Consider the following 144,179-nt stretch of genomic DNA (forward strand, 5'->3'; position numbering starts at 1 on the left):
TCAGTCTATCTCTCTTCCCCATCTGTAACACTGATTAAGTCTACTAGTATATTTATAAATACAATATTATAGGTTATATAAATACATCAACCAAAATTTAGTACAGCTGATTTTAACAATTCTGATGTTGTTTATTGTCAAGTGGCTGTTCCACATACCCAATATGATACTACACCTAAAACACAGTCAAATAAGTTGTTAGCATTGACAAAATTTATTCTGAAGTTTGAACAAACAGCATTTTCTCACTGGGAACATTGTAGAAGCTAGACCACTAGGTGGAGGAAAAGTTCCAAGTAGTTGCAAAATATCAGCATCTTTAATATAAAATTAGTAGTCAATACTGTGATATCCAAAGCTTCCGATATAGTGTACACAAAATGTTTGTAGCCGAGATTTGCAGCCAATCCCCAATTCTCATCCTCAAAAACCATTACTCAGGATAATACACCATGGTCACAAACCAAACTATAATACACCTTTGTCTTAGAATTCAAGGAAACATCATAGCCAAAGGAAACTGTATTTAACCTCAACTGGACTGACTAAAAGTATACAGGTGATAAATAATTATCCATAGTATTTAGTAATTACACTGAAAGTCGTGGTTCCACATATATGAAGACTTACATAAAATATTGCAGTGATTTTATTATGTAGTGGAATTACTTTTCTAATAGTACTTGTAGTTGGGAAGTTGTGTGATTGGGGGCTGGAAAAACACAAGTTCAGGAATTTGCTTCCTTTCAGTCTACATGCATTTCAGGCCAATTTCTTGACCTGATTACCTACCAGTAGTGCGTGAGCTTTATTGTAGATTGAATAGCAGGTGCTATTGAGAGAGCCTATGATTTTCCTCAATTCTCATTGTGCAGTTCTTCCATTTATACAAAAAACAGATAGGCACCTTTGAACTATACGTGTGTCACTCTGGTTTCGTGCTCGAGTGTATGCTTATGAGTGAGCTAGTGAGAGGGAGAAGACACAACAACAGCACAGTATCACTAGCCCTAAGCTTGGGGAAGGCATCCAGTTCACCTTCAAGCCCTCCACTCCCTCCATATTCTCATCGGTTATGATGCCCAAGAAGCCTGTTCAAAGCATCAAGGTCTAGAAATGTTTCCAATCAGCATTTGTGCTGTGCTGTATTTGTGGAGATCATTTAGAGAATTGCTACCTAAAATCAGGGAGTACACAGAATTTGGTGACTGAAGTATGAAGGCTGTGATTGCAATGCTTTTGATCTTTAACATATCCATCAAATATGGTGAAGTCGGCAGCGAGGGGAAGCACTGTGAAGAGGGTGGAGGGGGAGGGCTCTCATCAAGGGTTTTACTCATCGAGGGGTTTTGGGAACACCTCTCCTACCTGCACCTCACTCAAGAGCAATGCCTGAGGTTCAATAAGGCGGTGGTAACAGGACTGTGCCACCCGCAAAAAGTTCCTCATTAACATCTTTATCCAGCAACACATCCAATTGTACAAGCCAAAATAAACTATTCATCCTTGCAATCTCTTAGTGCCTGTTTTGTGTGTGGCCTTGCCTGTCCTAGTACTTCTACGCAGTGCTATCCCGATTGCTATAGCATTGCTGGTGGAAGGCTGCTATCTTTCATTAGGAGAGACTACAGATGGCATTGGAGGAAGCCCCTGAGCAGCTCTGGCCGTCCAAGGCCTGGTTTCAGACTGCAGAACCTCAGTATTTGTAGCAGCAGTCTTGGCTGGCTGGCTGATAAGCTTCAGCACGGGCACTGGTGGAGTGGCAGTGGTGGGAGCACAAATACTGTCAACTTGAGAGAGATGGTAGGTTTGAGCTTCACTATGCCGCTGTCACTCCCATGGGATGGCACCTCAGCAATCACAGTAATCTGTTGGAGGGCAGGTTGCTGGGCTGCTGTGAGGGTCTGCATGCCTCTTTGAGCACTGAGAAACAAGGTCAGATCACAGCTCAGAGAGTCTGCATGGCAATAAGTATGGATCTCATGAGCTCTATCTGAGCTTCCACTACAGAACTGAGATGCTGGGTGGTTGCCACTTGTGCTGCAGTGAAAGCTGAGACATTGGCTACCACACGCTCCATCACAGTTTGGCCTGGGAATTCAGTATGACTCCCATGCTGGAAAGGAAGGGCTCCAAGCTCTGCACAGTGATGCGCCTCATTGGAGTCAGGCTCCTTCATGCTCCTTGACAGTGACAAAAGGCTCTCTGGCTAGGCCTGTCAAAGTCATATGCATTCCTGTATAGCATTCATCTGAGTCCCCTGTAGCTGAACTCAACTGCAGCCTCATCCTTCAGTGAGGTTGTGGAGGCAACGAGTGATGGGCTTGAAGTTATCATCATTTGAAAGGTGTGTGCAGGTGAGGCGCATTATTTGGATGTTGGTGTGAGTCCTGAGTGGTAGCAACTGCTGCTGGATGAGTGAAGTGGGTATGGTGCATTGAGCAACATGAAGATGTGGTGGACTGCGACCTCACACTGTATTTTTTTTGTAATAAAATAAGTCATTCCAGACCTGAGTGCTGGAAATTGCTAGGAAAGCCTGTGGGTCTAATGGGACTCCATGCTGCAGAGCAGGCAGAGACTCTCACTACAGAAACTTACCCCTTGGAGGGCATGGCAGTATGTGTGTCCAAGCTGGCAAACTCCCAGAGAACTTCCAGAGTTTTGTCCTTTCAGGAACAGTGTCCCCATACTGGTCACAAAATGTGAGCAAGTCCATTGTACTGCCCTAGGACTGCCACTGAGTCTTTAGTGTTGGAAGGGAACCTAAACCTACCCCCTGAGTCTTCCCTGAAGGTCAAAGTTCTGATCAGTGGAGTGGGAGGAGGATCTGTGCTTGCCCCCCTCCATAGGGTCCACCAAAGTGTGACCTTGTTTCAGGCTCTGTAAGGGCAGGAATTGTCCCTGAACTACCAATGGCCAGAATCGATTTCCTCCTCGGAAACCAATTGGCTGGCTGCAAAGTGTTAGCCAGCGAAAGAAAAGAGGCTAACGTCAGCGAGCAGAAATCTGCGGGACTGCAGAAGGCTGGAAAATGTTCAAAGGTCCAAAAGGACGACATGAAAACCCATAACCATTGAGCAAGACTCAAAGCCAGGGCATTAAAGTTAAAAAAGGTCCAGGAAGGGCTAATAGAAGGTAAAACAGACTTACAGAATATCCCAGGATTAAACAGGGATCAGAGAAATTCAAGAGCAGGGAAAGAGAGAGTGAGGGAGATGCCCCATGTAGTCAAAGAGCCTGAAGGAAGGCAAGTTATTAAACCAGGAAAGGAAAAGGTTAAGGAATTTCAGAAGAATGGCTTGCAAAAACCTTCATTCCAAATTTGATTAGGGACCCAGGGAGTCCCAACCAAATGAGCAGACAGGGGGGTAAGATATCTCACCCAGGTGAAAAGCCACAAGTCAATTATCTAGAGCTGCATCACCACCTGAGGGCTTGGTTTCCAGGGGACACAGAACAAGTTGAAGAATGTCCACTCCCAACCCAAAGGCACCGGCTAGGAAGCCATTGATTGGTCTAGTCGGCAAATTTATGGCAAACTTAAATGGGGACCAGGAAAGTTCCCAAACCAGCCCAGAGTGAAGGCGATGCCTCACTTAGTTGAAAAACCGCAGGGAGGTACAGCAAGAGCTGACCGTCCACCAGAGGGAAGTAGATGTGGAGACAATGAGAGATGGGCATGAAGTTGTTATCATTTGAAAGGTGTGTGCAGGTGAGGCGCATTATTTCAATGTTTAGTGTGAGTCCTGAGTGGTCGCAACTGCTGCTGGGTGAGAGAAGTGGGTATGGTGCATTGAGCAACATATTTCCAAAAGACATGGAGCCTTCTACCTAACTGACCAACAGAGAGATTCCAACTAGATTGGATCCAATACTCACCCATCTTGATGCAGAATCACAAGGCCACCTGACAGAGCTGTCCACTGCTTCTAAAGTGACCCATACCAGCCCACCAGGCTGCAGCACTGTAACCCTACTCAGTATGGACATAGGAGAGACCCCTTCCAGAAGGCAGTCTTCCTATTATCTGGGCCTGGAAGTAGAAGAAGATAACCCAACTGTTGCAGTGCCAACCCCTAGCACCTAACAACAGTATCTAGAACCACACCGCACCCCCCCTCCCACCCGTCCTCCCGCCCCCTCCAGTTGTGCTCATTTCCAAGCCAGACACTGAGCTGGGCTCCCTGAAAGAGGCTAAAGTCACATTAAAGAACCCCAGTTTCCTGACAATCAGCCCAATCACAGTGCCTGTGTTGGGACAACTAAACCCACAGGTTACCAAGGTGAACAGGGTGGAACTAATTTGGACAAGGGCTGCTCAGCCTTATGATCAAAAGGCCTGGCACTCACAGAGTGAGGGTGTCCAGCATTCCCCTGCAGATAGCCCCGAGTAGCTTGACCATTACTCACCCCCAAATGCCAGCCACTATGTAAAACCCCCAGGCCCTTTAGAAGATACATAATTAGGATTTGCTCAGGCACAGAGTTCTGAAAACCATGGCTTTCTTTATGCCTGGTTCCTGACAGAGGAAAAGTCAGAACTCTAACCCTGAATAGACTTCCCCCTAAAGACAGATTCTGAATCTTTCCAGGGCATTGAAACATTCCACAACTCAGGAAAGGACAATGCCCTTGCTGATGCACCAACCCAGGTTTAAACCTCAAAAAAATGCAGCAGGGAGCTGCCATTGCCCCTGCTAGTTGTATGTTTGACTTTCCAGTGTGAATGAGAGAATGAATGCAGACTTCTTTACTTCCTGTTTTTCTTTCATAAGACCAAATAAGAAAAAAAAAAAAATAGAATTCATTTTTTCCTCCAAGGCTGGGAGAACTGTGATGGACTACGACCTCACACTGTACTTCTTTTATAAAATATATCTGCATACCCATTACTATTTCTAAATTTTAAAACTGGACCTGAGCTGTACATGATCCTTAAAATGGCTGAACCTATGTCTGTGTGTGACCCCAGAACAAAAGAAGCCACTTTGCAGTTTCAGGGAAACTCACATCTCATTATCTATGAGGAGCCACTAACGATTATCTGGGGACTGCACAGCCCAACTTCAAAGAGAGCTATACAAAGGCAATTAGTATTTGATAAAACCCAGGCTTACCAGCAAGAGGCAGAGGGTCTGCTAAGACAAAAGGCCCCTTAAGCATTCCTTTCAACTCATAAATACTGGGACATTTAGTAGGCTTTGAGATCCAGCTAAATTCCAGATGATGGATACACATCCTTTACTGAAGACCTGGTGGAGAGGTGGGAGTCATGTGACATAGGCCCCTGGCTTGTTGAACAAGTAATATTGCTTTGCTGAACTGTAGAACTCAGTCTGCTCTTTAACATCTGACTAACAGCCAGACAGAAAAGACCTCTGCTCAGGTTGAACACCTAGCCCCACCTACACAGCTTCTGTTGGAAGTTCTGTGTCATCGCCTATCAGACTGATTCATCTCTGCATACCTATGTCATCTTGTGAAGTCAACACCACCAGGAAAGTGAATTCTACAACATCTGTTTTTAGCCCGCTGACCTCTGTGAAGGAATACCTCATTGGACATTAATTCTGGACTCTGGATCTCACGTGAACCAATATTTATTTTTCTCTGTGGCCTCTGTACTGTAAAACCTTCTTTTTTCTACCCTTTCTTTACTGTCTGAGTGTAAAGGTGACACTGTGAACCCTCCTTCCCATGTTTTGAGTGTGTGCAAGTAAACTAACTCGTTGAATTCATCCTATCTTGGATTTGCTGTGGATTTATTAATAGTAACTTGGATTGCACCAAAACCCAGGGGTTGGGGAAATACGCTTATAAAGAAGGAAACAAATCAAAACAGCTTTCTGTTTGCTGACAGGTGGTAAGAGGAGAAATAAGTGCTGTTTAAATTAACCCAAATCCTGTCTGTAACAGGAGGCTGGCAGTTTTGTGGGTATGAGATGTCATCTGAAGATCCATTCACTGGCCTTGACCCCACATGTGAGGTCATTGAATTTTTCACAGTACTCCAGCCAAGTCCTCAGGGCCAGAATCCAGGCATTGACCTTCCTTGCCTCCTGCTTCCACTCTCTTTGGAAGCTTTGCTTTAAGAACCTTCAGGCCCCTAACAGAAACATAGCCTCTCTCTTTCTGTCCGCCTCTGTCACTAATGTCTCCAGCATGGCATTGGTGAACCTCCGAGTCCTCTCTATGGCTTGGGGCTCCATTCCCCTTGGTTAGAATTATGGCAATAGAATTCAGCAGTGTAGTGTTCAATTGCTCTGTGTTTGAAAACAAGAACACAAGAATTGGAAGCAGGATTCGGCCATTTGGCCTTTCATACCTGCTCTGCCATTTGAGAAGATCATGGCTGATCTGATTGTGGCCTCATCTCCACTTTCCTGCCTGCCTCCCATAACCATGTCGATCAAAATCTACCCAACTCAGCCTTGAATATATTCGATGACCCAACCTCCACTGATCTCTGGGGAACAGAATTCCAAAGACTAATGACCCTCTAAGAAAAACAATTCTCCTCATCTCAGTCTTAAATGGCGACCCCTAATTTTTGAAATGTCTCGCCTAGTTCTAGACTTCCGTACAAGGGGAAACATGCGCTCAGCATTCTGCCTGTCAAGGCCCCTCAAGAGCTGGGAAACCTGAGCTGAAGCATGGAGTAGACATTTTAAAGTGCTGTAAATAAAACCTGTTACACACATAGAAACTAATGTCATCTCTGCACAGATCCAAGATATAAAATATACAGCAATTAGCGGCCTCCGGTGCAGCTCCCCTCTAAGATGGATGGACTGTCTTTAAGAGCTGGAGGCTAGCTAGAACACATGTGAGCCTTGCACACGATGAGACATGTTGTGTGTGCAGCTAGCCAGCAGTGTAAGTCATGCTGAAATCATTTTAATGAGGAAGCAGCACAAAATCTGCATACTCTCTGCCTCCATGGCAACGCACACAGACAGGTTTCTATTCAAACTTCTTCTACCCAAAAATATGTGCAGACCAATATCTAGTGCAAAGGCTTTAACTGAGGAGCACTATCTCCAGTCATAGATCTACTACCATCTGTTATTTCGTTTTTAGGTTATTTGTTCTTGGAATTTGACACTGGCAAAGTTAGTATTGCCAATCCCAATTACACTGAGGGCATTGAGAGTCAACTATGTAATATGGGCCTGAAGTAACATGTGGGCCAACATGGGTAAGAACGGCAGATCACCCCTCTGAAGGATATTACTGAACCAGTTGGGATTTGCAAATATCTAACAATTTTCATGGTCATTTTTGTGGTGTCAGTCCACAGTAAACAGATTTATTTAGTTCAATTTTACAACATACTAGAGTCAGACTTGATTTTTGAGCTGTTAACCTAGTAATATAACCACTAAATTACTGTAAGCAACTTTCCCCTATAATGCATATGTTGGAAGGGGGAAGATGTCAATCAAGTGTCCTGTGAACCAGCTGCTTGATATAGATTTATAAGCATGTTGATACTGACAGGTGAAAGGGTGAGGGCTTGCTGATACCAGATATTCTGCCCAATGATTCCAGTATGCTTCCAAGGGCATCCTGCAATGGATATCATGATTGATGTGGTATCATGCTAATTGCTGACCTTGTTTTGTAGTGGGGTCACATTTCATTGTGAAGTATTCCATTTACTGCCAAAACTAGAATGACAAATAAGTGTGAAGAAATGATAACAAATATCAACTTTTGACATAGAGTTCACAACCATGAGATGATTATTTGAACAGTTTTGTAATGACTCAATGGAGTGGACAGGTTTCAATAAGAAACAGATAAACTTTACTACAGAGTGCTTTTCAGGTGCTACACGCTTGATTGGGACTGTCATCAGGAAGCCCAACCCCTTGGATTGCCTGTGCTTAGGGCTCTTTGGTCGGAGCCTCCCAGACCATCACATGACCCCGACAGACAGCAGGAGGTGCTATACCCTTTACTACAGAGTGCTTTTCAGGTGCTACACGCTTGATTGGAACTGTCATCAGGAAGCCCAACCCCTTGGATTGCCTGTGCTTAGGGCTCTTTGGTCGGAGCCTCCCAGACCATCACATGACCCCGACAGACAGCAGGAGGTGCTATACCCTCTGTTACTACAAGTTTGCATTTGTATGTATTACAATTAGCAACCACTGATAGGGAGTAACACTGCTTTTTAAACTATACAGTGTCAAAATCATGCTACTGGGCCACAAAGGGTAGAACTTTCAATTGAGGCAAGCAGAACTGCCACACAATTCCAGCTGGGGGTCACTGGACAAAAAGGGCAGGTGCTTTGTAGGCCCGACTCTCTTGTGACCAAATCAAAATGTGGAGATGTGTCCAGGTGAGGTTCCTGGCCTACCCTGGGAATTCTGCCTAACTTAACCCTGATACACCACATGAAGCCTATACTTGTTCAATAGATGTACATCCCATTCTGGATGGTGAGGAAGGCACTTGATAATTGATCTTAGATTGATACTGTCCTTATGTCCCTTGAGGGCCATTTTGAACAGTTTATGCAAACTTACTATTGCCACACTTCGGAGGGAAAAGATTACCACTCTGGCTTCTCCCTCCGGGCCGAGATGGGGGAGCGGGGTAGGGGTGCTCCAGTGTGCTGAATATATATTCAAATGTACTATCCTCAATCTTTATCAAAGGTTACGTGGAGAAGGTGGGAGAATGGGGTTGAGAAACTTATCAGCCATGATTGAATGGCGGAGCAGACTCGATGGGTCGAATGGCCTAATTTCTGCTCCTATGTCTTATGGTCTTATGGTCTTTAGGATGGGGTCAATAGCAGGTCAAAGCAGTCAGCAGAAGTCCTGCCATCTGCACTGAAGAGAAAATGTGGGATTTCTAGGCTAATAGTTTTACAGTACAGTGTAGCAAAGAATATACATGTTGACTGCAAGTCCTTTTCTTTTAATCCTCATCTAACACTGATACCAAAGCTGTCACTGGGACTGGGAAAATGTTCATCTGAAAGGCACTCCACTTTGTTTTTAAATAGATATCAAAGTCCTGACAAGAAATGGCAAATACACCTGGTAAGCAGTAGGTGGCAGTGGTGCAGCACAAGATTCAGGAAATGTTAGCATACAGTACATGATTGCATTACAAAGAGGTAGCTGCAGTTTGTAGTGCTAAAAATGATGATTTGGGCCCTTAAAAAAGGATTATACAAACCCAAACAGCTGCTATCTTAATAGTTAAAAAAAAAATAAAGCCTTGATCACAAAATTTGGCCTGCATCTCTGAAAAAGCAGTGACTAGCATATGCCAGTGGGTGAACTGTCTGTGGTTATAGGATCAGGCAAAATCACTACCCCAAATCAGTTTATTATAGTGCAGAGGTACTACTGTGCAGAGCAGATGCTGAGGAAATGTGCTTCAGCCCTACAACTGGGCCTAGGAGCCTGGGAAGAGTGGCAGCATATGAGCCAGACAGTTTGCAAAGTCGAACAAAACAATCCGACTTGTGCTCCGCCCCTCCTCCCTTGTACCACAAGAAATGACCTATTTAGCTAAGCTCTAGCTATTCAAGGACAAAGAGGATGTGGGGGATGGAAGCAACCCAATTCCATGGTTGTTTAAAACTGCACATAGTACATTCACTGGTTGATAACTATTAAAAAAAGTTCTAGCAAAAGACCCATGGGAAAAGCCAGGGCAAAATTTGCTAATCAGAAAATAGATTGCCCAAATATAGCACCAACTAAGGCTTGCCACCTGTTCTTGTTGAAAACCTGTCTAGGATTGTTGTAATTTAATGAGTCTAGTGCCTTGATAGAATGGTTATCCACAATGTTCAGTTCCTGGGCAGCTCTCAGCGACCCACATAACTTGCCAATTTTGCAAAGGAAGGGTTATTTTTAGGTGGTTTTACCAGTGGCTGCTCTTATCGAATTCGAGTAACTTTATTTTGGGATTATTCATGTCTGTATGATGCCCGAGCATTGGTGCCAACATTAACACAGCAGTTTAACATCATAACATAAGAGAACCAGTATGTGCAGTTATTTTGGAACTGGGGGTGGGCTGAATTGGTGATGGGGAGGTTGTGTGGCATAAGTGAGGGGCATGATAACTGCCAGCAGATCTCTGGCAGTCAGGCAGAAAATGGCTGTTTTCATTTAGATTTAGATTTAAAATAACATCACAATGAGTTTAATAGTTGGGCCTCATTAATGTGTAGCCAGCCAACTTCCTGCCCACAAAGGCCAAGGAATAGGTGGGAAGAAGCTGTCAGCCTGCCCTTGGCTGCCTGTCAGCAATCAGGGGTTTGGGTTCTGGGTACAGAATGGAAGGATCTCTGGGGCAGGAGAGGCCTCAACTTCCCTTTTGGGTCAACTACTGCTACTTCTGGCTCATAGGAACATAGGAAATAAGAGCAGGAGTAGGTCATTCAGCCCCTCAAACCTGTTCCACCATTGAACTAGATCATGGCTGATCTTCTACCTCAACACCATTTCCCCCACACTATCCCTGTATCCCTTTAGGTCTAGAAATCTACTGATCTCTGTCATGAATGTAATCAATGATTGTGCTCCATGGCCCTCTGGGATAGAGAATCCCAAAGATTCACCACCCTCTGCGTGAAGAAATTCCTCCTCATCTCAGCCCCAAATGACCTACCTCTTATTCTGAGACTTTGTCCCCTGGTTCTAGAACCCCCCCAAGCAGGGGAAACATCCTTCCTCCATCTATTCTGTTGAGCCCTGTAAGAATTTTGTATACTTCAAGAGACCACCTCTCATTTTTCTAAACTCTAGAGAATACAGGCCCAGTCTCCTAAGTCTCTCCTCATAGGACAGCCCTGCCATCCCAGGGATCAGCCTGGTGAACCTTCATTGCACTCTATGGCAAGTATATAATTTCTCGGGTAAGGAGGTGAAAACTGTGCACATTACTCCTGGTGGCTCTATACAATTGCAGCTTTCTGCATACTAATGACATCAAGGAATATGGGAATAGCACTGGAAAGTGGTGTTGAGGTCGATGATCAGCCATGGTCTAAGTGAATGGCGGAGCTCGATGGGCTGAATAGTCTACCCTTGCTCCTATTTTCCTATGTTCCTAATGTTCCTAAATATATGTAAGCAAAGCACCTTAATCTAACTTCCTCGTGACCCTGAATTGATCTGTTTATGCCTGACACAATGACTTCAATATTATTTGTTTTATTTGTACGTAACTATTGAGATTGGGACTATCATTTGTATTCTGTACACTGGTGCCGTAGCTATCACTGAAAATAGGAATCTTAATAACCATACTGCTGCAATCATGATCAGAATCAAAGAATTCATTACATTTTCTTGGGTTTTGGAACCTGCTACAGCTCAGAAGTCTATATGCACCTTTAAATTTGTAAAATTAAATGCAGTCAGGCAGATGCAATGGGCCAATGGACAAAAGCCAGGAATTTATTGGAAATCAATTCCTTTTTATATACGCATCACTTGGCCTATATGAAGGACATGCTTACCAAAATTCCTGGGCTAGCCTTGAAACAGGCCCAAACATGCCCTCAAAGTTGGGCTTTGTTTTGGAAGTGGGAGGGCAGAGGATTTCCACTGCTTCTCTGAAATTTGGGCCAGTTTTCATACACATTGAAAGTCTGATCTGGGTTCTGTCTTCCGTCACCTCCAATTGGAATTTTGTGGCCCTGGAATACAGTAGTATCTCTCACTGAAGATGGTGAAATATGATAGTGCTCGATGTGGTCAAGCCAATTTTTAGGCAAAGTAGGACTACACAGGGAGAAATGAAAGGATTGGAACAAGGGCTTAATGAATAATTAGCAAACCAACAGCTGTCATCACAAGTGGGGGCCACAAACCTGGAATTTGTGAATCTGAGAGTGTGGCTTTAAGTGACCGGGGGAGCATTTTCTGTGAGTGGGCGGTGTTATTAGTGGGATTGGAAGAGGGTAGAGGCATCTATATGGTAAGGAATACAAGGAAGTGATCAAAGACAGATTGTTCACAATGGAGGTCATGGGTGAGAGGTAAAGTTATCCACAAGAAACATAAATAGCCTAAATGTAAACAAAACAGGACAGGAGAGCATAGGAAAGAATAAAATAAGGGAAGGCATTGATGGCAAGGGAATAAATTAAGTTATAGAATAGGGGTCTAAAAAGATGGTTAAACATAAAGTGAGAGGAAATTTGATTAAAAATGAATTAAAATGTCTGTATAGAAATGCACACAGTGGCCAGGGTTTAATGTGGGTGACAGGGGTCTCATCCACCAGTTGGAGAACAGATGGGAGCCCCATGTCATTTTCCTCCAGGATGCCTGATGCTGTTCTAAGGTAATCAGGTACTTACCTGGGCAGCGTTGGGCCTCCTATCAGATTAAACATGTAGGGCAGAAATCCTGCTCCTGAGAGCTGCCTGCCAATCAGTGGCCAACAGCTCTCCAGTACCAGCAGCACCACCAGGATCAGGGCCCACCATAAAGGTCGCCAATGGATCACCAGATGGAGGTGAGAGTAGGCACGATGGAGTTATGGGGAGGGGAATTGGAAGGAAGAGCAAGGCGGTGTGACTTACTAATGCCAAGTCCCTTGATTGAGCACCCAACAGGGTTTGCTGGGCAGCCTTCCCGGCTGGCAACCTACCTCCCTGCCATTGTTTGAATAGCCACTGGTTGAATACCAGGGGCAGTAACCACTTAAAGGCCTCAATTGGCCTCCAGGTAGGAAGACTGCCTGCAAGCCTTCCAGTGTCAGTAATAAAACAGGAGAACTGGACACAATCATACTTTGGGAGCAACAAGGCATAGCAGGGACTTTTAATTATTAAACATTGCAGGGTATAATATATTTATAAAAGGTAGAGAAGGAAATGGGGTGGTGCAGTAGTTGTACTTAGTAGGGATAAAATAGTGGTAGTAGAAAAAAGGGTTGCAGCTATCAGCAAGATTTAAATAAAATCTGAGCAGATAGACATAAAAGATAATGAAGGATCAATCACACTAATAGGTCTAGTCTGCAGAACACCTAATAGTGGAAGGGAGGCAGAGGAAGGAATATGTGGAGAAATTAGGGAAGTGATTAAAAAATGTAGAATAATAATCATGAGGGATTTCATCTAACCTGCTATTAATTCAACCGAAGATGTGGGGAAAAGGGATAAGAGAATAGTGTTGCTACAATGTGTACAGGTCTCTTTTCTAACCCAATTCAGAAAAAGTCCAACAAGGGGAGATTTGCTATTGGAGGTAGTAATGGAGAAGAAACCAGAGCAGATGAGAGAAATAAAATTAGGGGAATATCTAGACAATAACAATCATAATATAATATGCTTTAAGGTAATGATAGAGAAGGACATAAGTATGACTAAAACTGGGTTAATAGATTGGAGATTTTGAAGCTGATTTTGAAAGGCTGAGAATAGACCTTGGGAAAATAAAATGGGCCACAATATTGGCAAATAATGATGTAGAACAACAATGGGAAATGGTGTTCATCACATTGTAGGAACTTCATTTTCTTGATAGTCACCAAGAAATCCAAGAGGGAATTCAGAAGTAACTTTTTCCACACAAAAACTGGTGAGAATGTGGAGCTTGCTACTTCAGGGAGTGGTTGAAGTGAATAGTAAAGATGCATTTAAGAGGAAGCTAGACAAGTATGTGAGGGAATGGATGGTTACAATAATAGATTTAGATGGCGAAAGATGGGGGGGTGGGGGGGGGGGTGGTGGGGAAGACTCAAGTGGAGCATAGACACCAGCATGGACTGGCTGGGTCAAATGATCTATTTTTGTGTCATATGTGCAGTGAGGCCATGAGAGATAGCAAGATTGAGGTGCTGGTCAAGGATTATAGGAAAGAAAGTTCATATGGAAGCTGCAACTGAGAGAGGACATGATGTTGGTGAACTTGCAGGAAAGAGGCAAGAGGATTTGAGGTGAAAATTTAAGTCACTAATGATGAGGTGTCATTTGAATGAGAAAAGAGGGTTCCAGTGCACAACTTTGCACAAATGTGTTTGCTACAATGTGTACAGGTCTATTTTCTAACCCAATTCGGAAAAAGTCCAACAAGGGGAGATTTGCTATTGGAGGTAGTAATGGAGAAGAAACCAGAGCAGATGAGAGAAATAAAATTAGGGGAATATCTAGGCAATAACAATCATAATATAATATGCTTTAAGATAATGATAGAGAAGGACATAAGTATGACTAAAACTGGGTTAATAGATTGGAGATTTTGAAGCTGATTTTGAAGGGCTGAGAATAGACCTTGGGAAAATAAAAGCAGCAAGTATGTTATGAAAGTCATGCTGTCACAGGAAATGTCATCAAGAAGACCCCTGGTGTGCCTAAGCAACACTTCTACTGTCCAAGCCACTCTGGAGTATCACTGCAGTACTTTCCAGTGTCACAGTTAATAGTGGTCTGCTGCAGGAAATCATGTTGGCCTTGGTACTCAGTTATTTTTGTCTCGGTCTAGCAATATCTGGGCCTGGGTTTCTGCTGGTTGCTTATCTTTTTGTTCTCACACAGCAGCTTGTTTACTTTCATGTTCTGATAAATTTCTGCTGAAGCTTACCTTCTCACCATTGGTTCCTTTCCAAACCTTCGGAGTCAAAAACACTTGGTTAATGGAAGCCCAAATCTCAATTCACCATTAATTCAGTCACCTTTATCCAGGTGTATCACAAGCAGGGTTAAAAATATAATTTGGTATAAGCATTATCATATCACTGAGTGAAAACTCTAATTTACAATTGGTCAGTCAGTTTTTAAGTTAGGTTCCATTAGTTAGCAAGATAACCTGATGTCTGGATTTCTCAGGGTTCTTATGGTATAAACATTTGAGGTTGACAAGCCCTCACTCAATTACATGGCATTATTTTCCAGTTCTGGTTTGGCCCCACCTGTGATAACATCTACTCGATATTTTCTTTGTGATGTGCATACTTGTTCATATCGATTAAAATATGACCTGCCTCTTGGTTCTCAGAAGAGAGGTCTTTATTTATTTCCTGCCAGGGCTGGGCCTTTTCCAGCATCCCAATGTGGCATTTAAGCTTCGTTAACATAGTTTTAACTAAGCAAGTTAATAGATTCAATAAACTACTATTGCCAATTGAACTACTCTCAGACTGTGTGAGATAATACCAACTCAAGGGTGAGCTGATCTATTCAGCCCAATATCCCCCCAGTGTGTGTTGTGCCCTAGGCTATCAACTTCAACATCATTGTGTTTTGTCTTGCTATAGTACATAGAAATGTTTCAGGGAGAAATTTAGACATGACACAAGTTCAATGAAGTCCCCTGACAGAAATGGAATATTGTATCTGAATCATGTCACATAATTGTGTAAATTATATTTAAGTCTATTATTTACTATTATTTTCTTTTGATGCTTAATAACATGTTGGTTAATGGTTATGGGCAACCATGGTGTGAAGGAAAAACTGGATATTTAATGGGGTAGGGCACGTTTTGTTGTCCCCATAAAACATGTCAGTCACCATGGTGGTGACACAGTATGCTCCTTCCTTGTATGATTATGAGTGAATAAGTAACACCAGGCTGCCTGTGCTGACATAGAATCCCAGCTGAACCCACAGGCAGAGACTTAGTGGCTGGGTGCATCATGGGGGTATAACCAGGTGTACTGCATGCATGTACAACCAGCTAAACCTGGGGCCACCCAAGTGTAATGATTGATCACAGCGACATAAGTGGGTGTGTGTTCATTTTTCATTAACGCTTGACTTTGCATCAACACCCTAAAAATGTTCTCCAAACCTAAAAATAGGGTTGGAAAGCTTTTGTTGCCTAATGGTGGGCACCTGGAGTGTCAACCCTATAAAGGCTTAGTTCTTTTGTACACACTCAAATGTACTCAACAAGCATGGGGAATCATTAGGCCTTAGTAAGCCTGTGGATCTGATATGTTAGGTGGGTTGGACCTCATGCTCTATATTCCATTTAAAAAAAAAATTCCCATTCATAATCCAATGTGGTAGTTTTCCCTGTTCTATCAACTGGAGACTTACCGTAGCTTGTTCTATCATCCCTGCTCCATATGATATGCAGATGATTCCCTGAGAGACCACTGCTGAGGTGCTCTCAGTTTCTCTTGGAACAGCATTAACTGTGTCTGCAGCTTGCTTGACTCACCGTGCCATGTCTATGATACTTATTTGAGGACCTTCCCTTCAACTAAGATACTGGCCGATCCTGTTCCCTCGTCCTTCATTATACTCCTTGGGGTCACGCAGCAGAACTGTTATATTATCTGCAATGCTTTCTATATCTAGACTATTAATCCAGCCAGACCCCATACTTCTACCCCCATTCCTGTCAGGATTCCATCCTCTATCAAGTCTCGCTTCCTCCTGATGCGATCTTCACTATACTTGTTAGTAGTTAAGGGTGAGGGTGTGCGGGGTGTATAGTATATCATGTGATGGGGCACGAAGGGGTCTCAGTTTCCCATAGCCTGGCTATTTCTTTTTCAAAGGTCTTGATAAGCTGTTGGAGCCTACATTGATGCAATTTGTCAAATTTTCCCTTGCACATCACAGGTGGTCAAATCCAGAAGGTCTGGGATGGTCTCATAATGCAAGTCATTGTAGAAGACCATGTCAGTGGGAACACCAACATGCCCATTTGTGCATCTGCGTCTATTTGCAGCTGCTGGCTGGCACTTTGGGCAAGAGGGCTGGGGCTGAAGAACCAGCTCTAAGGCCCATATCCCCTCAGTTTGATCACAGTACGTTAGGTATTTCCAGTATGTTTAGTTGCCTGCAGTAACGTTGGGGAAGCAGTACTGACATTGATCACCAAAGTCAGTACAGCATGCATGAAATGGAGATAGATCTTTTCACATCCCATAAAAACCCATAAATCCCATGTAGGGCATGATGAATCATAATTCCCTGGTGTTCCCAGAATTTGGATGATTTGTAATAGCTCCAGAAGCGTGACCCATTTTGGAAAGTTCTAATTGAATCACCCTGGGTAGAGGACCTCCCCCTGGAATGGACATACCAAGACAAATGTTATCCGTGGAATTCATACCTGCCATTTTTTGAAGTTTGCTCAAAACACAGAATCAATGGGTTCCCAGACTCTATGTCTCCAAATTTGCAGTTTAACAAAAGAAAGCTGATGAGATCAATTATGCACAAGTTAAAAGTGAAAAATTACAATGTATCTCCTATTGTGTAGTTATGGACTTGGACTTGCAAATCATTCTGGTTAGACAATGCCAGTATTGGTCGTGGTTGGAACCAGCTTGAGATAAGGAATTTTGTCTAAAGATTAAGAAGCGATCTGGGCTGTCTGCAGAAGAACATCACAAGCAGTAGCTGCAAAAGGCTATGTCATCTTTGCCTTTTAAGAACTGAGGAACTGTGAAGTCTTTAAAAGCCTCCCAGCCTGATTCCAAAACTCCATAACCATCTGTAAAGAAATGGGACTTCCTGGTAAGGAAGCCACAAGGAACTGGCTTCATGATCTACCCAGAAGCCACCTCTTTGAGGAGATCTTACAATAATCCTGATATTTGACTCCAGCTACTTGGACACATCTAACCTACAATTCAAGAGTGGAAAAAGATTCCTCTTTACCAGGCCTGCACCAACTGATCTACTGCAATAAGTCAAATGAGTGACCTGTTAACTGTTCTTTTGGTTTAATACTTGTAGAAGTGCACTATCTTCTTTAAGTGCACCTCCCTTGAGTGCGGGGTGTGTGAATGATGTAATGTTTAAACTTTTGCAGGGTGAGTGTGTCAATAGATAATCTTTGTTATTTTTAAACCCCTGAAAGCCTGCTTCTGTCTCTTTAAATTGACCACACACTAAAGGGGGCTTAGAAACACACATATCTACCTTTCTAAAACAACCACACTGATTGTAGACAGCAAGGGAAGGGAATTGATGTTTTCAGTTTATTTCTCCTTCCCTATCCTCAACACTAATCTGTTCTCCAAATACCATTGCGTGTTGCAGTTATCCAGCATCTTTTTACGCCCCCCCACCCCACCCCCCCGCCCCTACCCGGACACATACCACGGTAACCTCCCCAATCTGATATGTTGTCATCACTGTCCAGGTAACATTACATATTGTGAGGAAGACCCCAGCTCCCCATGGGTAACTAAATATCCAATTATGTAGGAAGTTTTGTTTTTATTCAGTCTATAACAGAATGTGGGTGTTGCTGGCTGGGCCAGCATCTATTGCCCATCCCCAATTGCCCTTGAGAAGGTGGTTGTGAGCCTTCTTGGACCGCTGCAATCCATGTGACGTAGGTACACCCATATTGCTGTTTGGGAAGGAGATCCAGGATATTCATCCAGCGACAGTGAAGGAACGATGATATATTTCCAAGTCAGGATGGTGTGTGGCTTGAAGGGGAACTTGCGGGTGGTGGTGATCCTATGCATCTGCTGCCCTTGTCCCTCTAGAGGTCATGGGTTTGAAAAGTGTTGTCGAAGGAGTCTTGGTGAGTTGTAACAGTGCACCTTGTAGATAGTACACACTGCTGCCACCGTGTATTGGTGATGGAGGGAGTGAATGTTTAAAGTGTTTGATAGGGTGCCAATCAAGCGGGTTACTTTGTCCTGGTTGTTAAGCTCCTTGAGTGTTGTTGGAGATGCACTCATCCAGGCAAGTGGAGAGTATTCCATCACACTCATGACTTGTGTCTTGTAGATAGTGGATAGGCTTTGGGGAGTCAGGGGGTAAGTTACTTGCCACAGGATTCCCAGCCTCTGACTGACCTACTCTTGTAGTCACAGTATTTATATGGCTGGTCCAGTACAGTTTCTGATCAATGGCAATCCCCAGTTGTCTGATTCAATCTGGCAATTCCAACGTCCACTTTCTGGGGTTCCCAAACCCACTGTGTGACCCTGTTCTTTACTGGTCAGGGTACCTTATAGGCCCTATGATTCCCACAGAGAGCATCATAATCATCTCATGCTGAGCTTGCACTGGTTTCTCTCATGCTCTGAAACCCACAAGACATAATTATTACACAAGTATTATGTTTTGAATCTAAAATTCTGAATTGTACATTCACTAACCAGTGAATTCATGGCACAGAATATCTCCAGTGTATTATTTCTTCACTGCCTTTAACTAATATGATATTTTTGACATTTTTTCCAGTTTCTTCCTGTTGCTATCAACTATCTTAATCAGGTACACAGCTAAGCCAGCCTGGTCTAAAAGAGTGAAGAGATCCTACCCATTAGGTTCAGACATGTGTTCCCTTTTGTTGCATTTCATGATCATGACAGCATCACTAATCTGGTATTCAAAAGATCGTACTTTTTTGTCAAAGTAACATTTAATCTGTTGTTTGCTCATATTCTTAGCCACAAACTCATTGGTTGCGGAAACATAATCTACTGATTGGCTGAGTCAACTGTTTTCATTAGCATTGGCATTGAATTAGGTATTAACAGTTGTTGCAAGGTTCGCATTAGTCTGCCCATTGTTGCCTGATAAGGGGATATTCTGTGGTGGAGTGAGGAATCAATCGATCACCATCGAGCACGTGGGTAGCATTTTAGCCCCCTGTGTGGGGTGTTCTCCACAAAGCTTTTACAATATTGTTTTCAAGATTTGACTGCTTTGTTTCCACTAGTCCTGAGGATTGTGGGTGATGACTCACATAGCTTTTGTGAAATTTCAAGCAATTTTGATAATTCGATAAAGAGCTCCCCTGTAAAATGCAATCCTTGATTGCCTTCTATTTTAATAGGAATTCCCCACCTGCAGAGCTTCTCACACAATAAGACTCAGGCTGCTGCTATCGGTGTGCTGGTTTTACAGGAGAATGCCTCCAGCCATTTGGCAAGTTTGTTCATAATATTCAGACAATGCTGGCACCTTGATGTGGCCCTAGGAAGAGGCATGATCAATTTGAGGGTGTGTCCATGGGCCTCTGGGGGCTGGGACACTTTGAAGGAGAGCCCTATGCTGAAGGTGAATCAAATATCTGGCTATTCTGCTGGACTGACAGACTACAGGCTGACAGTGAAAAATCTCAAAAACTCCTCTGCCATAACAGGTGGAACACAGATAGCAGGGAAGGAATTGGAGATGGGTTTAAACATCAAAAGGCGTTCCATAGAATAGTTAGTTAACTGCCCCCCACCTCACCGTGTATGTAAATGGTTTGGTGAGCCATGTAGTTGACTGGGGCAGGGGCTTATTCTCCTTGTGCCATGCAAGGGTAACTGTATAGGGTGGCCACAATTCCTGGAGAAGGACGGAATCATATTGATATAAATGATTTTCCACAGCAGAAACAATACCCAAAGATCGCAGCCTGCAAGGGTTACCAGAAATGGCAGTCTTTTCTAACGTACGAGTAGTGCCTGTATCTGAACTGTTGGCTGTGGATGTCAGGTCAAGTGATGTATTTCTTCATCACTTTCTTCTTCCTCTACCACTTCTTGTTCCTGCACCACCCCCTGGCCAGTTTCAGCTCTGGGGTATCTGAAAGGAGAAAGGCACAAGGGTGAGGTTGTGGTGAGGTGATGATGAGTAGTGGAATGAAGAGGTGCATCCTTAAACCATTTGCAGCTTGTAAATCAGAGACTATGGAATGAGGGGGGAGTTGAATATGAGAAAAAGGATTAGTTATGAGGATACTTGCATCCTGCATAGTTTCAGTACCGCTGCTGGCCATGGCCTGAATCGTGGCTGCTCCGACGATGGTGAGCATCTATGGGGGTAAGGACATTCATCCATACTTGTTACCTACCAGTTAAGTGCTGCTGCCTGCAGTTATGCGCCACCTTGACCTGCAAGAAAGAGGGAAGTGTGTCAGTGAGTGTGGTGTAATGTGCTTGGGTGATTTGGCTGTCATGTTTGAATATCTGGTGGCATGTGCAAGCTGTGAGATGTGGGTGTGAGGTTTTCAGCATTACTAAGCGTGTGTGGGTGAGGAGAAGCCATGGTTATAAGATATGAGTTATGATTGATAGAGATTGCTAATAGTTGAGTGAAAGGAGAATGGTGATGAGTAGTGGTGAGGCTTTTCTTTATTCCTTTATGGGACGTGGATGTTGTTGGCTAGCACTACTGATGGCCCCTTCCATCACTTTACTGATGATTTGGCGGTAATTGGCTGGGTTGGATTTGTCCGTCTTTTAGTTTACAGGACATAACTGGGAAATTTTCCACATTGCTGGTAAATGTCAGTCTTGTAGCTGTACTGGTACAGCTTTGCTAGGGGCGTGGCAAGTTCTGGAGCATAAGTCTTCAGTACTATTGCTGGGATATTGTCAGGGCCCATAGCCTTTGCAGTATCCAGTCTTCCAGATATACAAATATGGTAGATGAAGATTAATCTACTGACCTTGACCACTCTTTTGAGGTTGTTTCATTTATTCTGCCATTATCCAGGTCTTCAGGGATATGCTGCTTGCATTGACTGTGAAGGATATCTGCTCCCACTTGCTTCTGCGATTTTGCCTGTAGGGCCTTGTAGCCCCTTTGGGATGGAGGACATCTCTTCTCCTGTCCACCTCATATACCAAGGCCTCCGGAGTTGAGTCTGGGAGTCATGGAGCATGTTCTCTCCCCCGTTGGACCATTAGTCACTATTCTTCCTGGTCAAACTTTCTTCTCTAGCCATTTTTAGCATCTGTTGCAGCTAAAATACACTTCCCCTTTAGGTGGTGCAAGCTGGATTTAATAGCATAAGCTAGCTTTAAGCGGCATTAGCCTCACATGAACTTGGGTCCTGTTCTGAGGCATGCAGCCACTCAACAGTATGTTTTGCAGCTATCATGTAAATGAGCAGACAGCATGAAGTTTGTGTGCTGCTTGCAACAGAAGGGTGCCTGTTAATCAATAATTGTAGCCCCCGCACTCATTTTTGGGGGTTATCTCTTATAGGTTAATAATCATGCACAATTTCAATTATCCACAAACAAATTGACATGTAGAAGTAAGGAACAAAGAAAAGGGAATTGAGTTTTTACAATGAGTTCATGATTCATGATTAGTCCATGAGAAGAATACACTGCTAAAGTATAAGAGAAAACTAGGCAATAATGAAATACAACTGATGAATAAATACAAAAAAATCAAAATCATAACAAAAAGAGTATGCATTAAGTACATAGACAACAAGTGAGGAGGGCACTCAGTAGAGCGTATACTTCTGCTACTCTGTGTTTTCACTCAACGTTATTACAATTTTGCAGATCTTCCTTGAGGCTTTTCCCTACCTGGTTGATGCTATGTAACTATAAAGCTGAGAAAATAAATCTTTTTATTAGGAGCTTCCATCTCACTGAGGGGGCTTCAGGCCAATTCACATCCAACAACCTGCTCTGAAAACTCCGCTCACATTTTGACAGCTGTGACAAATTCTACTACAGCAACTGAGACAATGCACAACATTCTAAGTCAATCAACAAATTCTAGATAAAACAACCTAGAAAATTCAAAACTCGCCCCATCTCCCAATATTAACAAATCCTTGTTTAAAAAATTCCAGGATCCGGATCCAAATCTGCATCTTGGCTGAAAGATATTGTTAGGAAGAATACATTCTGCTTGGATTATTCTTTCATGGGCTGTGGATGTCACTGGCTAAGCCTGCATTTATTTCCAAGCCCTAATTGCCCTTGAGAAGATGGTGGTGAGCCACCTTCTTGGACTGCTGCAGTCCACCTGGTGAGCTACACCCACAGTGCTGTTAAGAAGGGAGTTCCAGGATTTTGACCCAGCAACAGTGAAAGAACGACAATATAGTTCCAAGTCAGGATGGTTTGTAGCTTGGAGGGGAATTTGCAGGTGACGGTGTTCCCACACATCTGCTGCCCTTGTCCTTCTAGGTGGCAGAGATTGACGGTTTGAAAGATGTTGTCGAAGGAGTCTTGGTGAGTTGCTGCAGTGCATCGTGACAAGAAAACAACCAATTATTGGGGTTCATTTCTAGAGGGATTGAATTGAAAAGCAGAGAACTTTTATCAAACCTCATTTAGATTACACTTGGAGGACTGTGAACAGTTCTGGTCTCCTTATTTTAAAAACATTGGAGTGATTGCAAAAAAGATTCACGAGAATGATGTTACAATTGAGAAAATATACCTATCAGGAAAGGCAGGAAAGGCTGAAGAGGCTAGGGCTCTTTTCTCTCCAAAGAAGAAGTCGAGAGTGTAATCTTTAAAGTTATGAAGAGGTTTAATATGTTGGATATGGAGAAGAAGTTTTGACTTGTGGTGAAAACCAAAATTAGTGGCCATAATTACCTGTAACTCTGTAACACCTCACACTTGTCTAAATTGAAACTGATTTTCCAACTGCATGTCTATTCAACCAGATTATCAATATAATTTTGCATTTTGTCGCAGCCTTTCTCAATAATAACTGCAGCTGCCAATTTGGTGTTGTCCGCGAATATTGCAATTGTACTTCAGATTCGCAAGTCTAAACCGCTTATGTAAATTGTGACTAATAGTGGCCCCAGCACTGATTCTTGCATCATCCACCATTTGCCAATCTGAATAACTACCTATGATATCTACTCTCTTTTCTGTTTTGTAATCAGGTTGCTATCCATTCTACTGCTTGTCTCTTAACTCCACATGTTGTGAGCATATTCATGAGTTGACCATACAGTATCTTATATGAAAAACCAAAATATTTCATTTACTACAATAGCCTAGTCTACTCTTTGTGAATTCTTCAAGTAGCTCATTAAGATTGGTCAAATATGACTTTTTCTTATAAAATCCATGTCGACTGTTCTTTGTTATATTTTCCATTTCCACGTTTTTTCTATTGCATATTTTAGGGTTACATGCTTTTTCTTACAACCAATGTTAAGTTAACTGTTAAGTTAACTGGTCTATAGATCCTTGGACTTGTTCTACATTCTCTTTTAAATATTGGTATATTAGTAGCTGTCCCCAGTCCTCTGCTCTTTCCTTTCTGGTCACTAATAAATTCAATTAGGAATACTGGAAAAACTTCTTTACCCAAAGAGTGGTAACAATACAGAACATGCTGCCTCAAGGAATAGTTGAGGTGAATAGATGGATGTGTTTAAGGGAAAGCTGGAGAAACACATGAGAGAGAAAGGAATAGAATGCCAGGCTGATGGGGTTAGATGAAGAGGGATGAAAGGAGATTCCTGCGGAGCATAAAAACCACTATGGACTAGTTGGATCACATGGCCTCATTGTGCGTTGTTGACTCAATGTAATTGTATGCAAGCTACTAAAAATCACAAAAAATAATTCAAACCGTGAATTTAATTTGGCTAGTGTGACTATGACTTCCAGAATTTAAAAAATTTTGTTTGAAATCTTATTTTGCATAATCAATCTCAGTCACTGAGGAAAGAAAAATCAGATGGCATCTTGAGTTATTTACAGCGAACAGATAATATGACAACAAGTGAGAGTATTCCAGGGACCCTTGACAAATCATTACATTAACATGGAAACCACTTAGTGGTATCACAGGGAAATATAAAGTTAAGTGTAGGCATTGTTGCACAGAAACTGCCATGTTAATATTGCAATTTCCAACGGAGCATGTGATTTACATAAAAATTTTAGTATGTCATTGATAATATTTTCCAGTGATTCCTCACTCATTTTATTGCAAACCTCCTACCCTCATATAACCTTCATCTGTGGGCACTTTGGATTGCAGAATTCTTCACGTCAACTATCAATGTAGCAATGTTTGTTTGCACTGGCAAACTGGAAATCATTGGCTCCAAGTTTAACTTTGAGGTAGTTTTTGCGAGGTGAGCAATAGGTGTGAGTTAGAATCTCATCCACTGCTCAATAAATGTGATCTGATGTATTTTAACTCACTGCTGCATCTTGTTCAGGCCCTAAAGTTAAAATTGTAGTATCTAAGGTGAGATTTGGGTCTGACATTGTATGTTAAAAAAGACCCTGCCAGCTTTGGGTGGGTATTCTTGCTGCCTGTTTAGGAGATTAGGTGAAAATTATAATCTTCCAGATCTATGCAAGCATGTAAGTTTTTTGGGCAGTTTGAACAGCTCACCTGCTGCAGATCTACCTGGCAAGTAGGGTCAGAATCGCCCTCATTCATTTTGAGGCAGAATAGCCTTATTTTCTTAAATAAATATATATATCAAGCAATCAGAAAGAGGTCAACTACGTTCAAAGAGTGCCAAAAAGAACTTGTAGAAATTCACAAACAGAATATATTCAAAAATATTTTCATAACTACCAACCATACACAACTTATTATTACAACACTCTAATAATGAAGTATTTCAAAATAAAAGTTAATATACTTGATTTCTGCTCTCCAGGCTATAAATATATGAAATATATTGTTGCCAACTTTCTATTACTTTGGAACATTACAATTTTCTCCTAATTTAGTGTCAAAAGGATATGGCCCCTTTTTTCTGTGCCTTGAAAGCCATTTGCATCAGAACAGATCCCATCATATCTGCCAAGTGATAAATTTGTTCTTTGCAATTGGCAATATTACAAAAACATGAAACTAGAAACAATTGTAACAATGTCATGTCTAACAAAATTGGCCTTTGCTGTGGGAGGCACAGAAGACTTGAGGGCTGATAACTAAGTTCCAACACTGGCAGTGGAATAGTTGTTATTTGAGCTGTTCTCATGCCATAATGTAAAGTCTGCTCCTGATGCACAATGCATAAATCAATTAGTTTCATTTTCTGATGTCAAAAACTCTTAAAGGCTTGCTAGTCTTCTGAAAACAGTGCTGCTATTGAAGGGTAGAATGGTAGAAAGCAAGTTACAGAAAGACAATGATAAGTAATGGAACCCTTCCAAGGTGCAGCTTTGAAAGTTCTGCTACAACAGTAGATATTGGGGAGAAAGGTGGTCCCTTTTGGAGTGGAGAGGCATCTCTTCTGAAGAATAGTGCAAGAGTAGCTGAAAGAATCAATGATGTCTCACTTGTGACAAATTCCTGAAACCAGGTGAAGACATTTGCTAGTCTCTGAAAGATTGTAAAGAGAAGTATGCTCATATATTGCTTAACTTTACAGTGTTGATTTACAATGCATCTTAATAGCAGTTCACTATAAGCTTGGTTGCACATCACAGAGAGAGGGAATGCACATTCCTCTGGTTTAAGTTCACCCATTTTCCAAAGGCACAGGAATTATCATGTTTTAATGTTCTACTCCATTACTGCTGTCAATGAGTTTGCCCTATGCATTGTGAAAGAAAGACTTGCATTAATAATACACCTTCCATGTCCACCAGGTGTCCCAAAGTACCTCACAAGCAATGAAATATTTTTTGAAGTGTAGTCACTGCTGTCATGTAGGAAACACAACATCCACTTTGCACACAGGAAGTTCCCACAAACAGCAATGTAATAATGACCAAATAATCTGATTTTGTGATTGAGGGATAAACATTAGGCAGGACACTGAAGATAACACTGTTTGTCTTTGAAATAGTGCCATGAGACCTTTTATGTCCACCTGAAAGGGCAGACAGAAACTTGGTTTAATGCCTCATCTGAAAGACAGCACAACACTCTCTCAGTACTGTACTGGAGTGTCAGGTTAGATCTTGTGTTCAAGTCCTAGGCTGCATTTCACATTCCCTGCCAGGCATGTTTTCGGTAGGGAGGGGCACGTAAAATAGGACGGGTGCCCACCCCACTACCTTCACTCCCGCCTGCCATACTTAACTAAATATTTATTTATTTTTCATTCAAGGGACGTGGGCTTCACTGGCTGGGCCAGCATTTATTGCCCATCTCTAATCATTCTTCAGAAGGTGATGGTGAGCTGCCCTCTTGAACCGCTGCAGTCCATGTGGTGTAGGTACACCTACAGTGCTGTTAGAGAGAGAGTTCCAACATTTTGACCCAGTGACAGTGAAGGGCCGGTGATATATTTCCAAGTCAGGCTTGGAGAGGAACTTCTAGGTGCTGGTGTTTCCATGTGTCTGCTACAGTTGTCCTTCTAGATGGTGGTGGTCGTGGGTTTGGAAGGTGCTGTCGAAGGAGCCTTGATGAGTTCCTACAGTGCGTCTTGTAGATGGTACATCTTGTAGATGGAGGGAATGAATGTCTGTGGATGGGTTGCCAATCAAGCAAGCTGCTTTGTCCTGAATGGTGTCAAGTTTCTTGAGCGTTGTTGGAGCCGCACTCATCCAGGCAAGGTAAGAGTATTCCATCACAATCTTGACTTGTGCCTTGTAGATTGTGGACATGCTTTGGGGAGTCAGGAGGTGAGTTATTCACCACAGGATTCCTAGCCTCTGTCCTGCTCTTGTGGCCACAGTATTTATATGGCTAGTCCAGTTAAGTTTCTGGTCAATGGTAACCCCCAGGGTGTTGATAGTGAGGGATTCAGCGATAGTAATACCATTGAATGTCAAGGGGTGATAGTTAGATTTTCACTTGTTGGAGATGGTCATTGCCTGCACTTGGGTGGCGTGAATGTTTCTTGTCATTTGTCAGCCGAAGCCTGGATGTTGTTCAGGTCTTGCTGCATTTGGACATGGACTGCTTCAGAATCTGAGGAGTCACAATTGGTGCTGAACATTGTGCAATCATCAGCGGACATCCCCACTTGACCACAATCATGTCTGACCAAGGTGAATGGGTCATGACTGTGGCAGGGTCATGTAGATAAAAAGCTCTAATTAGCATTTGTGTTTTGTTGATAGGTAGAATGTTCATTTTTCTTTCAGCTGGTGTCTGTGGAAAGAGAGATACACATGCAGAAATCTATTACAAAACACCAAATTCAATATTAATACAGATCCCTTAAAAGGACTCAAACATATGCTGTCAAACGCCCATTGCTTCCTGGCCTGTTCTCTGTCTTTCTGTTCACTGTTAACAGACATCGGTGCAGAATTTTTGCCCATATTGGGGCAAGTCTGAAGGTGAGCAGGAGGAGCCTTCCAGCTCCTCAAGACATGGTAAACAGGCCAGTTGCCTGGAGGTTGTCTCCTGGCAGTAGACTGGGGAAGGGCAGTCTTTGAGGCCCACACCCAAATACTTGGATACAGCTGCAGCCACAGGCTGCCAGGAGGGGTTTACTCTTCATGATGGTAGTATGACCATTTTTAATTTAAAGGCTATAAAAGTTGTGAGAGGACACCTCAAGATAGAGGTGTCCTCTCTCTCCTATCTGAAATGGCAGATTGAAGCTCCCTTCGTGCTGGAGGGCCTTCCATTGGCCCTCCAAATTTGAGAACCCACCAGCCATTCTTAATTGACCAATTTAGGGAACATCACTGCTGGATGACTGTTCCCCATACAGTGCGGGGTGGGGGCCCTCATTTGACCATGCCGTCAGGGTTCCAACCCATGAATAACCTTGCCACTGGAATCTACTGGTGAGTCAAACCTTCTATTCAAATGCTAGCTGTCCCAAACCTCAGGTTTACCTTCCAAAATTCTGACAAGTCCTAGGTTCCTCCATTACAGTGACACGAGATTAAAGGACTCACCAATGCTGCCAAAAACACCAGCAGCTTCGTTGCAATGCTGTCAAACTTCAGTTTTTCCCAAGCAATTTTGCTAAAACCTGGACCATTCCCCAGTGGCACTGAAACCCAGCTTCATCCAGCAGATTGCTGCCAAGTGTCACTCTGCCCCATTCCCCTCCCCAGTATTGCTAACTCCAATTGAGGTACTTTACATGCCAACTAGTTATGCATTCTCAACTTTTAAATGACAAGGGATAAAAAATACATAGCTGAAAGAATACAATAAGATAAAGGCCACCTATTTTCATTTTTCACAGCATAATGGACTTAATTATGGAATTTAACTGCCAAAGTACCATTTAATAAAAGTAAAATGTAATTTAGTCAATTATTATAAGCTAGTGGTAAGAGGTTTGTCATAAGTAGTCAATTCTTTGGCTATGAGCAATGCCACAGGAGATTATATAATATATGAACAAAATACTTTTTGGCGGAAGCAACACTTATGGTGGATCAAATTAAGATATGTGTGTGTCTATGTCTGAGAGGAGGTACTGCTAAAACATAGTTGATGTTCAAATGTTTACATACACGTTACCTGGGGAGTCATTTAATGAATAACACCTTAAGCAGCACAGCCAAATTCCACACTCAGTGGGAAATTTCAGCTTCCTCTTAGGTGTGGATGTCAATGAGTTTGCTCTTAGAGTTTGTTTGAGTCGAGACCAGAAGGGCTAAGTGTTTGCAGACCATTAATGACAGGTGCTCAACTTAAATAATTCACATTTAAAAGTTTGATTGACTTGGTAAGTAAGAGTAATTCTAACGAATTTCATGTTATTCTGGCACGCTTGGATTCTGCGAGCTCTTTTGGCTTTGGTTGTTGGATGCGGTAATTCTTGAGTGGAACCACCCACTGACGTGGATTATGTATAGCGTAGTTAAATCAGAAAGTCATTTGCTTGCATGCTCAGCGCTGTAAGTTTTAGAGTTTATGATGCTGTGTAAATTCAATACAGGAACCATAGTATGACAGCAGATGAAGGATTAACAACTGTGATATATTTGCTGTTTTATTGAGTGTTAATTTACAATTTATGGAAAGATCCAGTAGGTACGTTACACGTATTTTGGTAATCTGTTAAAAACACTGGGAGGTATAGACTTCTGTTTGATAATGTGACTGCTAGACTTCCTGCCGCAGGCCTGAACTATTTATCTAACGCTTTGCAGCGTGGAGGAAGTCTCCTGAAGGTAAGACAGAGGTGAATGGCTCCATGTGCCGTACAATTGTATATTTGTAAAATTGTACACTTTCTTTCTCTGTCTGTGAAGGGTAATTATTAAATAATATTTTTCTCAATAAACACATTGGTTTGCCAAAAATTGGTCTGGGTATGGGATTTATATTTGGAAGAGAGGTAGTAAATCCTGGTTGCATCTTTGTAAAAAAGATTATCGACATTCAGTTGCATGCTGGGCAAATTTACTATTGCAATCTGAATCTGCCAACTAAATGGGTCAACCTGATCAGCGACAAGAATTCAGTGCATCTTATTGCGTTTCATACTAACGGCCTGGAATCTGTTCAGTGACTCCATTCCCCCAGCGACTCTCGAGTTGAACCCCTTAACCTGTTGGAAGAGTTAATGTACCTGACAAATTTGAGTGGTTGCACGAATCCACCCACTTTGACTGAAACCTGAGAAAAGTGAAGAAAATAATATCTGTGCCTGTTGTTGTCTTACTGGCATCAGGGGGATTGCAGTTTTAAAGTATAAAAACGCATTTTCAGTTAAATTGCACAATACTTAAAATATTTCTAGACTTGTATCAGTGCATTTAGCTACAGATTATTGTTAGAACAGAAATTGGAAGCGTGACATTTCTGCTTCTCCAAGGTGACAGATAATGTATGGCACTGTTTGTTTTGCAGCTAGTCAGCTTGCTGTTTCCGGTGAGTTGGCTATTTGTGTAATTTTGTTTTAAAATCTAGATTGGCCGTCTGTTTATATAACCATAATGTTTTGGCTAGGGCACAACTCGGAACCTTGGAGCCATTCTGCAAAGTGCAGCTTGGATTGTTTCCTGCGCGTGCCTGTCAATCAGTGACGGAAGCACACGCGATCAGCCGGCAGCTCGAGCCCGCTTCATTCCCGGCAGTGTTCTAAATGGCTGACAGCACTTTCATTGAGGAAACCCACTCTTATGGGTATAAGGAAGGATTGGAATGGGGATACGAAGAAGGTGAGCTTTTGAACAACTTTTTTAAAAAAAAGTGTAAATGAAACATGATATTTTGGTCTAATTATTATTCATTTAAAAAAAAGAAACCGTACAAAAAATAAACTTTCCATAAAGTTATAAGATTTTTTAAAATCCTGAGGTTTGTTTCTTTGGCGAGGGATTTATTGCGAACAGATGTGTGTGTCTTTAAAATCAGCTCGCATTTAGCAGCTGGTCCCTTCACGGGTCCATGGTAAACTCCATTTGAAAAGTTTGGCTTATTCAGATTTCTTTAGTCACCGAAGTCCAAAACTATCTGAGATGATCATCTCATGTAAGAAATAATTATTTGTATATCTTTTATAATATGACAACTTGCAAGCAGTCAAGCTCTTCTAAATGTCACCTGTTCTAAATGTAACCTGCAAAAGTTACATCATTTGACTTTTGAATCTAATTTTAATTTTGCTTGTTTGAAATCCTTAAAAGTAAGAATTACGGTATCATGTAAAGTGCTGAGCTGAACATGGACATAAACAATTTAATTGCTCTATTTTAGGAGTGGAATGGGGACTATTGTTTCCTGAAGCTAATGGAGAGTATCAGTCTCCTATAAATTTGAACTCCAGGGAGGCGAAGTATGACCCTTCGTTATTGGAAGTGCGTTTATCACCAAATTATGTGGTTTGTCGGGATTCTGAAGTAATGAATGATGGCCATACCATTCAGATACTGCTGAAGTCCAAATCGGGTATGTAAAACAAATGTGCAAGTTGTGCAATGGATTATGCAATGTTTGTTTTTACACAAATGCATCTCACTCTAATGCATTGTTTATTCCTGTGTAGATTCAACAAATCACTGTTTGTAGTGCTGATGTTCAGCAGAAGCTTCAATAGATTAATATTCTTTATGACACTTCAACATAAACTTCCTTTTGTGTCATCATGAACATATTTACTATTTTTTGCCACAAATAGAGCACAGAAGCATGTTTGCAGGACTTTTTTTTCCTCCAATTTTGTATGATAGGAATTTCACTCAGATGAAACAATAGATTATTGGTATGTCTTCTGGAGAGGGCGATAAATGTGGATTTGAGTCTAAATCTAGATTTAACACTAATATTGATCTGAATGGACAGAGGTTTGACTCTTTTTCTAAAGCTGTCCTATTATAAGATGGCATTGACTCCGCAATATAATTTATTCATTTATTTCATTGTCAAGCGAATATCAGTTTTCATAAGCAACTTGACCATGAAATGGTATGGGTTTTTAAAAAAAGATTTATACCTGTTATAGAGCATTTTTTGGCTTTTCAGTATTAATTAAAGTATATGGAACTACATAATACAAAAAAAACAAACAAGCCCTATAAATAGTAAGCTCCTCTGAATGGAAACTGAAAATAGATAGGATGATCTCTGGCTGTTGCTAAGGTCCAAGACAAAAAAATGAATCAAAGATTTTCAGCGTTAATTGAACCCTGTTCACTTACTGCTTTGCATCTTTAACACAATATATACACACAGGCCAGGATTTTGTGGCCCTTCCTGCCTGGCAGGATAGTACGGACCCGCCAAACTGATTGGAGATTTAAATGGCTCACCGCACCTTCTTGGGGGGGCGTAGGTCCTGGCCATAGAATTTATTTTAGCCTCACTCACTTGGAGCAGAGATCAGAGGACAGTCCTCTCCATTTCTGTTGTAATCAAATTCTTAACTGGAAAATCAGAAGCCTGTGAATTGGGTACACTGGCCTCTACATCTGATTCTTCAATTCATACTTTGTGCCTCCCGCTATTTGCAATTACCCCTTATGTTTATTGCATAAGCTTGTTGAGTTTCTCAGTACTAGTTGCTATTTCTGTTCGTTGTATTCATTGTTAGCTGTTGGATGGAAGAGTTCACAAACATTAGCTGTTGGATGGAAGAGTTCACAAATGATGTAGGTGGAAGGTGCACAACACCACTTCACTAGTGATAGCAGTCTAACCATTGCCCCATGACATTCAATGGCATTACCATCATTGAATCCCCCACTGCTGTGGTTCAAGAAGGCAGCTCACCACCACCTTCTCAAGGGCAATTAGGGATTGCCCAGCCAGCAAAGCCTACATCCCATGCAGGAATAAAAAAAAATCAATATCCTAGGGTTACTATTGACCAGAAATTGAACTGGACTAACTGTATAAATACTATGGTTACAAGAGCAGGTCAGAGGCTAGGAATCCTGCAGCAAGTCACTCACCCCCTGACTCACCAAAGTCTGTCCACCATCTACAAGGCACAAGTCAGGAGTGTGATGGAATACTGTCCACTTGCCTGGATGGGTGCAACTCCAACAACACTCAAGAAGCTTGGCACTGTCCAGGACAAAGCAGCCCACTTGATTGGCACCACATCCACAAACATTAACTCCCTCCACCACTGATGAACAGTGGCAGCAGTGTGTACTGTCTACAAGACACACTGCAAACGCTCGCCAAGGGTCCTTGGGCAGCACCTTCCAAACCCATGACGGTTACCATCTAGAAGGACAAGGGCAGCAGATATATGGGAAGTTCCCCTTCACACACCATCCTGACTTGGAAATATATCGCCATTCCTTCACTTCACTGGGTCAAAATCCTGGAACTCTCTTCCTAATAGCACTGTGGATGTACCTACACCACAGGGACGGCAGCGGTTCAAGAAGACAGCTCACCACCACCTTCTTGAAGTAAATTAGGGATAGGCAATAATGCTGGCCTAGCCAGTGATGCCCACACCCCATGAATGAATAAAAAAAAAAAATTATATAATGACAGAATAAAAGAAATGTAAAAGTGCAGTAGGCCTGGAAATTCTCCATAAGCTGATGCAACACAGGAATTGTAACAAGTTGGGATTGCCACCTTCCAGTCGGCCTTGAACTGACTTAATCTAAATTCCTGAGGCAGCATCATTAGCATTAAAGGGTCTGGTGCCCACAGTATTTACGGTGCTTCCTGTGTACTCGCCTCACAGAGAATCTGAAATTCTTACAGCTCTATAGGAGGGGATGGTGGATGGGAGGGAGAGTGGATGGGTTGGTCTGGGCTGGCTTGAGCAGAAATTGTCTGTTCTGAGGTCTTCATTGGTGTAGTTGCCATTTTCTTAATGGTGGTTGATCTCTGATTCACAACTGTTGGGAAATGACATTGTGGACCCTACTTATGCCTGTTTTATGCTGAGCTTCCCTGCATCAAGGAGAAGTACTGTCTGTTGGTCTGATCTGTGGCACTGGTGGGTTTATCTAGTAATGTGCAAGATGACTTTGATTTGTCCCTTCCTCTGAAAAGTGATATCTGTATTTGATGCCATAAAGGGGTGGATTCCTATTGGGATAGGATTCCACTGCAAACCTCCCCATCACCCAACCTGCATGGTTTCTATGCCAATTATTTTTTCCCTCTTCCAACCTTTCTTCACAACAACACTCAATTATACCTAACATTCGCTTCTGGCGAGGATCACCAAATGAGTGGAAACCCCTAACTCCTGTTTGGATGTCCAATATATCTCCACGGAGCCTTAACCGTGACACCTTCAAAACCTAGACAGATTAAGATGATTGTGCTTGTATTTCTTGCTTTTGGTTTGTCCTGTATGAACTTAAAGCACATGCAATTTTTGAAAGGGTTGTCCCTCCTGTCTTCACTAATGGATAATCTGAACCACAATGCCAGGATCTGCTAGTATCAACAACCTGAGATATATGCAAACTAAATAGGATTATATATTTAAATTTTATGTGGCCCCTGAGACTTGATATTGCATGCCCATGTGACACACGAGGACAAACTAACCAAGAGGCATGTTGTCCTGTCTGATATCAGTTGATTCAGCACAAGTCAGGGATGGATCCGGGGCCACCTTGCTATTTAATTCTCCAGCTCACTGAATAAAGTTACTGACCCACGGAGTAAATCTTTGATTTCAACCAAAATGTTAAAAGAAGAATTGAACTAATCATCAGCTGTTTGTAAAACGAAGCCACCAAAATTAGGAAAAAGCAAACAAATCCACTTGTCATAGCAACTGGTGGCTGTTCTTTGAGCAGCATAAGCAAGTCAAAAAAGAAAGAACTTGCATTATAAAGCACATTGCAAACATGTAAACATATGAAAAGGAAGGACAAGAAAATACCAGCTGGTCTCATTGACATTGTGCATTTTTCTTTAATATACTGCACCACATAACTTTGATCTCATTCCTTCACAGCCCCCTCAACTAACCAGCTAAACTCCTGGGAACAGCAAAGTATCACAAAAATGAGGGCTAATTAAGGGGTCAGAAAGCCATTTTCCAATCAAACAAATTCCAGGAAAGCATGGTGATTCCCAAAGCCTGCTTACCTACCTTGTATACGCAGTCCTGTCAGCTATACGGATGAACTTGTCCAACCTTTTGAACGTTTGCATCAAATCTGCGTTTCCTGCACAAACTGGCAACTCTCTGTTAAAAGAAGTATGTTCTGACAATTAACTTGATTCTATGCGTATGGCTTATACTTGTGCTTCATGGTTCTCTCTAATCTATCTAAATCAAATTTCTAATCCACATAGTTGAAATCTATTCTCATTCTCATTATATAAAAAAACCTCAATTCAAATTTCTTAAGAACATAATAGGAGCAAGAGGAGACCATATGGCCCCTCGATCCTGCTCCACCATTCAATACATTCATGAGTGATCTTCTGCCTCAGCACCACTTACCCATCCAGTCCTCGATAATCCTTGATCCCTGAGAGACCAAAAATCTCTCCCTCAGCCTTTAAAATATATGCAATGATGGAGCATCCACAATCCCCTAGGATAGAGAATTTCAAATATTCATGACCATTAGAGTGAAGAAGTTTCTCACCATCTGTGGTAAATGATCAATCTAAGACCATGTCTCCATGTTCCAGATTCCCAGCCAGGGAAAACAACTTCTCCCTTTGATGTTTTTCTTTTAAAGATCCCCAGCTCTGTAAATCTGTTGTGATAATTAAAGGTCTTTTAACGAGATATTAATCTTGTAACTGTCCACTGAACCTTTCTCTGGCCACAAGGATTACCTACCATATGAGGGAACTGCATCTGAATCCTGTAATCTAATCAAAGCCCCGTATCAAAGATAGTATAGTGTTGTTATTTTGTAATTTAATTGTCATGGCAAGACATCTATATATATATAATTTGGATTTGTTACATGACACCAGTTATGAACCTTCAGCAATTCACTTGCTACAGCACCCAACTCTTTCTTTGCTCATTAGCCTTGAGTGCACAGGTTTGGTATTGCCCGAACGATGAGGATAACTCTATATATTAAATAACACATGTGATACCTGGACCAATTTCTTCCATTGCATCTACATCCAAATATATATCTCTTTTTCTCATCCAAGACCTAAACACTCGATCAAATCTTTAAATCGTCTACATCAACTTTCTTGACTCCTCCATTCAGATGAAGGTAATGAAAAGCAATAGCCCTAACACCAATTCCCTATACAAGCAGATGGTCCCTATGCAGAAGCCACTAGCATTGTTAACAAACTTTTATCAATGAGAATGGAACATTTCCTTATTGAATCCAAAATCTCCCTGCTAATATCACAGAACAGAATCTGGTTAACTACTTTTATTCTTTTATGCCCTGTCAGGATGTTCCAAAGTACGTTACACTCAATTAATTACTTCTGTAGAGTGATCACTGTTGCTTTGGAGGCAAACGTGGCAGTCAGCTTGTGCATAGCAAGGTCTCAAAAACAGCATTAAGATAGCAGACCGTTTATACTTTTTGATTCTGTTGTTGGAGCATTGTTGGCCGGGATACTTCCCCTTCTTTGAATAATACTGCGGTTTCTTTTAAGTTCACTTGAGCTGGCATATAGTGCTTTGGTTTAGCGTCTCATTCAAAAGAAGACTCTTTTGACAATGCAGCACTCCCTGAAGGAGCATTAAGTACTTGGGGTTTAGTTTTTGATGCTATCTGGAACCCAATCAGAAGAAGGTTAATTGTGGGAAGCAGCAGATGAGAAATCTCGTTGCTATGCCCCAATTGGTACAAAATAATTTGCCCATTTTATTATCCGAATTGTTATTGCACAAGATTTCTCATTTTTGTGCTGTGTCAAAAGAAGAAACCAAACTTAGTCAAGTAGGGCATGATAAACCAGAAGAGAATTTGTTCTGGCTTTCCAAAAATTCTATATGCTTAATGAGAAAATTAGTATACAATTTACAGCTTAAAATCTGTACTTAATTACCTGGTCTACTTTTGTCACATTTTTGATTTTAAAGCACTTAATTAATGTACTATTTTTAACTCTGTTTAATGTGGATGAGTGCAGGGACTTCATTTTTTTTTGTCCTAGCCTACTTTCTAGGCCACTTTATGACCTGAAAATGGCAATGTATTTTGAGTGTCTCTATGCTGCTTCTATTGCATTTGATGTATTTAGTGCAAATGTATGATCCTGAAGTATTTCAATCTGTACCCACTAAGGATGGCTGCACAGTATAAATGAAAATACAGTGGCATATTTTGTGCAAAATCTAATATCCGTAGACAATTTAAATTTTATATTTAAATTTATGCAAAGTAAATTTTATTTTTGAACTGTTGCAGTTTTAACTGGTGGCCCACTGCATGACAATCATGAATATGAATTGCATGAAGTTCGATTTCATTGGGGTAAAGAGAACCAGCGTGGCTCTGAACATACTGTTAATTTTAAAGCATTTCCCATGGAGGTGAGTGCCAGACCAAAGTAGATATATATGAATGGTTAGTGGATTACATGAAGTTTGAGAACATCCCTTTGGAAATTGTATTGCTTTCTCAGTTAAAAATAAAATTATCAAATCCCAAAAAGTTTGTCATACATTGTGGAGAGTCAATAATATATCTTTGTTACTAATGCTGAGCATTCATTTCCCAGCCAGTATTGAGGAATTAGATGTTGAATCATGGGTGGCTTTGTGGAATGCTATAAATATTTTAGGCTGCCTCCTTCTCCCCCAGCTGCCCCCTCAAAATGTTTTTAGATTCTTGGATATTAGTTCAATACTTTCGCCTGTTTATCCACTGGAGTTTTTCTTCTCGCCTGTGTTCTTACTGCTCTTGGATGGGGGTGTTCGGGGTGTGGGTGGTAAATAGAAGGTGGGTTGAGGGGAGGGGGTGGCCTCCTAAGAGGTATGGGGTTTTTATACTGAGTATCACAACTTAAAGGCCAGAAGGTATTGAATATATTTCTTTAAAGGGTTTTTTTGTTAATAACCAAGTTAAGAAAAAAGATACATTGCTGACTGTCTTTGACTCTGTAGCCTTGAATTTGTACTTGTTTTATCTGACAGCTAGAAGTAGTAATTTGTCTGGAGTGGCCCCATGGAACACTAAAAAGGTGTCTCATGCTCTTACTTTCAAAGAGTCAGTCATTTAATTAGGTTCCCTTTTAAACAGGGCCATCTGTTCACCAAAACAATTCGTAAAGTGGGAACATCTCAATTACACTTTCTTTTTAAATGGAGCATAGCTGGAATATTGGAATCAGATGACAAGATCCCTTGGTTTGTGAAATTCACTGAAATATATAGTAAATTTTGTGAATCATCTACCTAATGAATGATGAGGGTGGTCATGCTTCCCTGGGCTAGTTTATTTGATGCAGGTTCAGACTTCCACAGTATTGTATGTACCACTCCTCAAGTTGTTGCTTGAAAATATGGAGAGGTGTCTGAGTGACTGCATTGTTGAATATTCCATTCTGTGTTGATGGCTTATTTGCCGGCAGCAGACGGAGATGCAGAATGCAAGGTGACAGAGAACCTAGTGGCTGAGAAGTTTTCAGTGAACAGCTGCAGGGATTGTGGGGGGAATCATTAAAATGACATCTTGTTCTCCTGGCGTTACACTGGAAGCAAGTACCTGACTACCATAAAAAAAAACAGTTGCCCTTTAATGTTGCTCTTTGTCTTTTGGCACAACACCTGGCTGAGACATTCTTAAGTGCAGCAAGAAAAATCGCTGCTCTATTTTTATGAAGGCAGGCTGACCTCAGATCTGAAATAATCCCAAAAGCAAATAACAATATATTGATTTAACTTCTTTTTCAAAGAGCCTGCTTTTTTATAAATTGGGGCATAGAGTAAGAATATTGAGGTAATAACAAATTTGTATATGTCAGTAATTAGACCACAGAGCACTGTGTGAAGCTTTGGGTGCTCCGATAGGGAAAGGACACTAAAGCCATAAAGAGAATAAAGAGTAAGTTAACTTGGATGAGTACTAGTAATTATAAGGTCAGACTTCAGATAATGGGACTGTTTTCATTGGAGCGGAGGAGGCATAAGAAGAGATATAGCTAATATTTTTTACATTTCTGAAGGGCTTTGATAGGGTGAATAAGGAAATACTTACTTTTGTGTTGGTAAGTGAGAGAAGAAAGCCATCAATTTAAATGTCATCAGGGCTGAGGATAGAAGTTTGGAGTTAATTAAGAGAGTTGGAGCATGAAATACTTCATCACTTGGAATAGTTCAGCCAGAGTCTACGGCCAGAACTTTACATTGATCGGGTGGGCACGACAATTAAAGGACCAATTAAGTCCATTAAAAATCCTATTGTCCACGATTTTACGTTGCCCGTGCGATTTTGCGTTCGTCGTATGGGCAAAATGGGCAGGCTGTCAGCCCGTTTTTAATAGGGCAAGATGAAATGTCTGGGGTGGAATATAATAAAAAGATATATGGGGACTGATGTTTTTTGAGTTCTGCTGTCAGGTGCTTGAATGTGCTGTATAGACAGAGTTTGGTGCATTTTTTTTCTTGTCATTTAATCTGTACAGGCCTGCAGCTCCCTGAGGCAGCTCTGCAGCAACTGCCTGCCTTCAGGGAGCTCGCTAGAAGTGTCCACCCGCACCCTCACTTTTATAGGCACCTGTCCTCTTCCTACCCCCCTCAGCAGTGCTGAGGTTTTCTCAGCGCACGTTTCACGCTGGTCGGCTGTTAATTGGCCAGCAAGCGTGAAATTGCGTTCAGGGGCCGATCGTGGGTGGAAGCGCATTTTGTGTCCACTTCTGGCCCACCAACTTGGCACGCGTGCCAAGTGTGAAATCCAGGCTTGCATCTTTTACTCCCTATTATTTATCCACTTTTCCTTTAAAAGGGCCAAAACCAAATAATTAACTAAGTGAGTTGCAATGGATTAAAGAGAGAAGACAAATTGGATATATGCAGATCCCTCGGAGAGAAAAGAGGAGGGTATCGCTGCGATGAATATAAGAAAGTTCAGAAACATTTTATCAGGATTAACAGAGGGTGAAATTAAGACAGAGAGAAAGGAAAAGCTAAGGTGAGGCCTGACTATTTAAAAAAAAACTTTGTCCTGCAAAAGAAAAATCAAACAAGTTGAAACCCATAAAAAATGCAGATAGCCTTGAAACTGAGGACAAGGCTACTTCCTTTTGAGTATTCGTGATGGAAGATGTGAGCAACGTGACCTTTTCAAAACAGATACAAAACCCAAGTACAATCTGACGTCAATATAAGTGAAATGAAAGTCTTAGACAGGCTAAATGGGATCAAAACAAATATCCCCAAGAATAGATGGTACTTACTGTGGATGTTGAGGACTAGGAAGGAGATTTATGAGGCACTGACAATCGTTATGATGGAGTCATTGTGACATGCCAGTAGATAAGAAACAGGTAACTGTGATGTCTATATCTAAAAGTTTAATAAAATAGACAAGGGTAATGACAGTGCCATTAGTTAAACAATAGTAGATTAGTTATTAGTAAAATAATGGAATTAATTACCAGGAGCAAACACTAGGATTATCTGTACAATAATCTAGTTAAGTGGTCAATATGGCTCAGATGGGGAGATCCTGACCAACGTCTTTGTGAAAGCGATAACAAAAGTGGATTATGATAAGCTCCATGATGTGGTGCACCTTGAATTCCTTCTGATAGGAACATCAGACCTCTTACAGCTACAACAACAACTTATCGTGCCTTTAATGTAATAAATATTTTCCAAGGTGCTTCACAGGAGCAATATAATGCAAAATATGACACAGGCCACATAACATATTAAGTCAGATGACCAAAAACTTATTCAAAGAGGTAGGTTTTAAGAAGAGCCTTCAAGGAGGAAAGTAATGTAGAGAGGCTGAGATGTGTTGGGATGGAGTTCCAGAGCTTGGGGCTTAGGCAACTGAAGGAATAGCCATCAATGGTGGGGCAACGATAATATAATTGGGAATGCACAAGAGGCTAGAATTAGAGGAGTGCAGATATTGAAGGATTGTGGGGCTGAAAGAGGTTACAGCGATAAGGAGGGGCAGGTTCACGGAGGGATTTGAAAACAAGGGTGAGAGCCAAGTCAAGATGGTGTTTAACTGGAAGCCAGTGAACACTGGAGTGATTGGGGAATGAGATTAGGTGTGAGTTAAGAAGCTGAGTTTTGAATGACCTGATGCTTATAGAGGGTAGAGTTTAGGAAACCAGCCAGGAGTGCATTGGAATAGTTACATTTAGAGGTAACGAAGGTTCAAATGAAGGTTTCAGCAACAGATAAGCTGAGGCAGGGACAAAGTTGGGCAGTGCTACAGAGGTGGAAATAGGTGGTCGTGGTGGTGCTCTGGATATATGGTTAGAAGCTCATCTCTGGCTCAACTATGACACCAAGGTTGCAAACAGATTGGCTTAATGGTAGACTCTTGCCAGGGAGAGGGATGGAGTTGGTAGCTGGTGAACAGTTTTTGGATTGGGGCTTGAAATCAATAGCTTCAATTTCTCAGTGTTTAAATGGAAGAAATTTGTTCTCTTCCAATTTTGGATGTAGGATAAGTGTTCTGATAATTTAGTAACAGTGGAGGAGTCAGGAGAGGTGGTGGGGTAGAGCTCCATGTTGTCGGCATACCATGTGAAAACTAACGCTGTGCCTTCAGATGGTGTCACCAAGAGGCAGCATGTATATGAGAAATAGGAGGGGGCCAAGAATAGGCACTTGGAGGGACTCCAGAGATAATGGTGCAGGGCCAGGAAGAGAAGCCAATGCAATCAGATAAGATTGAAACCAAGTGAGAGCAGTTCTACCCAGGTGGATGACAGTGGAGAGGCATTGGAGGAGGATAGTGTGGTCAACTGTGCCAAAGGCTGCAGACAGGTTGAGAAGGACAAGGATGGAAAGTTTACCCTTTTCATAGTCATGTAGGTGTCATTTGTGACTTTGGTAAGACCTGTTTTGGTACAGTGGCAAGAGTTGAAACCTGATTTTGGAAATATTCAAACATGAAGTTCTAGGAAAGATGGGAATGGATTTGGGAGGTGACAACACTTCAAAGGCTTTACCACAGTAAGCCTAAAAGATTCCATAGGGCAGTTAGGAGTCAACTACATTAGTGTGGGACTGGAATCACATTAGGTGAGGCATCAGTCATAGGCAATCTAAGAAGGAGGCAAAATATGAAGATGTCCTCTGGTTACCATCAGATGCAGTCAAACCCATGTGACTGTAGTTGGGCCTAATTGGGGTTGATGACAGGTGGCTTTCAGGCTTTTCATGTATGCATGGTTGAGTGTGAAGGCTGTGTGTATACATGACCTATGCTATCTTGTAGACACTAATGCTTAGCTCTTGGAACACGGACCACAGTGAATGGGAGTACGTTGATATGTTCAATGTAGTGCATTTGGAAATTGTGGCTAATGTTCCTTGTATTTCCTGACATGGAAGGGTCATTACATTTCTTCTGGCACTAAATTACTGTAAATGTCCTCATGGGGTTGGTACTGGTTGCCCTGGCCTATCCTTCGACTACATTTTTGATGGACTTCATTGCTTAGTCTCAAATAAGGTTTGCTTAAATTGCCTTGCATGGGCTTACATAATTTCCAATACTGTCTCTGAAAACAGTTGGGCTCTTTGCTCTTTCCCTAAAGAGCCTATTACTTGTGACTAAATTATTTGTTGATGGCTGTTTTTTTTGAGCTGTTGCAACTTGTTACTTCCTATCACTAATATAGTGGGGTCAACACTAATGTGCTTGGGAGGGAGAAGTCTGACTGCTGCATTCTAGCTGCAATTGTGATACAATTGGGGAAATTAGGTTGTTTCGTTCACTACAGATTCTTTAGTATGAACGCAGGATTAAAGATTCTGACTTATAAAAATCAGTAGACAATACTTGTGTAAAGGCTTTGTTTTAAGCATTCTAGGTTCAAAAAGCAAACAGTCATTGAAAAATGTTGTTATTTCTTTCCTTAATTTTTGCAATATTTATATTTTCAGCTCCATCTTATCCATTGGAACTCTACTTTGTTCAAAAGTATTGATGAAGCTTTGGGGAAGAAAAATGGGATAGCAATCATTGCTCTGTTTGTCCAGGTAACTATTCAATTGTAAACAAGCATACTATTTACCCTTGCCTGGAAGGATGGTGAGCTGCATGAGAGGACAGATTGCTTGGCTGCTCTTGGTTACTTTCTTACAATCACATACAAAGTGACGTTATTGAAATCTGGTCGCATATCACCTGAAATGCTGCATAGTATGGGAAACATAAATTTAAACATATTTGGGGTGAGGGGAAAAGCTGAGTGTGAAATTAGCGAAGTACCATAATTTCACACATCTATTGGCAAATGCTGCTGTGCAGGCTGTGCACAAATTGGCCCCTTTAAGTTAGCATACATGTGCAGCCGTATAAAAAGGTTTGAAGGGACTGCATGCTTAATTAAACAAGTTGGCCTTATGCATCAAAAAAAAAGTAAAGGGCATGTTGCTTAAGAGGCCAGAATTGGTGGAGCACAGCAGGTATCTCGAAAGGTTGTAGGAGTGAAGGAGGTTAGAGATGTAGGGATTGTTGAGATCATGGACATATTTGAAAACAAGGATGAGAATTTTAAATTGTTAAAATAATTAAAATATAATTGTTCACACAGTGGACCACCAGAGTTTATTCTTTTTAAAGGCTCACCTTTGCACCAGCTACTTTTGTACTACAGCAGATGTCCATTCTCACTGGTATTAATTCAGTTTTGATGCATAGCTTCAATAGAATGGACTGCACCGAAGAAGGCACACAATTAACTCAAATGGCTACATTTTACACTGATTGGGCGGGCACGCGATGGGACGTGAAATCACGCAAGATGATATTGGGTGTCAGTCGGCAGGTGCGCGCAAAAGTTGGAAGCCTGCCCGCCGACAATTAAGAGGGAAATTAAGCCCATTAATGGAGCAATTGACTCCGATTTTTTTTGTGGTCTGTCCAATCATACAGTTGGTGGATGGGTGAATCTGCCTGAAGACCTTTAGATTTTTCAAGAAACCTCATCCAAGGGCAGGATGAGGTTTCCGTTATGAAATCAAATAAAAATCTGTGGGCAGAATTTTTATCATCTATATTTTCAGGTGCCTGATTCTGATGTTTGGACATTTTTTTTTCTGGCTTTTTGAAACTTTATTTGATGGTTTTTGGGTCTGCAGCTCCCTGAGGCAGCTTTCTGCGCTTGCGCTCACCTGCGCCTGTGTTGACGTCATCGCCCGCCCTCTTCCAGCCCCCACCCTGGCAGCGCTGAGCTTTTCAGCGCATGTTTCATGCTGGCTGGCCACTAATTGGCCAGCCAGCATGAAATTGCAGTTGGGGGCTGATTGCAGTCAGTGAAATGTTTCCCAGCCTATCCCAGGCCCATCGATTGCGCTTGCCTGCCGAGCTAAAAATTCAGGCCAAAATTGCTGCACAGAACTAACATGACAATTGCAATACAAGATTTTTATGCCTTGCAAAGCAAGTTTAAAGTCTGATTTTTTTTTTCCTCATGCAGAATTGTTAAAATTTGGGTTTAGACAATCTGAAGGTATCCCTAATTTTGGTCATTGCAACCAATTTCCTTTAAGAAATAGTGTTGGTTCTCTAATATCAGAGATGGATGAGATTTACATGGAGTAGTCAGGTAATAGGCCTGAATCTGTGGAGATTAGAACCTTGTAGCTGGAGAAACAAAAGTATAAATGCTTAAAGAATAAAGTAGTGAAATTACAGGAATTTTAGGAGTGATCATCAATGGTCCAAAAGAGGAATTAGATACATATTTGAAGGGAAAGTTTACAAGGTTAAAAGGAAGGACTAGGGACTAACGATATTTTTCCTAAAACTCAATGAACTAACACTATCAACAAAAATACATCTGTCAGAGATATATGCTACGTGGAAAGAATGCAACTGTGGCGCACAATGAATAAACAGAAATTGTGGAAGAATGTACTTGCACACACTAAAATAAATCCTAAGCATTTTCCATGAGGGAGCAAGAAATTAACTTCAAGTCTGGTGGAATATAATTGAAGCTGGACCAACACAACGTAACACGCAGAAACTGTGATTCTTATACACCAGACTCAGCACAAATTGCAGTCACATGGTCTCCTCCTCTTCCCCCTCAACCCAACTCCACACCGAAAGCAGGACTAGAGCCTCTTCCATGAACTACAAATTGCCACCCAACAACCCAGAGAACAAATAACAAATCCAGATTCAGTGATCCCACTCACACTGAACAGTAATTTGTTGATCAAGCCACAAACCTGCACTCAACAGCTTCATGTATGATCATAGACTTTGGGATCCTATCCAAACTTTTCTTTCAAATTTCCCCACCCCACTGAGAAGAGGGAATATGCTATGCCTGCATTCTCACACTCCCTCCTCTTTTAGATACAAATTTGTAGAAGAAACCCTCAAATCCATATTTGTTAACCCCCTAAATTTGATTAGAAATATGGTGAGCACCCCTATTTACATGATTTGGAACCCACCTTCCACAATGACCATTATTTTGGTGATTGGATATCAAAAACCTCACTGAAACACATCTCTTCAGCGATCATCACTTGGACGCTTGGAGCCCACTTCAACCGAACACTCCATTTACTGAGCATTGAAAACATAGCTTGAGCACCTTTTAAATTCTTCTATGGGCACACCTAGATGATTGGAGGCAACATTCATCTCCTTTCCCCTAATTCCTTCATTTCTTTTTCTCCTATTCTTCTCCCTCTTTTCTATTTCAATTATTCCCTGCCATCTGACTATGCGTGACCCAAATACTGCACTTGGCCTTCACCCACCTGCAACACCATTAGAAGATTAACTAATATAGAAATTATAAAGAAAACCACCCTGTACTCTTGCTTTATGTTAATGATTTGGACCTGGGCATAAAGGACATAATTTCAAAGTTTTACGGATGGTGCAAAACTCAGAAATGTTGTAAATGTGTATCAGGAGGATATAGATACAGTAAAATCCAAATGAATCTAATCCCAGGATACCAGTTCACAAATTCGTGTTAAGCGGAGCTTCGTGATCATCGAGGAGGTCCCATTCCCACAAGAATATATCTCTCTGTAACCCGACATGCCTACAAATGCGATCTATGCCAAAAACAACAGATTCAAATGCCAAATGAAAACACAATAAAACAGTGTGTGGAAAAGTCTTTATTCAATTTATTCACAGCTTATACTGGTCTGATCTTCTTAAAGGCCAGAGCTTTGCATTGAAAAACGTCGGGAGTTAGCTCCGGGATAAACTCCCTTATCTTTTTCTGCTTGGTGTGTTGTCTTTGGGCATATGCAATGCTGTCAAACATCGTTTGGCATTTCCATGCTGCCATGCAAAATCCTGGAGCCATCTCTACAGCCTTCGTGGCATCGGCTTGGGAGACAGGCGGGCAAACAGGCAGGCATTCATCACAGGTTTAGCCATGTTCGCAGGCTTTGCTCGTCCTTTCACTTGGAAATTCTGATGTCAAATGATGGCTTGCTTAGTGCTCCATGGCTTTGTGCTCTTGTGTGTTCCAACTCCACTCTGGTTGGTGCAGTTATATGATGAGCTTTGACAAGTTCAGCTAATCCAGAGTTGCCAATGTGCAATTTCTGCTTATTAAAGGATTTTCTTTTAGACCATAAAACCATAAGACATAGGAGTGGAAATTAGGCCATTCGGCCCATCGAGTCTGCTCCGCCATTCAATCATGGCTGATAAGTTTTTCAACCCCATTCTCGTGCCTTCTCCCCATAACCTTTGATCCCGTTACCAATCAAGAACCTATCTATCTCGGTCTTAAATACACTCAATGACCTGGCCTCCACAGCCTTCTGTGGCAATGAATTCCATAGATTCACCACTCTCTGGCTTTTCTGCCAGTGGGAATGGTTGACAACTTTGACATAACTGGAATTTTGCGTCATCTGAGTTTGACTCATCGTGATTTCGCTGTGAACTCTGATATGAGCAGACACATGGCATGAAATTTAATGCAGAAAAGTATGAAGTGCTACATTTTGGTAGGAAGAATGAAGAGAAGCGATATGAACTAAATGGCATAATTTTAAAGAGGGTGTAAAAGCAGAGACACTGGGGGTGTCCATACACAATTTTTGAAGGTGACAAGAGAACTTAAGAGGCTTCATTTTAAAAAAAGCATATGGGATCCTTGTCCCTATTATAAAGGCATAGGGTGGAATTTTCCGTTCCTGCCAACAGCGGGTATTGTGGGGTGCGGGGGCACTTAATTTGCCAGGAGGCAAAAAAATCTTTCCCGATGGTGGGACGAACTGTTGGGATTTTGTTCAAGGCGGGTTGAAGGTAGGTCGAGCTTCCAGACAAACAATGTCAGGAACCCGATTTGCATGCATTGGCATCTCATGAATGCTAATTAAAAGGCCACCTCGCCAGAATTAAATTCGCCCTCGAAATTAAGTTCCCTGCCAGCGAGAATTTAGAACGTTCAGTTTTACAACTGTAGATAAGTGCTGTGTATCTGGCGTGCTTCACCTCTTCCACAACTTTGAAGTTCGTGGAAGTTGCTTTTTCCTTGGGGGCCTCGCATAACTTCACACGAGTGCCTTAGCAAAAGCTGCGTCAAGACTGCATAAGGGAGGCAGGCAAATGCTGGAAGGTGGCGGTGGGGGGGAAAGAGTGTCTGGGGAAAGGGGTGAGTGTTTAGAGGGTGGGGTCGACAGTGGGGTCCTGGGTGGGAGAACTCAGGGTACTGGTGATAGGGAACAGTTACAGTCAGAGGAGGGAGTGGAATGAGGTTGGGTGGCAGGTCCAAGGTGAGTCTGCTAGGTGAAGGTTTCATCGGGGGGATCACAGAGGGAACAAGACAGGTGGCTTGGATAACGGGAGGGGGCAGGTTCAAGGTGGGCATGGGGCGGTATTGGGTGTTGCCTCTGAGGGGAGGAAAGGCATATGGAGGTAGATTGTAATGGGGGGAGGTTCAAGGGCAACAGAAGGGAGAGGAATGGCGATATTGAGCCGGTCTGTGGTGATGGGGGAAAGTTGGTGGGTAACAAGAGGCTAGAAGCGAGCTCGAAAGGTGATACGCACCAGTATTCCAAACCTACCTTGACCACGCAGTTAGCAAATCAGTGAGATCCCTCGAGTTGGGTGAAAGGCCTTTTCTGCTAGGTGGATTCAAGGTCAACACAAGTGGCCGACTAAAGTGACAGCGTAATAATTATGAGGCAGCCAGATGTCAAAGATGCTCACTTGTGTTTTCCCTTCTATGGTGAAGCCGCACTGCAGCAGGTTTGCTCCTGATTCATGGGCCTCATAACATCGAGATCACAGCAAAGCGTGGAGCTGCTGTTCATTCTGTGGCATTTGCCATTGGCTGCAGTCAGAGGCAGGGAGGGAGGTGGATGCCTCAAAGGGGTATGGATGGTGGAGGGGAGCCAGCTTGCGAATCCAAACCTCCATCCTCCCAAGTGAATGATCATGGCTGACGAGGGATTATGCGGCTAGTGTTTCTAGGCTGCCAAGGCCATGGCCTCACTACAGAATTTGGAAGGTAGTGGAGACAAGCGCAAAATGTCCATGTGAGGGTTTTTGCACATGGCTCTCATCACCCTGGTCAAAGAGCAATGTCTCCATACGCATTCATATATGAATGGGAGGAACACCCAGGGTGTCCTTTCCCTGAAATTGCGGGGCGGGAGGGGGTGGGGGGGGTGGGAATGCCATGACTAGATGGAGGCTGCTAGCTTTGAGATGGACATGCTCGCTTAATGTACCACTTCAATTTGTTCACACATCCACTGAGGCGTTGATGATGTAGGCTGCAGGCAACCCTGCCTTGCTAATGACTCTCATCCAGATGAGAAGAAGGAGGTCCTGTTGCTGGTTGGCACAGGGCCTTAAGGAGCAAGGGTCTGAGCAGCAAGAGGCAACAGGGCCTCTAGAAGGTCAGACTGATGGTGAACATGGACCACTATCGGTGAGCATTGGCCCGACCATTGGTGTATCGCCAGCGGTGCTCTTACCTAGAGATGAGTGAAAGGCAATGCTGGAGGCACCCTCCTATGTCCCAGGATGTGGTTGCTCACATATGCCAGCTTCTCCAGTATGAACTGCAGCTGCAAGGACTCTGGAGGAGTAGTGTGGAGCTCCTAGCCTGCTGTGAGTGAATTTCTATTTGGGTGCCATTTAAAAATGGCACCAGACCCTTCGACCTCATGGGGTAACGACAGGACGGGTGACTTCTGCCTGCCCTGCCGAGAGATTTGACAAGCTCCTCGCTGATTCATAAGTAATGAGCTCAAAAGCAGATGATCAGGTGTGTTCATGCGCCCTGCCATCCAGCGCGAATCACGCCAACTTTCCCTCTCACCATTGGACTTAGGGCGGGATTTTCTGGTCCTGCCAGCAACAGGCGTTGTGGCGGGCAGGAGTGAAAAGTATGGGGTGCGGCCAAAATTCAGTTTCCTGCTAGCGTAAAAGCAAATTGCAATTTTCCCCTCTCAGCTTTCATAGCAGGTAGGGTTGCCTGCCGTGCCATTTTGGGAACCGTATTTGCATGCCTTTGCATTTCATGAATGCTCATTTGAAAACCCATCTCACCGGAATCATGCTCCTGCTCCAAAGCTAATCACCATGCTGGTGGTTGAGTAGACCAGTGCGAATCACGACCAGATATGCACCTGGTGAACAGCACCTCGCTCGTGACTTCGAGGTTTGTGCATGCAGTGTTTGTCTACTATAGAACCATAGAAAAGTTAAGGCGCAGAAAGAGGCCATTCAGCCTATCATGTCTGTGCCTGCCAAAAAAGGAAAAACAAAGAAACTAATTCCACTTTCCAGCACCTGGTCCGTCAATGCCTTGCAGGTTACAGCACTTCAGGTGCAGATCCTGATACCTTTTTAAATGAGTTGAGTGTTTCAGCCTCAACCACCAATTTGGCCAGTGAATTCCAGATGCCCACCAAGCTCTGGGTGAAAAAGTGTTTCCTCGTGCCCTCTAATCCATCTACCAGTCACCTTAAATCTATGTCCCCTGGTAATTGACCCCCTCAGCTAGGGGAAACAAGTCTTTACAATCTACCCCATCTAGGCCCTCATAATTTTGTATACCTCAATTAGGTCACCCCTCAGCCTCCTCTGTTCTAAGGAAAACCACCCTAGCCTATCCAATCTTTGCTCATAGCTGCAACTTTCAAGACCTGGCAACATGCTTGTACATCTCCTCTGTACTCTGCAGAGCAATTATGTCCTTTCTGTAATGTGGTGACCAGAACTGTACACAAAATTCCAGCTGTGGTCTAACCAGCATTTTATGCAGTTTCAGGATCACATCCCTGCTTTGTATTCAATACCTCATCCAATAAAGGAAAGCATTCTATATGCTTTTTTTTTACTACCTTATCCACCTGTCCTGCCATCTTCAGGGACCTGTGGATATGCACTCCAATGTCTCTTGCTTCCTCAACCCCTCCAATATCCTTCTGTTTATTGAATATTCCCTTACTTTGTTTACCCTCCCCAAATGCATTACCTCACACATTTCAGGATTGAATTCCATTTGCCTCTTTTCTGCCCACTGAACCAACCATTGATTTTTTAAAAAAAAATTAATTTACGGGATGTGGGCTTCGCTGGCTGGGCCAGCATTTATTGCCCATCCCTAGTTTCCCTTGAGAAGGTGGTGGTGATCTGCCTTCTTGAACTGCTGCAGTCCATGTGGTGTTGGTACACCCACAGTGCTGTTAGGAAGGGAGTTCTAGGATTTTGACTCAGTGACAGTGAAGGAACGGTGATACATTACCAAGTCAGGATGATGAATGACTTGGAGGGGAACTTCCAGGTGGTTACGTTCCCATCTATCTGCTGCCCTTGTCCTTCTAGATGGTAGTGGTTGTGGGTTTGGAAGGTATTGTTGAAGGAGCCTTGGTGAATTCCTGCAGTGCATCTTGTAGACGGTACACATTGCTGCTACTGTGCGTCAGTGGTGGAGGGAGTGAATGTGGTGTCAATCAAATGGGCCGCTTTGACCTTGACGGTATAAAGCTTCTTAAGTGTTGTGGGAGCGGCACTCGTCCAGGCAAGTGGGAAGTATTCCATCACAATCCTGACTTGTGCCTTGTAGATGGTGGACAGGCTTTGGGGAGTCAGGAGGTGAGTTACTTGTCGCACGATTCCTAGCCTCAGATAATATTCTGGAGACAACAGCTATGTTCTTCACTATCAGGTACACGACCAATTTTTGTGTCATCTGCAAATTTCCCAATCACGCCTCCCACATTTGAGTCCAAATCATTAATATATACAACAAACAGCAAGGGCCCCAACACTGAGCCCTGTAGAATGCCACTGGAAACCGCTTTCCATTCGCAAAAAACATCCATCAACCATTACCCTTTTCTGTCGCTGAGTCAATTTTGGATCCAACTCGTCACATTCCCCTGTATCCCATGGCATCTCCCTTTTCTAACCAGTCTGCTATGTGGGACCTTGTCAAATGCCTAACTAAATCCTCGAAGACAACATCCACTGCACTACCCTCATCAATCTTCCTTGTTACTTCCTCAAAAAATTTGATTAATTTAATAAGACACAATCTTCCCCTGACAAATCCAAGCTGACTATCCCTGATCAATCATGCCTTTCTAAGTGACAGTTTATCCTATCTCTCAGAATTGATTCACTAATTTGCCCACCACTGAAGTCAGATGACCGGCCCATAATTTTCTGGCCTATCCCTTGCACTCTTTTTAAATAATGGTACAGCATTCACAGACCTTTAATCCTCTGGTACTGTGTTTGTGTCTAGTGAGGATTGGAAAATGATCCTCAGAGCATCAGCTATTTCCTCCCTGGCTTCCTTTTACAGCCTGGGATACAATCCATTTGGCCTTGATGATTTATCCACTTTCAAGGATGCCAGTCCCTCCAGTACTTCCCCTGTCATTATGCTTATTGTATCTAATGTTTCGCACTCTTCCTCTCTAACTAGAATGTCTGCATCATCCCTCTCTTTAGTGAAGACTGAGACAAAGTAATCATTGAGAACCCTGCCCACATCTTCAGCATCAACACAAAAGTTACCATGTCCATCTCTGATAGACTCTACCCTTTCCTTAGTTATTCTCTTGCTCTTAATGTACTGGTAAAACATCTTTGAGTTCTGTTGAAGAGTCATGCGGACTCGAAACGTTAACTGTGCTCCTCTCCACAGATGCTGCCAGACCTGCTGAGTTTTTCTAGGTATTTTTGTTTTTGTTTTGGATTTCTAGCATCCGCAGTTTTTTGCTTTTATCTTTGGGTTTTCTTTGAATTAACCTGCCAATTTTTTTGTATTCTCTCTTTCTTTTCCTAATTTCCTTTTTATTTCACCCCTGTACTTTCTATACTCCTCTAGGCTTTCTACAATATTAAGCTTCTTGTGACTATCATAAGCTTTCTTTTTCTGCTTTATCTTACTCTTTATGCTTCCGGATAACCAGGGAGCTCAAGATTTGGCAGTACCACCTTTTATTCTTTGTGGAGACCTCTCTACATTGTGCTCATAGAATATTGCTTTTGAATGCCTCCCAGTGATTTGACACTTTTCTCTTCTAATAGCTGTATCCGGCCAACTTTCACCAGTTCACTTCTCAGCTTTGTAAAATTTGTCTTCCCCCAATTTAGAACTTTTACTCCTGTTCTATCTTTGTCTTTTTCCATAATGATGCTAAATCTAACTGTATTATGGTCAGTATCTCCAAAATGGTCCCCCACTGCTACTTCATCCACTTGTCCTTCATTTCCTAAGACTAAATCTGGAATTGCACCCCCTCTCGCTGGGCTTGCTACATGCTGACTAAAAAAAGTTCTCTTGAATGCAGTTCAAGAATTTTGTGCCCTTCACATTGCTCGTTTCCCAATTGATATAAGGATAGTTGAAGTCTCCAACTATTACTGCCTTATTGTTTTTGCACTCAGAAATTTGCCTACATTTAAAAAAATTCTTTCATGGGGTGTTGGTATCGCTGGCAAGGCCAGCATTTGTTGCCAATTATTAATTGCCCTTGAACTGAGTGATTTGCTAAGCCATTTCAGAAGGCATTTTATAGTCCACTACATTGCTGTGGGTCTGGAGTCACATGTAGGCCAGACCCGGTTAGGACGGTAGATTTCTTTCCTAAAGGACATTAGTGAACCAGATGGATTTTTACAACAATCGATGATGGCTTTATAGTCACCATTACTGAGACTAGCTTTATATTCCAGATTTATTAATTTAATTTAAATTCCACCAGCTGCCATGGTGGGGTTTTAACCCATGTCCCCAGAGCATTAGTCAGGGCCTCTGGCTTACTAGTCTCATCTCATTGAGATGGTGGCATAGTGGTCCAACTACCTTCCACTATTTGGGGGTCTATAGTACACTCCTAGCTGTGTGGCTGCCCCTTCTTTATTTCTGAGCTCAACCTATATGGGCTCATTTGATGCATCGTTTAGTATACCATCCTTCCTCACAACTATAATTGATTCTTTAACCAATAATGCTACACCCCTACCTCCTTTTTATCTCCCTCTCTATCCTGCCTGAAAACACAATATCCACAGACGTTGAACTGTCATTTTTGCCCTCTTTAAATCAAGTTTCCATTATAGCAATGATATCTTGCTGCTATATGTTTATCTGTGTCCCCAGATCATTAGCTTTATTTGCTATACTCCTTGCATTTACATTGTTATGACCAACCCCTGGGTGAGGTTCCCCCAAATTGTTATGCTCCCGGGTGTGGAGGAATGAACTGGCTCCCCTTCTTTGTTCAACCCCCTCATTTGGTCGCAACAAGGTTAATTTAAAAAGGATCCCTTCCATTGTGGACACCTTTTCCCAGTCCAAATGTTTTTATGCTTTAAAAGGATTTTAACCAGGCTTTCTTGAGTCAAAGAGTGAGTTTATTAGTTACTAAAACACAAGAAAAAATGTAGCACACATACACACAAATTAGAAGTGAGTCCAGAAATAAAGGTTTAAAAAAAGATATATGATCAGTCTTTTGGCTTGTCCGTAAGAAGTAGATGGCAAAATTTTGCGGCAGTTAAGTTGGGTGATTCCGGTAGAGCTGACTTTGGCAGTTGAGCAGTGGGTTTGGAGATTTTTGGCTCTGCAGGTTAGCTGAAAGGAGTTGTCCTGTTTCCTTTGACTGTGGCTTTCCTGACTTGTGACTTTGTTCCAGCAATGAGAGAGAGAGAGGACTTTTTTTTTACCTGCAAGCGCAGGGATGCCTAATTGATGTTCCTCAGCTGTGACCTTCACAGCACACCCTTGCACACCAGGCCTGGAACACCAAAGCTAGCACACACAGACCAGGGTCGCAGTTGGCTTTTAACCCCTTTTCTTGTGTATTCCTGGAAGGGAAAAAACAAACATGTTTTACGCCCAGATCTGTTTTTCTTTTCAACTTGCATCATGTCCACAGTCTGGGACGTAACTCATAGGTCATGGCTTCTGCTGAGATGGTAATCATACTTCATTATCACCTTAATCACAGGAGATTATAGTTCAGTTTTTGTTGTGTTGCATCTTTTCCTTTCAAGTGCCTATGTCTGAAGTGTGCTTTGACATCCTTTTAGGTGCGACATTCTGTTCTCTGGACTAGTTGGTCAAGTGTAATCCACATAGGAATTTCTCAGCAAGTGGTTACTTTACAGTCTCAGCCAGCTTTTACTTGTATGTCCTTTTTTAAATAAAAAAACACGCCTTCAAAGTTTAATATGTCCATAAGTAATTTGGGGCTATGATCCATTGTCATGACAACATACATACCTTTTAACACTGCCACATTTCTGTGTTGTATGATCTTTAACCTGTTCTGCCTCTGTCTTTCAGAGTCACTGACTAATTTTCTATCTCCCGTCCCTTCTCTGAATTTGCCCTTAGGTTCCCATCCCCCTGCCAATCTAGTTTAAAGTACACTCACTAGCAAACTTCCCTGCGAGGATACTTGTCCCAGTACTGTTCAGGTGTAGACTGTCCAGCTCGTACAGATCCCACCTTTCCAGAACTGGTCCCAATGCCGCAGAAATCTGATGCCTTCCCTTCTATACCAGCCTTCCAGCCACATGTTTAATTGCTCAATTCTCCTATTTCTATACTCTCACATGGGACTGGGAGTAATCCTGAGATTATTGCTTTAGAGGTCCTGCTTTTCAATCTCCTTCCTAGCTCCCTAAAATCTGCTTTCAGGACCCCATCACCTTTCTGACCTAAGTCATTGGTACCAACATTGGTACCAACATGGACCACGACCTCTGGCTGATCACCCTTGCCCAGAAGAATGTCCTGCAGCCGCTCCGTGATATCCATTTGCCTGTCACCAGGGAGGCAACATATTATCCTGGAGTCATATCTAAGGTCACAGAAACGCCCGTCTGTTCCCCTAACTAACAAATCCCCTATCACTACTGCTCTTGATTTGTTCTTCCTCCCCTCCTGTACAACTGAGCCGCCTGTGGTGTTACAAACTTGGCTCTGACTGCACTCCTCTGATGAACCAACACCCTCACCAGTATCCAAAATGGAAAACCGATTGATGAGCGGGATCCCAGGGGCCTCCTGCATTATCTGACGGTCACCTATTCCCTTTCTGCCTCCAGGCTCTTAAGCTGTGGTGTGACCACCTCTCTGAACATGCTATTCATGTACCTCTCAGCCTTGTGGATGCACCACAGTGACTCCAGCTGCCACTAGAGCTCCAAAACCTGGAGCTCAGGTTTCTGCAGCTGGTGACTCTGCCTGCATGTGTGATCATCTAGGACACCTGTAGCCTCCACTACTTCCCCTATATTACAGAATACACGTTCCACATGACCGAGCTGTCCTGCCAAAGCTTCAATTTACTTCCCTTATGTTAACTTTATTTTACTTTGGTTTGCTTATACTACTTTATTTTACTGGGCCTTGACTTAACTTTCTTAAATCTAAGTAGCTACTTCTTTAAAAAAATGCATCTTTCTAATTTCCAACTCTTCCTTTAACCCTCCCTAGCAATTTCTCACCAACCAATGACTTTACATTTCTCCTGTGATGTCACTCTTGGATTTATTTCAAACTCAGTCCCCTTGTACAGCTTCTGGTTTCCTGGGGGCAAACTCGCAGTAATTGCATTCAGAACCAGCTACCTTACATTGCACTGCTCTTGCAGCTGCTCTGACTCCCAGCCAAGGCTGCTCAGGTAGCAAGATCAGCGGGAAGGGAAGGGGGAGGGGTGTGGAAGGCACACGCTTGACAGGTTTGTGGTGGGGGGGGGAGTGTGGTGTGGTGACAGGAGGGAAGGTGTGGACAGAGGCACATGGCTAGGGAGGGTTAAAGGAAAAGTGGGGATAAGTCTGAGGCAATCCTGGAGCACTGCACACCATGTAGTCGGGGCCAGAAAACAAAGGCAGTCCTGGGGCAGTGCACACCATGCTACAAGGCTGTTCCTGGCACGGTTGTCTTGGTCCCAGTCCAGGGATGGGGAGGGCTTGTCTGTGCTGTTGGTTGTGCGCTGTCGGTTGTGCACAGTCTGGTGTGTAGCGCGTGCTCAGTCCCTCACATATTTGGATCCTGGGGTTGGTGGCTTAGTATTGGGTGGCAGTTGGCACAATTGCAGTCAGGGGAGGCACCTGTAGCCTGTAAAAGTGGAATTGGTAAGTAAGGAGGACATTCAATGGTCTCAGGAGTGGTGGGGGGGCGGATGGGGGTGGGGGGGTGGGTTTGGCAGGTGGGGGGGTTGTGGTGGTGCGGCCTCTGTAGGTCATTGTGTATGGGGAGGGGTGAGGTTGACATGGGGCATGGGGACGTTCACAGAAAATGGTTTGGGGGGAGGACAGGGATATCCACAAGAATCACGATGGGCTCTAGGGTTAAAGGGGGAGGCAGGAGAGTGATTGGAGGGAGGGAAACTTGACTGTGATGCTCTTCCAGGATGATAGGAGGGACTTGGGCATTCGTGTGGTGATTCTTGTGTGTGTTGAGGGGGGGGGGGGGGTAGGGGGTGGGTGGGGAAGGGGGGGGGTGGGGAGACAGTGTTGGAAGTTGATCTCATAATGGAAGTGGAGCAGCATCATTGAGACAGCCAGTGGAATGATGCTGATGAAAAATAATCTTGGAAAACAATCACCAAGGGAGGGGGTCTGAGGGCTTGTGGGAGGAGTCAATTACTGCACTTTTGGGCTGATTGAAACTCTTTTGAGTTATCAACAGTCACAGATTGCAACTCTTTCGAGTACAATCACAGTTCTTGGTTTCCGGGAGTGGGACATGAACCCACAACCCTCTGATTCAAAGGCGAGGGTGCTATGAACTGAGCCACAGCTGACACCTCCCTTGGGCTGATTGAAACTCTTTCGAGTTATCAGCAGTCACAGATTGCAACTCTTTCGAGTACAATCACAGTTCTTGGTTTTCCAGGAGTGGGACATGAACCCACAACCCTCTGATTCAAAGGCAAGGGTGCTATGAACTGAGCCACGGCTGACACCTCAAATGTATCAAACTCTTTCGAGTTATCAGCAGTCACAGATTGCAACTCTTTCGAGTACAATCACAGTTCTTGGTTTCCGGGAGTGGGACATGAACCCACAACCCTCTGATTCAAAGGCGAGGGTGCTATGAACTGAGCCACAGCTGACACCTCCCTTGGGCTGATTGAAGGGGCACCCAATAATTTCTAATTCAGACGTGGAGAGCAAGGCTCAGCTGAGACATGTTAGGAAGATTCAAATGCCAATTGAAGGATTTGAACAGCTTAACTCATGGTGCACATTCTTGCGAGAATCTGTTAAAGTTTGGGGCCAAATGTTGAATGGGTATGAATGACCATTTGTGTCTCTCATTGGAATGTGGAAAGGTCAGAAAGATCCAAATGTAATGGGGACATGGCTAAAGTACATATGCAAAGTTCTCCAAAGACTTATACGCATTGTTGCTGAGAGGTTCAGGCTTTACACGGCTCAATGATGACAGTCATTATATTGGTGAAAGACTGAGCTCTATCTACTCCAAAGGGTGCAGCCAGACAGTGCCCTGCCTGAGGCTAATAGCCTCTTTGTGAATGTGCTGTCATGCCTGGGGCATAGGGGGGCAAGGGAGGATCTTTCTTTAAATTCATTTTGCAGGATGTGAGTATTGCTGGCTAGGCCAGCATTTATTACCCATCCCCAATTGCCCTTGAGAAGGTGGTGGTGAGCTACCTTTTTGAACTGCTTCAATCCATGTGGTGTAGCTACACCCACAGTAATGTGAGGGAGGTAGTTCAGGATTTTGACCCAGCAACAGTGAAGGAACGGTGATATATTTCCAAGTCAGGATGGTGAGTGGCTTAGGAAGGAACTTCCAGGCGGTGGTGTTCCCATGTGTCTGCTGCCCTTGTCCTTCTAGATAGTAGTCGTGGGTTTGGAAGGTACTGTCTCTAAGGAGCCTTGATGTGTTTCTGCAGTGCATCTTGTAGATGGTGCACATTGCTGCTGCTGTGTGTTGGTGGTGGAGGGAATGAATGTTGTGCATGGGTTGCCAATTAAGCGGGCTGCTTTGTCCTGGATGGTGTCAAGCATCTTGAATGTTGTTGGAGCTGCACTCATCCAGACAAGGGGAGAGTATTCCATCACATTCTTGACTTGTGCCTTGTAGATTGTGGACATGCTTTGGGGAGTCGGGAGGTGAGTTACTCGCCGCAAGATTCCTAGCCTCTGACCTGCTCTTTTAGGCACAATATTTATATGGCTAGTCCAGTTCAGTTTCTGGTCAATGGAAACCCCCAGGATGTTGATAGTGGGGGATTGAGCGATGGTAATGCCATTGAATGTCAAGGGGTGATAGTTGGCTTTTCTCTTGTTGGAGATGGTCATTGCCCGGTACTTGTATGGCGTGAATCTTACTTGACACTTATCAGCCCAAGCCTAGATATTGTCCAGGACTTGCTGCATTTGGACATGGACTGCTTCAGCATCTGAGGAGTCACAAATGGCGATGAACATTGTGCAATCATCAGCGAACACCCCACTTCTGACCTTATGATGGAAGAAGGTCATTAATGAAACAGCTGAAGATAGTTGGGCTTAGCCTGAGGAATTCCTGCAGTGATGTCCTGGAACTGAAATGATTGAGCTCTAACAGCCACAACCATCTTCCTTTGCGCTAGGTATGACTCCAATCAGTGGAGACTTTTCTCCCTGATTCCCATTGACTCCAGTTTTGTGAGGACTCCTTGATGCCACACTTGGTCAAATGCTGCCTTAATGTCAAGGACAGTCAGTCTCACCTCACCTCTGGAGTTCAGCTCTTTTATCCATGTTTGAACCAAGGCTGTAATGAGGTCAAGAGCTGAGTGGCCCAAACTGAGAATCAATGAGATCAAGTGCTGCTTGATAGCACTGTTGATGACCCCTTCAATCACTCTACTGATGATGGAGTGTAGACTGATGGGGCGTAAATCGGTTTGGTTGGATTTGTCCTGCGTTTTATGTACAGGACATAGCTGGGCAATTTTCCACAGAGCTGGGTAGATAACAGTGTTGTAGATGTACTGGAACAGCTTGGCTAGGGGTGCAGCAAGTTCTGGAGCACAAGTCTTCAGTACTATTGCTGGAATATTGTCAGCACCCATAGTCTTTGCAATATCCAACACCTTCAGCCGTTTCTTGATATCATGTGGAGTGAATCGAAGTGGCTGAAGACTGGCATCTGTGATGCTGGGGACCTCCGGAGGAGGCTGAGATGGATCATCCGCTTATGGCTGAAGGTTGTAGCAAATGCTTGAGCCTTATCTTTTGCACTGATGTGCTGGGCTCCTCCATCATTGAGGATGGAAATATTTGCGGAGCCTCCTTCTCCAATGAATTTTTAATTGTCCATCACAACTGGATGTGGCGGGACTGCTGAGCTTAGATTTGATCCATTGGTTGTGGAATTGCTTAGCTCTGTCTATCGCTTGCTGCTTATGCTGTTGGGAAGCATATAGTCCTGTATTGTCACTTCACCAGGTTGACGCCTCATTTTTAGGTATGACTGGTGCTGACCCTGGCATGCCCTCCTGCACTCTTCATTGCTGATCCCCTGGCTTGGTGGTAATGGTAGAGTGGGGGATATGTTGACCATGAGGTTACAGATTGTGGTTGAGTATGATTCTGCTGCTGTTGGTTGCCCAGTCTTGAATCACTGGATCTGTTCAAAATCTATCCTACTTAGCATGGTGATAGTACCACACAACACGATAGAGTGGGTATCCTCAATGTGAAGACGGGACGTCGTCTCCACAAGGACTGTGCGGTGGTCCCTCCTACCAATGTCATGGATAGATGCATCTGCAGCAGGCAGGTTGGTGAGGACGAGGTCAAGTATGTTTTTCCCAATTGCCAGTTCCCTCACAACCTGCCGCAGAACCAGTCTAGCAGCTATGTCCTTTCGGACTCGGCCAGCTCGGCCAGTGGTGTTACCGAGCCACTCTTGGTGATGGACGTTCAGGTCCCCCATCTAGATTACATTTTGTGCCCTTGCCACTCTGTGCTTCCTCCAAGTGGTGTTTAACATGGAGGAGTACTGATTGATCATCTGAGAGGGGGGGTGGGGGGCTGTGGTAATCAGCAGGAGGTTTCCTTACCCATGATTAGCCTGAAGCTATGAGACTTCATGGGGGCTAGAGTCAATGTTGAGGATTCCCAGGGCAACTCCCTCCCAACTGTATACCACTGTGCTGCCACCATGGTGATGATGGTGTCTGGGACATGATCTTTAAGGTATGATTCTGTGAGGCTATTGCTTGACTAGTCTGTGAGACAGCTCTCCCAATTTTGGCACAAGCCCCCAAATGTAAGGAGGGCTTTGCAGTGTGGACAGGGCTGGGTTTGCCATTGTCGTTTTCGGTGCCAAGGTTGATGCCAGATGGTCCTTCCGGTTTCATTCCTTTGTTGCAGTTTGCTAGGCCGTTTCAGAGTCAACCACATTACTGCAGATCTGGAGTCATATGTAGGCCAGATCAGGTGAGGACGGCATATTTCCTTCCCTAAAGGGAATTAGTGAACCAGATGGGTTTTTACAACAATCGACACTAATTTCATGGTCATCATTAAACTTTTAATTCCAGATTTTTATTGGATTCAAATTCCACCATCTGCTGGGGTTGAGGGTGGCTTGAGCTCCGTCATTTGCCTCCAATCTGGGATCTCTTCCTGTTGTCCTGCATACGACAGATGGACAGACTGTGAATGGAATGGATGCCAAAGCAGATGATAAGCATGCCTGCCTTCTGTGTGTGCTGAGTGGACCTATGTGAGGGCTGAGGATGAGACTTGTGCAGGATGTGACAAGAGATGGAGATGTAAATGTGTGTGTGTGTGATATCACTTATGCTGGTAGTGTGTGAGATCCCTGTGGACTGTAACCCTGCGAATGCCTGATTGCTTTATGAGAGCGAGAAGGTTGATTTACCCTACCGGAGCGGATGAGAATATTCATCCTCTCCCTGACTGGAGAGTGGTCCTCTTCTGAGATCTGGAGGTGCTGACTCTATTGGTGACCTCCTTCCAAGCCTTGGTGGTAAGGTGGCTGGCCCTCTGGCTCCCATCACGGGAGTAAAGGACCTCCCGGCGTTCTTTGCCTGGAGGAGCTTCTCCGGTCACTTGTCGCTGAACTTCGGGGCACAGTTCTAGTCTCTTCTGGGGGCCATCACTTGCCACAACAACTCCTGGATTGCAAAGAGTGAACATGTGTATGGGTGCTGTTTAAATATGGCACCTAGAACTTTGACCCGATGAGGTAACGGCGGGGCGGGCGAATCCCAGCTTGCCCTGCCATGAGTACACATGATGCTTGTTTATGCATACATAATGAGGTGAAAAGCAGATGATCTGGCATGGCAACCCACTCTGCCAGCCAGTGGGAGCCACGTTGACTTTCCCACCTGTCATTGCACTTAATCTCTGGAGCGTAAAATTCCGCCCTTAGTCTCCAGAATGGAAACTTCCGCCCATAGAGTGAAAAAGCAAGAAAGTTATGCTAAACGTTAAAACACTGGTTAGGCCCCAGCTGTATTATTATGGCCAGTTCTTGGCATCACGCTTTAGGAAGCATGTCAAGGCCTTCGAGAGTGCACAGAAGAAATTTACTAGAATGATACCAGGGATGAGGGACTTCACTTATTTGGAGAGATTGGAGAAGGTGAGGCTATTCTCTTTAAAGCAGAGAAGGAGACATTTGACTTGATGTTCAAAATCATGAAGGGTTTTGTTAGAGTAAATAAGGAATAAACTGTTTCCAGATTGATTGTTAAATGAAGGGCACAGAGTTAAGGTGAATGGCATAGAACCACGGAGTAAAATGTTTTTACTCAGTGAGCTGTTGTGACCTGGTATGCACTGCCTGAAAGGAAGGTGAAGTGGATTCAGTAGCAATTCCAAAAGCAATTGGATACATGTAGGGAAAATTCACAGGGCTAAAGGGGAAGGACTAGGATCTTGGATAGCTTTACTAAAGAGGTAGCACACATGTGATGGGCTGGATGGCAGCATCCTGTGCTGCATTGCTCTTTGATTTCATACTGTAGGAGTTACGTCAAATACATTTTTTTAGAATTGGTGATAGAGCAATTTTATTTCAAGTGCATTTAAATGATAATTCTACTAATTGAAAGCTTCATGAATTGTACTAGATAGTCCACTGCCTTAGACCTGAACCTGTAGAGCTGAGGCAATTCACAGGAACAGAAAAATCACTAGAAAAATTGCCTTTACTGCTCTCGTTCACCAGCCAGTGACTGAATCAGATCTTTGTTACTAGATATATGCAGAATGCTTGCTCAACCTCTTAATCAGGGCATGGTGTGTGGCATAGAGAGATTCTCTAGAACAAAAGAGCAACGTAAGGTATTAGTGAGACCACATCTTAAGTACTATGTATAGTTTTAGTCTCCTTATTTAAGTAGTGACATAATTGCATTACAAGCAGTTCAGAGAAGGTTCACTTGACTGATTCCTGGAATGAGGGGGCTATCCTATGAGAAAAGGTTGAACCGATTAGGCCTGTATCCATTGGAGTTTAGAAGAATGAAAGACGATCTTTTGAAACATATATGATCCTGGGGGGATTTGACAAGGTGGGTGTTTTCCCCTTGTGGGAAAGACTAGAACTAGGGGACACAGTTTAAAAATGAGGAGCCTTCCACTTGAGACTAAGGTGGGGAGAAATGTTTTCTCTCAGGGGATCGTGAGTCTGTGGAACTTTCTTCCCCAGAGAGCGGTAGAGGCAGTGTCATTGAATATTTTTAAGGCTGATTTAGATAGGTTCTTGATTGACAAGGGAGTCAAAGGGTGTAGGGGTAGGAAGGAAAGTGGAGCTGAGACTACCATCAGATCAGCCATGATTTTATTGAATGGCTGAGCAGGCTCGAGGAGCTGCTTCTAATTTGTGTGTTCATATGAATGAGTTGCTTTTGAGTTTTATGTATAAGCAATTTAGCTAACAATACTAGTCTGGAGGTTTTGGAAAGGAAGAAGGTGCAACTCCTGGATTAATGATATTCTCTCCTCAATAGCTTTTCCTCTATTCGTAGACTAAAGACGAAAACCTTATTGGATATTTCAGAATCTTGATCATTGAGGATTTAGACAGGGGAGTCAATTTTGAGTAGTGGAAGCCTGTTTTACAACTTAAAGTGATTACAATTGGAAAGTGCCATCTGGTGATGTACTTGGCATATAGCTGTAGTTCCTGGTTCAATTTGAATGCCAAGTAGTTTAGCTAGAAAATCTTTGAAGCCCTAGACCTGAGAAGTGCTGCTACAGCTGTACAGACCCTTGGTGAGATCACATCTAGAGTATTGTGTGCAGTTTTGGTTTCCTTTCTTAAGAAAGGATATACTTGCATTGGAAGCAGCTCAGAGAAGGTTCACTCAACTGATTCCTGGGATTGAAGGGGTTGTGTTCTGAGGAGAGGTTGAGCAGGATGGGCCTATAGCCATTGGACTTTAGAAGAATGAGAGATGATCTTATTGAAACACACAACATCCTGAGGGGACTGACAGGGTGGATGCTGAGAGCATGTTTCCCTTTATTGGGGCGTCTAGAACTAGGGGACACAGTTTAAAAATTAAAAATCCCATTTAAGACTGAGATAAGGAGAACTTTTTTTTTCTCTCGGAGTCTGTGGAATTCCCTACCCCAGAGAGCAGTTGAGCTGGGTCATTGAATACATTCAAGGCTGGGTTAGATAGATTTTTGATCTACAAGGGAGTCGAGGGTTATGGGAAGCAGTCAGATAGATGAAATTGAAGCCACAATCAAATCAGCCATGATCTTATTGAATGGTAGAGCAGGATTGAGAGGCCGAATGACCTACTCATGATTGGAATTCTTGTGTTCTTGGCTAGTGGATGTATGAATCAAGGAATTGGGCCATTGCACCCACAATTAGAAATAACAGACACAATTTAATTTTATGTTATTTATGGTGACAGAGGAGGAGTAACTGAGAGCACAGTGGTGTGAGTCAGTTATTGCGTGTTCACTGTGGCTCAGTTGGTAGCACTCATCTCTGAATCAGAAGTTTCTGGGTTCAAGTTTGAGCATGAAAATCAAGGTACTGAGGGAGCATTGCGCTTGGAGGTGCATCTCTCGGATGAGGCGTTTAAACCACCTGCCTGCTCGGGTTGATATAAAAGATTCCATGGCATGAGAAGAGTGGAAGAGTTACCCCTGGTGTCCTGGCCAACATTTCTCTCAATTAACAAAATGAGACTGATTATTACATGCTGTTTGCGGAATTTGCTGAGTGCAAATTAGCTGCCTTGCTTCCTACATTACAACAGTGACTACACTTCAAAACTACTTCATTGGCTGTAAACTGCTTTGAGATGTCCAGTGGTTGTCAAAAATGGTGTTTAAATGCAAGTCTTTCTTTTCTTAAGCTGTATGAAAGAGCAATTTTGGTTATAACTGAGTGGACTTGAACTAGATCATTGGAATGCCAAATAATATTGAATCAGTTAATAGGCTTCCTCACAAGGAATGGACAAAAAAGTGAAGGATCCTCAGGTCACTTTCAGCTCCTAATGACCAGAAAAAGAATGACATTGGCATAGGCATAGTAGCAAATGTGTGGTGCAGAAAATCCTAAAGAAAATTGAGAGTGAGAGTTATACCTAAGCTGTGCCCAGCTTAGGCTGTTAAAGTTTCCTCTTTGCTGACCACAAAGGTTCTAAGTGAAATAGTATCTGTTCTCAATGCTTGACATTCTGAAAGGGATAGTGAGGGAAGTGCAATGTACAGAATGAAGTTGGGAAGTTTTATAAATGGGACACAATGGAGGGGACTTTGTACTGTGTTCAATGCTGATGGTGGTCGTAAGATGTGGAAATTGTTCTGTCCATTGGCACAGACACCTGCAGCTAGGTGAACATGTCTATCTTTGGTTAGGTTAAAGAGCTTGCATCTGTACACAATTCCTACATTCAAAACCTTTTTTATTTGTTATATTTGTCTCACTCTTTGTCATCTTTCTCCCTTACAAATTTGTGTTTGCATTTATAATGGGAACTGTCTGCATAAGCATATCACGTAAACCTAAATATGTCATCATGTCAGTAGTGATGCTTTTTTCATAACTCCAATTGCAAGATGAGAGCTGGCCCTTCAGTTAACTCTGCTCTTGGCCTTCCTTGTCACCTGATCCTGCTCACCTTGGTGAATCCTCCAATGTAGTCCTCTCATTTCACTTGCAATGCTTTCTGTGGCCAGCTGTTGTCCTGGTGCTAAACAGGGTAGAGATACAATCTTCAGCATTTAATAAGTGACTTCTGTGCAGCACTTTCAAGCTAAGTCCCAAAATTTGTTAGTTGGTTCACAACTCTCATGTAAGGTTCTCATGCATGATGTTGATAGCCTGCAGTTAACCATGGAGCGTGTGATCATTGTGCTAAGCAGAGCAAGGGCGCATAAAGGTGCATTGCTGCCGAGGTTTTTGTCATTCGTCTGTTTAGTACTAGTGCCTGAGTTTTCTGACTTTTTAAAAAACACAATGGGCTAAGGGTTAGGAGTTGGGTTACTGGGTCTCAAATGTGAGTCTTAGTGTAAATGATGACAACAATGAGTCTTGGTGTAAATGGTGACAAGAATAAGCATCAAGTGCAGCCAAAGGGAGAAAATTGTGAGGATAGTAGAAGCTTTTGAAGGTGAGTGTAGGCAAAAAGAAAGTAGAATTTTCCTCTGGTGACTTATGACTAACCGTAGGAAGTGGAGAAGGGAAATATTGAATGTGCAAGAGGCAAAGATGGAGTCTTGCAGGGCTGTGCATGAAGAATGAGGGATGTAAAGAGGCATCTGGCCTTAGTGCATGCCTGTTGAGATCATTACATTACTTTTTGTTTCTCAGTCCTGTCCTGGAGAAAATGCTGCTCAAATTCGCATGTGCTGCCTCTTGCCATGCCTATTCACCAAACTAAAGGTGTAAGCTTATTCTCCCGAATCATGTGGCTGTATGTAATGCTAAATGTTTTGAACCCACGATGATTGTTGGTTAGTCCAGAGCTATTTCAGTTATTGCTCAGAATCCTAGTCAGTCCTGCTCACCATATGCAGGTTGCACTTTCTATGCCTTAAAAATAAAGTTTGCTGCTTGCCACACACTCCTCTCTTAATTGTTATTGAGAGACATCTGACTATGTATTCTGCTCCAGCCATCTTCACCCCCACCCCACAGTCCAAATCAACTATTACCTGTAGAAATTTGAATTCCAGGTGTTTACACAGCCCTTCATTTGTTCCCTATGCAGTCATCAGTGTAAATGGCATCAGAATGGTCAGGAGATGTATGGTGTAATCTCTCAGATCTGCAGGCCTTGTATTGCTGAGATAAGAGACATGCAGTTGAAGCTTTTCATCTTGCACTCATCAGATTCAAGGATACCAAATTTCAAAGGGAACAGTATTGTGTACTGCATGAGTAAAGGGTGCTGTTGGTTGGCAGGTGAACTCTAGTTGAGGCGAATGCACCGGGGAATAGTTATCCCCTAAACTTTTGCTTAAATTAAAAAAGGCAAGTCGACTCTGGCCAAGGTGTTGCCATGGGGAATACACCAGGGAATTGCTGTCCCTTATACACAATCCCGAGTGTAGTAAGAATTACACTTACAGCCAATTTAAGATTACCAGTCAAGCTTGCAATGTGAACACTTATGCTTGCTAGAAGCTATGTATATTCATATGCAGGGCCCTGTCCTCTGCAAACAAAAAGAATATGTCCAGGCATTGCGCCTTTTCAATTAAAGAAAAACATGAGGCAGGATTTTACATCCTGCGGGTGGGCACGTGCCTGACCCAGTCAGTTTGTTAAAATAGTGCGCAATGACTTCGGGCGAGTGTCCCGTCGTCATTGTTCATTTACCCCCAATTTCGATATATGGCGGGTGTGTGCGAGAGTCGGCTGTGAGCCTGCCAACAATTAAAAGGCCCTATTAAGGCCCTTAATTAGTGAAAAACTGTTTTTCGCTGTCCAGCCAACCTTACGGTAGGTGGGCAGACAAATTGACCAGGTGGCCTTTGGATTTTTTAGGAAACCTCATCCATGGGCGTTATGAGGTTTCCACAATTAAATAAAAATGTTGCAACATAGTTTTTATTCTGCTAATCTTCCTATGAGGGGACATTATTTTCACATTTTTAAAATCTTAATTTTTGCTTTTAATATTATTCAGCTTCCTGAGGCAGCTAGCTCCCTGCCTTCAGGGAGCTTTCAGTGTGTGGTCCCCTGTGCATGCACAAACTTTTGTGCTAGCACTCCTCCCGCCCCCACCCCGGCAGCGCTGAGCTTGTCAGCACGCCTTTTACGCTGGCTGACCGTCAATTGGCCAGCCAGCATGAAATTGCAGCCGGGGGCCGATAGTGGGCAGCAGATGGTTTCCTGGCCGCTCCCGGTCCTGCCGGCCACGCCCGCCCAACGACCCGAAAATCCTGCCCATGAGGGACAACCGATCCCTGGTGCATTCCCCGTGGCAAAACCTTGACCAATCAGAGGTTTTTTTTTAATTTAAACATAAGCTTGGGGGTAAATGTTTCATGGCAACAGCTTGACCAGAGTCCGCTTGCCAACTAAATAGCACCCTTTTCTCATGCAACATAAATTGTTGTTCCCTTTGAAATTTCCATCTGTCTTGAGTGCAAGATGAAAACCTTCAACAGCATGTCTTTTTTTTCAGCAACACTCAAGTGTTGTACTACCAAACATCTAAAAATGCATCTTTATTATAAAAGAAGTTTATAACACATGCATCATTCATGTTGTGATTCTACTGAAACTGGCCCCCCATACTTATCAGTCTCAAAATATATAAATGTTTTAAATTTTAAAAAGGAGCTCTGTGTCAATTTCAACAAGTGTATTTCAATTTTGTTCAGTGACCTCATGTTCGGCTGTGTTGACATACGACTTACTGTAGAAGCACAAGCTCCAGAAAAGATTTGAGGCCATTATGTGTAACATGTTCAAATATTATTAACCAAACCAATATTTAAGTATAAGGCTACCTATTTGTTGCTGTGTGACTGATTTAAGTTTCTAATAACTCTTATTTTCATAATTGGATGACACAATGACAATGTTAAGTAAATACTTATTTTTGTCTCTCTCAGATAGGAAAGGAGCACTTCGGCCTAAAGGCTGTCACTGAAATCCTTCAGGAAATCCAGTACAAGGTAAGCTATGAATCATTTTTCCTGTAGAATAAGCAAAAATACTTGCTTGTCTTATAGAAACTCAACGTCTTTATTATGTAAATAAGACATAATAAGATAACACAAACTGGCTTTACATATGTTTGTATTCATAGATAGAGAAGACGAAAGCAGCATTTGGTGGTGTAAAAATAAAATAAAAAGAGATTGACACACTAGTTTTTCAGGTAAATCCAGCATCACGGGAATTAAATTAGAGGGCTTGCCACACACTTGCAGCATAGTCCTAACACCAACCTTCCCATGTGACAAGGAGGGGAGTATCTTATCTTAATTGTTCACATTGCTTAAGTGAATGTCTAGTAAACTCTCTTGTTCATCCATGCTAATGTAAGCTCTCTTTTTCAGTTATCTGCTTCCCCACAGATCAGCAGAATCTATTGTAAGAATTCATAATTTCAACGTCAGCAGTAGCTCAGCTGCTAGAACTTTGCCTCTGAGTCACAGGTTCTGAGTTCAAGACCTACTCTAGGACTTGGGTACAAAAATCAATGCTGACACTCCAGCACAGGACTGAGGGAATCCAGCATTGTTGGAGATGCCATCTTTCAGTTAAGATATAAAGCTGAGGCCACATCTGCTCTCCTCAGGTGAATGTACAAGATCCCATGGCACTATTTTGAATAAGAGCTGGGGAGTATCTGTGGAACTCCAGCCAATATGTACCCCCCAATCAACAACTAAAAAAAAACCTCTCGGATTATCTAGTCATTATCACTTTGCTGTTGTAGAGCTTGTGATGTGCAAATTAGCTGCTGCGTTTCTGATATTACAACAGTGAATATGCTTCAAAAGTATTTCATTGGCGCCTTGGGACATCTAGTGGTTATGAAAAATGTTTGTATAAATGCAAGTCTCTCTTTAACATATATTTATAAAACACCTTCCATAACTCAGGATATCCCAAGCGGATCGCAGCTAATGAAGTACTTTTGAGGTGCAGTTATTGTTATAATAGAGGAAATGTAGCAGCCAATTTGACACAGCAGAGTATAGCAAACAGCAATTTGACCAGACAATCTGTTTTTTTATTTCAATGTTGTTTGAGGGATAAATGTTAGCCAGGATGCTGAGGAAAATTACCCTAGTGCCATGGGATTTTTATTAACAAGCTGTAGAAGGTAGCAATGGTCTTCTGGAAGGCATCCTCTAAGTATGTCTTTAAATAAACTAGGTGTAGAAAGTTGCCATAAAATAAAAGTGTTGTTGCATGGGAAGTGAGCATTAACCTGATTGTGCTACTGATTAATGGTCAGCTGGACACAGATGTGGAAACTTTTTTGGTTCAGAATTACCTTGGCATTATGTGTAAGAACATGGATGGCCATGTGCAATTATAGCAGGAGTTACTGGACAGCAGGAATTCCTATCAACCAGAAGAATTACAATGCCTGTCATTCCACTGCTGCTTTCCAGGGTGAAAATGATTAAGGTGTTTACCAGGAAAACAAAACACCATTGGATGGATCTGTATGCATGATGTAGATATTCCCTGAGTTAATTTAGAAGGAGGTGTAGAAGTTGAGGACTCTTGTGACCTGGTAAAGCAATATTTTTTTTATTCATTCGTGGGACGTGGGCATCACTGGCTAGGCCAGCATTTATTGCCTTGTTCAGAGGGCATTTAAAAGTCAACCACATTGCTGTGGGTCTGGAGTCACATGTAGGCCAGATCAAGTGAGGATAGCAGATTTCCTTTCCTAAAGGACATTAGTAAACCAGTTGGGTTTTTACAACAATTGATGTGGTTTCATGGTCGTCATCAGATTTATAATTCCAGATTTAAAAAAAAATTGAATTCAAATTTCACCATCTGCCAAGGTAGGATCCAAACCCATGTCCCCACAGAATTAACCTGGGTCTCTGGAATACTAGATCAGTGACAATACCACTATGCCGCCAGCATTGGCAGGTTATCTTATTCTGTCACTTTCTCCCTGATGAACCTTAGACTGAGAAACCAATTTTTTTTCTGACCTGGGACTTTAAACAGTTTAATGACTAAGAACAGGGGACAGTTTGTCCCTGATATATTTCTTTTGTTTATTCTCTTTTTTTCTCCTCCAAAACATTGTGGTATCAGAGCGCTGATAGTTCAATTCATTTTCACAATTTTGATTGCACCAATCACAATTCCAGCAGTTCAGCTTTGAGGCACCACTTAACTATGAATAAATGACATGACAATAATATATGAGACCCTCTTATCCATTCAGCCTGTCCCACACAACTACAATGCTTTGTGCATCACAAATACACTTCTCATCCAAAAGCTATGTACTCTCCTGGGAGAGGCAAGTAACCAATAAATACTGGGCCAATTAGGGAAAAATCCTCCAGAAACAGGTCTAGAAAAGCTGGAGAATTTAATATTGATTTTATATGAAAGAATAAGGTGTGTAATGTTAAAAGGCCAATTGGCAAAAATACACTATGCATGCCCAGTGGGAAGCTGGCAGAGTTTAAAATTTGCACTATTTTACATCCTTTGCTTATTTGAACTGCATTGAAGAGAATAATTCTGCTGGTTAAAACACTGGGCCCAATTGAACATTTAATCATAGAAAATGTCACAACAAAGCTTTTGCCTTGATCTCTGCAAATATACACGAGCCAGCAGTGCCTCTGGGTAGCAATTAGCTTAATTTTCCATCCTCTTTCTCTGGCTCTGTGATCTTTGTTATGAGAAAAATAAAGGTGAGTGACAGTGAATTATAACAAGTAACATTCCTAAATAGAAAATCATATGAGACACCAATTGGGTGCATGCATGTGCATTCCAGAATCAATTGACGTCGTCCGGAAAGGAAAAGAGAGGAGGTGAAAATTGATTGGAAAAAAACTTACTGGTTATCAGAATTAGGTATAAGTGAAAGTTGAATGGTGAAAATGATGTATTTCAATGAGCAGAATTTAATGAAGACTCTGGGAGCGGAAAACATAGCAAGTAGGATGGGTTAATTGTGCCGGAGCCAAACTGAAAATGATGTTGGTGTTCAGAATGAAAAATTAAATCACCGGCGTGACAGGCCTCATGCTGTCCTGTGCCGGATTGCTACTTGTACTACATTTGAAATTCCATGAATATTCATTATATTAAGCCTTTTTGAAATTAAGTTCTACCTTCATGATTAAGTCAACAGCGCATGGGAACCCCATGGCAACTGGTTCATGTTCATTTAAAGGTGGCGTGCACCAGTTGGCTTTGTCCTGTTGTGTCTGAAGTGAGCAGTTGTCTTTGATCCCTGCGGCACAAAGGAGGGAAGCAGGAGAATGGCAACTTGCATGGAGGGTCGGGACCGGCAAAGGCTAGTTGGGGGAGGATGGGAGCTTTGGGCAGGGTCATAGAAGAAATCAAGAGGGCTTTGACAAGGTCAACAGGTGTGTTTGGGGCATGGAGGAATAAAGAGTGGGAAGGCACCTTGAGTGTAGTCAGGGTGTGGGGGCAGCTAGTGAAGATAAACAAAATGAAGGGTCTAAAGGGTGGGGCCAGTACTGTTCACATTTAGGTCCTGTAGGCCAAACACTTGGTGCTGGTTAGCAGAGGGAACTTTCAAAGTCACATGAGGGATTTCTATTGGGTATGGGGAAAGGTTCAGGCTGAGGTAGGTATATTTGAAAGTCTTGTAGAGCTGTTCACAGGATTGAATGGAAACTGGAAGGATAATGCAGGGATGGTTTCAGGTCCAAAGAGGAATCTTGACGGATTGGGAAGGTGGTAGGTTCAGGGGAGAGATGACATGCACATGTCCATGATGACAGGGCCCAGGGTGATAGATGGAGCTTAAAGAGTTACAGAGGGAAGGTGCACGGTGATGTTGGAAGGATTAAAGATGATGGGGACAAAATCAAAGGTTACAGGGCAAGGGTGCTGTGTTGCAAATCAAAGGTCACTCGCAAAGTGCAACTGCCCATGTGCAAAAACTTACTTGAAGCTGCCAGGAGTGCATATTGAAGTGGGAGGAGGCCAGTGAGGGGTGGGTGGAGTTTTGGGTGTGGACAATTGGAGGAGTGGAAAATCAGCAGTTGTATGGATGAAACCATGGCCTTTTTCACACAGTTCACTTGGTGGAATACCTCTGGGTCTCATACACCCAATATTCCTACAACCTCAGGAGCTGGAGCAGAGGATGTGACAAAGGAAGGCTCTCGCCAGTGAACAGCTGCGACTGCAAAGAGGTACCAGAGGGGGAGGATGGTCAGGAGGCAGCCATCCAGGGAAGACATAGGAGAAGGCAGCCACTGGCAAAACAGCACATTTTCAGAACCTGGACAAACAATCTCCAGATCTCGGAGAGGCAATGCTAGACACGCCTGAGGCTCTCCTGGGAAATGGTCACTGAAATTTGGCAGATATTGCAGCAAGACCTGCAGCTATATGGATTTGGTGGCAGCCCCATGCCTGAGGCCTTCTAAGTGACTGCTCAAACTTTTCGCCACTGGCTGCTTCCAGGGCTCCACGAATGACACATTTGGCATTTCACATGCTGCCACACACAGGTGCATCAAAGAGGCGACCAATGCCCTCTTCTGTCATGCCAATGAGTTCATCAAGTTCACCACAGATGATTACAGTCAGGCAGCTAGAGGAATAGGCTTTATGGCCATCACTCGTTTCCCTAGAGTGCAAGGAGTAATTGACTGCACTCATGTTGCGATTAGAGTTCCCTGGGAACAGCCAGTGGCATATGTGAACCTCAAGGTTCACTCTCACTCTCTAAATGTCCAACTGGTTTGCGACCACAGGTGAAGAATCATGCAGGTCTGTGTGCATTTCCCAGGGAGCTCTCATGACTCATCTTGTGGAACTTGCAGCTTCCTGAGCTTTTTGAGGCCCCTTCCCAGATTGACAGCTGGAGCATGGGTCCTCTTTGGACCTAGTTGATGAAACCAGTGAGGCATCCGTACAGCACAGTGGAAGAGCGCCACAATGCAATCCACGCCTCCACCAGAGCCATCATTAAACAGACCAGTGGCATGTTAAAATGTGCTTCTGCTGCCTTGACAGGTCTGGAGGGGATCTGCAGTATGCACCACTGTTTTTCATGGTTCATTGTGGTATGTTGTGCATAGCACAAATTGGCCATGCAATGTAGAGGACCTTTACATAAGGACAACAGGGAGGAGCAACGCTTATACTCAGATGAGGATGAATGGGATGAGTGTGAAGAAGACGACATGTGCATGAGCCTCTAATGGATGCTGGGGCTGTGGAGAGTTGTGGCAGGGATACTAGGGGCAATCGCATATACATGAGATTCAACCAAGATTGAGAGACCTCCATGACCACTGTTCCATCAGTAGGACAGCTTGGTATGCTTGGAATGTCTACCAACCCCTACCAGCCTCCTTTCCTCCTCCCCCAAAGCTACCTTTGACCCTGCGTCCTCTACCACTTAGAATAGCAAGGGAAGTGGATATCTGTCTCATACACTCACTATAAAAGACTGTTGCCCAGGACAATTGATGTGCCAGTGGACATATGTCAAGAAGCCTATCATGACAGAGATCTTAGAACCTGCTCCATCATTACAAGTCCTTGTCCTCACATAATGTAGAACATAATCTTACACGATCTTCTTGACACTGCATATAATGGAGTATCTGCAAGCCAGCATGTTCCTCTGTCCCACAGTCTGCCAACCATCTAAATGGGCATATACTTGGACATTAAATGAAGACTGAATCGCAAACACACAACACCATAGTCTCGTATACAATAAAGGAGATGCCTAACATTCCCCCGCAGCCATCAGAGTGCCAACCATGAGACATGCCAGTATAGTTAGCATTCATGGGATTTGTGCGTTGATGGCTAGGCTAGCATTTATTGCCAATCTCTAATTGCCCTTGTTCAGAGGGCAGTTAAGAGTCAACCACATTGCTGTGGGTCTGGAGTCACATGTAGGCCAGACCAAGTGAGGACAGCAGATTTCCTTCCCTAAAGGACATTAGTGAACCAGATGGGCTTTTACAACAATCGGTAATGGTTTTGTGGTCGTCATCAGACTTTTAATTCCAGATTTTTATTGAATTCAAATTTCATCATCTGCCATGGTGGGATTCAAGCCCAGGTCCCCAGTGCATTACCCTGGGTCTCTGGAATACAATTTGGTGACAATACCACTATGCCATTGCCTCCCCCATATATACTCGAGAAATAGTCGAACTTGTGTAAAAGTGAACTACTGACTCCTGGCCAAAATATCTAAACTCTTTCTTCTTATCAGCTGCTTGCTGCTGAAGTCAAACTCTCCCTGGTGCCGACCTCATTTGAAGGCAGCTGTTCAGTTTTGTGTGTCTGTGCAGAATAATAAAAATACTTTTTGGCTCCTTTTGCGCTAGTTTTGAGGGTGGGGTCGGTGGGAGCAGTCTCCAACCTGGCAACTCTAAAATCAGCTGATGTACCGCCATGAACAGTTAGGCAGCAAGACGATGGGAGAGGATGGATTTCAACCCCTCATATTACTTGTATGTAAGTTGACCCCCTACTTTTTGGCTAAAAATTTGTTCTCAAACTCAACATTTACACAAGTATGTACAGATTGTGCAATGTTGACCTGTGACAAAATTAATTTCGTGAAAAAATAAATGTGTGCCACCATTGAGCGCTGGTAAATTCTTAGGGTACTTTTTTTCATCTTTGTGTGAACTTGACATCAGCTGAGTTGAAAGCACCCTGCTGATTGTGATGACTTTGGCGTGCATCTTTTGGATTTCCAGGGCCTTGAGGACTCTGCCCCACTTGGTGTGTCCTGCACAGGTGCAGGGGCAGCCTCCTTGGCCATGCCTGCTTGAGGCAATGGGGTCAATGGCAGAGGGGAAGATGAGAGGCCATTAGAGTGTCCTGAGAGAAAGCGCTGGGGGCAGTTGGGCTGCTCTTCCTCCAGGGTGCGCAATAGCGCCTTCTTGTCTCCCTGAGGAGAAGGGACACCTGGAGGGAGGTCCAAGTGTATCATACCCCCTCTCCCCCTCTCACTTAACTACTGCTGAATGAAGCCCATGGCTGATCAAGTGCAGGTCAGAGCCTATATGGATTGAATGCTTGACCTGGCTTTCTAAGGCCATTGCCAACCTTTCTATGGAGGAAGCCATGTGCTCATATGCCTGAGAAATGAGAGAACTTGTGGCATGCATGAGCTCCTCCATAATCTGTGCAAAGCTGTGCATAACCCTTGGCATCTTCCACACATGTTCCTCAAACTCTGCTGCATTTGCAGCAGGCTTCGTGTGACCATGACCAGGGGCCTGTCATCAGCGTGGAGCTCAGCAGAGGTTTGTTCCTCAACAGTTCGGAATGTCTGCGACCTCGGTTGTCACAGCCTCCCTCAGCTGCTGGGACATGTCTCTGCTGCGCTCACTAGAATGTGGCCCTGATTCTAAATCTGGCCCCTCTGCGACCCAGGTGGGTGTAACTGAGTGAGTTGAGGGTGCGGGGAGGCAGGTGATGATGCATCCTCTGGGTCTATGGTGTCATCAGCCCCAGAAGTGGAGTCTACAGTGGTTGAGAGAACAAAAAGAAACACATTAAGGTTCCACAGAGTCTACGATGACTGCATACTCATGTGATCCTGAGCACCTGTTATGGCAGCAGCAGATTTGATCCATTCTCACTCTGATGCCTTGCTACTCCAGCCTCGCCATTAGCAATGCATCGGCTACCCTGTTCTCCCACAGTCTAGATGGATTCTTCCACAGCAGGGGAGGGGACCCTTGAGATTGAGAACTTCTCTGCCTGTCTTCGCCCTTTCCTCTGACTATGGGTCTGCTTGTCGTGCAGGAGAAAGTGGAGATTTAGTGGTTTGGCAAATGTCATCTGACCCAGTGTCTGCATGCATCCCTATCTCTCATATTGACTTGTTGATGTGTTAGCTGGTATCCAATCACTCACTCAAGTCAAACTATCACATGCTTTGGCCTCAAATGCCTTGTGGTTCTGAGGCTGGTCACGCATTTACCAGCTTAGCCTAGTTGCATACTCGCACAAATACATAACCTAGTACCCACATGAGATTCAATCGTATGCCACCATGACAAAGAAGGTAATTGACCCTTTTCTGGCATTGTATCTGTGATCTTTGGTGGATCCCCATGGTTGCTAACCTCCTCTAGGCTGCCTTGGTTGGGCGGGAGGGCCTCCTGTTGACATCGGTCGAGAAGAGCACCAACAAACATATTCTTGACAGCCTGAATGGGAATCTGCAGGGAGGCATTGCTGAATAGTGGGGCTGGTCTATGTCTTTGCTCCGACTTCTCCAAAGTGACGTGCAGGGGGCTTGAATGTGATGGATGGGTCCCAAGACAATGAAGATTAATGAAGTGAGGAGTGATGGGGGGAGAAGTTTAAGGGGGACTAAGAGGGATGAAGTGGTGCACTGAAAAATGGCTAGGAATTTGACAAAAAGACGCTGGACAGGGAAGTTGGGGCCCTGATGCAGAGCCTCTCTGCTTCTTCAGGCGGCCCTTTAGTAGCACACCTGGACCTGCTGAACTCTCGCCTGACAGCGGGATCCACCAATGGAAAACTGTCCTCGCCTCACAATTTTTGTGTTTCAAGTTCCTGCTTCCTGTCCTTTCAATTTTTCTATGACTCATGAGCGCTGGCTCTCGACACAAAATGTGCCATCGGGAATGGAGAGCCTCTGATTTAAATTCCGCCTAATGTGTGATTCATTGAGGAAATGCATATGAAATTACTTGGATTAACTTCCAAATACAAATCATGAATCAGGAACTTTGTTAGAATGCCAGTTTAATTGGCTTCAGAATAGGTCACAGTTGTGACATGATATAAGATTATCTATAATTTTCTTCACTTGACTGTACTGTGTAATTATTCTTCATGGATTTAAAGATTTTCTTTTTGCTATTTTTTTTGTTTAGGGAAAATTGAAAACCATACCATGTTTCAATCCTAATACCCTACTTCCTGGTAAGTGTTTTCTCCTTGATCACATTCTCAGTGTCATTTGGGGTAATAAGTGATTCAATAGGATATTTGTAACTTCTTACATCTTTCTAATTTCATCACGTTTTGTCTATGTTTTAGATCCACTCCTTAGAGATTACTGGGTATATGAAGGCTCTCTGACCATTCCTCCATGCTGTGAAAATGTGACCTGGATATTATTTCGATACCCTTTAACAATCTCTCAGTTGCAGGTACATAATGAACTTCATAAAGCTTGCCTCTGTATATGAGAAACTTGGGAAGTCACTTTTCTTTATTTCTTTTAAGTAAAGGTGACAGCCTTTGAATCCATACTTGCAACAGAATCCTAAGGAAAGGTCAACGATGAAATGTTAGTTGGCTTTTATCATTTTTTTTCTAAACAGATCAACAGGTAACCATAGGTATCAATCAATAAGAGAATAAATGACCACATGTATTTTCCACTTTGGTGTAGCTGTTAAATGCCACCATTTGAAGTTGTTGTGCAGTGATGTTTGATTAAAAAGAAAAACTATTTAGCCTAAACTTTTTAAACACACAATTAGATAGCTAAAAACAGCCATATGGCTGTTATGATATTGTCCAATTTTGCACAGGTTAATTTGGTTAGTAATTCAGTACAGTTTGCTTAACTTTGTAATATTATATAAATACACACAGTTCACCTGTAACATTTACCCAGGTTTGAAAGAAAAAACCTGCATTCATATAGTGCCCTTCCCAGCCACAGGACATCCAAAATGCTTTGCAACAATGAAATACTTTGGAGCCAATGTTGCAATGTAGGAAACATAGCAGCCAATTCTGAACATGGTAAAGTCACACAAACAGCAATGAGGTAACAAACAGATAGCGGCCTGAATGTTCTGATACGGGGAGTGGCAAATGACTCAAGTCATCAATGTGCCTGAGGAGTTTTTGTGTGTACACATGCGCAGTACTTGCGAGGGATGTTTACATTTCTGATTGCCCATGTTGCCCTGCCTGGACTGCTGCATGATTCCTGACAGCAGTGGGATGAGATGGCCATTTCCATGCAGACTTGGGCTGTGTGCCCTATACTTACTCTTTATTTTCACATATTTACTTTGAGCTTTTCCTGACAGGTGCAAATCTTGCTGAGGAGCACAGCTCAGAGTAAATCAGCTGAAGTGTCAAAGCACTTCAGCACTGAGGCAACCCCAAAGCAGCTCAGCATCCCCACCAATGTAGCTCAGCAACCCCTCCAACCCAGCTCAATAACCCCTCTGACACTGCTCAGCATTCCCTCAACATTGCTCAGCATCCCCTCCTGTGCCCCAACTTCTGACTCACTTTCTGGAATCTCTGGCTTCTGTGCAGCCAATATCGGAAGAGTCAGCAATGTGGGGGATGTGTGTGGGGAGTTGAGGGGTTAACTGTTGGGAGTAAGAGGGGCGAGGGTGGCCTGGGATGGGGGGTAAGCATTGTCAGGAGGTGGTGAGGGGGAGCGAGAACATTTTTGGGAGGTGGTGTGAGCATTGTTGGGTGGATGAGGGAGGGGGTGAGCATTGTCCAGTGTGGGGGTTATGAGCAGTGTTGGGTGGCTGAGGGAAGGGGTGGCCATTGTTGGTGGGTGAGGGAGAGGCGAACATTATCAGGGGGTAAGTGAAGTATTGTGAGCATTGCCAGGGGTGGGGGGTAGGGTTGCAGGATGTGCAGTGTTGTGGGTGCCAGGTCCATTTAAAAACTCTGCTAGTCAGTGAACTGAAGACAGACCTTAAGAGGCACATTCATGACGAAAACGGTCTTGGCTCTGCTATAGTTACGCTTCGCGACTCGGCCTCCTGTCTCTGCTTGTCGCCGGATCCTAACTGGAGCCGGGACCAGAAGGTTCTAGGGCTCCAGCATAAACAGGTAAGTGGGTAGTTTAAATCACAGTCAGTGATGGGAACTCCTGCTTTGCCGCTGACTGGAAGATCTGGGCTTTTATGTTTTTAACGAAGTTGGTTGTGGAATAAATGTTAGCCAGGACACCAGGGGGTAACTTTCTTGCTCTTCTTTGAATACTGCCATGGACCTTTTATGTTCATTGGAGATGGCAGATTTAAAAAAAAATATGAATAAAGAACATTGATGGCTTTCAGGAAAGACATGACAGTGAGGAGTTCTGAAATCCGGCAGAAGGAAGAAATTAAATTAATGCCACTATATTTCCTCATTGACCTAGTGTACATCAATAAAATTGCCATGTGAACTATACAAGTTTAAAACAGAGAAGGAGATATTTGGCCCATTGTATCTATGCCAACTCTTTGCTAGTGCAATCCAAAATGAATTCCCCAAAAATTAATTCCATTTGTCCTCTTCTTGTGTCCTTCTTAGCATTACATCATAGTACTTCAGAAGTTGGTAATATTTTAAACCAATGCTTGTGTTCCATTTACTGTTGGTTCAAAGCATCTTTCAACTTAATTGATTTATTTCTAATCCAAAGCATGTAGCCCTCTTCCCGCAGCTGGTCTTATTCAAAGAGGTACAATTACAGTACTCCAAATATCTTACCCATGGTGTGACCTCCATTTTAAGCACAATGGTTTAAAACTGCTACTTGGACTAAACAAGAATAAAAGAAACCAGAACTACAAATTCCATATTTTATGTATAGAAAGCCATTTGAGTTTACCTTTAATCTTAATTATTAAAGTTATATTTAAACTAGATTTCATACATTCTTAGTGAAAACTGAGTCTGATGCATTTGTGTGCATATGATGATACAGTAATACTTTTTTTCCTGCTATGCTTCTCGTTTCCAGCAACATTGACCTGGCAGTGGTAGAATGGAAATCAGTGGAATGACCAAGAGAAAATTAAGAGATTAAGTCAAGTGTGATATAGATTTCCAATTGTTGAAAGCTTTTTATATTGCTACAATACTATGCCTGACTTCTTTCATAATGAATTCAGGCATGATAGACATGACCTCAGTTTGCTTGGATTTCTAAATTCAGGTAATTAGCATATTGTTTGATGTTTGTCAGCAACAGGTCCACCCCTTACTGTGGTGTATTCTAAAAGCTGTTCAAAATACCTGCCAGAAGGCTTATAGCCTATAGTGGGGAGGAGGGTTATTTTCTCTTTTTAAAAATAGAGATGGCACTTAACTTTTTAGCTATTTCTTGCCTTGCTGCTTTGCTGTCTAGAGATTGTATGTTCCCAAAAACCTTGCCATAAAAGAATTCAAGCATGGTCATCATTGCCTTTTGGTGTTTCGATCCCACAGTATCTAAAGGAGAATATGCCTGTCACTTTCATTATGAGATGAGATTTGGTTTTGGTTGCAGCTGTAGAGGCTACAGCTTCTGACACTTGTTGTAAGCCAGAGAATATTTTTAAAAAATTGTTCATGGGATGAACTAGTTGCTCTGAGACCACAGTGGTGATGGAGAAGGGTGGACATCAAGTCTAGTATTGGGGCACCAATCAAACAACTGCTGTCCTGGAATAAAAGCTAAATACTGTGGATGCTGGAAATCTGAAATAAAAACAGAAAATGCTGGAAAAACTCAGAACTGGCAATATCTGTGGAGAGAGAAACATTTAATGTTTTGAGTCCGCTCCGAAGAAGTCATGTGGATTTGAAACATTAACTCTGTTTCCCCCTCCACAGGTGCTGCCAGACCTGTTGAGTTTTCGCAGCATTTTCAGTTTTTATTGCACTGCCCTGGAGTGTTGTTGCAGTTGTACCCATTGAGGCGAGTGGTATGAATTCCGTTACAATCTTGGCTTGAACTTAGCAGTGGTCAGGAGGTGATTTACCCTTTGTAGAATATTAAATTGTTTCCTAGCTTTTGAAGGTATCATGTTGATATGGCTGGTTCAGTTTAGCTTCTAGTCAATGTTAACCCCCGAGATGGTGATGGTGGAAAACTAGAGTATAATGGTGTATAGGAAGGTTGACAATAATAATATAGTGTATTTAACATAGTAAAACATCATAAGGTGCCTAACAAGCGCAATTCATTTTTGACAGTTTAGACACTGAGCCACAAAAGGAGAAATCCGGACAGGTGGTCAAAAGCTTTGACAAAAAGATCAGTTTTAAGGAGCATCATAAGGGAAAGAGAGAGGGAGAGAAGTTTAAGGAAGGAATTCTAGAGCTTAGAGCCAACGTAGCTGAAAGTATGGCTGCTAATGATGAAGTGATTAAAATCAGGAATGTGCAAGAGGCCGGAATTGGAGGGGTGCAGAGGACTGGAAAGCTTGTTGGGCTGGAGGAGACCACACAGGGAGGGTTGAGGTCAGGGAGGGAATTGAAAACAAGGATGAAGATTTTAAAATTGAGGCATTATCTGACAGAGAACCAGTGAAGGGCAGCAAGTACATGGGGTAATAAGCAGAGAGTTTTGAATAAGCACATGTTTATGTAGGGTATAAGCTGGGAGGCAGGCTAGGAGAGCATTGGAATGTTCTAGTCTAGAGGTAACAAAGGCATGGATGAAAGTTTTGGCAAAGGAGGAGCTGAGGTGGAGGTGGAGCTGGAGTTGAGCGATGTTATGGAAGGGGAAGTAGGCAGATTTGTGGCCTGAAGACGGCAGGAATGGTGGACTGCCTTGGTGAAAGTGTTATGGCTACCAATATAGTGGGCATTAACAGACATGATAGTCTGAGCATTATTGTACACTGAAGCAGTCGGTGTCCATATGCAGCAAGACCTGGACAATATTCAGGCTTGGGCTGACAAGTGTTAAGTAACATTTGCGCCACACAAGTGCCTGGCAATGATCATCTCCAACAACTGAGCATCTAACTATTTCTCCTTGAAATTCAATGGCATCCCCATCGCTGAACTCCCCACTATCAACATCCTAGGGGTTACCATGGAACAGAAACCGAACTGGATCAAACGTATAAATACTGTGGCTGCAAGAGCAGGTCAGAGGCTAGGAATTCTGCAGTGAGTAACTTACCTTCTGACTCCCCAAAGCCTGTCCACAATCTACAAGGCAGAAGTGTGATGGAATAGTCTCCACTTGCCTGGATGAATGCAGCTCCAAGAACACTCAAGAAATTCGATACCATCCAGTACAAGCAGCCCGGTTGATTGGCATTCCATCCACCACCTTAAACATTCATGCCCACCACTACCGACGCACAGTAGCAGCAGTGTGTACCATCTACAAGATGCACTGCAGCAACTCACCAAAGCTACTTTGACAGCAATTCCCAAACCCATGCCCTCTACCACCTAGAAGGACAAGGGCAGCAGTTGCATCAGAACACCACCATGTGCAAGGTTCATTCCAAACCACACACCGTGACTTGGAACTATATCGCTGTCGCTGGGTCAAAATCCTGGAACTCCCTTCCTAACAGCACTGTGGGTGTACCTGCGCCACATGGCCTGCAGCAGTTCAAGAAGGTGGTTCACCACTAACTTTTAAAGAGCAATTAGGGATGGGCAACAAATGCTGGCCTAGCTAGTGACACCCACATTCTGTGAAAGAATTAATTTGAATAAGATTGGCATTGGCACATTAATGAAGTAGAAACCTTTGATCCTCCTGTACGTCTTCCCATAGATAAGTGGGGCTCACAGAGCCACATTCATGAACTAAATGGCTCCCTGCTCAATTGGGAATTCTGGGGTCCTGCTAAAGCTAGGTGCCCGCTTTCCCTGCTAGATCCTGGTTAGAGCGAAGGCGATGAAATCTCTCTTAGAGTACGGGGCCTCTACCACATCTCAGTTTTTGAACTGGAAAATGTTGGCAATGTCACCTCCTGCCTGGAAAGATAAAATTTCAGAGAAGTTGGGAGTGACAGTGACCTTGCTGACCACTGAAAGTGCACCCTTGCCCTGCTGTTGAAGGAGGTGGCACAATTGTGTGACCATGTCCCTAGTGAATTGTAGCTGCTTCAGATACTGTCCCTGGCTGAGGTAGAGGAAAGAGAAGTGCTTCCTGAATACCCTTGACTGATAGGGCCTTGAGTAAAAGAGGACAGTCCTCTTTCTACACCCTCTGTGTACAGCTTCCCCTCTGCAGCCTTGATTCTATCCTGTCGTGTTGTACACAGAGGGACTGCAAATACAGCTTCCCATAATGATAACAACCTTTCTGTTGGAACAGTCAGGGCACACAACTATTCTGACCTGCCTGTTAGGACACAGCAAAAAACTCTTCCAAAACCAAGTCTGAGAGGCTGTTTGATATTGCATTTTTCCTCTTGTTAAAACTTCCAGTGCAGCCATTGGCATGCCTGCACTCCCTCCCTTTCAGTATGGGGCACTGTGTGAGCCATGCCAGAAGTTGTTGGAAGCACCTTCCGCCATTTTGAGGGGTTCCAGCTTCTCTAGCACTTGCTCCACTGGTGTGATGGAGCTAAATTTTGTGGCTAATGGTATCAGTGCTCACAATATTTAGTTGGAAGAAGTTTCTGCTCATTCAAGCAGTGTGACAAATCAGAAACTGTTGAGTAGTCTAAGGGGGGTGGTACTGAGATTGTATGCTGATAACACTCGGCTCCTACGGAACCTAATGCTGTGTTTTGAATATTGCTGAAGGGCAGCACATAGATGAGAAATCGAAGGGGGCCAAGGATAGATCCTTGGTGAACTCCAGAGCTAACAGAGCGAGTGTGAGAAGAGAAACCACTGCAGGAGATTCTCTGGCTGTGAATAGATAGATAAGAATGGAACTGAGCTAAGGCAGTTCAACCAAGCTGTATGGTGGCAGTGATGTGTTGGAGCAGTGGTCAACTGCCAAATTTGCAGATGGGTCAAAAAGAACAAAAAGGGATAGTTTATTACCATTACAGTCAGAAAGAATGTCATTTGTGACTTTGAGAAAAGGTGTTTCAGTACCGTGGTTGGGCTGGAAACCTGATTGGAGGAATTCAAGTGTGGAATTATGGGAAGAATGGGCATGGATTTGGGAAACGACGGCATGTTAAATGACTTTGAAGAGGAAAGGGAAGTTGGAAATGGAGCGGTAGTTTATAGGTACAGAGAAGAAGGGTGATGACCAATGTTTTCTGAAGATGTGGCCTTGTATGAATGCGCAGCAAACCAGAAGATACTTTGCAGGCACTCGCAAGTTGACTTGTTTAAGATATTGTGCATGCATGGCTGCATAAAAAAAAACTGTGCATTGAAATGAACCACTGCCCAGAACAAAAAAAAAATTAGGGGAGACCTTGGTGATGACAGCAGATTTGGGCCAGAATATGACACCCAACCTGACTAAGCTAAAATGACACACGATATTTCAGTCGGCGGGTGCGCGCAGGAGTCAGCGGTGTGCTCGCCACCAATTAAAAGGCTTATTAAGGCCATTAAAAAGGTAATTGAATGACATTTTTTGCTGCCCATCCAACCTTACGGTTGGCAGGTATGCGAAGAGGCCAAGTGGCCTTTACACTTTTCAGGAAACCTCATCCACGGGAGGGATGAGGTTTCCAACAGCTATTAAAAATTAAATAAAAATTAGAACATTTCATTAATGTGACAGAGTCACATGAGGGGACATGTTTTATAACATTTTAAAAATCTTTTATTTATAATGTTTTAAACTCTTCATCTCCCTGAGGCAGCTGTGTGTCTCGGAGCTTTTCCAACACGCATCGTGCAAGCGCGAACTTGCGCTCTCACTCTCCTCTTTCCCCCGACACAGGCGGCGCTGAACACTGCTGCGTGCGACTCACCTTTTAGCACCTTGACAATTAAACTGCTGGAACACATCCATTTCAGGGAGCACATGAACTAACTGTGTGGCCCTTCACTGGCCTTAATTGGTCCTCCAGTGTGAAATTGCGGGCCGGCCCCGATTGCGGGTGGTGGTTGGCTTCCCAGCTGCCACCGTCTGCCCCCACCCGATGAGGGCAAAATGCTCCCTTTGAAGTTGGTGGGGCAGCACTTGTGTAAGAAACATTAATGATATCAGCTAACATTAGCCCCAGTTAGGGAAATTGAGTGGTCAACATTTTGGTTGGAGTAGTATCGAGGGAGCAGGAAGTGGGTTTCACGGACTAAATAAGATTGCAGAGAGTATTGTAGGAGATAGGATAGAATCTAGAGGAAAATGTACGATTGGGGATCTGCTTGTCTGAAGGGGAAGGGACAGAAACCTGAGATTGTAAAGTAATTTCTTCGACAGCAGTCTCTTAAGTTTACACAGAAGAATAATAGTTTGTTGAAATTAACCAGAGTTGTAGGGTGGATCAGTGTTGATGTCATTATCATTATTGTTAATTTCAGTTACTGTGCCAGTTGAGGTGATTAATTGATGACGCTGCTCCATCTGAAAGATGAAACTGGTCCAAGGGACTTTACTGGGTTTTGTCCTGTTACAGTTTATACAAGTATTTAAAGGGAGAGTAGCAAAAGTAAATATTGGTCCCTTGGAGTATGAGACGGGCAAGGTTATAATGGGACTAAGGAAATGGCAGAAACACTAAACAAGTATTTTGTGTCTGTCTTTACAGTAGAACAGACCAAAAGTAACAAGGAGCTTAATTTTTCCAACACTTAGATAATATTAATTACTTTAATTGGATTAAAAGCTGACATGCCCTGAACCTGATGCCTATGTGCTAGGATTCTAAAAGAGATGAATACATTGGCTGTGATGTCCTATTAATTGTTGGTGTGCAGAGTGATTTGGGTGTCCTTGTACACAAAACATAAAGTTAACATGCAGATATAGCAAACAATGGTATGTTGGATTTTATTGCAAGTCATTGGTGAGAGTATAATTGGTGTACTATATGTACAGCTTTGGTCTCTGTACGTAAGGAAGGATACACTTGTCTTAACACGGGGTGCAACAAAGGTTTACTAGGTTGATTCCTGGGGTGAGAGGATTGCCGTATGAGGAGAGTTTGAATAGAATGGACCTATACCCTACAGAGTTTAGAAGAATGAGAGGTGTTCTTATGGAAACAAAGATTCTGGGATAGCTTGACAGGATAGATGCTGTGAGGCAATTTCCCCTGGCTAGAGAGTGTAGAACTGGGAGTCATTAAAGGCAATTACAAAGGTATGCAGACAGAGTTGGGTACAGTGGACTGAGAAAACAGGTTAAAAGGTCAGATGGTAGATAAGTAGTGGTAGATATTTAAGGGGACACTTCATAACTCTCAGCAATTGAGAAAGAAAGACTTTAAGAAGTATGCGCCATCCATGGTTAACTAAGGAAGTATCAAATTGAAAGTAAAGGCATACAATTCTGTGCAGCTTAGTGGTAGGCCAGAAGATTGGGGAAATTTTTTAAAACCTGCATAGGAAGACCAAAAAAAAGAGGGAGAAATTAGAATATGAGAATAAAGTTGCAAGAAATGTTGGGCAGGATCCCCCCCCCTCCCCGGTCAGGGGCGTTGTGCGTAAACAGGCGCGAGTGGATGGGTTCCTGACCGGCGCCCCCAATTGGGGGCGCGCCGCCATTTTACATAGGTGGGCCAATTAAGGTCTGCCCAGTGTGACGTCCGCCAGGAAGTGCTATGCGCTTCCTGTGCGGGCAGTGGGGGGGGGGTGGGAGGGGGAGGTGGGAAAATAAACAGGAAACAGAGAGTCGGGATAAATGAGTAATTTTCACATTAGCAAACTGTAACCACTGGAGTGCCATAGGGATCAGTGCTGGGGTCACAACTTCTTACAATTTATATTAATGACTTGGGGTGAAGGAACTACGTTAGGAGCTGAGTGTATTGTAGCCAAATTTGCTCAATACAAAGATAGGTAGGAATGTGAGTTGTGAGGAGGATACAAAGAGTCTCTAAAAATACATAGGTTAAGTGAGTGGACAAAAATTTGACAATTGGAGTATAATGTGGGAAAATGTGAGGTTGTCCACTTTGGTGGGAAGAATAGAAAAATAGGATATTATTTAAATTGAGAGATACACTAGAATTCTGCTGTACAAAGGGATCTGGCTATCCTCGTAGACAGATCACAAAAACTAGCATAGAGGTACAGCAAGTGATTAGGAAGGCAAATAGAATGTTAGCCTTTATTGCAAGGGGAATGGATTATAAAAGAAAAGTCTTGTACATCTGTGCAGGGCATTGATGAAACTGTACTTGGGGTACTGTGCACAGTTTTGTTCTCCTTACCTAAGGAGGGCTGTATTTGCATTGGAGGGAGTTCAGAGAAGGTTGATTCCTGGGATGAATCAGTTGCCTTGAGGAAAGGTTGAGCAGGTTGGGCCTGTACTCATTGGAGTTAGAAGTTTGAGAGGTGATCTTATTGAAACATACAAGATTCTGAGGGATCCTGACAGGGTAGATGCTAAGGGAATGTTTCCCCCTTGTGTGGAATATAGAACAAAGGGGCACAGTTTAAAAATAAGGGGTCTCCCATTTAAGATGGCGTTAAAGAGTGTTACAGATATCTAATTTTGTAATTTGTATATTTTAGGAGCATAGCTTTTAGTTTGGGAATTGAAATTTTTAAACTGTAAGACAAATGAAAACATCTGGTTTAAGAAGCTGGTAAACTGAGTAATTGCAAGTAAAAGGGTGACTTATGTTAATTTGATAAGGCGAAATTTGGAAGTGGGAAACCCATAAGAAATGGATGACCCCTCTCTGAGACTCTGGGATGTCTACAGTTGCCTCAGTAAGGGGTTTAAATTATTCATATGGTTTCCCAGAACAAAAGGAACATTTGGGAATTGGGGATAATTAATTCATTTAACTTTCTATCTGGGTCATCCCAGGTGTGCCACATTGCCCAGGGTGTAGATTGCAGTGAGTTTTGGATTTGATTTTGGGTTAAATTATCTATGTGATTTCTCACAGAAACAGGCAGTTGAAGTTTGGTCGGCATGAGAGCAGCTTTGAGACAAGCAGAGAGAGAATCTGCCAGGAACTATAAAGCAGTTGGAACCAGGGACAGAGGCTTTTAGAAACCAAGGGTGTTTTCTGATATAGAGTCAGTAAGCAACAATGCATTGAGACCCATGTTTGAACAGGGAAGCCCACAATTGTGAGGTGTTGAAGGACAGTTGGAGGATTGTCGTCTAGCCAGGGTTAGGTGTTAGTAGAAGGAACCCAAGAAATCTCATATCTTGTAGAATAGCAGAAACACTGGGGAGAACTTGGGGGTACTGAATTCTGAAGAGTCAGAGGACTGTGGACTCTCAATTATTGAGCATATTCAAGGCTGAGGTCAAGGAATATGGGGGTCAGATGGAAAATGATGTTGAAGATGCTTTGTTATTGGGGGCGTTGTGAATGGAGTTGAAACTGGAATCATCAGGACACAACCCAATTTCTGACTTTGTGATGGAGGAATGATCATTGATAAAAGTAGCTGAAGGATTGGCCTCCAACAGCAACGACCATGATGATTTTCCTTCATGTTGGCATAGTTCCCGGTGACTTCAGTTTTGCTAGTTGTCATTGGCATCATATTCGACCAGGTGCTGCCTTCATGATAAGGGCAGAAAATCTCCTCTCTGGTGGTATTCAATCATCGTGCCTACTTCGGGATTGAAATTTTGATGAGATCTTGTTCTGGCAGAATCCAAGCCATTGATCAGTGAGCTAGTTATTTGTTAGTTGGTGTCACTTTATGGCACTCTTAATGGCATATTCTGTTACTTTACTGGTGATTGGGAGAAGATAGACATGGCAGTAAATGGTTTAGAGTTGTCTTGTTTCTTGTGGGTAGATCACTGGCGAACTCCCACATTGTCAAGCAGATGTGACTTTTATAGCGGTATTGGAACAGCTAACTCTGGTAGACAGGTCTTGAACATTATAATTAAGTTGTTATCTGGGTCCATAGCCTCTTCTGTGTCTAATATAGTTAGCTATTTCTTAATATCGTGTGACATTAACTGAATTGACTTGGCACTGGTATCTATATCCTTGGAGAATTTGCCAAGTAAGATCACTCATTTGGCATTTTGGGCTCTGGACACTTGGAAATACTTCAGCCTTTTCCTTGCGCTCAGATGCTGAACTCTCCACCTTGGTTGAGGATGAAGATTTTCCAGTAGCTCTTCCTCTCAATAGTTACCAGGTTGTCCACTACCATTCTCGATTGATTGTGATTAGGCTACAGAGCTTTGCAATGATGAATTACATCAATTTGTGGGAGATAATATCTCACCTGTTTATTTTAAATTCACTCTTGAGATATTGGTGTCTCTAGCAAGGACAGTATTGATTGCCCATCTCAAAGATGGTGGTGAGCGGCCTTCGACACTCCAAGGTTCTGTGTAGCCACATGTCACAATATTCTCTGAATAGTTTTAATAAAGCCTGCATCTCCAAGGAGAGGCATTTGGCCTTCATCCAGACCTTCTGTCATTTACACTTTTCTTGTGATTCCATTTCTTCGAGTTTTGGGGGCTGAACCCAGTGATTGTATTTTTATATCGCTACCTAAATAAAGGCAATCATTTGCTTTCCTAATTTCTTGTGCCTGCATGTTGAGTTTGTCTTCTGTGCGCAAGGAAACCTGGGCCTCTCTGAATACCAACATTTTGCAGTGTCTTAAAAAAATTCTACTTTGAAAAGCTTCACTCTTCTCCACATGATTTCATTTGGCACACTCTCTTGCTCATTCACTTAAGCTGCCTACATCCCTTTGGAGTCTCTTTGTGTCCTCCTCACAGCTTACTTATCCACAAAACTTTGCATTGTCAGCGAACTTAGATACATTACTCTTGGTCCTTACATCTGAGTCATTGGTATAGATTTTTAAATATCCAAAGGCCCATTGACCCTGCTAATGTTTTCCTATGAGCCATAATAAGTTAGAAAGCATTTGTACTTGTGAATTGTGTTTACAATGAGCCTTTTTTTGTAGTTCAGTGCTCAGAAGTACCTGCCTGAGTTCTGGTTTCACAATGCAGAAATTGGATTTAAAGAAGTTAAGATATGGAAAAGTTCTCAATATTTTAACTTGACAGCTAGCAATAAAATAAAATGCTTCCCTCTTTTTTTGTACATTGTCTTGATTTGCTTTGTGAAGTCTTTAAAATTTAGAAATGCATGTACACGTTTACATATTCCTGTCTTTTCTGACTTTGTAGATGATGCAACCTAACTGGGCTGTATTTCTCTCGCTTTCAATGACCATTCAAAATTAATATTAACTTTTTCAGGTTATGTTTCAGAAACACCACACCATTTCACTGTTCAGAATATTTGTTAAATCTGTTCCTTTGTGTAAAAAAGGAGAGTGAAATGTATTAGGAGGGATTAAAATAGCTCAGCAATGGTTTGAGTGTAATGAATCATAGCTAAAGTAGTTATGATACAATAGTTCTGTTGAAGGGTCATTCGGACTCGAAACGTTAACTGTGCTCCTATCCGCAGATGCTGCCAGACCTGCTGAGTTTTTCCAGGTATTTTTGTTTTTATGATGCAATAGTATTTTTCTTGATGAAGATTATCCTGATTATATTTACTGCTGACAAAGAGATGTGTCTAAGCTTTTCATCTTGCACTCATCAGGACACTCGCAAGAATACCAATATAAGGGGGAAAACAACAATTTATACTGTATGTGAAGAGAGTGCTGATTGGTTAGCAAGTGATGATGGACAGTTAACTGCCAAGCATTTTTTTGAAATCAGTCACTACCACTTGTGCAATCTCCATGGTAACGCCACTTGCTGACAAATGCAAAAGTTCCTCAGTCGTGTCCTCAGCTGAATCATTTTTAGCTGCTTCATCAATGACCTTCCCTCCGTCATAAGGTGTGAAGTGTCACTTCACTGATGACGGTGTAGTGTTCAGTACCATTTGCAACTCCTCGCATATTGAAGCAATCCATGCCCACATGCAGCAAAACCTGCAGAACATTCACCTCATCCCTGACCTCTACCCCTAGAAGGACAAGGATAGCAGATGCATGGGAACACCATCAACTGCAAGTTCCCCTCCACTTTACAGACCATTGTGACTAGGAACTATATTGTTGCTCCTTCATTGTCGTTAAGTCAAAATCCTTGAATTCCCTCCCCAACAGCACTGTGGATGCACCTACGACACACGGACTGCAGCAGTTCAAGAACATGGCTCACCACCACCTCTCAGGGGCAGTTAGGGATGGACAATGAATGCTGGCCTTGCCAGTTTACATCCTATGAGTAAATAAAAGCAAACCTAAAACAGCCCAGTCATTTATAAAGGTTGTGTGTTCATATAAATCTAATTTCATTTTGCATCCTAGATAGAGGAGTTTAGAAGGGTACGGTCCCACATAAAAGGAGCAGAACTACCTGAAGGATGTGATGGGATTTTAGGAGACAATTTTAGGCCGACTCAGCCTCTCAGTGATCGAATCATCAGAGCAGCATTCCAATAAGAAACGTAATAATAAATGGAACCAATTTAAGGTAATCATAAAACAAAATGTTTCTTTCTGCTGTACAAACAGACTAATAATAAAATTTGTGGTCATAAAGATATGTACTTGTCTAGTGGCAAGCTGCCACGCTGTAGGTTTATTGAAATTTTTGAAATATTTGCACTTCTAGACATTTGGCATACGCAGATGTGATTGTCTTTAAATTGAGTAACAATACATTTTATTCCAGGATCACCCTGGAAATAAAGAAAAGATAGACTTGTATTCATACAGCACTTTTCATGACCACCAGATGTCTTAAATCCTTTATAGCCAATGCAGTACTTTTTTTGAAGTGTAGTTACTGTTGTAATGTACGACATTAATTTCTACATTGTGCAGCTGCTAATTTGCCTCAGCAAACTCCCATAAACTGCATTGTGATGATGAGATGATCTGATTTTGTGATGTTGAATGAGGGATAAATAATTGGCTAGGACACAGAGATAACCCTCCTGCTCTTCAAAATAGTGCAATGGATAATCCCCCTCCCCCCGACCCTGCCTCCAGCTACTTTTCTCTGCTGCTAGCAGACTTCTTAAACCCCCTTCCTGTATCCTCCACCCTTACCCCTAACAATAAGCGCAAAGAGGTCTTTGACTTCTTTGTTATTAACATCTAGACTTAGCGACTTTTGCCGCTTCCCTCCTTTCCATTAGCCCACCTGGCCACACTTCCATCACAGATTCTTTTAGCCCTGGCCCTGAACTTGCATCTTTATCTTGTTTCTCTATCTCCCCTCATGCCGCTTATGAGCTCATCTTGTCCAGGAGACCCACCGCCTGCTCCCTTGACTTTGTTCCCACCCATCTGACCACCCATCTTCCCTCCCTGGTCCCAGAGTTAGCTGATTTTGTTAACAGTTCTCTCTCTTCAGATACTCTTCCTTTCCCGAATCTGCCAAGATCACCCCCTCCTCAAAAAAACAATCCTTAAGCCTACCATCCTTGCAAACTGCCACCCACATCCAACTTTCCTTTCATCTTCAAAATTCTTGAATGTGTCATTGTCTCCCAAATCTGTGCCCATCTTTTCCAGAACTCCATTTTTGAATTCCTCCAGCCAGTTTTTTGCCCCTGTCTCAGCACTGAAACTACTTTTATCAAAGTCGGAAATGATATCCTGTCTATGACTGTGACAAAGGTAACCTAGTCCTCTTGATCTTTCCCGATCTGTCAGCAACCTTTTACACTTGGCCACACCATTCTACTCCAATGCCTTTCTACTGGTGTTCAGCTGGACAGAACTGTGCTCTCTTGCTTCCATCCTTATCTATCTAATTGTTGCTAGAGTATCACTTGAATGGCTTCCCTTTTTACTCCTGCACCACTATGTCTTGTGACACTAAGCATCTGTCCTTGCCCCCTTCCTATTCCTCAACTATGTGCTGTTGTTTTGTGAGATCATCCAAAATAACCATGTTATGTTTTCACATGTGCACTGATGACACACAGCTGTACTTCAGCATCAGCTCTCTTGAACCCTCCACTGTTGCTAAGTTATCAGACATCCAGTACTAGATGAGCAGAAGTTTCTTCCAACTGAACACTGGGAAGATTGAAACCATTATCTTTGGTTGCTGCTACAAAACTCCATTCTTCAGCTACCAACTCCATCCTCTCTCTGGTAACCATCTGAGGCTGAACCAGACTACTCGCAGCTTTGGTGTCATATTTGACACCTAGATGAGCTTCTCACTGCATATTCATGCTATTACTCAGACCACCGATATCCACAACTGTAAGAACACCCGACTCTGCCCTGGTCAGCTCACCTGCTGCTGAAACTCTCATTCATGCCTTTGTTATTTTTAACCTTGACTATTCGATTGCATTCCTGGTCGGTCTCCAACGTTCTGCTACCCATAAACTTGAAACCCTCCAAAACTCTACCCATGTCCTTATTCCTGTCAAGTTCCATTCACCCATCACCTCTGTGCTCACTGGCCTGCAGTGACTCCTGGTCAAACAGCACCCTAATTTTAAAATTCTCATCCTTGTTTTCTAGTTCCTCAATGGCCTTGCTTTTCACTACCTCTTTAATTCCCTCCAGCCCCGCAACCCTCAGATATCAGAACTCCTCTAATTCAGGCCTCTTGAACATCCCTGATTGGTTGTGCCTTCAGCTCCCTAGGCCCTAGCTCTGGTATTCCCTCTCTAAACTTCTTTGCTTCTCTCTCTCTTGCTTCCTTTAAGACACTGTCTGCCCTAATAACACCGATGTGGTTCGGTGTCCAATTTTGCTTCATAATGGTCCTGAGAAAGAGCTTGGGATGTTTTATTGCATTAACGGCACTATATGAATACAAGTTAATATTCCATATTTCTTTTATGAACATAACATGGATAAAATGAAATTAATCATCTATATTGAATACTAGAGCAGTAGTTCATCTTTTGTAACATTAATGCCTTTTTATATTAAACTGCAAAATGTTTTTGTTCCTTTTCCAGCACCTACAAAATAGGTAATACAGTCCTGAGGGAATGTTACCCCGTTTTAGAAAGCAGGATATTACTATTATAATAGAAAAAGTGATTATTAACAAATAGAAATCCCAACTACATTAGTTTTCCACTAGGGGAATTTGTTCTATAGATTTTTTGTTAGTCTTATGATATCTACTCACAATGTGGTTCATCAAGACTCAACTGCAATAATGTTACATTTGCAGATGAAAAATGTTTCAATTACAGTCACTCCACTTTAAAGTAATCCGTTATTGTACATGAAGCATTTGAATATTTTTGGAAACTTTACACTATTTTTAAGTTAATTCTTGTGATATGGAGATTGCTAGCTAGAAGAAACAATAATATGTGTCCAAGTTGGAACAATGTGTAACTTGGAGAAAGCTTGGAAGTGGTGGTGCTCCCATGCACCTAATGCTCTTGTCCTTCTAGGTGTTGATGGTTCTTGATTGGTATGGGGATCAAAGTTTACGGGGAGAAGGCGGGAGAATGGGGTTGAGAAACTTATTAGCCATGATTGAATGGCGGAGCATACGCGATGGCCCGAATGGCCTAATTTCTGCTCCTATGTCTTATGGTCTTATGGTCACGAGTTTGGGAATGCTATACAATGACATTTTTATATTCCTTGATTTGTTTTAGGCTTTCTGGTATTTTAATAATGTATTTACATGTTCTAAACCTTTAGGTTTTTGATTTCCCATGAGAAAGATTGAAATATAGAGTGGAACAGTGCATTAGAGTGTTCAATTAGTTTACATGCCACCTGCCAGCCACAGATGCCAAGTGGGCACTTCACTGCAGCTCACCACTTGTGAGGGCAGGAAGTGGCAAGATTGTTAGAAACATTGGAGAAACAGAGAGATCTAGGGGTAGAGATACACAAATGCAGACATTTTTGGCATTGGCTCAATGGGCAGAATGGCCTCCTGTGTTGTAATATTCTGTGACTCTATTAACTTAATTTAGAGAACATGCTGTCCCCCACGTTGAGTAGCTGATAGTTGAAACCTTGGGGTGGGTGTCGGCATGCATAGTTGGCAGTGAGCCCAGGTTTCTTGTATTCCTCCTTCTGGCTCCACCAAGTATAAATTTATACATTGTATGAGCAGCCTCTAGGGTTTTCTTTCAAAACCTCAATATACGTCATAGGACCCTGATGTGCATATTACAAATGAGCTGCCTGAAACAGACATGAGCTTTAGGCACCCATTGTAGGACCCTACCTAAGATGATAGTGGCTGGAGTTTTAGCATAAATGAGGAGTAGGTGAAGTGACACCATTCCTGGGTCACTACTGTTCCATTTATGCCGGTTGGACTGAGTTAAAATTGAAGGTGGGAGGTATAAAAGGCTACAGAGAGGAAAACGGGACTCTGGGTTTTATGTATTGGATAATTAACTTAAAAAAATATTGAATTAGTACAGGATACTGAATTGACCACAATTGGGAGTATTATATGCAGTTCATTACAGAAATGTACAAGAGCAATGAAAAGCATACAGAAAAAATGATTAACCTTTTATTAGGAATTAGCGAATATAGCTATGAAGAAAGGCTTGGAATTTTTTTATTGGAATGGAGAAGATTAACAGGGCATAAAGGCTTTCAAAATTTGAAAGCTTTTAACTAGATGAAGGGGGTAATGTTTTCATTGTTCGGTGAATCAGTAACTGGGGTCACAGATTCAGTTACGACAAGTGTCCATTAAGGTGGAGACTTCAGTGTCATTTGAAGGGAAATTGGATAAGTATTTGAAAAGGAAGCATGTAAAAGCATATAGAAATGGATATGAAAAAGATATAGGCCAGAGTCTTCTGTTCGGCGTGTGGGGGCGGGCCCCGCTCGCCGATGCATAAAATGATGTGCGGTGACGTTGGTCGTGCGTCCAGACGTCACCATGCATCATTCAGATCTTGAGTCGGAGTTGGTTGTGCGCTGGCTGAACTGTCAAGGGCCTATTAAGGCCATTTAAACACCAATTAAAATAATTAACAGAGCTGCCTGTTCAACCTTAAGGTTGGCAGGGAGGCAAAGAGCCCAGGTGGCCTTCGCATTTATCATGAAACCTCATCCACGGGCGGGATGAGGTTTCATGAAGGTTTTTAAACTTGAATAAAAATTTTCAATAAAATTCATAGACATGTCCCAGCTCATGTGACACTGTCACATGAGGGGACATGTCTTAAATTTTTTTTCCTTTATTTAAATTTTTAAATATCAAACTGATCTCCCTGAGGCAGCTCTGTGCCTCGGAGATTTCTGTGCTCTTTCACGTACATGCACGAAAGAGTGCAGGCCCCAACCCAGCCTACTCCCCCCGGCCACACAGTGAGAGCTCAGTGCTTCCAGGTGTGCGTCACGCTGGGTGGGCCTTAATTCGCCCGCCCACGTAAAATGGTGGTGCGCAGCCGATTGTGAGCGGCGATCGGCTGCACACCCACCTGTGCCCACTCCCACCCAGTCCTCCCCCCCACCGATGGGGAGAAAATCCTCCCCAAAGAATAGATAACTCAAGTTGAAGCGTTAGCTCTGGCACCGAAATATTGTGCTGTAATCTCTATAATTCAAAGTTAGCAGTAGAAGTCTTGGTTCATATTTATGTTTATTTCTTCTTATATTTGTGTGCATGCAGATGTGTACTCGGTTCATAAACAAAATGACCGATATAAGAGTTAATCTAAATATTTGAATTAAAACAGCATTTTCATTTGTCGATGTCCTTCTGAAACACAGCAAGTGGCATTTGAAGATTGTGAGCATTTCCTTTTCACAAAAGGAACTGATGTATATGAATAACTTAGGAATGCTGATGTTGGTCTACTTTTTAGACACACTACAATAATCTCAGCTCTATCCTTACCTGTGGGACTGGGGCAGGTAGTTAAAGAGACACACTACCCTTGATCTGCACGTTTATAGTTAAAGGGTCAGTGTCATTCCTTGCTTTCAAATTTCTCAATGGCTTTATCTCTCCCTATCTCTGCAATCGCCTCCAGCCCCAAACCTCAGAGATATCTGTGCCCACCTAATTCTGGCCTGACTTTAACTGTGGCACCATTGGTGGCTGTGCCTTCAGCTACTTGGGTCCTAAACTCTGGATTCCCTTCTTACATCTCTCTGGCTCTCTACTTAGATTTTAAGGATGGTCTGAAAAGAAAAAAAGCAATCTCTTTGACCAAGTTTTTGGTCACCTGATCTAATATCTCCTTCTCTGTCTCAGTTTTGTATTTTGTTTTATAATGCTCCTGTGAAGTACCTTGTGACATTTTATTATGTTGACAGTGCTATATAAATACAAGTTGTTGTTGTGTCACCTTTATAAATGGACCAATGGACCTGCAGTTCAGAGCTTGGAGGTACAGCTGCTGCACATAGTGCTGGGACAACTAAAAGGCAAATAAGATAGTAAGTATAGACACCTTTTATAGTTAAGGTAAGTGAACTGTAGCACCTAGGTGTGTGAGGATTCTGATCTTCACCAGGTGTTTCATCCTTCTCAGGCCTGAAGCTTGAGTAGTATTAAGTCCTCATTGGATGGTAACTCATTTTGTTCAAACCTATGAGGAACTTCAGTTACATGTATAGACTGGGGAATCTGGGGCTATTCTCCTTGGAGAAGAGAAGATTAAGAGGAGATTTGATAAAGTTTTTCGAAATCATGAAGGATCTGGACAGATTAGAAAGGGATCCTGTTGGTGGAAGGATCGAGAACCAGAAGCACTGATTTAAGGTGATTGGCAAAAGAAGTAACGCGGCATGAGGAAAGATGTTTTTATGCAGTGAGTGGTTTGGATCTGGAATGCACTGCCTGAGAATGTCGTGGAGGCAGATTCAATCATGGCTTTCAAAAGAGAATTAGGAAATTAACTGAAGACACGAAATTTGCAGGGCTAGGAGGTAAAAATGGGGGAGTGGGATGAGATGAGTTGCTCTTGTGATGACCAGACACGGACATGATAGGTTGAATGGCCTCTTTCTGCACTATAACCATTCTGTGATTCTATGATTCCTTCCCTGAATTGACCCTTGGTCTGGATATTGGCATCCAAGTTTTCTAAAAGCCAAGTTTTGTCCAGGAATTACTTTTTGTTTGAGTGCTATAAAATTTTTCTTTCTTCTCCTCCATTCCACACGAGAAGATAAGAAATAGGAGTTGGAGTTGGCCATTTCGCCCTTTGAGCCAGCTCTACCCTTCAATGAGATCATGGCTGATCTTCTGCCTCAACTCCACCTTCCCATACCCCTTAATTCCTTTAGTAATTAAACATTTTATTATCTCTGTCTTGAATATACTCAACTATTGAACATCCACAGCTCTCTGGGAAAGTTAATTCCAGAGATACACAGCCCTTTGAGTGAAGAAATTTTCCCTCACCTTCATACAAAATGCTGACCCCTTATATTCTAAGTCTGTGACTTTGTGTTCTAGACTCCCCAGCCAGAAGAAACATTTTCTTGGTATCTATCCTGCAAAGCCCATTTAGAATTTTATGTTTCAATTAGAGCTCATTCTTCTAAATTGCAGGGAGCATAGATTTAATCTACTTGATTCTCCTCCTAGAGCAATCCATTCATCATAGGAACCTGCCGAGTGAGTCTTTGTTGCATTCCCTATAGAGCAAGTGTTTCCGTCCTTGGGTAAGGAGAGCAAAACTGCATATGGTTCAGGTGTGGTTTCACCAATGCCCTGTTTAAATTGTAGTGATATTTCTTCCTCTTAGATTCCAATCCCTTATTAACAAAAGCTAACATGCTATTTGCCTTCCTAATTCCTGGCTATACTTGCATTTAATTTTCTGTGATTCATATAAGAGGACACCCAGATCCCCCTGAATGCAGACATTTCCCAGTCTCTCACCGTTCAAAAAATTTCCTGCTTTTTCACTTTTCCTGCCAAAGTAGATAGCTTCACATTTTGCCATTATTGCATTCTATCTGCCATGTTCTTGTCCACTCACCCAACTTGTCTGTATCCCTCTGCATCCACTTTCAATCCTCTTCACTATTTACTTTTCCATCTAACTTTGTATCGTCAGCAAAGTTGGATAAGATGCACTCAGTACCCTCATCTAAGTGAGGAATATATATTGTAAATAACTGACGCCCAAATATTGATCCTTGAGGTACCATGCTAGTTATAGCCTTTCAACTCTAAAATGCCCTCTTTATTGTTAGTGTTTGCAGTCTAATAACCAATCCTCAATCTATGCTAATATAAGAACATATAACAAATAGGAGCAGTACTAAGCCATTTGGCCCCTCGAGCCTGATCTGCCATTCAATAAGATGATGGCTGATCTGATTGTGGCCTTAACTTCACTTTGCTGTCTACCACCCCCCCCCCCCCCCAAACCTGTGCACCCCCATCCCCACCAAATAACCCTTGACTCCCTTGTATATCAAAAATCTCTAACTTGGGTTTGAATATATTCAATGACCCAGCTTCTACTGCTCTCTGGGGTAGTGGATTCCAGAGGTTACTGACCCTCTGAGAGAAGAAATTTCTCATCTCCATTATAAAGGATGTTATTAATGGACATTTGGATAATAATGATCTGATTGGGCATAGTCAACTTGGATTCATGAGTGGAAAATCATGTTTGACAAACCTGTTGGAGTTTTTTGCTGAAAGGGAGTTGGTGGTCATAGTATACTTGGATTTTCAGGAGGCTTTTGATAAAGTCCCCCTGAGGAGGTTGGTTAGCAAAATTAAAGCACATGCGATAGGTAATATACTGGCAAGAATTAAGGATTGATTAACAAGCAGAAAACAGGAATAAATAGGTTATTCTCATGTTGGCAGGCTGTGACTGGTGAAGTATCACAAGGATCAGTGCTTGGGGCCCCAGCTGTTCACAGCGATTTGGATATGGGGACCAAATGTAATATTTCTAAGTTCGTGGATGACACAAAGATTGGTGGGAATATGCATTGTGAGGAATAAGAAAAGTGGTTAATAAGCCACTTAAGGCTAACATGCAGGTACAGCAAGCAATTAGGAAGGCTAATGGTATGTTAGCCTTTATTGCAAGAGGATTTGAGTACAGGAGTAGCGAAGTCTTGCTTCAATTGTGTAGCACCTTGGTTAGACCGCACCTGGAGTATTGTGTGCAGTTTTGGTCCCTTTAATTTAGGAAGGATATTGCCATAGAGGGAGCGCAACAAAGGTTCACCAGATTTGTTCCTGGGATGGCGGGACTGTTCTATGAAGAGAGATTGGGGAAACTGGGCCTCTGTTCTCCAGAGTTTCAAAGAAGGAGAGGTGATCTCATTGGAACCTATAAAATACTTAAAGGGATAAACGGGATAGATGCAGGTATCCCCCGGTTGGGGAGTCTAGAACCAGGGAACACAATTTCAAAATAAGGAGGAAGCCATTTGGGACCAAGATGAGGACAAATGTTTTTACTCGGAGGGTTGTAAATCTTTGGAATTCTCCACCCTAGAGGGCTCTGAAAGCTCAATCACTGAGGTATGTTTAAAGTAGAGATTGACTGATTTCTAAATACCAATGATGTAAAGAGATATGGGATAGTGTGTAGGGAAAAGGCATTGAAGTGGATGGTCAGCTATGATCGTACTTAATAGCGGGGCAGGCTTGACAGGTTGAATGGCCTACTCCTGCTCCTACGTGCCTATAAATGGGAGACCCCTTATTTTGAAACTCTTTCCCCATGCTCTAGATTCCCCCACAAGTGGAAACACCCTCTTGACATCTTGTCAAGCCCCCTCAGAACCTTATATATTTCAATAAGATCATCTCATTTTTCTAAACTCAAATGAGTATAGGCCCAATCTGCTCAAGCTTTTCTCATAAGACACCCTTTCATCTTAGGAATCAACCTAGCCAGCCTCTCTGAACTGCCTCCAATGCATGCATACCCCCCCTTAAATAAAGCGACCAAAACTGTATGCCGTATTCAAGGTGCAGTCCCACTAATGTCCTGTACAGTTGTAACAAGACTTCCCAGTTTTTCATATGATCTCTCTTGCAATAAAAGGCAATATTCCATTTGCCTTCCTAATTACTTGCTGTACCTGCATGCTAACCTTGTGTGATTCATGTATGAGGAGACCCAGATCCCTCTCCCACAGCATTCTGCAATCTCTCTATATTTAAATAATATGCTGCTTTTCTGTTCTTACTGCCAAAGTGGACAACCTCTCAGTTTCACACATTGTAGTCCATCTGCCAAATTTTTACCCACTCACTTAACCTATCTATATCCTTTTGCAGACTCTGTGGCCTACTTGCTTTCCTGTCTATCTTTATATTGTTAGCAAGTTTGGCTATAATATACTTGGTCCCTTCATCCAAATCATTAATATAGATTGTAAATAGGATAGGGCCCCAGCACTGATTCTTTTGGCACTCCAGTAGTTACAATTTGCCAAACTGAAAATGACCCATTTATCCTGACTCTGTTTCCTGTTAGTTAGTCAATACTCTATATTAACATTTCACCCCCAGCAGCAAGAGCTCTTATCTTGTGTATTAACCTTTTATGTTGCACCTTATCAAATGCCTTTTAGAAATCCAAATACATCCACATCCGCTTGTTTCCCCTTTATCCATCTTAGGAGTTGCAGCCTCCAAAAAGCTGATTTGTTAAAAACGATTTCCCTTACTTAAAGCCTTAATAATATTATCATTTTCCAAGTACTTCATTACCATTTCCCAAATGATAGATTCTCGCATTTTGCTTACTACTGCTGGCCTATCATTTTTCGTATTCTCTCCTCCCTTCCTCTTTTCTTAAATATCAGGGTTATGTGTGCTACTTTCTAACCCTGAGGAAGTGTTCTAGAACTTGGGGAATACTTGAAGATGAAAACCACTGCATCCACTATCTTGTTGTCACCTCCTAATTCCAAAAAAGGTTGTATGCCTTCTATATGGCTCAAGTCGGAAGTGTAATGGAGTGCCCTCCACTTGCCTGTGTGAGTGGAGCCCCAACGAGAAGCTTGACAGCATCCAGGACAAAGCAGCCTGCTTGATCAACACTCAATCCACCACTTCAACATTCACTCCCTCCACCCAAAGTCTCCTTCCGCAACATCTTCCAAACCTGCGACCTCTATCGTCTAGACGGAAGGACAAGGGCAGCAGACGCATGGGAACACCACCCTCTGCTAGTTTCCCTCCAAGCCACGCACCATCCTGACTTGGAAGTATATTGCTGTTCTTCAATGTCACTGGATCAAAATCCGGTAACTCAAATACCTGGTATCCTGTGATGATGTCACTCCTTGATTTTTCATTAATTTTTTTGTTGTTTGTTTTTGAAGCTTCAGCTCCCAGCTCTCTCTCCTCCTGAATCCATCCCCATGCTGCCCAGGCCACCTTCCCCAACCTCCCAGATTGCCTTGCACACCCCTTCCAAACCCCCCAGGCCGCCTCACCCCATCCTCTCCCTCTACGCTGCCATGCCATGCCCTCCCTCATCATGTCCAGACAGTCTCGTCCCAAGCCAGTCCATCCCCCCCCATTCTGCCTCACCCTGCATAAACAAGGCTCCTATCCCCACAAGCCTCCTCGCCCTCCCACTGCCCCCTCCCCCCCACCCCGGGACCAGGCTGCCATACCCGCCCCACCCTACCCTCCTACACTCCCCATAGGCTGCTGTGCCCCCCCCCCCCCCAAAAAAAACAAGGCTGCCTCACCCCAGCCTGCCCACTCCCCCTAGGGTGAGGCTGCGTTACCCCCCCTCACCCCCTACCCCACCCCACCATGGCTATCTTGCCCATCCTCTCCACCTACCCTGGCCTCTTCTTCTTGTTTTCCTCCTTCCTCTTGCTCATTTCAGAATTCTAATCTGAGAAACTGTTTTTTGCATTTAAAAACAACTGCTATGCTAATCAGTATATTTGGTGATGATGTAACTATAGTGTACATAAGTCGAAGATGCAGGTAACCTGCGCGGATTCTATGGCAGAAAACCTGGAGTTTGCGGAATCCAGTGGACCCCAGCAATTTAGAGACTATTGAGAGGCCCCTTTTAATAAAAAAAAAGTTACTTTTCAAAAAAAATTAAAATAAATCTCACCTAAGGCTATAGAGGTGGAAAGGTATATTCTACACCACCACTTATGCAGAAGACAATTACAGAAGCCCACAATCTACTTTTATAAAATTAATTGAGGAAAAGCAATTGGCAGGCAAAATGTTTTCAGATTTGGGAGACAGAGGTAGGACTACAGAGGCATTGGAATAGTCCAAGTTGGAAGTTTAACATGTTTGTAAAGAGACTGAAAACTAATTTATAGTCTGAGAAGGAGTTATGATATTTAGGAGTGACTTGTCAATTGGTAAAGTAAGGATGAGGCTGGAACATGTTGTGCCATAGCACCACCATTGGTGGAAGTCCTGCAACTGCAGTGGCCCAGATTTTGGGTAGAGAATAACAGCGAGGTTTATCAGTGCTCAGCATTATTATGGAGAAAATCGGACAGCAACTTCCAGCCTCCACACATGTGCATTTAAACATGGAAATATGTAAGTTGTTTTCAGAAATACTCTGATCCTCTACAGGATGTGTTGTAACAATGCTCACTTATAAGACTTGATACTGAAATCATTACAATGGAGTGATCTTGGGTTACTTGCCCACTAGTCCCCACCAGAAAGTTATGACTGATTCATTCAGGAGTAAGTGAATATTTAATGACATGTTAATTGATAATTACTGCCAAGCAACCCTCTTGGCCATGAAAATTTAATTTTACAATTGTGGAATGTGATTCCTGCAGTGGTTGATCAGTGTTGAAGATTTATTTTTTTTTTACCTGTTTCAGGCTGTCTCTTTCATCTCTTTGTTAGTTCTGTCTGTTTTTTCCAATTTTTATTCCACTTTCTGTATATGATTTAAAGTTACTTATTCTGCATGGTTTAGATTCTGGTGCAGTTGATTTTGCTTTTTAAATTCGGTGACGGAGAATTACGATTGGCACAAATTCACACTAAATCCAACACCTTTATTGAGGATGTTAAACAATACAGTTTCAATTAAATAATTCAGTTATCTCTCAGATGGCCAATCTACGATGACTGTAGGTTGCTGAGGAGTGATCTGTGACTGAAATCTTTCTGCTTGCTTCACTGGGATTCTTCCCATTGATACGTATCCTCTGTTTTCTTTCTTGAGCACTCCTGTGAGGGACTTTTCCATGGGTTTGCAGACAGAATACTGTTTGTGAAAGAGCTCATGCATAATTCTCTTCTGGATGTGGTTTGGTTAGTTGGGTACTTGGTTAGCTGTTCATTGGTGAGTGTATTCCCAAGTTGCCTTCCATTGGTTTGGCCATATATGGACTTCTTCCCGTCCCACTGTTATTACCTGTTTGACTTCGATTAGTTTGCTGTGATTAACTTCTCTCTTTCAATTCAAATTGTCCTAAGTTGTTTTCAGTTCAGTACATTTCACGGTACTGCACCTGCTCTGTTTCCATGTACCAAGTCTGCTGTGACTTCGTAGCCAGTGTGTTAACCTTTCCTTAAACTGGGCTGGATTTTCAGTTGAGTTGGGAACTGGACATGCACTGATTGCTTTAGGCGCGCCTGTGGAGATTTTCAAATCTTTAGCTAGTTGCAGCCAGGGACAAGTCAACGTATGTTTCTTATGTTTCAAAAAGCCTCAGCTGCCTGGCATGATCCCGGAGAGGCAACCCCTCCAGGGGACAGCCAGTGACCATTATGGGTCTGTGCCAACACGTGCTGTTTGTTTGGTCAACTGGAGATTTTAGACGGCCCTGCAACAGTGCCTTAATAGGCTCATTAATTGGAAATAATTGGCCTTAATTGGCTGCCGGTTGCTTGCAAAGTGCTGCGGCGAGGCTAGTTGCCCCTTACTCTGCTCAAAGACACCACAAATGCCCTGTGGATGACTGGATCAAATACTGGATTCGAGCAAGTAGATGCGTGAAAACGTGGGCTGCTGTCAACAGGGCGAACAGCGAATACTGTTCCTTCATCACTGCCTGTAAAATCTGGCCAGTATGACAGGCAGGTGGGGATTTTATATTGCTAAGGGTGTGTTGTGGTCACTTTGACAAATGGACCACAGGAGTCTCAGGTACAGGTCACGACCGTTTATTCGAGCAATTGCAAGGAGAGAACCATCTCAATGCAGCTTGAGATAGCACTCTGCTAAATTACAAGTGTTCAGTATATTTATACATTATTGGTCACGTACAAGAACAGTTTTCAGATTCCGATCTCATCAACATATAGGTTTGCATTAAACAGACATCTCTGGTAACAAATACATGCACTGTATGTCCATATTTGTTTTCACCCAGGCAGAGACCTTCCCTCCTACCTAAACTAGGACCATCTGTTCTTCCCCTATCTGTTGAAGAGCACACTTAATCTTAGTTGTTATTGCCACCCTCTGACTCCAGTCCGGTTCCCATAGCCTTTCTGTTGTTTGCAGGCCCTAAGGCTGTGCAAGGTTAATCTGGTAACCTTTAACTGTCAATGTGCTTGGTAGCACTGGCTACCTGGAAATTTTAAATAATTCATTCCCTTTCAATAAATTCTTACTGTACCCCTATATTCTCCCCTAACAGGTGTTTACATAGGCATTCCCATTATAAATGTTTAGAAGCTTCAATTTTACCCCTGGGCCCATGAGTCATGCAGGCAGAAGCTTGGCATTATCTGCACAGGCTCGTCAATCTTCCAACTGAACCCAGTGGGTGGGAGTGAGGTATCAAGGAGCAAGAGGTGGCTGCCTGGGATCTGCAAAAAACCGCTGCTGTTAGTTGGGTAAATGGTTGAGAGGGAATTTCAGACGGCTTCGGAAAAGGGATGGAAAGCCTGGGCCAGTGAACTCTAAGGTTTCCTTGTGGGGCACTCCTGTCCCTACTTGGAATTTTGTTTTTTAATTACCATTTTGGGCTCCTCGTATTGCCAGGTTGGCTTATGGGAAAACAATAATGGTTCCCCCATGCAGGCTACTGGTTAAATTGACCATTGAGTCCTGATGACATTCAGAGCCCAGTATGCACATTCATTCAAGTAACCTGCTTTCTATTGCCAGACACTGACATCCCCAGTTCTACCAGCTCTCAAAACTTTGATCGTGTTGCTAGATTTTGTTACGTGCCACCTCCAACCTGTCACTCATTACAATAGCCTCTTCCCTCACTGCCAAACTTTGGAGCCACACCTTCGCAAACACTAGTGTCAAACCCAGAGAATCATCCAGTAAATCAAAAGCCGCCCTCCAGGTAATCGATTGTCATAAAAACCCATCTGGTTCACTAATGTCCTTTAGGGAAGGAAATCTGCTGTCCTTACCTGATCTGGCCTAATTGTGACTCCAGACCCACAGAAATGTGGTTGACTCTTAAAAATGCCCTCTGAACAAGGGCAATTAGGGATGGGCAATAAATGCTGGCACCCACATCCCATGAATGAATTTTTAAAAATAGCAGCCCTCAAAGCTATAGTGCTAGGTTCTTTTATAAGTAGTTTGTCCTTGAATAGCACCTGGAGCTAGAGGAGGAAATTTGAGTGCAGAGATCTCTGGTATTAAGTTACATTGCTGTGTCCTCTTCACATATATTCATGTTCAGTTACCAGCAATACATGAAAGTCTGATGCAGCAACATTCAGGCACAAAATGGAACATAAGATTAGTGCCCACAATTTTAATTGAAGCATAAATCAGTTTATTTATATAGGGTAATGTCTACATTAAAATAATGGGCGGAGGAATGTCATATGAATGCAGTAACCAGCCATTCATTATTATTGCCAACAGCACCTCCCAGTCTTTGTTTGTATGTAGCAGCACATCATATAAGGATCATAGAAAACACTGAGGATATTGTTGTGATTTTACTATTAGTTTTAATATTGGGACTATTTGAATTTGTACTGATAAAAATGGCAATGATGAAGACACGGTGGTAATGGAGACAGAGGAACTGTGCACAGACCACAGTTCCTCTATATGAAAGACCAAACATCGGGAACCCGAGTAACTTTTATGACACTTAGGCCTAGATTTTTTAACCTAGAGGTGAGTTCTGTGTGGGTGGTGGTGCTGGTGTGATGCTGGGAATCCTACAAGAATAGGTTTCCCAAATGCTCTTTAGGTGTTGTCCCCACCCACAAGCAGCCTGATTGACAGGCCGCAGGCCAAAGCCTATAAGAACAAGCGCTAGGTGTAATGTGGAAGTGAGAGACATTGTGGTGGGGGGAAATGATGGTTGGGTTGGAGAGCAGACAGGTCACGTGGGGACAGTGGGAGTGCTTTACTGGATACCTTGTTAAGCTTGTATGAAACTCTCCTGCTCCTTCTAGTCCACAAGCTGTGCTGTAAAGGCAATATTCTCATGGATTCAGCCCTCCTTAACTCATTTAAGCTGCCAAGTTTCTCAAAACCTGGCTGCCTGTGGTTAAAAATAGGACATGTGTTAAAATAAAGATGTGTAACTTCATTATAATATTTAAATAACTGACTTGGTTCTGCAAGTGGGTTGGTTGTCCAGCCTTCATCTCTGTTTAAACTGGAAATGGGCGATCTTGAGGCAGATTGGGTTTCTGTTTCAGGTATCCTTCATTTTAACCTCTGACATGAGCCCCAACTCACCTGGTTCTGTGAGTTAAAATTCAGTCTGTACTGCAAGTTTGAGAAGGCATTGGTCTCAATCGTTAGAAACATATCAGAAGTGCATCCAACTTTTCTGTCTGGAGAAGGAAGCATAGGAATAATTTGACAGCAATGGTAATCTATTAAAAAAACGCTTTAAAACATTTTACTCTAGCACAGTAACTGTGATTTTTACTGTTATATTTTTCTCATCCACAGCATGCATTTTGTTTCAGTTGATCAAAGATGGGCCTTCTATTTCCCTTTATCCATACACCAAAATCTGTAAATATGAGATGTTAAACTTGTTTCCATTTGTCAGTAGACCACTTGCTAAATTTTGTCCTTCTCTTGGCGGTCAATCCATTTAGTTGCTTCAAGGCTCTTTCTGTCACAGAAACATAATAGCTAATATTCTTAGCAGTAGAGCAACACAGATTTCCAAAATCACTAGATGAATAAAATCAGAAGTTACTAGGGGCATGATTTTTGCTTGCAGGAATATTGCTTCCCATTACAAATGTATTTATTTCTCGTAAAATCATTTAACCTGTTGTTCCTGTATGCCCTTAATAATGAAAATAGAAACAAAAACATTGAATAAGCACAGCCTGATTTTGATTAAATAACATTTATATTGAGATTCAGATGAAGCTTTCTCGAACGGGAGCTCAAGCTAAAGAAATTTTGGGCAGAAGCACGCAATTACTCCCACGTAACAGCACAGGTGTAACAATCAATCAATGCTTAAATAATGGTTTCACATGTCACATGGAAAGATTTGATTTGGAATATCTAATCTTAGTGGTAATTATCACCAAAGAATTATGCCCAGCACTTGGAATCACACAATTTTCTTTTTATTCTTCCACAAAAATAACAGGGATGATTTTTAACCCTTCTGCCTGACTGAAACTGGGTCAAAAATCGTTTGTGAGATATACCCATTGGTGTCTTCAATTTTAACTGCCTGAAGCGGGCAAAGACTTTCTTTAAATATATGATCAGGGTGATTGGGCCTCAGATGCTCTTGAGGCTGAGCAGCTAGTGTAGCGTTGTTTCTATCCCACCAAATGAAAATAGTAGTAAGGGGATCCAAAACCAGAAGAAACCTAAAGGCCAGGATCTTTTGGGCGGGGGGCAGGGCCCGCTCGCTGACGCGTAAAATGACGCGGGATGACGTCAGGCGGAACTCCCGACCTCTCCCCATGTCATTTCAATTTTGAGGTCGGCGGGGGCGTAGCCAAATCAGCTGTGCGCCCTCCAACCTGTCAACGGTCAATTGAAGCCATTGAAAAAGTAATTGACTTAACTAATGGACCTGCCCGTCCATCCTTAAGGTTGGCGGGCAGGCTGGGAGCCCTAGCGAGCTTCAGAAAATGCATGAAGCCTCATCCACGGGTGGGATGAGGTTTCATGAGGGTTTTTTAAAAATTTAATAAAGGTAAAGTTAAAGTGATGGGCATGTCCCAATTCATGTGACAGTGTCACATGAAGGGACATGTCAGGGAAATTTTGTTTCCGCTCTTTGACCATTTTTAAATTTGGCACCGATCTCCCTGAGGCAGCACTTAGCCTCAGGGAGATGAGTGCGCTCTTTCGCACACATGAATGAAAGAGCGCACTCTCGCCTGAGGGATTCCCCCCCCTGCCCTGGCACAGGGAGTGCATTGCGCTTCCTGGCGGACGTCACGGGTGGAAAATTCTTCCCTAAGAGATATTTATCTTCCTTTCTTTGTGGAGCCAGGGGGAGCTGAAGCACTTTTGTCGGGCTCCACGAAGAAAGTTTAGGACTCTCCTGTACTGACTATCCCCTTCCCTCTCATGAATCCCTCCAGAAATGTGTGGATTATGTCATTGCTGGCAACTGTTTGTTTGCTGCAGACTAGGTCCCTCCTATGCCCAAAATTCTGTTCATGTCCGCCAGTCAGCTGCCACTTCACACCTGTTTAGGTTTTGAAATGTAATCATTACTGCATGTCCTATCTGGCTTGCTGTAGTCATGTTTCCCCTGCCGTGAGGTACTCCCTGCAGGCAGCCATCTTACGTTCAGATCAGTAAAGACACTACACTAGAAAGACTGTAGTCTTTGATCTTGTAACATGGTGTCAGTAGTGGGGCTGAGACTGAGTTTTGAAAAACTGGAAGAGAAACTACGGCTACTAAAAGAGGAACACTGAAATGTTCCAACCTGCTAACAGTTGCTGAAAACAAAAAAAACAAAGACAAGGAAAAGCTCACACAAGCCGAAGGCTGCGAGTAAAATACTGGATGAGACAAAATGGCTGTAAATTTTCCACTCCCAACTCCTGTCAAAATGAAAGGAGATATGTAGCAGAACTGGCAGTTTTTCTACTTGCAATGGCAAAACTAAGAGATTACTACAGATTTAATTAACAAACCAGAGCCGATACGAGTAGGAACACTTTTAACACTGCTGGGGAGCGACTGCTACAAATTGTATTCCACCCTAAATCTATCTAAAGAACTGAAAAAAAACAGACTGCAGAAATTTTGAAAGCCCTGAAGGCATGCTTTGAACCCTGAGTGAATGTAACTTATGAACGGTATGTGTTCAATATTAGGGTTCAGGGTGAAAAGTAGTCCATTGATCAGTATGTGACTGCAGTAACACAGCTTGCAGAATCATGTGAATTTTGGCAGCTAAAAGATGATCTCATTAGAGATAGAATTGTCTTAGGCATAAGAGAGAGTGAGAGGAAGTTTACTGAGAGAGGAGAAACTTACTCTCAAGAAAGTGATAGACATGTGCCAAAACATGGAAGTTGAAAAGCGTCAGCTAGAGCACATGTATGGCAGAGCAGACCAGGAGATACATTATGCTGTGACACATTCCTGGCCAAAGGAGCAGAACAATCGCGGACAAAGGGCACGATGCGAATACATATAGAGGAAAAAAAGGATTGTCCAGCGTTTGAAAAGCAGTGTTTTAACTGCAAGAACCAGAATCATTTTGCACACAAGTATTTGGCTAGCCTATACAGGGGGCTACTGGAGAGATATCAGCCAAAGAGTCTGATGAAGCACTATACACCACACAACAGGTTGGTTCCATCAAGTCTATAGGTGGTAAATGGTTTGTTACTGTTAGAATGATGACTGCAGAAGGAGATCATCAAGTGAACAAGTGTCGGATAGACACTGTTGCTTCATGCGAGAGCATGACCTTCACAGACCTGTGTGAAGTAGCTCAACATGGTAATCTAAAAATGAAGCCCTCGAAAGTAAGGTTGAGGCTTTATGATAGCAAGATACTCATGCCGAGAAGACAAATTAGTCTGAGATCCCACTGCAATGGCAAGAATGAAGATCTGGAGATCCAGATCATAGACAGTACGCAACAACCACCCTCTCAGCTGGAGCAAGTCTAAAGCTTGGACTGGTAATCCTAAACAGAGATTTACATTGTGTCGCAGCACACAAAATCATTGACCACTGAACAGATCCTAGAGGAGAACAAAGATGTGTTTACAGGGATTGGATGTCTACCTGGAGAATGTCATCTTAAAGTAGATGAGAGCATAAGACCAATTCAGCATCTGCCAAAAAGAATTCCAGTTGTCCTCGAGACAAACCTTAAAAAAAAAGATAGAAGAGCTAACAAAGAAGGGAGTAATTAAGAAAGTGACAATTCTTACAGACTGGATTAGCAGCATGGGAGCAGTGAAGCAACCTAGAAAGCGAAGTGTATGCTTAGACCCAAAGGATCTAAATAAAGTGCTGATGGGATCTCACTGTCCCATACCAACCATCGAAGGAATTTTTCCACAACTTGCCAAGGCAAAGATCTTTACTACCCTAGATAAGAAGGATGGTTACTGGCAAGTGAAGCTGGATGAAAGCAGCTTTCTAACTACATTCTGGATGCCATTCAGGAGATACAGATGGTTGCGCATGCCATTTGGCATTTCCATGTCTCCAGAAGAGTATCAACATGGACAACTTGAGATAGTCGGTGATCTTCGCGGAGTGGAAGCCATAGTGAATGATCTACTAGTCTATGGATGTGGAGACACAATGGAAGAAGCCATAGTGGACCATGATCAGAATTTAATACGACTGCTAGAGAGAGCTCGCCAGATGAACCTGAACCTGAAGCGGAACAAGAAAAAATTGCAATTGAAGATGCCTGAGGTCGAATAAATAGGTCATGTATTGACAACAAAAGGTCTTTGCCTGGATCCTGACAAGTTGAGAGTTGTAGCAGTGATGCAGTGACCAACAGATGTGAAAGCAGTGTAGTGATTTGTTGGACTCGTGAACTATTTAGCAAAATGTTTGCTTAATTTGTCGTCAGAGTGTGAACCATTATGCAAGCTCACTGCCATGGGTGTGCAGCAGCATTGGGGCTCAGAATTTGAAGCAGCATTCATGAAAATTAAACAACTAGTGATGACAATGCCAGTGCTGAAGTACTCTGATGTCAATGATGAAGTCACCTTACAGTGTGATGCCAGTGAGACAGGTCTTGGAGCAACCCTGAATGCAGTAAGGACAAGCAGTCGCATTTGCATCCAGGGCATTAAGGCAAACTGAACAACGCTACATTCAGATCAAGAAAGAGTGCCTGGCTATCATTTTCGCTTGTGAACATTTTCATCAGTGCCTGCTTGGGAGAGACAAAGTAATATTGGAGTCCGACCTCAAGCCACTTAAAAGCATTTTTCTCAGACTGCTACTATCTGCTCCATAGTGTCTGCAGAGAATGTTCCTTTGCTTATAGAGATATCATCTGGATGTGGCATACAAGTAAGGGAAGTAGATGTACATCGCTGACATGCTGTCGAGATCAGCACTCCCCATGACGAAAGTTGAGGATGCTGCAACAGAATGCGAAATCTTCCAGATTCAACATGAATCAGCAGCTCGACATGCTCTAGAAGTCCTTAACCCAACAGAGATGCTGGGCAGAATTTTTCGCTTGGTGTGCGCCGTGTGTCCGACATGCTCGAGTGTGAAATAGCGCATGATGACGTCGGGCGAGCATACCGACGTCATCGCGCATTCGCATATTTTGGTCAGCGGGCGTGCGCGAGAGTTGGCAGCATGCCTGCCGACAATTAAGAGGCTTATTAAGGCCCATCCGACGTTATGGTTGGCGGGCGGGCGAATCGGCCAGGGGGCCTTTGCCTTTTTGAGGAAACCTCATCCAAAGGTGAGATGAGTTTTCGGAGATTAATTAAAAAAAGATAAAAATGTTTGGGCTGAATTTTCAGCATCCATATGTTTAGTGACTCATTCTGATGCATAGACATTTTTTTGGCATTTTAAAATCTTTATTTATGGCTTTTGGATTCTTCAGCTCCCTGAGGCCATTTCCCGGCTGCTCCCGGGCCTGCCAACCACACCCGCATGCCAAACTCAAAATCCTGCCCATTGAATCTGAAGAACAAGTGCCTTGCTCAAAATCAAGTGAACTGTCCAACAAGATGCAACTCTCCAAGTGCTGCAAGAAGTAGTGATGAAAGGATGGCCTGAGAGCATCAAGGACATACCTGTGGTCACAAGAGCATGTTGGGAATACTAAGATGAATTGACAGCCCAAGATGGCATCATATACAAAGGAAATAGAGTCACCATAGAAATGAGGGGAGAGATGCTGAAGCATATCCATGCAAGCCATCAAGGAATTGAATCGAGTCTGAGGAAAGCAAGAGAAGTGTTTCTACTGGCCAAACGTGAACAATGAAATTAAAGACTGCACCAGCCAGGTGGTGCTTGTAACTAGTACCGTGCTAAATAAGCTAGAGAGTATGGCACATGACATCCCAGGCAGACCATAGGTGAAGCTGGGAGTAGACCTCTTCACTATAGCAGGAACTCATTAACCTGTCACTGTAGACTACTATTCTGACCACTGGGAGGCAGACCAGCTAACTTCCAATGACGACAGGAGAGATAGTAGAATGCTTGAAAGTACAATTCAATTGTTACGGCATTCCAGCCATTTTGATGAGTGACAATGGCCCTCTGTTCACGAGTGAAGAATTTGGCCGCTTCACAAAGGATTGGGAAATTCAGCTCTACATCATCTCCGTGCTATCCCCAGTCAAAAAGAAAGACTGAGGCAGCAGTGAAAATTGCGAAAGTAATCATCACGAAATTGAACAAATCTAGCACAGATGTATACAAGGCAATCCTTGAGTGCAGAAACACTGACTGAAGACATGGAAAGTAGTACAATCCAAAGACTAATGCCACGCCGCACCCAAACTACTCTTCCAATAGAAAAAAATCTACTGAAACCAGAAGTAGTAACAGGCATGAGTGAAAAAAAATTAAGGTGAAACAGCAGAAAGCCAAATTTCATTTTGACAAAAATTCCCAAATTACCAGAGTTGAGCATTGGAAGACCGTCAGGGTACAAACCTTCAATGCTCCCAACAAGTGTCAGCCCACATGGCAGCTTGGGACATGTGTAGGGTAGTTGTAACCTTGATCATATGCAGTGGAAGTGAATGTCCAAATATACCAGTGCAACCGCTGGCATATACAAACTAGAGCTGTTCCTTCACTGCAGGCAGCCAATGAGGAATATGGGATCTCACCAGCTGCACAGAGTACAGAACGACCATCACTCCCAGAGGTCCGCCAATCCTCAACAACGGAAGTGGAACAACAACAACAGTTACCATGGCAACAACAAGTGCCACAGGAACGACACTTCCCAGAGATGGAACACCATCCAGACAAGCAGCCAATGACAATGCGCATGCATACCATAAAGAGACCTGCATGATTTAACGACTGTGTTTGCAATGCATGTGCAGTGACTGATGAGAATAAGGAACAGTTTGTTAATACAAGAGAATAGTATAGTGGGTAACTTGGGTAATTCAGTTACATACAGAATTGTCTTTTGTTCGTTAGAAAAAGGGGAATGTTTGTGTCCTGTGTTCGTTATGATAAGGTTTGTGTTTTGAAATGCAATCATTACTACATGTCCTATCTGGCTTGCTGTAGTCATGTTATCTCTGCCATAAGGGATTCCCTGCAGGTAGCCATCTTACATTCAGTTCAATAAAGACACTACACTAGAAAGACTGCAGTCTTTGAGCTTGTAACAGCATCCATTTTGGGATGCTGATGAAGCCACAGGTTTATTACCCAGGTCTCTCTTAGCTGAAGTCAGTGTAGGAAGGGTTTGTTGCTCACCTTGCGCTCTCCCTCACCCTCCTAATTTCCATTCCCAGTCAAAATTGTGCTTTGTATCTCTAATCAACTTATTAGCTATCCTAGGTTTTTAATACTTTAAATGCTTTTATCCATAATAGTGGACGTTAAAATCAGCAAAAAATCTTATTAAATTACACAAGATTAGTATGATTATACTCATAAGTAAAACAGTGCATATCATTGTAAATGACAGAAATGGGCAATCCCACCTTTTAGTTTCTTTGCACGAGTCCTAGAAGAAAAAGTTCCAAGTAAACAGAAAGTCAGCCTCGCATTTATAAAGCATCTTTTGCATCCTCAGGACATCCCAAAGCACTTTACAGCCAATGAAACATGTTTGAAGTGGATTCTCAGCATAACAGGAAATATAGCAGCCAATTTACATACAGCAAAATAGGATGCTTTTTTTTGTTGCAATTGTCTGGAGAGCTGGTTAGGACCAGACTTTTTTCTTGAATGCATGCAAGGTTTTGGAGTGGCGTTCATGGTAAAGTTTTCTTTTCTGCTTGGCTTTAAATTGACCCAGAACTCAGATTAAAGGTCAGAGCCAATTCAGGGGTTGCCCTGAAACAAATACATTTGTCTAACCTTAAAAATTTAATTTTTTCAATGTCCTTTTATACAGCAAAAGTAGTGTTGGTTTTATTGGTTTGAATTGGTCTGCTTTAAACCAAATCATTGTTTGAACCAGTTTCTCAACGCCGATTGTTTTTATGTTCTTAAAGCCATAAAAAAGTTTTGGAATTTTAATTGTACTGAAGTACGAGAGAAGTAGGTATGGTTGCATCAGTGCCAGCATTTTATTCATACCTGATGGGAAGTGCTGACACACCATGTGATGCAGAACTCTGGAAGCTATACGAATTATGTATTGTGGCACAGTGATTGATTGTTTCAAACCCAGTTGAGTTGCACATAGATAAAATTATTCTACTGAGTAATTTGTAAGACAAGAATAGTACAGTGGTGCACTCCACTGATATATTAGAACTGTTTTCTTGTTATTCCATATGTCTGATCAGTCAAATGAACAGGGTGAACCTTCTCTAAGGAATTTCTCAGGCATGAATGTCCCATTCTTTTTTAACAGGGTGAAGACAATGAACCCACAGTATCCCACTGTATGAGAAATGGATCTTTCTGAAGCTGCTGCTCCTTCAAAATACAAAGCATGTTTTGTGTTGCCGTCTATAATTAAAGCAGTGTTGAAAAGCAGCTGTGGCAGTTGGCTTGTTCTCATAGTACTGTTAAATATTCCTGAAATAAGAGCTGATGCACAAGAACAAGAGTTCATTTTAGGTGCCCCCATGCTTCACATAACTGTTTTTGTAGACTGTTTATGCATTTGTCTTTTCTAGATGGTCATTTGTTAAACATTTTATTGATAACAAAGATTTTGTCATATATTTGACACAATTTAATAATGAATGTATTTCTGAAGTTTTTTGAGTTTGAAATTTGTGAAGCGTTTGCTAGTTCTTTGCTGCTGGATATAGTATGACTTTGCATACTGTGGTTTAGCAGATTTAAAAAGGAACAAGTTTGCTCTTGGACAAACCGGTGTGACTTGAAGGTTATTTGCATTACTGAATAAAACTGCATTGCTTACCAGTCCTTATAAAGTTTTCAGTAGCCAGTTGGTTTATCCTTTACCAAGGCAATTGTTTAATCTGGCTATTCCTGAGCATGCTATATTTTGAAGTGTTATTTTCTGGTCAGCTTCATAAACTGCAATTACTTTAAATTGAATGTCTACCCGGAAGGAAGAGACATATCCTGCAATTATTTTTTACAAAGAGAAAGGGCTTCTACAATGAATGAGACTGAACGAATGTGATATGTGGATTTTCCTTCAGGTATGAGAAACTAAAACCAGCCTGAACAGCATAGTTTGCAAAGCCTTGTACATTAAATCAGTCTGCTCCTGAATGATGCACTAATTTAGTTGTTGCAGAAATGCCCTGCTTTGTTGTGAAGTTGTCAATGTTCTTTCAAGCAAATGTTTGAAGTAAATGTTGCTGAATGTGTTAAATGGTTGATAAATCAAACTTTCTCTATATAATGTGTAGTTTCAATATGTGTATTTGTGAATTATTATTTATTAGCATTATTATTTAGCTGACATTGGAACCGTGCTTATCCTCAGTTGGATTTACATTTGGGGCACATGAGTACATTCAATGGGTCAAGTACAATCAATTTTAGTGCAAATACTTTGGAATGAGAGGGCACGATAAATGTGAAGAAAATTGAACCAAAATGCTTAACAAAATTTAAGGTGAATCTCTGAAACTTTTGCTAATAATTCTTCATATGCAACTCATGAAGCTTATGTAAAGATTATCATATCAATTATGTTTCTTTGTAATGTACTGAATTCAAACTTTGCAAATGTAATAAAACAGGCCATAATTGTTGTTTCTCCCTTCTTTGCATTTCCTGTTTTGTCTCCTTTATCTGAGTGCTACTTTATTTTAATTTCACTTCTATTTATTTTTTCTCCTCATTTGGCTGTGCAAGTTATAAATTGTTAATCTTGTTGACAAGAGCCCTGCTGTGGGATGTATGCAGGATGGATTAGTTCAAAACTATAACCAAACCAAGTTAATTAAAGTCCTGAGCAATGTATCTGAGTCATCTAAATTCAGCTGAAATCCTTATTTATTTTAATGTATGATGATCATCTGGAAATCCTTAAATTATTTTTCAACATTTTGATAAATTAGAAAATAATCTATTCTAGTATTATGAAAAAACCTCACAGTTGAATAGTACTGAAAGTTACAGGCAAGTTGATAAAGGAATATTGCATTCTAGTAAGATAACTGCATGGTACTTCTGTTGCATTTTAACTGGTGGGGGAGTGCATGATGCAACCAGTGAAACAATAATAACCATTCTTTAGCTGATCATGTGTGCTGCTTTAATTGTTAAAACTGAACTTTTAATAGGTTCTGTAGAGTTCAATTTTGCATATTCCTGTGGCTAACGTAGCATTTTTTTAATGATCTTGGTACAGACTATTCCACAAACATGGTCGGTCTGTTTCTTTATTAATGTATCAACATTTGAATATTTTCTTATCTGTTGCATTGATTTTTTACCCATGCAGAAGTACTAACACAGTTTACATCAAGATTGAGGAGTTCCAAAGGCAGGATCTATTTGGAGGATCTATAGAAGGATTACGGGACCCTGTTTTTTGAGTAATTAATGTACTGGAATTTCTGGGAGTTTGCTTAGTTCCTTATCACAAGTACTCTGAGTACAAAACTACAGCAACATGAAATAAGCTTATGGCCTTATTGAATTACTCAAATGTATGATGTATTTGACTTCTTTGTTTTTAAATGGAGCTAGGTTTACCACACAAGGACTAGAATTGAAATCACATTTTCCTTGTTATGTCTAAGTAACTTCAATGAAAACTCCTTAGATGTAAATTCTTAGTGCTGCATAAAAAGAAAATAATGTTGATGTCATTATTATCTTGAGAATTGATGTCTTTGAGTTCTGCAGTATAGTGCAAACTTTTGTAATACAGTAAGATATGCAGTGAAGACAATATCCAAAGCTAACCTTTAGGAGTATTTCCAAAACTATAAAATAAATAATTGTCCTTGATGTGAACACATTAAACATTTCCTATCTCTAGAATCCATGACTAGGAATCTTTCTTTGCTGAAAGTTCTGTGCTGTAATTGAGTCTTTGGCTGACTACTCTTGTGTTGTATTTAGTATACACTCAATCAGACATTCTCCTTTTAACTAACTTATATCATGTAATGTACATATTCAGTAACGTCTTTGCGTGAATTGGATCCTGTATACTGGTGGAGTTAAGATTACAAAATGAGACTTTAACCAGCTTTTATAATACATTTATAAAAAAAACTGGTTTGTTCGCCACATTAATACAACAATGACAATATAGTTTTTTAAACTATTGTTTGTGGATGTTATTCTTGCTGTGAATATATGTTTTATATTTTACATCTTCTATTAAAACTCCGAAGACAGTACTTCCTTCTCTCAATAATATCTTGATGTTTTTATTATTAGTAACTATGACCAGATCTCAGGAGTCATGCATCTGATTTTCACCATGGTGTGTTTATTTAGATATATGCAAGGGAGTAAATAACTTATCAGTGCAAAAAGGTACCTTGACACATCTTGCACTAGTCATATGTTTCATGTCATACACTTTTTTTCCTTTGTTGTAGATCCAATAAGTTCTGCAAGTAAAAATGCAAAGTACATACTTAGATAATGAACACTTTTGCAGCTGGTATGCACATGTAATGCATGGGGAAGGGTCACATTTTGAAAGAACACATCATTTAAGAAAATACTTAACAGATAATGTCTACTAGTCAAGGAACAGAAAACAACAACAAAAAAGCTACTAGTAAACAACTAGCAAGCTGGAAACTGAAAACCTTCAAAACTACGGAAAATATTGTCAAAGTATCCACTGTTGCCATTTTCCTTTCTTGTAATCCAAGATATAGCACTAAAATAACATTTTAAACTTAGAAATTCCCAACAAAATCATGAATTGGCTTTTCACTGTTTGAAATTTTGGGAACATTTCTCTCTGCTGACCTGACACTCTGTATAGGGGCTGGAACTTAAATTCTGTTTTTTCTGGAACTTGTAATGACTTTTCTGCTGAAATACCGGGTCAGTAACCATACACCCTTGAATGTACATGTGTTACTTTTGTTAGGGGGAAATAAAGGGATACAGTAATTATTAGGGGGAATATAGGGGTACAGTAAGAACTTATTGAAAGGGAATGAATTACTTAAAATTTCCAAGCACATTGGCAGTTAAAAGTTACCAGATGAACCTTGCACAGCCTTAAGGGCCTGCAAACAACAGAAAGGCCTTGGAGCCAGACTGTAGTCAGAGGATGGCAACAACAACTAAGATTAAGTGTGCTTTTCAACAGATAGGGGAAGAGCAGATGGTAAGGTCTCTGCCTGGGTGGAAACAAATAGGGATGTACTTGTTACCAGAGATGTCTTGTAATGTAAACCTATATGTTGACAAGATCGGAATCTGGAAACTGTTCTTGTACGTGACCAATAATGTATAAATATGTTGAATACTTGTAGTTTAGCAGAGTACTGTCTCAAGCTGTATTGAGATGGTACCCTCCTTGCAATTGCTCGAATAAACGATCGTAACCTGTACCTGAGACTCCTGTGGTCCGTTCATCAAAGACGCCACATCAATTTGGCGTAGTCGGCAGGACACTTGGATTGGATCCTCGGGACGGCCCTGCAAAGTGGGTGAGTATATTCATTTACCAGCTGTAGTTAGTGCAGCAGGCCTACCCGAGAATGGTCCGGTCAAGTATCAAAGAATCAGGAGGAGGACTCAGGACAGGAGATAGGCGCCAGGGGTAAGAGGCGGAGTCATGCAGGCGAGCTAGCGGGGCCGAAGCCACGCAGGCCAGAACCATTACCAGAGATAGGAGACAGAGCTTTGCTGGCGGGTTACTGTTTGAAATATAACCTTAGCCGAAGCTGCGCAGGCCAGACCCCAGTAAGAGGAGGGCGGAGCCGTGCTGGCGGGTTACGGTTTGGGATATAGCCTTAGCCAAAGCTGCGCAGGGAGGCCAGGTCCCAGTAAAACCGCACATACCTCATAATTAAGTTGTTAGGACTGTGCAAACGTACCGTGCAGAGATAGACGGAAAATAAGAATAGAATGCCGTTAGGGAAACAAAATAGTGCTATGGAACTCGACTGGGGAACCGCGGACTCCATCATAACGGAACAACAGTCAAAAATAATCACTAAAATGCAGAAGGAGGGGTGGAATCCACAGGGAACCCCTGGAGAACAAAAACAGTGGTGGATAGAGCAGAAAAAGGATAAGGAAAAGAAAGGGGTGATGGTTATTATTATCTTGTACCTGCAATTATGCAGACGGGTTAATACTAAGTTCCAGACAATTAGAGAGAGAGAGAGAGACAAAGTCAGATTCAGGACAGTACAGAGCAGTGGTGGCAGCTTGTAGTGATACTGATCAAGAGGAGGAGAGCTCCGAAGGAGAAACCTATGATGGAGTTGGGACAAAACCGCCCTCATATGAACCAACTACCCCACTGTGCCCGTTGAATCTCATGGCCCCTATGGCAGTAACTGTTAGGAAAAGTAAAGTCAGGAAAGGCGAACTAAAAACCAAAGGGAGAAAGGGGGCTGAGGAATGGGGGGAGGAGGAGGGGATTGAGAGGGTTACGGAGAAAGTTAAGCAGGTACCATTCAGCCCAGGGGAGAAGCAGGTTTTGCTTAAAGAACTGCTGAGACCTAAAACTCGGCATAACAACCCAAAATTTTGGACCAAACTCTGGGAAATGCAAGATTTCCATGCAATGCACCCCCTTGATACCCATATACTGGTGAAGGCTAAATGCCCAGGAATATCTGGGGAAGATTACCCCTGCAGTTTAGAAGTGGAAACTGGGCGAAACCTGGGGATGTCCCAGATTGGGAGAAGGCGACAGCCCTGCACAGGGACTTTGAGGAGGCAGTTAAGGAAGCCTTGGGGGAGGGAGAACAAATTCGGGGTGTATAATGTCCCGTGCGGGATGACGAGATTTTCCTGAAAATGTGGAAGGATGATTGGGACCGAAAAGGTCCGCTTCAAGAGCTGCTTGTGCTGAAAAGAGAGAGAGAGAAAAGGGGGGTACCCCTAGGGGCGTTAATAAGCACTGACAGGCAGTAGCAGGGGAAATGTGAGCTTTCGTCAGTCTGATTGTCCCTATAGGTGGAGCCTTTAAGACCCCTTTATTTCCCCCACTGCTATTTGAAGTTTCATTTAGAATATGAGAGTTTTAAGTCATTAAACAGGGTTAGATGAACTAACCTTTGTACCACCCCCTTGCAGACTAGTATCACCAGCTTCCAAGCTGATTGGGATTGATACATCCGAGTTGCATTAACTCATACGAGTTAGTATTCTAAAATTCTGAGGCGGAAAATTACCTGAAGTTCAAGGGATTCTAGAAAACCAAAAGGAATAAACACACGGTCTAGGTGGTTTCAATGGGTAAAAAGGGGTTTCTTTTGAAGAGATGAATTAAATATGAAAAGAAATCTGCATCCCAACAGCACTGTAATTTGAATTTGGGATAATCTTGAGATGTAAAGTGCTGTGTAATTTAACAGGTTACTTTTGAATCACTAGGATGCTATCTAAGATAAAGAATGTGTCGATAAACATACTGGAATTATAACTTGGATACAAATCAATACACATAAGAAAGAGGTAGTTTTAATTTTGATAGTGTAAATTACATTTCTTACAAAGTTTAAAATTTGAGATTTGGTTCCTGATAATTTCTCAAAAGGGAATTTTCATTTTAAAAAGTTTGACAACAATTGGCACTAATTCAAATGCTGCAAGCTTTTGTATTTGTAAGTCTGTTCCCAAAATATGAAGCTAAGCTCAAGACCTTGACAAAGTTTGGCAGAAATCCAAGTTTTGGCCAAGGTAATGAATCTGGGATAATTCTAAAGGAAATGGGTCAGACGCAATTTAGTAGGTTACTTTTGAGACAATTAAATGTTGTTTGAGAAGAAGATAAGGAACATGTCAATGCCTGATTTCTGTTTTTAAAACTGTTATGAGAATATTTCATTTATTTTAAAGTCTCTCCAGGCAACCTGAACAAGGTAAGATGGTAGCTGTTGCATGTGTAAAATGGCATGAGGCAAGGAGGAGAAAGAGTTAGGGAAAGAGGACATAATATACAAACTTTTTAAGCAAAGTGAATTTGGTAATCTGGCCATCAGCTGAGACATTGGAAACACACAGGGGGAGATAAGTAAAGATCTAGAGACAGAGATCCTCGTTGACACAGAATAGTTAATACGGCCTAAAGAGCAAGGAAACACTATAAACGATCAAGACAATACAGAAACTGAAATCAAGAGAATCTTAGGATGATCATGGTCAGGGGAAAAAAAACTTAGAGATAAAACTATGTGGAATCTGTAGTTCAGGAATTGAAATGTAAGGAGAAATAATACTTAACAACAATTTACCACAAGATGGATACAGGTAAAGGGAAAGCTGGAAAAAGGTTAAATAGATGTATTACTGATTGTATTAATTGCCTGTGAGGTACAAAAAGTAAGGCCACAGGATTAACACTATGATGACAGACAGAGTTAAGCGGCTCGCAGAGAGAACCATCATTGGAAGTGAAGATACTGAGCCATTGAAAGATAGGATAAGAAGGTGCATTGTAGAATTGTGTCGGCAGTTTAAAGGAATTGAGGTCTGACATGGGACAGCAGCAGGAGACAGTAGACTGGAAGGAGTGGAGGGGGCCTATGCAGATGGATTCAGATCAGGGAACTCATTTCACAGGAAGAGTCATTAAAGAAATGTATAAAGTTAAATATAAACAGAAATTCCACATTCCCTACCAGCCACAAATTCCACATTCCCTACCAGCCACAGAGCTCAGGGATGGTGGAAAGGATGAACTGAACTTAAAAAAAAAAACATCAATCACAAAAGCAATTCAAGAGACAGGGAACAGCCCAATATTCTAATGCGCCTTAGGGCCAACCCAAGCAGGACCGTGGGGTTCACCCCATTTGTGATTAAGGATATGGAAACAGGCAAATCCAAAGAGCAACAATGGACCAAGTGTGGAATAAGGTGATGGTCAAGGTGAGCCCAGAGTGAACAGGCATGGACCATATGAGGTAATTATGTCAGGTGATACATGCGCACTTGTAGATATGAGAACAGGAAGTAAATGGAGGCATTACACACAGTTAAAGATACATGACAATTGACCAAGCGGTAACCCGGAGAATGGGAGCCGATGTTAATGTCTCCACAGATCTACGATCCTGGTCGTGGGCGTATCAGTACTGGCAACAAGGTCGGGGATCATCACTGCTCGTCCCGCACCGCAGGAGGAACTTTGGTACAGCATGGACAGTGCCGAACGTGACATGCAACGGGGAATAATAACTGCAACAGAAGGAGAACAAGTGCTTTCAAATTGTAGTAAGGGTTTGCTTCAGATCGGGCGTGGGAGGTCCGCCACTATCCAGCCACCTCCCACCTCTACTTCCACAGTCCGAGTACAGATAATTGAAGCCCCTCAAACCACACCAACTGACCCACCTTGTCTGACTATGCATCCAGGACCGACGAATGGTTTGGTACTGGTTAATCAGAAGTTTTGTATGATAATGTACACCATGAGCTGGTACACGTAGTCTTGAACATATCCGGAATTGCCCCGCCCCAGTGGTGCTCAACCTATATTCGAGCACTAAATACGGCTCGAATGGGCCAGCTGATGACTGAAGCATCTCAGTTCAATGGCGAGATGTGATCAGGCTTGGGATGGAACTGTGTTAAGTGCAGCCTGATAAATGATGCCACTACGATATTCAATATAGGGACATCAGTGGTTAATTCAGAACCTGGTAACTGTTGACCAGAAGTTCTGTACCCTGAGCTTTAAGCTTAAGGAGATTCTAGATTGGGGACAGGGAAATCATAACACCCAATTAAATACAGACCAGGACATGACACGGTTAATCCAAAGCCTGGCTACCGTGCTCGAAAGTCATGTGGGGACTATCAACAAACCGACTGAAATAGGGAAAAATATTTCAGACGCAGCAAGCAGAAGTGATTTTGCAGCACTTATGGATCTTGGGCACTGGAACAAGCCCGAGAGAATTTAAGACGGATTAATGAAGGGGTAGTTCCTTTATGGGTAACCTATGAGCATTTATTTAATCTTTCACGACACAAGGATCATGACTTGACCGGTTGCCAGTTCAGAGGTTTAACATGCATATATAGAATGAATGTATAGTGAATAGTAATATGCTAATAGGCATTGTATTAGTAATATCTGTTATACCTATGTCAACACCCGGCAGGACCTTATATAGAGTAGAAAACATTGGGGTTATATGGGGGGGGGGGATTATTATATTAAGTATCACGATATTCCGCCATACGCAATAGACATAGAAGGAAATATAGTTAGCACCACATTAAAAGAGAGTAGTATAGAAGCCACCGCAGTAGTATGTGCACACCCAATATATGAGACAGAAGAAGCAAAGTGCGGATTTAAAGCAGCAGCAAACTGTACAATGGCAAACTGTACAATGGAAACTATATGGGCTGCTAAAGAACCGACCCATGTTGCATATGCAGGGAATGGGAGATATTGTATCACCATGTGGCAGGAAAGAATCCAGTATGGGAACAACCGATATGCCTCATCCATAATCATTCAGTGTGCCTACATCCACAGGCACCAGCAAGGGTAGGGAAAGTGGAACTGGTCGAAATATACAAGGGAGGAACAACTACTATTCAGGTCAAGGAAAGCCTTAAGGATAACCTGACACAGCATTTGAACCAGTTCTCCTATGAAATTCCCCTATTACCAGAGCACCTAACCACGATTGGAAGACAGATTCAGCAGATATACACTGCAGCAACAGGTTAGAGCCTTAAAGATGGATATTGAACAAATAGATGCTTCCACCTGGTGGGAGGATCTGTGGAATTGGGGCTTGAACATACAGATACACTCCTGGATTCGGATTATCTCCCATGCCCTAGTTATACTTCAACTGATATTGATTATGTTTCTAAATCACTTGATATACCGCACCCGGAGGTCACAAAAAGGTGGCGTTGCGGGAGTTTTAGTGGGTGGAGCAGGAATCTGGTAAACCAGAGGTTCGGATTAAAGGACCAGATGATACAGATGGTTTGACCAGTACCCGTACCCTTTACGTGCCAAAACTGGATACCTGGCCAGCACCAATGGGCGGCAGTACGTAAAGCGGGGAGGGGGGGGAGGGGAATGGACAACACCACTGTAGTTGGCTACCTTGGGCTAAGCCAAGGGCCAAAAGGGGGGACTGTTAGGGGGAAATAAAGGGATACAGTAATTATTAGGGGGAATATAGGGGTACAGTAAGAACTTATTGAAAGGGAATGAATTACTTAAAATCTCCAAGCACATTGGCAGTTAAAGGTTACCAGATGAACCTTGCACAACCTTAAGGGCCTGTAAACAACAGAAAGGCCTTGGAGCCGGACTGTAGTCAGAGGATGGCAATAACAACTAAGATTAATTGTGCTCTTCAACAGATAGGGGAAGAACAGATGGTAAGGTCTCTGCCTGGGTGAAAACAAATAGGGATGTACTTGTTACCAGAGATGTCTTGTAATGTAAACCTATATGTTGACAAGATCGGAATCTGGAAACTGTTCTTATATGTGACCAATAATGTATAAATATGTTGAATACTTGTAGTTTAGCAGAGTACTGTCTTAAGCTGTATTGAGATGGTGTCCTTTTTGCAATTGCTCGAATAAACGATCGTAACCTGTACCTGAGTCTCCTGTGGTCCGTTCATCAGACACCACATCACTTTGAACAACAGTGCTCAGAATTCAGTATAAAATTGCCAGGAATAGGAAGCTGTGGCATGTTCTGTGAATGTTGATCATATATTTTTTAAAATGGTGCTTTAATGATGCATCTAATTTTCTGATTAGATAGACAAATTTGTAGGGCAGGAGGAGGTTACAAAGAATATCAGGAGTGAGGCCACAAAGGGATTTCAACATAAAGACAAAAAGTTTTTAAGTTGGAAGACTGGAGTCGGCAAGGGCAAGAATGAGCAGGACTTGGTTTGGGAGAAGAGATGGGAAACAAAGTGCAGGATGAGCTGTGGTTTATGAAGTGTGGAGGATCAGAGGCCAGTCAGGCAGAGTGACAAAGGCATGAATGAGAGTTATAGCAGCAGAAGAGATGTGGCAGAGTTCGAGGCAGATGATGGAGAAAATCTGAGGTCAGAAGTTCAGGATGCAAAAATTGTAAACAGTGTGGTTCAAACTAAGATAATGGTTGAAGAGGGAAGTAGAATTCTATTGATGAATTTATGATGGGGGACGAAAGCTGCAGCTTTGTTTTTTTAACAATGCTTAAATGGAGGAAATTACAGCTTATTCAAGATTACATGAGCAATCTGATGCCACAGAAACGGTGGAGTGGTCAAGGGAGGCTGTGGAATGGATATGGTCAGCATATGTTTGGAAGGTTACTGCTAACTGTGGAGAGGGTTGGTGAATTATGGCTGTGAAAAAAACACCATAGGTGATTACAGTTTCTCTGATAGTACTTTTCCTATGTTAACATTCAGTACCTTATTTGAAAGTCACATTGATATATTCACTTTCTGTCGCAACACAAGAATACAGATTTTCTTTTGTGCTGATCGTGTGGAAACTGAAAATTGTTCTAAACTTGTGTTCAGTACTGAGGAAGAATGGGCTACAAATCCAGTTGCACACGTGCTGTGGAGGCTTACCGCTGCAGTGATGCACCACTGGCCACTCTGCACAGCCTGCACAGCATTGCAGTAGGAGAAGAGCGCATACAGGTGCTTGCCCTATGCTGGAAGACTTTGAATCAGCGCTATTCTGACTTCACACAGTTTGATGTGATGCCAGGATTCCAAATTTGGACTATGTAGGTCCTTTGTACATTCTCATTTATCACCCTTCAAAGATCCAGTGTGAGACTACAGTACAGGCCCTGCACTTGATTGAAGCATACAAGATCTTGATAGGGTGGATATGAAAAGGATGTTTCCTTTTGTGGGGGAATCTAGAACTAGAGGTCATTGTTTTAAAAATAAGGGGTCACTCATTTAAGACAGGGATGAGGAGAATTTTTTTTCTCTGAAAGTCGAGTGTCTTTGGAACTTTCTTCCTCGAAACACAATAGAGTACTTCCAGACACCTTGCAATAGAAAGTTTGCCAAAAATTACCTCTAATTTGGGTGCCTGGCCCTTTAAGGAGCGCAAGTACATATGAACAAATGAATTAGGAGGAGGAGGCCACTCGGCCCTCAAGCCTGCTCTACCATTCAATAGGTGGTGGAAGCAGTCTTTGAATATTTTTAAGGCAGAGGTAGATAGAGCCTTGGTAAGTAAGCAGTGAAAGGTTATGGGGATGGGCAGGAATGTGGGGAAACCAGATCAGCTATGAACTTATTGAATGGTAGAGCAGGCTTGAGGGCCGAGTGGCCTACTCCTCCTAATTCATATGTTCATATGTATTCGCGCTCCTTAAAGGGCCAGGCACTCAAATTGAAGGTAATTTTTGGCAAACTTTCTATTGCAAGGTGCCTGGAAGTACTCTATTATGTTTCCGGAGGTCTTTTGCATTGAGCTCCTGGATATTCTACAGGGTGGTGCTGCATCCTCAAAGGAAGGGCCGAGGGGCAGGTGATTGTCCACACAAAGTCTTTAGCAAGTAGAAGGCCTGCAGTTGTAGCACCTCTGAGTTTTCAGGATGATGGGGAGGTGGAGCAGAGGCCATGGAGAGGCAAGAGAGGTCTTCTACCAAATGGGAGCCAGATTCCTCCTTACTTCTTGACAGTGAAAGGAGGTTGTCTGGCAGGCCAGCCAATTAATGCACCCAGCATCTTAGTGTCATGCCTACCAGTACATCACTGCCTGCTGGCCCACCTAGGTCCTCATCTGAGTCCACTGGAGTAGAACTCACCTGCCATTTCATCTTTGAGAAGCTGGAAAATGAACCATCCTATAGGCCTGGCCTTGCTGTAGACCACTCATACATGGAGGACTCAATATATACTGATACCAGCTCTATACTAGCCTCCAGGGTACATGATGACTGTGAGTGCCAGATCAAGTGATAGGGCCTCTTCATCAGTGCTATACTGTTGCTCTCATTCTCTTCTGCTTTGGGCTGCCATGGATGGGCAAGCAGTATCTGAAAGCAGGAATTCCAAAGGGGAAGGTTGATGTGAGGGAAAGGTTTGTGGTATAAAGCAAGAGATTGAAGGTCACCATGAGCAGTTTGCTTATCGTGTCAGATAGCCGGATGTGCTGAGGGTTGAGAAGTGGCATAAGACCCCATGCCATCATCCTCCGTGTTCTCAACAATGCTAGATGCCAATGGCCCCATGATAATAGGAGCCATCTCCTCTGTGGGGCTCAGGAGATGCAGGTGACGTTGTCCACTGTTGGCTGTGCCCTGCTCTTTTGTGCCACCTTGTACTGCAAAGAGAGGGCAGAATGTCAATGATCGTGCAGCACTGTATTTGGGTGATGTGCAGGCCATTGTTGAATAGCTGGAAGTATGTGGAGAATGCAAGAGGTGAGTGAGAGGCTGGGAGCATTGGTAGTTCTTCAAGGGTGACATGGAGTATCTGGGTGTTAGGCATAAATCTTAAGTGCCAGGGAGTGCTCCTGGGTAAATGATGGGGGTGTGGTGCAAATTGAAAGATTGAGGGTGTGGTGGGTAGGAGATGTCATGTGAAGATGCATTCACTGACCTTGACCACCCACATGAGGTCATTAGACTTCTTGTGGTACTGCTGCCACACCCTTGCATCCAGAATCCTCTTCCCTGGCTACCTGCTCCCATTCTGTTCTGAGGGTTGTCTTTGAAGGCCTCCTGGTTCCCCACTAAATCAGGGCATCTCTCCTCTTGCCCACCGCCACCACTAATGCCTCCAGAATTGCATTTGTCAGGCAACAATCCTCTCTCTACCCTGATGTGCAATTTTCTAACATTTTAAATTGCAGCAATTTTCTTCAGTGCAGTTTCACTTTGAGAGACAGCTTGCTTTTAAGAGTAACAGGTTGGCTGGGCCACTGGATTTTCAAGTAACGCTTATTGGTCCCCTTGCTGAGCGCAGAGGCTGGAGTTAGTGTTTAGAAGAGGAGAGTTATGCAGGAGTTGCTCTGGCCAATGTTAAAATCATTCAAATGAGTTGGACACACCAAATATATGTGTATTGCCCATCTAGAATCATGCGTTGTGAGTCCTGTAGCAAAAAATTGGGGCTATCCAATTTGTAGCTGAATAGATCCACACACCACCTGTATGTTGAAGGCCATTGCATTTTCTACTCCTGATATGCAAGAACTATTTTACAAAATTAGGGTCAAGGATTTATCCCTCTTGTGCATATCTAGAATTAATAGTGGTGTTGCCAAAATCTTTCTGTCCATTGTGTATTATTTTGTAAAATTGGCCTTCTCCAAAGAGATGTTCTCTGCTTCCAAATTGTGTCCCATACGTTTATGCACTATATGTGGGGAAAAAAAGGGGTAACTTTTAACTTCAATGGAAAGCAACATTGAGCAGGGTGGGGGTCCAATCAGATACTGTCCATATTGAAGTGGAAATTTGCCCTCCAATATCTTGTTAAAAACCTGACATAGTCCACATCTGTACCACTTTGTGAACCTTCTTTCATTAATGCACAATTAGCATTTAGTGCTAATTTCACCCCAAATTGTGTAACAACACCTCATTTGGATTCAAATCTCTTGTGCCAGCATTTTAAGCTTTTGAAAATTGACTTTTGTTTCTTTCAATGATAATTTTAGAGACCATAACTGTTAGAAAATTGAGCTCTGTGATTGATCTGTAGCACCAGTGTTCTCAGGAGAAATTATGAACAATTTTGAATTACTTCAGTCACCTTTCCTTGATCTCATTAAATGTGACCCAGAAGAAATTGAGAAATGCTTTTATAATTTCATTATATCCAATTGCTAGTGGCTGATTTCCAAAACTGCTAAACTACCTTATTTTATGTTTATTTAATGATACAATGTTCTATTACAACCAGGTAAGAAGGGGTGAAGTGGCTCCCCTCTATTTAACCTCCTCAGCTGGTCACAAAGGTTTAAGTTCCTTTTTCACGAGGATATGCCTTTTCAAAATCCGCATGTATTTAACTATTTAAGCTGTGAGCAATAAAGAGCCAATCAAAGAAGGCTTTCTTGAATCAAAGAGAGAGCAAATTTATTAACCATTAAACCTGAGAAAAATAATAAAAACGTGACATCACGCATTCGGCCCTCCTGTAGTCATTAGGGCCCACACACGTACAAACACATAAGTAACAGAAATAGGGGGAGTTAGAGTCCAAATTTAAAAAAGGTAAAAGTATATACTGTTAAGTGTCCTTTGACTGTCCTTTAGGCGTAGATTTGAAACACTATGGCTGATTTAGGTGAGCTGGTTTCTTAGATGTGGTCAGATGTAAGAAGATGTTGTAATTATTACAAGATCTCAGTTTTCTGTTGGTTTCTAGTAGAGTTGGCTTCTTGAACTGGCGACATGCTTATTCCAAAAAAAGAGAGGGAGAGAGAGCAGCCCTCGGCCTGTTTCACTTGCAATCTCTCTCTAGTGACTGGGCAACCTTTCCTTGAAATAATTCACCCGTTGTGTATTTCCAAGAGGCTTTGGGTGTGTATGTCTGTTGGCAGATATTGTTTCAATATCTACTACTTTGCATTTTTAATGTCCCTTCCTTGGACAGTTAAGAGTTTTGCTGGGTGTCTGGATTATAGGAAAAGTCTGTCTCTACACACTCCCCTGAGGGTGATTTTGTTTGTTTTGCACCTTCCCCTTGGAATGTGGTCTTGCATTTTAAGCAGCATGCTCTTTCTCAGTTCAAATTGCAAATTTTCCAGTCAGTTTAAAGTCAAAAAAGCATATTTTCAAAAATAAAGGGGCATAGCCTCATGACCGTTCTTTGTATGTATTTGTTTTAATTTGCAAGTTGAAGTATCTGTTTTGTAAGGACTTTTATATCTGAACATGGCGACGCAGTATTAATTGTCTTCATATTTGGTTTCTCCCTGCTGCGAATGACATTGAATAAAACTCTTTTGATGCTGGACAGCTTGACATTTTCTGCACACAGTAAGAAAGAAATGACTGGGAGGTCAAAATTTTGTTATGATGTGGCAGCTGATGTGTGCCAGGCGGGCCAAAGGAAAGGAAACTTGGCCACGCTATGGCAGCAGTTTTACAATTTGTATTTATTATGAGAAGATTTGTGCATTGAATTTACAAGTAGTGAGTCCATTAACAACTTTAGAGATTTTAAAAATTAAATTAAAACATTAACAAAAGAAAATAATTCAAACAGCCATAAGGTTACTGTTATTTGATATTATAACAAATCCCAAAATTCCTAATTAACCTGACTCCTAACTACACAACCCCTTTAAGGCTACAGTCCAAAATAGATTTTAAATTTAAATAAGTAATCCAGCAAGGTTACCACAGCATCCACTCATGGGGGTGATATTCCAAAGGCTTTTTAACACAACTTTAGATACTGGAACAGCACTTCTTTTGCAGAGTAGCTAGAGGCTAGAGATTTTACATGGCCATGCCCCAAATAGCCTTCCATCCTTATTTATTTATGTTTCTCTCTCTTTAATGTGTAAAATCCCATTGTTCTGCATATCTTTGGAAATTTACTTTTCCAAAAATATAAAAATCTTTCATGTTGTCAATATGATCTCTTTCCTTTTGGGAAAACTAAACATAATGGGAAGAATTTTCCCCCCGTTGGTGGGGGGGGGAAGTGCAGGAGCAGGCGAGGGCAGGAGTGCCCCTGATTGGGGGCGGGCCAATTAAGGCCAGCCCAGTGTGATATCCGCTAGGAAGCGCTATGCACTCCCTGTGCGGGCAGGGTGGGGGGGATTCCCTCAGCCAGGAGTGCGCTCTTTCGTGTGTGCGCGAAAGAGCACACTCATCTCCTTGAGGCTAAGTGCTGCCTCAGGGAGATTGGCTCCAAATTTAAAAGTGGTAAAGGTACAAAAACAAAATTTCCCTGACATGTCCCCTCATGTGACACAGTCACATGAGTTGGGACATGTCCATCACTTTAAATCAAACATTTATTAAATTTTTAAAAACCCTCATGAAACCTCATCCCACCTGTGGATGAGGTTTCCTGCTTTTTCTGAAGTCCGCTGGGGCTCCCGGCCTGCCCGCCAACTTTAAGGTTGGACGGGCAGGTTTATTAATGAGGTTAATGACTTTGTCAATGGCCGCAATAGGCCGTTGACAGGTCGGCGGGTGCACAGCTGATTCGGCTGTGCCCCCGCCGGCTTGAAAATTGAAATGATGTGGGGTGGTGTCAGGAGTTCCGCCTGATGTCATCCCGCATCATTTTACACAATGGCGAGTGGGCCCCGACCCCATTCACTGACCTGAAGATCCTGCCCATAATAACCTTGCCCTATTTATCTTGTTAATTGGAAACATCCTACCATCCCTTTGAAAATCAAACAACCCCTTCCTTTATCTAAAAATGCAAATTTCCTTCACACTTTACTGACTGTTATACTCCAGCTCACTCATTAGCATTTCAAATACCCTTTGATAATTTCGAGCTTGCAGTCTATTTGACTCTCACAGACAGAACCATCTACACTCACATCCATAAGCCTACAGTAATATTGTGAACAATATGTCAGTTTTGTGACAATTTATACAGTATTAAGTTCTGATCACAAACTGTAAAGGTCATGTTAGCTTAGTATTGTGTGGACAATATTCAGTTTAAGCTGTAAACTTGCAGGTAATATTCAGGCCACTTGATGCCAAGTACTAACAGTTTTCAAGAAAAGGCCCAAGCCTTCAGTGCAATTATCTTCAACTATCAAAATCCTAGGGGTTACCAATAACCAGAAGCTTAACTGGAGCAGTCATATCAACAAAATGAGAACAGAATAGAGGCAGGAAATTTTGTGATGGGTGTCTCTCATCTTCTGGTGTCTGTAAAGTCTCACTCAAAATTTACTAGGCCCATGTCAGGACGGTATCAATCTAAAACATTTCAGCTTGATACATTCAAGCCAAAAGTTTGTTTGATTTTCAACTCCCCTTCACACTGATTCCAATGTGAATTACAATATTTACAACTTGCACTGCAGTGACTCACTAGACTTCATTCATCTGCACCTCCCTACACCATGGACCCTCCTACTAAAAAGGTGAGCAGCATTACCACAGGATGGTCTACCCCTCGAAATTTCACACATCCTGTCTTGGACATATATGGCTGACCATTCATTGTTGCTGGATCAAAATCTTGGAATTCCCAGCCTAAAAATGTTGTGAAAACAGTAGAAGGAATATGTGATTCTATTAGAAGGCCCACCACAATCATATCTGGCCAATAAGGGATAAATAAAAGATGCAGCTTTCTCAGTATCTCCTACATGCCAAGAACATTTTTTTAACAGAAGGCAGTTTGAATAATTATTCTGAATTATTGCTCCATGTATATCTTTGTATAGCTGTATAGTAATTGTGAGGAACATATGTTTTTATTTCTGTTGGATTGTTGTAAAGGACATATATTTCTGTTGGACTGAGAATTAAAATTACAATGGCTGCAGTTTGAGAGACATGTCCACTGGAACAGGATGAGAGATATATACAATGTTGCAGTCCTGGAACAGGGTGTGCCATGAAAGACAGAATGGTGCCGGTAAGGAGTCCTGGACCAAGGGAGCTGCCAGACAATGATGTTTTAATTAGCTCCTGACCAGGTGACCAGGTTTTGTGTGAGAGCAGTACTGCCAAATAGCTCCTATCCTGAAAGGAACAAGACTTAAAACCTCTCTCTCCTGTGTGTGGAAGATTCCAGTAATTCCGCAATAATAGCTAGCTGGCTTTTTCTTCTCATATCTCTATATCTTGTTATCTGTCTGAAAACCCCTGTCAAGAGACAAAGGGGAGAATCACTGTTAGAGACATCAAAAGACAAGTGCTCAACCAGTAAACTAAATATTGAAAGTGCTGGAAGACCACCTCATGTCATCAACAAAAATTGAAAGTGCTGGAAGATTACCTCGTGTCATCAACAAGAATTGAAAGGAATTTGGAAGACATCGATTAAAATCAACCCATCGAATCCTGTACTCTGGAATTGGTGCCATTGAACTGTTTTATCACACCCTTATAAGACACACAAAAACATGGATTTTGTCTCTTGTATGTGTGTGTATAGGGATTTAAGAAGGGGCAGAATTTAGGTTATAGAATTAGAAATTAGCAGTTCATATTTCTTTCTTTTGCCACTGGTTAACAACAGTTTGTTCAATAGACAGTTGGTTACTTATTATGTTTACAAACCTGGTGCCTGTATTCTGTTAATCTAAATTAAACAGTTAGGTAGAATTGGGGCAATCTGGTGGTTTGGTCAAACTTTTTCATATTTGTCGCAACTTGGGAAACAGTGGGGCTTGATATTACAGTGCACTATCCCCCAGTGAGTCGTGATATTTTGTTATATTTAATCTTTTTCATCACTCTGAAAATTCATTAATCAATGAGCAGGAAAGATGTGGTAATAAATGACAAGGTAGCATTCAGTATTGTATTATGAACCCTGGCTCAGTAGTAGCACTCTCACCTCTGAATTTGAAGGTGTGGCTTCAAGTCGTACGCAAGAAGACTTGAGCACAGAATCGAGATTGAAACTTCAGGACAGTAATGAAGGAAGTACTTTTATAGCCATATTTTGGATGAATTGTTAATCCAAGGCTCTAACTGCCTGCTAAGAGCTCCGTGGCATCACTCAAAGAAGCACAGAAAAGTTCCCCAGTGTCAGCTGACATTTATCCCTCAATCAACACCATCAAAAACAGATTTCCTGACTATTCTCTTTGCTTCTGGGATTTTGCTGTATTCAATTGGCTGGTTGAAACCTTCCCTGTTCATCGCACCCCAGTTTCTGTGAGGACACCTAAAATTGGCATTAGATCAGATTTATTTATGTAAGGGATCTAATGCCTGTTTTAGGTGACCGCCTGATTTCCTGTAAAATAGTTCAATCTAAATTTTGGACCTTGGGGTGCAGGACACTGGTTCTCAAAATTGGGCCTGTTGCTGGTTATCTACAGCTCCTCAAAGGATCTATCAGATTTTTTTTAAACTTTTGCACTCTGGAACCACTTTCAATTATGTGTCTTCAGCAGCCACAGTTGGAAGCCATCAATTTTAAATATACAGCAAAGTCGAATTTTTAAATTGCTTTTTTGCTAATTTGTTTCCAATTAAATGTATTATACATCTAAGGAAATGTCAGCTGGTAAAGTGTCTCACATTTGCAGCTTGTGTTTAATTGGGAATTATATTCAATTGGTACTTAGCATAACCTCATTTCATCCATTTTTAGTCTCTAGTTTTAGTTTTCCTTTGTATTCCACTTACTAGTTTTCCATTATCCTCTAGTAGAATTCAACTTCTCTTTTCATATTCAAGTCAGTCAATAAAGGGTTTACATTTTGAGCATTCTGAACAAGAGACATGTTGAAGCTTTTCATCTTGCACTCATAGGACAATTCGCAAGAATACCAATGTAAGGGGTAAACAACAATTTATACTGTATGAAAAGAAAATGCTGATTGGTTGGCAAGTGAACTCTGATTGGTAGGGTTGTTGCCATGGAGAATGCACCAATTGATGGTGACTGACAATTAACAGCCCAGCATTGTTTGAAATTTAAACCAGGCAGCTTGACCCTGGTTGGTCAAAGCATTGTCCTGAGGAATGAGTCAGCAAATGGCTGTCACTTATGTTGTTTAGCTGAAACAGGCGCAATGTGTGTACATGTTCTTTTTATCTGCGAAGAACAGGGCCCTGTGAATTAATATATGTAGCTTCCAGCACATGCAAATGCACCATACTGCGAGCCCAACTGAAAATCATAAATTGGTTATCAATGTAATTCTTAGCATACTGAGGATTATTTAGCAAATGTTGTCCAATCACAAATCACATCTAATGTTGGGCACTGTTTTGAGTTTTGCAAGCACAGTTGGTTGAGTATGGTCTGTACCATGCTCATTGCAAACAGTGGCTGGGACATGCTGTTTGATACAATCAACCAGTCTTTGGGACATATGGCCTACATACCTACCATCACATTGGTGCTGAAATTCATATACCGTATTACTAGTTTATGTGATAGGCAGAACATCTTTTTGGCTTGACGGCAGCATCCTGTTAGTGACGAATACCACTCATGTTGCTATTGCATAGTAGCAGTGTGAAACAGCTAGCTTCACCTGTTGCTCAAATTTTTGAGATACCTTGTCCTTCCAGAGTAATCTGAGGTAGACGGGGCCCTTTTCAGGGCTGAAAATGATGTCCTTAGGCCAGTTCATGAGTTTGCGTGATATACAGCATGAAATGATCTAATCAGGGTAGCTATTATCCCACAGAATGTGTTTAATGCGCCCTATTTCAACATCAAGTTTGCATGGTGAACAAATGGGTCGGGCCCTATTTACATGGTTTCTGATAAGACCAATCGTATAGCCTTTTGGAACTGTAAGAATCCCAATGCGCATATTGACCAGTGAAGGTAGGCTTGCGGTAGACCATGGTAGAGAACCCTCTGGAAGATTTCTCAACTAATACATCAAGGAAGGGGAGTTTGACTGCTCCATTTCAAAGGTGAATTTGAGCACAGGATTGAGCCCATTAAGACATGTAAGCAAATTATTACATACAGCTGCAGATTTAAATATAGTGAATGAATCATCTCCACATATTGGAAATATGTGAGGGGTAGGAGGTTAGGTGTCATTCCATCGAACACATGTTTCTCATGGAATCCAACAAAGATGTTTGCGAGAGCTGGACCTCCAGGGGATCCCATGGCACCATGATCTATTTGGGCATACATGGTGTTATTAAAACTGAACTCAACTGCACGGGTTGCAGAGCTCAGTGAATACTGATTCGCGCAATGGTGGCAGGTCTAGATCGCCATGATATAGTGCTGCAATGCAAATATCTATGGCTTCCTTATGTGGAACATTGGTGTATATAAATAATTGACTATGATCAAATGCATTGATTAATTAGCAATTATTTACTTCTGAATGTAAATACCTGCTTTAAAGCTCTTGAACTCCCTATCCTATTTTTATAATTAACCAGCGCTGAGTCAGAGATTGATTATTTGCTTCATTTAGACATTGTTTCACTCTGATAATTGACAATTTGGAAATAGGATTCTTAAGTTCCTAGGTTAACAAAGATGCCAGCAGGGCATTTAGATCCATATTAGTAAGGAGGCAAGGTGTAGATTTACATCTATAATTACTCACACAATTAGTTCCCAACCGGAGCCTTGTTGACAAAGGGTGTGCATCAACTTGGGCACCTCCATTACTACAGAGGGAAAATCAGTAGGGTGAGTTTATCCTCCTAACCACAAAGCTTTTCAGAGAGGTTTAGCTGCCACCCCTTTGACCAGGAACGGTCTCCTCCAATGAATCCCACTTTGATGCATACACAGCTATAAAGGGAGCTAGGTAATGCACTTCTGTTCTGCTTTTTTGTTATCCACTAGGTGTTGAATGAATAATAAGATGCCTAACTTTTGATGGCTTTTTTCTTCCCATTTCCTGAGATGAGGCACATAGATTTAGTTGACACTTCTTTCTGATGGTTTAGCCAAGATTAGGACCTTGTTGTACTGGGAGTTACAGAAATATCCACGTCTGATCACATTGGTACAGCATAATATATGCTGCACCACCAGACTATATCCTCAGTGCTCTTGAGTGAATGACAGCTGTTAAACCTGGCACTGAGTTAAAGGGATTGGCTAAAATGGGAAATTCTAGCCCTGTCGATCCTGCAACGTTCTCCTTACTAACATCTGGGCACTTGTGTCAAAATTAGGAGTGCTGTCCCACAGACTAGTCAAGCAGCAGCCTGACATAAACTCAAGGAATCATACCTTACATACAATGTCTCAGACACCGTCATTATCATCCTTGGGTATGTCCTGCCCTACTGACAGGACAGACACACCAGAGGTGGCAGCTCAGTGGTATACAGTCGGGATGGAGATGGTCTGGGAGTTCTCAACATCATGGACTCTATGAAGTCTCATGGGATCAGGTCAAACATGGGCAAGGAAACCTCTTGCTGGTTACCACCTACAGCCCTCCACCCCCCACTACTTCAGCTGATGAATCAGTGCTCTTCCATGTTGAACACCACTTGGAAAAAGCACTGAGGCAATGGGACAGGATGTACTCTGCATGGGGGACTTCAATGTCCATTACCAGCAGTGGCTCAGTAATATCACTACTGACCGAGCTGGCCGAGTCCTAAAGGATGTAACTGCTAGACTGCATCTTCGGCAGGTGGTGAGGGAACCAATAAGGGGGAAAAATCAACTTGACTTCATCCTCACCAATCTACCTGTTGCAGATGCATCTATCCACGACAGTATTGGTAGGAGTGACCACCGCACAGTCCTTGTGGAGATGAACTCCCGTGTTCACACTGAAGATACCCTCCATCGTGTTGTATGGCACTGCCGCTGTGCTAAATGGGATAGACTTTGAACAGATTTAACAACTCAAGCAAATCAACCATGAGGCGCTGTGGGCCATCAGCAGTAGAATTGTATATAACTGCAATCTGTATTCTCATGGCCCACTCTACCATTACCACCAAGCTGAGGCCTCAGCACTTGTTCAATGAAGAGTGTAGGAGGCCATGCCAGGATCAGTACCAGGCATACCTAAAAAATGAGGTGTCACATGGTGAAGCTACAACGCAGGACTAAGCAGCAAGTGATAGACAGAGCTAAGCGATCCGACAATCAACGGATCAGATCTAAGCACTGCAGTCTTACCACATCCAGTCGTGAATGGTGGTAGACAACTAAACAACTCACTGGAGGAGGAGGCTCCGCAAATATCCCATCCTCAATGATGGGGAGTCCAGCACATTAGTGCAAAAGATAAGGCTGAAGCATTTGCAACAATCTTCAGCCAGAAGTGCTGAGTAGATGATCCATCTTGGCCTCCTCCTGAGGTCCCCAGCATCACAGATGCCAGTCTTCAGCCAATTCAGTTTACTCCATATGATATCAAGAAATGGCTGGACTCTGTTAAGTGGGCCCTGACAATCTTCTGGCAATAATACTGAAGACTTGTGCTTCAGAACAAGCTGTGCATCTAACCACACTGCCCCACACAGCTATGACACTGACATCTACACGGTAATGTGGAAAATTTCCCAGGTATGACCTGTCCATTAAAAGCAGTCCATTTCCAACCAGGCCCATTACTGCCTCATCAGTCTACCCTTGATCATCAGCAAAGTAATGGAAGGAGTCGTTGACAGTGCTTTCAAGTGGCACTTGCTCAGCAATAACCTGCTCACTAATGATCAGTTTGGGTTCCACCAGGGCCACTTGGCTCCTAACCTCATTACAGCCTTGGTCCAAACATGGACAAAAGAGCCAAACTCCAGAGGTGAGGTGAGAGTCACTGTCTTTGACATCAGGGCAGCATTTGACCGAGTATGTCATCAAGGAGCCCTGGTAAAACTGGAGTCAATGGGAATCAAGGGGGAAATTCCTCTGGTTGAAGTAATACCTAGCACAAAGGAAGATGGTCCCCCTTAAGGGGAGGTGGGTGGCATTATGGCATTGTCATTGGACTGGTAACCCAGAGACCCAGGGTAATGCTCTTGGGACCTGGGTTCAAATCCCATCACGGCAGATAGTGGAATTTGAATTCAATAAAAATCTGGAATTAACTCTGATGATGACCATGAAACCATTGTCGATTGTTGTAAAAACCCATCTGGCTCACTAATGTCCTTTAAGGAAGGAAATCTGTCGTCCTTACCTGGCCTGGCCTACACGTGACTCCAGACCCACAGCAAAGTGGTTGACTCTCAAATGTCCCTTGTACAAGGGCAATTAGGGATGGGCAATAAATGCCCACATCCCATGAATGAATAAAAAAAAAGATTTTGGTTTTTGGAGATCAGTCATCTCAGTGCCAGGATGTCACTGCAGGAGTTTCTCAGGGTAGTGTCCTAGGCCCAACCATCTTCAGCTGCTTCACCAGTGACCTTCGTTCCATCATAAGGCCAGAAATGCGGATGTTTGCTGATGATTGCACAATGTTCAGCACCATTCACGATGCTTCAAATACTGAAGCAGTCCATGTCCATATGCAGCAAGACATGGACAATATACAGGCTTAGGCTGATAAACGGCAAGTAACATTCACACAACACAAGTGCCAGGCAATGACCATCACCAGCAAAAGAGAATCCAACCATTTCCCCTTGACATTCAAAGGCATTACCATTGCTGAATCCCCCACTATCAACATCCTGGGGGTCACCATTGACCAGAAACTGAACTGGACTAGTCATATAAATACCGTGGCTACTAGAGCAGGTCAGAGGTTGGGTAGTCTGCGGTAAGTAATTCACCTCCTGACTGTCCAAAGCCTGCCCACCATTCACAATGCACAAGTCAGGAGTGTGATGGAATACTTTCCACTTGCCTGGATGAGTGCAGCTCCCACAACACTAAAGAAGCTCGCCACGATTCAGGACAAAGCAGCCTGCATGATTGACACCTGATCCACCACTTTCAACACTCACTGTCTCCACCGCCGACGCACAGTAGTAGCAGTGTATACCGCCTACAAGATGCACTGCAGCAGCTCATCAAGGCTCCTTTAACAGCACCTTCCAAACTGTGACATCTATCACCTAGAAGGAGAAGGGCAGCAGATACATGGGAGCAACACTGCCTGCCAGTTCCCCTCCAAGCCACCATCCTGACTTGGGAAATAAAATGCTGTTCCTTCACTGTCGTTGGGTCAAAATCCTGGAACTCCATCCCTAATAGCACTGTGGGTGTACCTACACCACATGAACTGCAGCGGTTCAAGAAGGCAGCTCGCAACCACCTTCGCAAGGGCAATTAGGGATGGGCAATAAATGCTGGCCTAGCCAGCGCTGCCCACATCCCATGAAAGGATAAAAAGAAACCTTTCTTGCTTCTGAGGCCTCCTTGTTATTAAAAAATCTGTAACAAGTATTTTTATATAAAAATTAGTTATAGAATGAAGCATATATTTGTTCTTATTTTACCTAATTAATGGGAAACTTGATGGTATTGCGCAACGATTTTGTCAAAATGTGGAGCTATATTTGACAAGCACATGTGCATATCATGCTGAATGTTCACCCTAGTTTGGCGCTTGGTTTTAATTCATCGTTGCTGAAAATTCACATGAATATCTTTTATGAAATTGGACCAATGTCTTCAGCGCTGCAGAAGAAGCAGTGCTGTATTCATCAGAGCATTTGCAACAAAATGTCTCCAGTGGCAATTCTCTGAACTTGGTTCTGAGGTTGCTGTCTGATGAAATATCAGTGAGCTCTTCTAAAAGCTTTAATGGGAGAGAGGGTGGCAGTTTAGCTTCAGTATTCTCACTAAATGTATTTGTAGCCCATAGGCGTGTAGCAGATTGTTCCATTCTGAATTCTGAAAAACAGTATTAAATTTGTTTTTTTTAGACTGAAATGATGTGCTACCAGCTGTGGTTTGATTACATCAAAGTCAATGCTTCCTTCTCTTGAATGAGAGAATGTAAGAACTCAAAGATATCCATAGTCCCCACACATACAAGAACTTTCCAGTCTTGAGTTTCATTTTGAATGCATCAATTTTTTTCTGCGTTGGGAAAAGAATGAGTTCTTCCACTTTGCATAATTTTATTCAGCTTCTTTATTTCACTGAATATGTCTGCAAGGTAACTCAGTTTAACCAGCCACATACTGTCATTCAGCACTTCGGCAAGTTCAGGTTTCTTATCAGCTAAGACGTATTTCTTCCTGAGCTTAAAAAAACGGGTAAGCGTTCTGTCTCAAGATAGCCATCTTGCCTCTCCCACTATGAGCACTGAATTGTGCTCTGCACCCACTTCCTCACAAATGGTAACAACACTTAGAGTTTGTTGTTCTGGATTTAATAAAATTACTGAGCATTACCACAGCGTTATGAACGCTGATGATCTCATTTATTATCTTTTGTAGCAAATGCCTTTTGGTGAAAAAATCAAATGTTCAAACAATGCAAGCTGGAGCAGCTTTTATTTTTTGCACAACGGAGTGCGGGATTTTCCTCTCAGTGTCCTAAACGTGGTGGCAGGTGTGAAAAATGGCATTTTAGCCACCAGCACAATGGCGGGTTTTCGCACCATATTGTCCCCTTCCCACCACATTAATAATCTACGCAAGGGTTATGGATCATGGGCAGGTGGTCTTTGATTCGTCCTTCCTGCTGTGAGCTCACTGCAGGCGCTATATTTAAACAGTAGCCACACACAGTGTTCTCAATGCATGCAGACCAGGACAGCTTCATTGAAGCTATGGCACCAAAAGTCGAGAAGACGGCAGCCTCCAAGTTTAATGACGCCTCACTGGAATGCCTGCTGGATGTTGTGGAGGCCCGCTGCAATGTCCCCTACTGCCATGATGGGCGGAGGAGGTCCATCAACATCACTGCTCTGGTTTGGAAGGCAATGGCAGCACATATGAGTTCAGCCATCCAGTTCAGAAAGAGGATGAATGATCTCATCCATTTCTCCAGGGTAAGTCATCACTCTCCACTCTCACATACACAAATCCATCACACATTCACAGGGATATCACACACTGCCAGCTCAAGGGCTATTACCACTCACTCTCACACACGCCTTCACATCTCCATCTGGGTTCATCGCCTCTGGAGCTGGCATCCTCATCCAGTCCATGGCTCTACTCACTACCCACACATGCCAGGCATCCCTATCATCTGCCCTTGCATCTGTGATCTGTGCTGCTCACACTCTCCATCTGCCTTTGTGCAGGATGAGCTCGCACACAATCACAGGGAGAGGTCCCAGACTGGGGTGGAATGCTGGAAATCAAGGCCCTCACTGCCTTCAAGGACAGCCATCGAGCTGGCTGGAGAGGACATCGACCATGCCTGAGGTGATGGTGAGGTCAGTGGCAAACACCCACCAGCTCATTCCTCAGACAAACATACTGTGAGTGCATTGTCCTGTTTTACAGCTGCCTGCCATGCACTAATTACCTCTACTTTCTTTCATAGGCACCCATGCGAAGCGCCCAAGGCCCCCAGTCAGCCAGGCCCTTAGCTCAAGCC

The 144,179-nt window shown here is 42.5% G+C and overlaps 1 protein-coding gene across 2 annotated transcripts; it reads left to right on the top strand.

Annotated features, from left to right (window-relative positions):
* Positions 1-29,658: 29,658 nt before the first annotated feature.
* Positions 29,659-118,407, top strand: ca8 (carbonic anhydrase VIII). Of its 2 annotated transcripts, XM_078540442.1 has the most exons (10): positions 29,659-29,709; positions 30,491-30,702; positions 31,241-31,432; positions 37,327-37,451; positions 42,996-43,091; positions 68,641-68,703; positions 77,626-77,674; positions 77,792-77,904; positions 91,841-92,006; positions 116,381-118,407. In XM_078540442.1, exons 2-9 carry the CDS (start codon positions 30,627-30,629, stop codon positions 91,973-91,975), a joined length of 849 nt encoding a protein of 282 aa, XP_078396568.1. In that variant the 5' UTR covers positions 29,659-29,709; positions 30,491-30,626; the 3' UTR covers positions 91,976-92,006; positions 116,381-118,407. The 2 variants fall into 2 exon arrangements, with proteins under 2 accessions (XP_078396568.1, XP_078396569.1); XM_078540443.1 differs by lacking the exon at positions 91,841-92,006.
* Positions 118,408-144,179: the final 25,772 nt, after the last annotated feature.

This window comes from Cetorhinus maximus, chromosome 4 (genome assembly GCF_964194155.1).
Source record: "Cetorhinus maximus chromosome 4, sCetMax3.hap1.1, whole genome shotgun sequence".
In the NCBI taxonomy this organism is placed as follows: Eukaryota; Metazoa; Chordata; class Chondrichthyes; order Lamniformes; family Cetorhinidae; genus Cetorhinus; species Cetorhinus maximus.

Excerpts from the sequence above, each read along its gene's own strand:
- ca8 (XM_078540442.1), top strand. The coding sequence starts at position 30,627 with ATGGCTGACAGCACTTTCATTGAGGAAACCCACTCTTATGGGTATAAG. Across the intron at positions 31,433-37,326 it reads ACTGCTGAAGTCCAAATCGG|TTTTAACTGGTGGCCCACTG; the intron begins GTATGTAAAACA and ends GAACTGTTGCAG. Across the intron at positions 37,452-42,995 it reads TTAAAGCATTTCCCATGGAG|CTCCATCTTATCCATTGGAA; the intron begins GTGAGTGCCAGA and ends TTATATTTTCAG.